A 122,803-nucleotide genomic window follows, 5' to 3' on the forward strand; every position below is an offset into this window, starting at 1 on the left:
TATTGGTTGTCTCCCTTCCCTAACTTACTTCCTTACTTCCCTACTAATGTTTTCTTTTGGGGATCAGTTCCCAAATAAACTACTTGTACCCAAATCATTTTCTCAAGATCTGTTTCTGGGGCAATCCCAAATTGAGACAATTTCATCCATTCACGCATTTATTCATAAACATTTATTGAGCATTTATATTGTGCTAGGCACTGAGCCAAGTCATTAGCAGAACATTGTCTCTTTAATCATCACAATATCATCCCCTTTATAGATGAAGAAATTGAGGCTTAAAGAAGATAAGCAGCTGGCCCCAAATCACACAATTAGGACTGAGTACTGGAAGGGAGTGGTGGCAGTGCTGGCTGGCTGAGGCTCTCAGAAGCCCGGTTTTGAACTGAAGAGTATGGAAAAGGGGCTTTCTGTTCAGGTAATAATTTGAGAATATTGCTCTTTTTTTTCTTTTTTTACATCTTTATTGGAGTATAATTGCTTTACAATGCTGTGTTAGTTTCTGCTTTATAACAAAGTGAATCAGTTATACATATACATATGTTCCCATATCTCTTCCCTCTTACGTCTCCCTCCCTCCCACCCTCCCTATCCCACCCCTCCAGGCGGTCACAAAGCACCGAGCTGATCTCCCTGTGCTATGCGGCTGCTTCCCACTAGCTATCTGCCTTAAGTTTGGTAGTGTATATATGTCGATACCTCTCTCTCACTTTGTCACAGCTTACCCTTCCCCCTCCCCATATCCTCAAGTCCATTCTCTAGTAGGTCTGTGTCTTTATTCCTGTCTTTCCCCCTACGTTCTTCATGACATTTTCTTTTCTTAAATTCCATATATATGTGTTAGCATACGGTATTTGTCTTTCTCTTTCTGACTTACTTCATTCTGTATGACAGACTCTAGGTCTATCCACCTCATTAAAAATAGCTCAATTTAATTTCTTCTTATGGCTGAGTAATATTCCATTGTATATATGTGCCACATCTTCTTTATCCATTCATCCGATGATGGGCACTTAGGTTGTTTCCATATCCGGGCTATTGTAAACAGAGCTGCAATGAACATTTTGGTACATGACTCTTTTTGAATTATGGTTTTCTCAGAGTATATGCCCAGTAGTGGGATTGCTGGGTCATATGGTAGTTCTATTTGTAGGTTTTTTTTTTTTTTTTCTGTACGCGGGCCTCTTACAGTTGTGGCCTCTCCCGTTGCGGAGCACAGGCTCAGTGGCCACGGCTCACGGGCCTAGCTGCTCCGCGGCATGTGGGATCTTCCCGGACCAGGGCACGAACCCACGTCCCCTGCATCAGCAGGCGGACTCTCACCACTGCGCTACCAGGGAAGCCCATATTTGTAGTTTTTTAAGGAACCTCCATACTGTTCACCATAGTGGCTGTACCAATTCACATTCCCACCAGCAGTGCAAGAGGGTTCCCATTCCTCCACACCCTCTCCAGCATTTATTGTTTCTAGATTTTTTGATGATAGCCATTCTGACTGGTGTGAGATGATATCTCATTGTAGTTTTGATTTGCATTTCTCTAATGATTAATGAAGTTGAGCATTCTTTCATGTGTTTGTTGGCAGTCTGTATATCTTCTATGGAGAAATGTCTATTTATGTCTTCTGCCCATTTTGGGATTGGGTTGTTTGTTTTTTTTGTTATTGAGCTGCATGAGCTGCTTGTAAATTTTGGAAATTAATCCTTTGTCAGTTGCTTCATCTGCAAATATTTTCTCCCATTCTGAGGGTTGTCTTTTGGTCTTGTTTATGGTTTCCTTTGCTGTGCAAAGGCTTTGAAGTTTCATTAGGTCCCATTTGCTTATTTTTGTTTTTACTTCCATTTCTCTAGGAGGTGGGTCAAAAAGGATCTTGCTGTGATTTATGTCATAGAGTGTTCTGCCTATGTTTTCCTCTAAGAGTTTGATAGTTTCTGGCCTTACATTTAGGCCTTTAAACCATTCTGGGCTTATTTTTGTGTATGGTGTTAGGGAGTGATCAGATCTCATACTTTCACATGTACCTGCCCAGTTTTCCCAGCACCACTTATTGAAGAGGCTGTCCTTTCTCCACTGTACATTCCTGCCTCCTTTATCAAAGATAAGGTGACCATATGTGCATGGGTTTATCTCTGGGCTTTCTATCCTGTTCCATAGATCTATCTTCCTGTTTTTGTGCCAGTACCATATTGTCTTGATTACTGTAGCTTTGTAGTATAGTCTGAAGTCAGGGAGACCGAATCCTCCAGCTCCATTTTTCCTCTTCATTTGTTAGGTCTGGTGGGTTTTTATCTTGCTCCCTCATCTGCGGTGTGTTTTTCTGTCTTCTAATTTTGCTTATCTTACTGTGTTTGGGGTCTCCTTTTTGCAGGCTGCAGGTTCGTAGTTCCCATTGTTTTTGATGTCTGTCCCCAGTGGCTAAGGTTGGTTCAGTGGGTTGTGTAGGCTTCCTGGTGGAGGGGACTAGTGCCTGTGTTCTGGTGCATGAAGCTGGATTTTGTCTCTCTGGTGGGCAGGTCCATGTCTGGTGGTGTGTTTTGGGGTGTCTGTGGACTTATTATGATTTTAGGCAGCCTCTCTGCTAATGGGTGGGGTTGTGTTCCTGTTTTGCTAGTTGTTTGGCTTAGGGTGTCCAGCACTGTAGCTTGCTGGTCGTTGAGTGAAGCTGGGTGCTGGCATTGAGATGGAGATCTCTGGGAGATTTTTGCTGTTTGATATTATGTGGAGCTGGGAGGTCTCTTGTTGACCAGTGTCCTGAATTTGGCTCTCCCACTTCAGAGGGACAGCACTGACTCCTGGTTGTAGCACCAAGAGCCTTTCATCCACACGGCTCAGGATAAAAGGGAGAAAAAGTAGAGAGAAAGAATTAGTAGAAGTAGGAAGAAAGGAAGAAAGAAAGAAAGAAAGAAAGGGAATAAGGAAGGAAGGAAGAAAGAAAGAAAGACAGAAAGAAGGAAAGATGGAAGGGAGGGAGGGAGGGAGTGAAGGAGGGAAGGATGGTGGGAGGAAGGAAGTAAGGAGGGAAGGACGGAAAAACAAAAGAAAGAAAGAAGATAAAGTAAAATAAAATAAATTTATTAAATTAAAAAATAATTATTAAGAAAAAAAAAAACGGACAGACAGAACCTTAGGACAAATTGTGGAAGCAAAGCTATACAGACAAAATCTCATACAGTAACATACACATCCACACTCACAAAATGAGGAAAAGGGGAAAAAATAATAAATCTTGCCCTCAAAGTCCACCTCCTCAATTTGGAATGATTCGTTGTCTAAAGGAGGTAAGGAAGGAAGGAAGGAAAGAAAGAAAGAAAGATGAAAGAAAGAAAGTAAAAAGAAAGAAAGAAAGAAAGAAAGAAGATAAAGTAAAATAAAATAAAGTTATTAAAATTAAAATTAATTATTAAAAAAAAATTTTTTAAAAATGGATGGATAGTACCCTAGGACAAATGGTGGAAGCAAAGCTATACAGACAAAATCTCACACAGAAGCATAGACATACACACTCACAAAAAGAGGAAAAGGGGAAAAAATCATAAATCTTGCCCTCAAAGTCCACCTCCTCAATTTGAGATGATTCGTTGCCTATTCTTGTATTCCACAGATGCAGGGTACATCAAGTTGATTGTGGAGCTTTAATCTGCTGCTTCTCAGGCTGCTGGGAGAGATTTCCCTTTCTCTTCTTTGTTTGCACAGCTCCCAGGGCCTCAGCTTTGGATATGGCCCCGCCTCTGCGTGTAGGTCGCCGGAGGGCATCTGTTTCTCGCTCAGACAGGACGGGGTTAAAGGAGCCACTGTTTCGGGGGCTCTGGCTACTCAGGCCGTGGGGAGGGAAGGGCACGGAGTGTGGGGCGAGCCTGCGGTGGCAGAGGCCGGCATGACGTTGCACCAGCCTGAGGCTCGCCATGGGTTCTCCCGAGGAAGTTGTCCCTGGATCCCGGGAACCTGGCAGTGGCGGGCTGCACAGGCTCCCCAGAAGGGAGGTGTGGATAGTGACCTGTGCTCGCACACAGGCTTCTTGCTGGCGGCAGCAGCAGCTTTAGCGTCTCCTGCCCGTCTCTGGGGTCCGCGCTTTTAGCTGCGGCTCGCGCCCGTCTCTGGAGCTCCTTTAAGCGGTGCTCTTAAAACCCTCTCCTCGCGCACCAGGAAATAAAGAGGGAAGAAAAAGTCTCTTGCCTCTTCGGCAGCTCCAGACCTTTTCACGGACTCCCTCCGGGCTATCCGTGGCGCACTAACCCCTGCAGGCTGTGCTTGCTCCACCAGTCCTCTGCCTGCGCTTGGACCAAAGTCCGAGCCTGAGCTCGCAGCCCCGCCGGCCCGGGCGCGTGAGCAGACAAGCCTCTTGGGCTGGTGAGTTCCGGTTGGCACTGATCCGCTGTGCGGGAATCTCTCCGCTTTGCCCTCCGCACCCCTGTTGCTGCGCTCTCTTCTGAGGCTCCGAAGCTCCCCCCCTCCGCCACCCACAGTCTCTGCCCGCGAAGGGGCTTCCTAGTGTGTGGAAACCTTTCCTCCGTCACAGCTCCCTCCCACTGGTGCAGGTCCCGTCCCTATTCTTTTGTCTCTGTTTTTTATTTTCTTTTGCCCTACCCAGGTGCGTGGGGAGTTTCTTGCCTTTTGGGAGGTCTGAGGTCTTCTGCCAGCGTTCAGTAAGTGTTCTGTAGGAGTTGTTCCACGTGTAGATGTATTTCTGGTCTATCTGTGGGGAGGAAGGTGATCTCCACGTCTTACTCTTCCGCCATCTTTCCCTCGTCCCCGGTACATGACTCTTTGAATTATGGTTTTCTCAGAGTATATGCCCAGTAGTGGGATTGCTGGGTCATATGGTAGTTCTATTTGTAGTTTTTTAAGGAACCTCCATACTGTTCTCCACAGTGGCTGTATCAATTTACATTCCCACTAAACAGTGCAAGAGGGTTCCCTTTTCTCCACACCCTCTCCAGCATTTATTGTTTCTAAATTTTTTTGATGGCCATTCTGACTGGTGTGAGATGATATCTCATTGTAGTTTTGATTTGCATTTCTCTAATGATTAATGAAGTTGAGCATTCTTTCATGTGTTTGTTGGCAGTCTGTATATCTTCTTTGGAGAAATGTCTATTTATGTCTTCTGCCCATTTGGGGATTGGGTTGTTTTTTTTTTGTTATTGAGCTGCATGAGCTGCTTGTAAATTTTGGAGATTAATCCTTTGTCAGTTGCTTCATTTGCAAATATTTTCTCCCATTCTGAGGGTTGTCTTTTGGTCTTGTTTATGGTATCCTTTGTTGTGCAAAAGCTTTGAAGTTTCATTAGGTCCCATTTATTTTTGTTTTTATTTCCATTTCTCTGGGAGGTGGGTCAGAAAGGATCTTGCTGTGATTTATGTCATAGAGTGTTCTGCCTATGTTTTCCTCTAAGAGTTTGATAGTTTCTGGCCTTACATTTAGGTCTTTAATCCATTTTGAGCTTATTTTTGTGTATGGTGTTAGGGAGTGATCAGATGTCATACTTTTACATGTACCTGTCCAGTTCTCTCAGCACCACTTATTGAAGAGGCTGTCCTTTCTCCACTGTACATTCCTGCCTCCTTTATCAAAGATAAGGTGACCATATATGCGTGGGTTTATCCCTGGGCTTTCTATCCTCTTCCATTGATCTATATTTCTGTTTTTGTGCCACTACCATACTGTCTTGATTACTGTAGCTTTGTAGTATAGTCTGAAGTCAGGGAGCCTGATTCTTCCAGCTCCAATTTTCATTCTCAAGATTGCTTTGGCTCTTCAGGGTCTTTTGTGTTTCCATACAAATTGTGAAATTTTTTGTTCTAGTTCTGTGAAAAATGCCAATGGTAGTTTGATAGGGATTGCATTGAATTTGTAGATTGCTTTGGGTAGTAGAGTCATTTTCACAATGTTGATGCTTCCAATCCAAGAACATGGTATATCTCTCCATCTATTTGTATCATCTTTAATTTCTTTCATCAGTGTCTTATAATTTTCTGAATACAGGTCTTCTGTCTCCTTAGGTAGGTTTATTCCTAGATATTTTACTCTTTTTGTTGCAATGGTAAATGGGAGTGTTTTCTTGATTTCACTTTCAGATTTTTCATCATTAGTGTATAGGAATGCCAGAGATTTCTGTTCACTAGTTTTGTATCCTGCTACTTTACCATATTCATTGATTAGCTCTAGTAGTTTTCTGGTAGCATCTTTAGGATTCTCTATGTATAGTATCAGGTCATCTGCAAACAGAGACAGCTTTACTTCTTTTCCGATTTGGATTCCTTTTATTTCCTTTTCTTCTCTGATTGCTGTGGCTAAAACTTCCAAAACTATGTTGAATAAGAGTGGTGAGAGTGGGCAACCTTGTCTTGTTCCTGATCTTAGTGGAAATGCTTTCAGTTTTTCACCATTGAGGACAATGTTGTCTGTGGGTTTGTCATATATGGCCTTTATTATGTTGAGGAAAGTTCCCTCTATGCCTACTTTCTGCAGGGTTTTTATCATAAATGGGTGTTGAATTTTCTTGAAAGCCTTCTCTGCATCTATTGAGATGATCATATGGTTTTTCTCCTTCAATATGTTAATATGGTTTATCACATTAATTGTTTTGCGTATATTGAAGAATCCTTGCATTCCTGGAATAAACCTCACTTAATCATGGTGTATGATCCTTTTAATGTGCTGTTGGATTCTGTTTGCTAGTATTTTGTTGGGGATTTTTGCATCTATGTTCATCAGTGATATTGGCCTGTAGTTTTCTTTCTTTGTGACATCCTTGTCTGGTGTTGGTATCAAGGTGATGGTGGCCTCGTAGAATGAGTTTGGGAGTGTTCCTCCCCCTGCTATATTTTGGAAGAGTTTGAGAAGGATAGGTGTGAGCTCTTCTCTAAATGTTTGATAGAATTTGACTGTGAAGCCATCTGGTCCTGGGCTTTTGTTTGTTGGAAGATTTTTTTTTCTTTTTTTGTGGTACGCGGGCCTCTCACTGTTGTGGCCTCTCCCGTTGCGGAGCACAGGCTCCGGATGCGCAGGCTCAGCGGGCATGGCTCATGGGCCCAACCGCTCTGCATAACGTGGGATCTTTCCGGACTGGGGCACGAACCTGTGTCCCCTGCATCGGCAGGCGGACTCTCAACCACTGCGCCACCAGGGAAGCCCTTGTTGGAAGATTTTTAATCATAGTTTCAATTTCAGTGCTTGTGATTTGTCTGCTTATATTTTCTATTTCTTCCTGATTCAGTCTTGGCACGTTGTGCGTTTCTAAGAATTTGTCCATTTCTTCCAGGTTGTCCTTTTTATTGGCATAGAGTTGCTTGTAGTAATCTCTCATGATCGTTTGTATTTCTGCAGTGTCAGTTGTTACTTCTCCTGTTTCATTTCTAATTCTATTGATTTGAGTCTTCTCCCTCTTTTTCTTCATGAGTCTGGCTAATGGTTTATCAATTTTGTTTATCTTCTCAAAGAATCAGTTATTAGTTTTGTTGATCTTTGCTATCGTTTCCTTCATTTCTTTTTCACTTATTTCTGATCTGATTTTTATGATTTCTTTCCTTCTGCTAACTGTGGTGGTTTTTTGTTCTTCTTTCTCTAATTGCTTTAGGTGCACGGTTAGGTTGTTTATTCGAGATGTTTCCTGTTTCTTAAGGTAGGACTATTGCTATAAACTTCCCTCTTAGAACTGCTTTTGCTGCATCCCATAGATTTTGGGTCGTCGTGTCTCCATTGTCATTTGTTTCTAGGTACTTTCTAATTTCCTCTTTGATTTCTTCAGTGATCACTTCGTTATTAAGTAATGTATTGTTTAGCCTCCACGTGTTTATATTTTTTACAGATCTTTTCCCGTAATTGATATCTAGTCTCATAGTGTTGTGGTCGGAAAAGATACTTGAAACAATTTCAATTTTCTTAAATTTACCAAGGCTTGACTTGTGACCCAAGATATGATCTACCCTGGAGAATGTTCCATGAGTACTTGAGAAATATGTGTATTCTGTTGTTTTGGGATGGAATGTCCTATAAAAATTATTTAAGTCCATGTTGTTTAATGTATCATTTAAAGTTTGTGTTTCCTTATTTATTTTCATTTTGGATGATCTGTCCATTGGTGAAAGTTGGGGTGTTAAAGTCCCCTACTATCAATGTGTTACTGTTGATTTCCCCTTTTATGGCTGTTAGTGTGTGCCTTATATATTGAGGTGCTCCTATGTTGGGTGCATAAACATTTAGAATTGTTATATCTTCTTCTTGGATCGATCTCTTGATCATTATGTAGTGTCCTTCTTTGTCTCTTCTAATAGTCTTTATTTTAAAGTCTATTTTGTGTGATATGAGAATTGCTACTCCAGCTTTCTTTTGGTTTTCATTTGCATGAAATATCTTTTTCCATCCCCTTACTTTCAGTCTGTATGTGTCTCTAGGTCTGAAGTGGGTCTCTTGTAGACAGCAAGTATATGGGTCTTGTTTTTGTATCCATTCAGCCAATCTGTGTCTTTTGGTGGGAGCATTTAATCCATTTACATTTAAGGTAATTGTCAATATATATGTTCCTGTTCCCATTTTCTTAATTGTTTTGGGTTCGTTATTGTAGGTCTTTTCCTTCATGTTCCTTGCCAAACAACTAGCAAGACAGGAACACAACCCCACCCATTAGCAGAGAGGCTGCCTAAAATCATGATAAGTCCACAGACACCCCAAAACACACCACCAGACATGGACCTGCCCACCAGAGAGACAAGATCAAGCCTGATCCACCAGAACACAGGCACTAGTCCCCTCCACCAGGAAGCCTACACAACCCACTGAACCAACCTTAGCCACTGGGGACAGACATCAAAAACAATGGGAACTACGAACCTGCAGCCTGCAAAAAGGAGACCCCAAACACAGTAAGATAAGCAAAATTAGAAGACAGAAAAACACACCGCAGATGAGGGAGCAAGATAAAAACCCACCAGACCTAACAAATGAAGAGGAAATAGGCAGTCTACCTGATAAAAAATTCAGGATAATGATAGTAAAGATGATCCAAAATCTTGGAAATAGAATGGAGAAAATGCAAGAAACGTTTAACAAGGACCTAGAAGAACTAAAGAGGAAACAAACAACGATGAACAACATAATAAATGAAATTAAAAATACTCTAGATGTGATCAATAGCAGAATAACTGAGGCAGAAGAACGGATAAGTGACCTGGAAGATAATATAGTGGAAATAACTACTGCAGAGCAAAATGAAGAAAAAAGAATGAAAAGAACTGAGGACAGTCTCAGAGATTTCTAGGACAACATTAAATGCACCAACATTCGAATTATAGGGGTTCCAGAAGAAGAAGAGAAAAAGAAAAGGACAGAAAATATTTGAAGAGATTATAGTTGAAAACTTCCCTAATATGGGAAAGGAAATAGTCAATCAAGTCCAGGAAGCACAGAGAGTCCCATACAGGATAAATCCAAGGAGAAATATGCCAAAACACATATTAATCAAACTGTCAGAAATTAAATACAAAGAAAACATATTAAAAGCAGCAAGGGAAAAACAACAAGTAACACAAAAGGGAATCCCCATAAGGTTAACAGCTGATCTTTCAGCAGAAACTCTGCAAGCCAGAAGGGAGTGGCAGGACATATTTAAAGTGATGAAGGAGAAAAACCTGCAACCAAGATTACTCTACCCAGCAAGGATCTCATTCAGATTTGATGGAGAAATTAAAAGCTTTACAGACAAGCAAAAGCTGAGAGAGTTCAGCACCACCAAACTAGCTTAACAACAACTGCTAAAGGAGAATATTTTCCTTATAATACTTTTAGGAAGCAATGAATAAAAGTGATGACTGGAAAATTGAGAAAACATTTCAAGGAAACATATTTTTGCAATTGAAAAAACTTATCTTTGTTTTCTGGGAAAGCTGCAACACACACACACCACCCCCATCCCCCCCCACCCCCCGCCCACGGATTTACACCCTAGCTCTACTAGGTTTTAGGTGTGGGACATGGGCAAGTTACTTATTTTAAGCTCAATTTCCTAATCCATGAAATGCATAATAGCAAAGATTGTTGTCAGTATTAGTACAATGTATTTAAGCAACTAGCACTTAATTGGTTCAGAAATGCAATTTGTGGAAATGAATTCATTTTCAGGAACTTTGCGTTAAGTACTGAAATATATATGCAATCACTATCATGCTTAGCAGGAACTAAAAAAAGAAGCAATATAAAATATTTTATGTCAAGAATAATATCAGCGTTAGAATTTTTAAAAACCTTTGTCTTTTTATATTATAATGATGATTTACTGTCACAACGAAAAAATAAAAACAACAAAAAGAAGGCAAGCTTTGTTTCAAGGAATACCAAAAAATTCCAATAGTAAATTTTATCATTTTGATAATTTTTTATTCTCTTGTGTTGAGTAAGAATAAGAAAATATTGCTTATCAATTGCAAACTATATTCACGATTCTTCCCTTGCTAGATATTTTCTTTAGTTGAGGTATCCCAAAGAAAACAGTAAGTATAGTTGTCTACACTATTTTTACTAACCAAGATTTTATTTAAACAACGCACTTCCTTAGTTTTAAAAAATTGTTAGAATTTCTGTTAGGATCAGTATGATATGTGTTAAAAATTGTATTAGACGCATGAATTCAGTGTGAAAGCAGCAACCGCTGTTCAATAAAACTCCTCTTTTCCATCTACTCTCCAGCTGGGTAAGGCTGGCACAAAGACTGAAATGACCATAGTAAAAGCATGATTTAATGACTTGCAGGGTTTTGCTTGAGTGACTTTTTTTTTTTTTTTTCGGTACGCGTGTCTCTCACTGTTGTGGCCTCTCCCGTTGCGAAGCACAGGCTCCGGACGCGCAGGCTCAGCGGCCATGGCTCACAGGCCCAGCCTTTCCCAGGCATGTGGGATTTTCCCGGACCGGGGCATGAACCCGTGTCCCCTGCACTGGCAGGCGGACTCTCAACCACTGTGCCACCAGGGAAGCCCTTGAATGACTTCTTAAGTAGTCTTGGATATATGTGCAATTAGTGAAATTTAGTGGTTGAATAAGTTGTAGATTTAAGAGAATTTTGTAGGTTATCTTGCTATCTTAATTTTATACATAATAGTACTAAGGTCCCAAAAGATTAAAAGACATATATTGTTGCTTACTTAGTTGCTGGAGTTCACAAGTTAAAATATATTACTTTGATAATTTATCAAAACAAATTTATTTGCCTGATTTTTCTGTCCCCACTAAATTGTATAGGCAGGCACTTCTGCACCTTGTATCTCTGCTTGGCACAGTTGAAAAGTGAAATATCCAAAGATACACTACTTTACCATATATTAGCTCATTCATTCAAACACTTTTTGAGGACTTGCCAGGTTTTAGCTACGGAGATAGATACTGGGAACAAAAAGCAAACCAAAGGCACTCTCCTCTCTCAAGGAACTTAAGGGGAGACAGAATTGTAAGCACAGCACATAAACCAACAGTATGTGAAAAGTGACATGATAGGAAGAAGTGGCATGAGCAACAACCCTGCCTGGAAAGATTAGAGAGGCTTCTCAGAGGAGGTGCTTGAAATTGTTTAAAAGACAGAACGAATTGCAGGCAAAAGGGCTCCAAATGACTGTAAAGTACTGCTCCAGGAAGGGATCCATGAGGGGAGTGGAAGGAAACGGGGCTGGGAGGCAGAGCCCACCTCCAGGGGGCCTTATTCTTGGAGTTTGAACATTTTCCAGAAAGCTATGAAGAGCCACTGCTATATTCAAGCAAGGGAGCAATAAGATTCACATTTGTTTCTTTAAAAAACATTCCATGATGAGATGCTTCAGTAGGAAAGTATTGGACCAGCATTGTGTTGGGTGTTGGGGATACAATAATGAGTAAGATAAAATGGCCCTGCCCTTCTGGAGCTTATATTCTGGTTCAAGTAAGAAACACTAAGGATCTAAATTATGGTAGCAGCAGTGGGATTATACAGAAGGAAATGGATGTTATAATAATAATGACAATAACAGCTATTAATAGTAATAGTAGTGCCTATTCCCATTTATTGGACGCTTCCCATATGCCAGGCACTAAACACTCCACATATATTGTCCCTGTTCACTCTCCACAGTAGCCGGATGAGGTCAGTACTATTATTTTTCCTGCTTCACTGATGAGGAAACAGAAAGATTAATTGAATATTTAATTGAAGTTTCTATATCTGGTAAGCGGCAGAACTGGAATTTGCATGGGATTAAAAAAAAGCTCACCTTTACTGAGCTTGTACTACGTACCCAGCATTACTCTAAGTGCTTTTATGTATACTAACTTGTAATCCTTACAACAACCCAATTTTACAGATGAGAAAACCAAATCACAGAGGAGTTTATGATTTTGCCCAGCATTTTTGCAGTTGTTAACCTATGCTTTTAACCACTTTGCTATGCTACCTAATTCTAAAATCAATTCTTTAAGGAATATGTAACTTTGCCTCCTAAATGTCAGGAGAGTGAGGAAGAGGAAGAAATCTAGGATTACTAACATTATGATTGGGGACTGCCACAGATGGTAGAGTCATCAATCAAGTCAAAGAATGTAGGATGATTTGGTTTCATTCACCCCTAACTCCAGATGCCTACGTCCACCTGCTTCCTTGATTTCTTCATTTGGATATTAGGATACAGGGTCAGCTGCAGTGAAAGGTATCTAGAATAACCATGGCAGATTATAGAAGTTAGTAGCTGTCTCACACCAAAGTTCACTGGTATACAAACTGTGACTCAGGAAGTCCTCAGGGACACATCTTATTGCTCTAGCTCACAACCCCACATTCCAATCATCAGAAAGGGACAAAGGGAAAGGAGCATCTCATTTCTTTTAGAATATGATCTGGAAGTTGCTCACATCATTTCTGCTCACATCTCACTAGTCAGAACTTAGTGACATGGCCACACTTAGAGAGCTTATTACAGGCAACTGTGCATCTGGCTAGATATTCCATTATCATGTATGAAGAGTAGAGTAGAGTGCATATTAGGGGCCAACTAGCAATCAGTCTGTACTACAGAGATATAGGCATCTCAAATTTAACATTTGCAAAAACCAATTCCTGCTTATTCTTCCAAAACCTGCTTCTCTCCACAATTCTCCACATCTCAGCTAATGATGAAAAATGGGACACAGTCAGCAGTTCGATTTCAGACGTGGATGAATTTGAGGTGCCTGTAGGATATTCAATACAAATTTTCAATAAGGGGCTGAAGATACATGTCTCAAGTTTCTGAGTGAGGTCAGTGTTCAAGATTCAGATTTCATTCCTGACATATAAGTGATAGAGAAAGAGTATACATAAACAGTTCTGTGAGAGACTGTAATAATGGCGGGTAAAGAGAACCAAAAGCAGAGAGGATAAGCATTCTGTAAAGAAGAGTTGAGAAAGAGTGGTCCAAGACACAGAAGATGGAGAATTCACGGTGATGGAAACCAAGGGACCAGTTTCCAGTAGGTAGTGGTTAGCAGTGTGGAAGGCTGCAAAGTGGTCATATACCATGAAAATTGAGAAGCAACTTTTAAATTTGATCATTATGCCATTACTGACATTAATACTAGCAATGTATATGTTGCTAGTAAAGTGGGGGCACATGCTAAATTTCAGTAGTTGAAGAGGGACTTGGAAGAAAATGGCAATCTGGTAGCTTTTCCAAACAGAAAGGACAAAGTTAATAGGAGAATTAATGAACAGGAGAGGGAATGACTGAGGGATTAAGTCTTGAGGGGCACCTCTCCCCATATATATATAATATATATATTAGCTGTAGAAAGGAAGAAAGATGGCTCATACTTTAGGACAGGAGCTCAGGGGGAGTACAGATTTGGGTAATCTGTAGGAATAAGGGTGAAGGTGTGAAGGAGTTAATGCCTGAAGTCCGTAATGATAAACAATGATACAGATAATGCTAATATCACTACAGCTATTACTAAGCACTAACATTTACTGAGCACTTGTCATATGCCAGGCAACGTTTTTCATGGAATTAATTTTGCTACAACAGTATTTCTTAAATACTGAGAGCTACTCATATACTGAAAGCCTAGTCTTTTTCAATAGTTGAGTGTGTAACATTTTGATGCAACCTAAATATAGCAACAGTAACTTTTATCCCACCATATCCAACCATTTTTTGTTCCATTCTTTCAGCTTCTTCCTGATCCCAGGGGCATGCTAGGTAATAAAAAATTGTGTTTTTGCATTTTGATTCATCTGTTGTGACTCACATCAAAAAGAAATCTTGAGCAACAAAACAGCCCTGTTGAAAAACCAACTTCATCAGCAATTTGGGGAACACTGTTCTATAAAAACTGTTGGGTTACTCCAAAATAAATTTCATTTTACTGGTGATTTCCTCTTGGACTGTGAGTTCTTGAGGGCAAGGATAGGGATTGTTGATCTTTTATTGTTTTCCAAAGCCTGGCACAGTTCTGGGTAAATAGTAGAAGTTCAAAGTTTGTTAAAGGAATTAATGCACTATGCTAAAAAAATTAAACTGCTCTTTTCACTTTATACCTGAAATGAGAAACTCAGAAACTACTGGGTCTCATTTTGCCTACAATAGTCTAACAAATTTACTACTTAACTTGGTAGCTACTAAGTTGTTTTTCTGGGAAAACGTACCTGAAGAAAAATATGGGTTTGACTTGGGAAAAAAAATTATTCATAAAAACTGATATATATGGAGATGGAACACTATTAGTATTCTAAGGATTCCTGACAATGTTCCATACTGGTAATTTTTACCAGCAAACATTTTGAAATTTGAACATGGACAAGGCAAACAGCACAGTGGGTTCTTGAAACAAGTCTGACACTAGCATCACACATAAGAATGCCTATTTAATATTAACGAGCTAAAAGGGCTATGGGTAATTTCTCCAGATTTCAAGGAGGAATTGGGATCCTCTTTGATCTTAGTAAAGAACTGGCATTTAACTGACATTTAATTAAGAGGTTTATTTCTCTTGTCTTTAATTTTCTTGGAACTCATGGTTTTCTGCCACATTTGATATACCAGTTTATTACAAAAAAAATTACATTATTCAGACAATTTTTACGTAAGAGGAAGTAGAATTGCTAAAAGAATCTTCATATGCTAGATATTGTAGTAATATTTTACTTTAATGAAGTCTTTAAAGATTTACACTTGCCTATTTTGATAATATGCAAAGATAAATCCTTAAGAGACTGATTTTAACTAATCTCTCCCATAAAACATAACTGCAAAGTTTCCAAATGAGAATCTGTAATGGAAGAAAATGAAAAAATAAGGAACTGAGTTAAAATTGGGCATGCTTTAATACTGTCATTTATCATCAGTTGTCCTAGAATAATTTAAATTCCACTAGCTTATTTTTTGTTGTTGGGAAGCAGTATACAAATATATATTATATATATACATATATACATATAAATATATAAAAGATGTTCTAAGAATGACAGTTAAATTCACTGTTATGTACTATTGTTGATATAAAAAGTTTGAATACTAGATGAATGGGATCTCATACAGTATTCTATGCAGCAAAAGCCGCAAACCTTAAGGATATGAATTGTTAGTGACCCCATTGCAGCTTTGCTAGTAAGTCTTGCAGAGCCATAAAAAAAATCCTTTTAAATAAGATGGTGACCTTGGTGCTAAATATGAAGGCGCACGGCTTTAAATGGATTCAGTCGTCATACGGATCACAATTAGCCTGTATCCAGCTGGGGTCAACTAAGGGGCCACTTTCTCTTTATCGACAACCTACTGAAGGTCAAAATTGCAGGAGACAGGCTTTCACCTTCATGTAAACTAGTGACACATCGTGTGTTGGCAAAAGTCCTAAGCAGATGACCTTGGTCCCCTGAAAGCTGGTCCGCACTCTTGGGCTACCTCTGCAATGTTTACAAAGCAGCTCAGGGCGTAAAAGGGTTGGGATCGGAGACCTAGAATATGGAGTGTTCTGCCCCACCGCGGGGCTAACAGCTATCAAAGCCCCCTTGGCGCAATTTCGGAGCCGATTCATTCCCCAACAAAATCGGGAGCGTCCAAGTTCAGGCACGTTCCTCGGTTGGGTTGACCACGGGACTCGCCAACACTCCAGAGGGCTCCAGGGCGTTTCCGGAGTGTACCGCCTGCTTTCTGTCGGGCCACAGACCACGGTGGCTCAAAAGAGGCATCGCCCCCTCTTCCCAGTGCCAACATGGCGACCAACCTGGTGGGACTCCGGGAGGCGCTAGCTACTTCCCCTTCCCAACAGCCCCTGCGCTGGCGACGACGGCAAGCAGGAGGGGAGCGGAGCTGGCGGTGGAGGGCGGGGCAGAGCGCGGCGCCCTCCCGCCCGCACACCGGCCCCGCCCCGCGTCCGTGCGTCCAGGCCTGGAGCCCTCGCCCGGCCGGGTGGCGCGCGCTGCCTGCCGGGATACTCGGCCCGCCCAGCCAGTCCTCCCCGCTTACGCCGCGGCCGCGAGATCCGCGTTTTTCCCAAGATGGTGGCGCTGGGCTCGGGGTGACTGTAGGAGACGATAGAGCCTGACTCGCCTTCGCCGGAACCTCGACACACCGCCCTTCTCTTGCTCGCGCACCCCGCCTCCGCGTAGCCTTCCGCCGGCTCGGGCGCCCGCCATCCGCCGCCGCGCCGACTTGTGCTTCACCTCTGCCGACCCGGCGCTCACGGCCGCGGGCGGCGGCACCTCTCTCGGCTCTACTTCGGGGCTGTGCTCGGACCACCTCGCACCTAGCCCTGGCCAGGCGGGCCGCGTAGCCCCCCGGTGCGGACAGGCAGCGGCGGAGCGGCGGCTGGCGACGAGCGCGGGGTTTTCTGCGGCCCCTGCGCCTCCTTTCCCGGTCTCGGTCTCCGGAGAAGGAAGCGCGGGTCCCGCATGAGCGCCGGCGGTGGCGGCAGCGAAAGGGAACGAGGCGGTGGCGGGCGGAGGCGGCGGGTGAGGGCTGCGACGACCAGTGAAGCGGCTGCTGCTGCTGCGGGGGCCGCAGCCCAGGCGCGGGGGCGACGACAGGTCAGTGTGGCTGAGGACTGGGCCTGGGCCGGGGCGGCTGGGTGGCATCTCCCATCGTCTCCTCGGCCGCCCAAGTCCCCCTTCGGGGCAGGCTCCGGCGAGGGTAGGGACGCCCCCACCCCCGCCGGGGCGAGTGTTTGGGGGCGCGCGCGGTCTGGAGAGGCCGGTGCCAGAAGTAGGCCTCTGCTAGCAGCGGCTGCTGCTGCTCCTGCCGTGACTGTCAGTCCTGGCTGGGCGCCGCAGGGAGGGAGGGTTTTGTCGCCCGAGGGGACACGAGCGGGCCCGGGGCGGGGCGTGCTGGCGATCTAGAGGTGGCCCTTCTTGGAGTGGGGCTAGCAGGGCCGGCCTGGGCCTCAGGCTGGGAAGGGCTGGCCTTTTCCTTCCAAGGGGAGCTCTTCCTCGCTGCTTTCGAGGTTTTGGCCTTCTTGGTGAAGAAATATTTAGACGTGTGCTTTGGTGGGTTGGGGTTTTGGGGGTGGACTGGTGGGGAGGGAGGGCGGATGAATTGTTAAATCAAGCCCAAGGGTTGTGTTCACAGATTATTCATCGAGGTTCTGAAATTAAACGTGAGCTACTGGGTTTGCTGGAGACTATTAAATGCAAACCTGCAAACAGTTGGCCCTTATTTTTTTTACAGTTGAGAAAATGAAAAGGACTCGTCATGGTGTGGAGGATTTTGTTGGTAAAGTCAGAATTTAATGCGACAGATGTTTTGATCCATAAAATTGTTAAAAATAATTTTAATATGACGCTGGTTGGTTAATCTTAGAATTCTTGAAAGATAATTTAGTTTCCGAATTTTTTAAAACGTTCTGTGGATATGTTAAAAAAGAAACATTACAAAGTCTGTTATTATATTTATTAAGTGGCTAGGGTGCCGTCGAAAATGTCAGCTAATGGCATATGGGATTTACAGTCCGAAGTTACCCTCCATCAATCAGAAAGGAATACAGGTATGACCCATAATTTCAGATCATTCCACTATCTGCAATATTGAGAGAAGCAGCAGATTACCCCAGAATTTTGTCTGGGGTCGGGGGAGAAGGGGGATTGAAATGGAAACGACCTAAAGTTCAGAAGTACAACTGTTAAAAAGTTACTTGTGAAAGACACTTGAGATACCCAGTAAATGTTGTCAAGTGATTTGGACAAGAGGGCTGAGAAGTGTTTATCTCACACCTCTGACGAGTAAGTACCCTTACTTAAGAGATTATTTTGTAAACCATGTAAAAAAGTTTAGAGTTTAGGAAGATAAAAAGAAGTGGAAATAACTTTGGAATTAGACCCTGCTTGTAAATCTGAACTGCTTATCACATTTTTAATGAAAAAATACAATATTAATGATGGTGCTGCTAAATCCAAAGAATGACCAGAAGCCCATTAAAGAAATTATTAATCATGACAAAACAGAAACAAGAAGTAGCTTGAAGAAATAATGATCTCAGGACTTCCTGGTGGTCCAGTGGTTAAGACGCTGGGCTCGCAATGCAGGGGGCCGGGGTTTGACCCCTGGTCAGGGCACTAGATCCCGCATGCCACAACTAAGAGCCCGAATGCCACAGCTGAAAGATCCCACATGCCACAGCTGTAACCTGGCGTAGCCAAATAAATAAATATTAAAAAAAAAAAAAGACTTAAACTCCTGTGGCACTAAAGGAATGCTTTAAATAGCAAACCAAAAACAGTTTTAAAAAAATTTAAAAATTAGAACGTAAACTATGAAAGTCTTATTGTGTCAGTATTTACTAAGTAGCATTAATGTGCTGAGTAGCATGTACACCATTTTCTGACATTGCTGGGTTACTGAGGAGTTTACACAGAGACACAAATTACAATGTTCTGATTCATTTTCACAGGTTTTATATGCTGCTTGTATTTCATATCTCTTAAATTTACACTTTTTTTCATGGCTTAAAAAAAAGCTTCTTAAGTAAGTAGTCAGAAGCGAGAGGAAGACACATTCTCATCCAACTTGCCCAGTCCATTTAACAAGATTTGTTGGGTACCTACAGTGTCTTTGACACGTAACATTTAATGTTTTATTCCTTAAACCATAGATCATTTCTAAATGACTCCTCCTCTCTCCCCTCCAAAAACAATCCTCTCTCCCCTTAAAAAAATATTTGGAATAATTTGCTGTTTCTCTCAATATGCAGTCAGTGGAATAATATAAAACTATGGATCATACCTAAATTTTTCAGCCCAAACACTTAAAGTGTCTGTTTTCTTAAATGATTACTGGTCATGTTCTTCAGTCATGTTTTGCGCTTTTGTTTAGACCTGTAGTTGTATAGGTCAAAATGTAGAAACATGACATTAAATATACATATGCAGCTGTTAAAAAATTAGTTTTATGATTTTTATGAGTGAAGACCAATTTTCAGAAGTGATTTTTTAAGTAAAATACTTGGGTAAAGTTTTAGATGCTCTTTTCATAATGATTCAGGATGACAAAATTTTGGCTGATTGTGATAGTCCCTGCTCACTCCCCGCTGCAAATGTAAAGGTAAAGTATAAAAACCAAAGACATTATGGTATGTATAGTGGAAATAGCTTTGGAGTTAGATCCTGCTTTTAATTCTGGCTTACCCTGGTTGTCTGACCCTTGGCAAGTTACTTAATCTCGAGCCGCAAGTTTTGTCATCTGTAAAATGGGGTGGTGAGACTAACTCAGAGTTGTGAGGATTAAAGCATGTGCAATGCCTAACACATAGGCACTTAATAAGTATTATCCTTTGAAGTCTTCCTACCCAGTTTTTCCGAATGTTCTCAAAGCACCTTATAGACAGTGGACTCTAACATATTATCCTTTACATTGTTACTTTGCTTACTGGTTTTGAACTCACTTTTTAAGGACAAGGACTTCTAGTGTTTACCAGAGAGTGTGTTACCAGAGTATGGATGACTTAGTTATCAGCTAACATTTATTAGGAATCTACTGTGGCTACTCTGAGCTGAGCTTGGTGTAGGGGCTATAAAGACAAGACTCATGTCTCTGTCTTTTGGAAGTGTATAGTCTAGTGACTTTCTCCATATAACACTTTTTGTGAAACCCTGTCAAATAATGGAGCCCCATTCTCCTGGTGCCCTTCCACTCCTCAGGCAGTTCTATGGACTCAACACCTCCTACTCCCAGCTCCTGTTCTAAAGAATATTGTTTTACTGCTTCCTTTATACACTGTCTGGCACATGTTAGATACTTCATATCTTGGTCCCAATCCTCCACCCAGTGTCTGGCACATAGTATGTTAGTGTTTGTGTGTATGTATATGTATTAAAAAAATAAATCTACTTTGGCAAGTTGCCTGTAAATACTCTGGTATTTTTCTGGGACAGTCATCATTCTGTCTTCTGGTTATAAATTCACAGAAGTTGTGAGCCTGAGTAGGGCTATTCCTGTTTTACACATGAGGAAATTGAAGTGCAGAGCTTTAAGATGGTTTTCTTACAGTCACCAGGTGGCAGAGCCAGGGCACAAATTGAGCCTCTGGACTCCAGGTCAGGACTCTGCACATAATGGTACATGTTCTGTCTTACCAGTTAGGAGGAGTGTTACTTTGCTTTGAGAATGCCCACCCACCTTATTGCAGTTAAGTGAGTGTTTTCTATGATATTAGTAGAAGGCAGCCTTCAACAAGATGCCTTTTCTGACCATAGCAGTTACTGGAGGAAGTGGGGCTTTTTCTTCTAATAAAGAAAATAAAGTAAAATTACACTAAGTGGAAATAGTGTTAATCTACAAGCCTATATCTATGTCCAAAACATGAGATGTTTGAAATACTTAAAGATGCTACATAAATAGGTTTTTCTTTTTTCTTTTTTTTTTTTTGGCTGCACCATGCAAGGTGCGAGATCTTAGTTCTAGGGATCGAACCCACGCCCCCTGCAGTGGAAATGCGGAGTCTTAACCGCTGGACCACCAGGGAAGTCCCTATAAATAGTTTTTTAATGAGATTACTTACAAATACATGATAAATTTCTTTGCCAACTTTTCATTTAATCTCAAAATTGTCACAGTGCTTTGATCTGAGTTATCTGTTATCTTTAACATAAATACCATTATGGATAGTAAGTTAAAAAAAAAAGATCATTAAGTATAAGGTCTGTCTGAAAGTGAAATAAGGCTAGTACTTTTTTTTTTTTTTTTTACTGTTGTTTGCACATGAGATTTAGCTGACTGTTATTACTGTTTGATTCTAAGCCTTGTGACTGTGAACGCCCTAAAATTATATATAAAAATTTAAGTGCTTTAGAGTCTCAACAGGTTCTGTGAACGAAAGTCATGGAGAACCATTGATGTGGAGGAAGAAACACTAACTTTGGTGTCGGAAGATTGTGGGTTCATCCTTCTTCTCTAGCTTCCTAGCTGGGCATGAGTAGGCCATTTAGCTTTCTAAGCCTTGGCTCTGTTCCTTCTGTCAAGTAAGGGTGATACTTGCTTTGTTTCTGAGGAATGATTTTCAAATGAGATCATTCTTGAAAAAGTAAATTAATGGTACTCTATAAAGTGACCTTATAACTGATTTAGTGACTTGCCCAAGAAAACAGCTTGGTTAGTGGTAGACAGACTGTTGGAACCTTGGTGTATTTTCATGCTTTTCTTTACTAACATTTTTAACCTTTCCATAGAAATATTATTTTTGGAAATACTTAGTATGTGAATTTATTTTATATTTGGTAACTACATTTGAAATAAACAGTAGATCTTAATAGTTAGTGATGCATTATTCAGTATTATTAGTCCAAAGTCAAATCACTTCTGTAATTTGCTTTACTTTTGACCTCTCCTGTTAATGTGATAAAGGCAAGTGAATCATAAGGTTGACCTGAAAGGAAAAGAGGTTTTGGAGACTTAGAACCTTACTAGATTAAATTATTCCTGAAGTTCAGTTTTAGGAAATCTTCTGGAATCTCACATAAGATGTCATATGTGGATTGTGGAAGAGAATCCTAAGTAAGACTTCATTAATTAAAGTCAACATCTGTGCTGCAAATAAAGCAAGGAGGTGGTGTATGAGCCCTGAACACTTAACCCAAGTAGGATAAAAATCTTCTTTCAATGAAACTCTTGGCTTGCCAGTGTGGAGACTACTGTGGTGACTCTTTAACAGTTCATTGTGTTCCAGAAGTTGATCTTCTGTACCCTTTGGGAAGAGATGAGGTTAGTCAAGCACAGATCCCTTTATGTTACAGAAATAAAACATGAAACTTTTTTTTTTTTGACCTGTCTCTTTGTGGTATGCAGGCTTGTAGCTCTTTTTTAGGTCTTAATAGGTGTCCATTTTTTCATACTTTCAGTAATTCAGAATGTTCCTTTTCACATTTGAGACAAGTAGTGCTACACACAAATTACATAGCTAGGGGCTGAATGAAGATGCTACCAGTACTTTACACATATTCTTTTCATTTGTTGACTTTTGTCTCCTTGTATCGAAAAGAATGGCTTATCCATTTCAAGTCTCTAATAGACGTCTACCTCAGCAGTCTCCTTGAATGTGAGAAATAGTCTCAGGATTAATTGCCCTTGTGAGCTGTAGCCAATATGCTAACTCGGTTATTTTTATATTCTTTGTGATACAGTGTAAATTCTGAATTTTCCTTACAAATTAAATATACAAACAGTAGAAAGAATAATATAACAACCATGTATGTACCACTCAGTATGGACAAATGTCACATTTTGTCACTTGCACTCTTTAGCACCCTTTCTAAAAGGGATGTTCTTTATTTTCTTCTCAGATGATAGCTCTAGCACTGAAGATACCACTACAGGAATTTCTTCATACAACAAATACTTTCCTATCTTTTATCATATGTAAAGCATAATCCTGTTTTTTGGAAGGGAAAGGATGAGATGCCCAGCAGTGTTTTCTATATAAAGCTAATGGGTCACAGGGAGAAATTTGGGTTATTTCCAACTTATTAATTACCTTAGTACTTTTTTCTTAGGAATTCTGCTTATTGTGCCTTGTGTTTCTATTTGCCAATATTGATAACCTTACAGTGTGTCATGAATAAGGATACTAAATATTTACCTTTGCTAAATAAAGTTTTTGTTTTGAGAATTAAAAAATACCTGTCTTTTGAACACCTATTGTATGTGACATGTATACTAATTGATAAATCCCATTTCACACAAAGAATATTTAGGTAACATTTTTTTCTAGTTTTCTGAAGTGAGCTGATAATGTGCCATATTCCATGTTGGTGATAGAAAACTATGCTGTTTAAGATAATCCAAATTTAGAGCTCCTAAGAAATGAAAACCTTCCCTAATTAGTTAAGCTGCTTCATTCATATTCAATTTCTTACACATTTTGCTATGTCTGTAACGTATTGTTATAGAATGTTTATGTCCCCCCCAACCCCCAAATTCATATGTTGAAATCCTGACCCCCCATTGTGATGGCATTAGATGGTAGGGCCTTTGCGAGTTGATTAGGTCATGAGAATGGAGCCCTCATGATGGAATTAATGCCCTTTAAAAGACTCCAAAGAATTCCCTCCCTCCCTTCTGCCACTGCGAGGATCTAGCCAGAGGATGGCCATCTATGAAGCAGGAAGGTGACTCTTGCCAGACATCACATCTGCCGGTGCCTTGATTTTGGACTTCCTAGGCTCCAGAACTGTGAGAAATTTTTGTTGTTTATACACCACCCAGTCTATGGTGTTTTGTTGTATAAGCAGCCTAAATGGACTAGGACACATATCAAACATGTTTAAAGAACAGAGGAGGAAAATAGGAAATAGATAAAGTTTGGTAGCTAACGTAGGGGTACATTGTGCTTGATAAAATGGAACTGCTTTTTTTTGAATTTTATTTTACTTTTTATAGAGCAGGTTCTTATTAGTTATCTATTTTGTGCATATTAGTGTATATATGTCAATCCCAATCTCCCAATTCATCCCACCACCACCACCGCCCCTGCCACTTTCCCCCTTGGTGTCCATACGTTTGTTCTCTACATCTGTCTCTATTTCTGCCCTGTAAACGGGTGGAACTGCTTCTTAAAAGTTGACTTTAATGTTGACATGAGAACACTTAAGTATAATATATTAGAAAAGCTGAACAAACATTAGACTTTCATATACATAAAACTAGATTTCTGCATTTAAAATCATCTATTTCTTTAAATTTAATTATTACCCAGTGTACTGTATTTCATAGTATCTTCAAAATAAAAAGTAAAATCTTAGGGTTTCATTTAACTCAGTATCTGAGTCAGTCTCCTCCCTCCTCAAAATTCCTCTTACATGTTTTGGGTAGATGAAGGGTAGGGAGGGGTGAACTTAAAAATAGATGGATCCAAGTTGTAAAATATTGATAGGTCACTTATCTCAGCTGAAATTAAACTATTTACTCCTGGATTGAAGATTCTGTGTGAACACTAAATATTTGCTGTCTCTCTCTCTCTTTTTTTTTTTTCCGTGTGCTGTTTTAGGTATTTATAAGTGCTGGATGAATGAGCTACTTTTTAGTTAGTTCAGGACTACTTTTAGATATGTGCTGTGGGCTAATGAACTATGATCAGGATATAATGAAGTATGATCTGGAACAATCCTCTAGGCCTCAGAACTTCAAGTAATTTTAAGTAAAGATGGACTAGGGGTCAGCCTGGATAGTGGGCCAGAGACCCACTTTACTGCCTATTCCTGTGCTGAATTTGACAAGGCACTCCTAGGAGAGGGGGGGGGGAGAGAGAGAGAGAGAGAGAGAGAGAGAGAGAGAGAGAGAGAGTGTGTGTGTGTGTGTGTGTGTGTGTGTGTGTGTGCGTGCGCGCGCGCACATGTGCTCACACATGCCCATTCCATATTACTAGCTGACACCAGATTTTGAGAAATTGGGGCTGATCGCTGTTCAGCCTACCAAGGTTTTCTCTCCAGCGAACAAGGTCTAATCCCCTTAAGTGCTTTTTTAGCTATGTAGTATGTGTTTAAAATGGCGATGACTCCAATAGTATTTATTTTGTGTTCTTATTCTGATATCTTTCCTTAGTTCTTTTATCAAGGAAGTAGGTTGGATTAGAAGATCTCCAAAGTAATTTTCGGCTTGTATATTATATGCTCACTTTTTTCTTTTTAAAATATATGTATATATTTTAATTAAAAAAACATTTAAAACAGTAAATAATATATCAGGTACTTATTTACCCATCACTCAGAACTATAAATTACGCCAATTTTGATCCTTAGCGAACCAGATGCAGTCTTACATATGCACTTGTAGCCACCTCACCCCCAAGTCCTATTACCTTCTCTCTTTACCCAAGGTAATAACTATCCTGAGGTTCTTGAATTTCATATCCTTGTTTATACTTTTACTGTATATGTGTACTTGTATCTGTAAATGCTATATATGGTGTTGGATTTTGTGTTTTAAAATTTTTACAAAATGGTATTGTTACTGTACATATCTTTCATCAGCTTTTTTTTTTTTTAAACTATTTTTTGGGATATGTATGTTGATGCATGTAGCTCTAGTTTAGTTTAACTGCTGTATAGTACTCCATTGTATGATATATCAAATATATGTGTCCCACTACTAATGGATATTTTGAGTTTTTTCCTTTTTCGCTATTATAAATGATGCTGCAGTGATCATGTTGACACATTTCTTTGTGCACATATTTCTTTGGGAAGATTCATGGAAGTGAAACTGCTGGGAAATAGATTGTGAATAACTTTACTGGATGTTGCTAAATTCTTCTCTAAAATGGTTATGTCAGTATATACTTTTTTTTTTTTTTTTTTTTTGCTTTACGTGGGCCTCTCACTGTTGTGGCCTCTCCTGTTGCGGAGCACAGGCTCCGGACACGCAGGCTCAGCGGCCATGGCTCACGGGCCAAGCTGCTCCTCGTCATGTGGGATCTTCCCGGCCCGAGGCACGAACCCGTATCCCCTGCATTGGCAGGCGGACTCTCAACCACTGCACCACCAGGGAAGCCCGGTTATGCCAGTATATACTTTATCAGCAGTGTACGGACATTTCTTTTTCCAGCATCCTAGCCCATACTTGAGATTGTCAGATTTTAAAACTTTTGCAAATTTGATGAGTGTGAAATTTTAGCAAAATATTACTCTCATTTTAGCATTTCCTTGATTATTCTGGGTGGTGGATATGTGGATATGAATTTTATTATTTTCTGTATGTTTTAAATGTTTCATAAAGAAATGGTTTAAAAGAAAGTAAGAGACAACGTGTTATACAACATTTATGTTGTAAAGGATCTTGGAGATCATCTCATCCAGCATTCTTTATGATGCAGCCGGGAAAGTTATCAGAATAAGAATAAAATATAAAACCCTACTTATTGTCCTTTGTGATATTCTCTTTTGGGATATATCTCAATTTTTGAAGTGAAGCTCATGAGTCTTTTCTTTTATGATTTCTGTTTTTTATTGAAGAAATCTCTTTTAATATTGTCTGCAAATAGTTGAGAGGTTTTTGTTGTTGTTTATTTTTTTGCATTTAGGTCCATCTGGGAGGGAATTAGGAATCTTTTTTTTTTTTAAATGAAAAACGAGTTGTCCCAACATTAAGTATTGAATCTTTTCCCCATTAAATTTTTTAAATATCACCTGTATCATCTGCCAAATGCTTGGGTTTGATTTTAATTTTTTTTTTAAACACTGGTAGTACATTGTTTTATTTCAAATAGCTTTATGTTAAGCTTTGAAGTGTGAGTCAAAGCCTACTCCTTTATTCATTTTCAGAACTTTTATTCTTAGACTTTCACTCTTCCATAATAATTTAAAACCAGTGTATCAAGTTTGTTTGCAGATATTAATTGGAATTGCATTGAATACATCAATTAACTTGAGAATTGACATAGTTTATCTTGCCATTTATTCTGTATTTTACAGTTTTCTTCCTAAATTCCTTTTATACATACCTTGTTAAATTTATTCCTAGATATTTGATCTATACATATTTTTTTGCACTGTAAATAGGATCTTTTTTCTGTTACATTTGATCATTGCTGATGTTAATTTTGTATCCATTAACTTGGGTGAACTCCATCAGTTTTATTAGTTTATAATTCTTTTAGATTATTATAAACAACAATTCTGTCTTTTCCAGTGAACTTTTAAAAATACAAGTCTAACTTTGTTACTTTCTGTTTAAAATTATTCTTTGGCTTTCTGTGGCTTTTAGAATAAAATGCAGAATCCTTAATTGGTCTACAAGGTCCCATCTGATCTGGATTCTCTCTGCCTCCTAAGATTTCATTCACACTCTCCTTTTTTTGGAACCACCTAACAATATTGGCCTTTTTTTCAGTTTTTTGAACTATCCAGGCTCCTTGTTGCAAACCTTTTGCCCAGTGCATTTCAGTCTGCCTAGAACACAGTTAGCCAACAAATTTTATCCATCCTGTAGGGCTCAGCCTAAATATTACTCAGGGAAGCCTTCCTTTTAGAATCTCTTTGTACTTACTAGTATTAGGGCTTTCTTGTATGGTATGGTTATTGAATTCTGTGTTTCCTGGATAAGTACTTAGCTCAACTGATATTAAATAATTACTTTTGAATTGAAGATTCAATGAGAAAAACAAATGTCGGTCTCATTTTTTTTTCACGTGCAGTTTCAGGCATTTGTCAGTGTTGGATGTTTACTGATTGATCAGAATTGCATTTTTTTTCCAGTTAGAGAAATATTACTCCAGTTGGTAACTGCTCAAAAGAAAATTCGTAATTAGGCTACACTTTAGTATTTTACTAGACATTAATAGAATATTAAATGTTCTCAATGTTTAATATTTATGTCCTTCGAGTATGGATGGTCTTTAGAAAAACAATTTTCTGTCTTTTAACAGATGCAATCTAGTTCACTTAAAATTATATGTTGTGAATTTTTTGTTTTTTTTTTTTGCGGTATGCGGGCCTCTCACTGCTGTGGCCTCTCCCGTTGCCGACCACAGGCTCCGGACGCACAGCCTCAGGGGCCATGGCTCACAGGCCCAGCCGCTCCGTGGCGTGTGGGATCTTCCCGGACCAGGGCACGAACCCGTGTCCCCTGCATCGGCAGGCGGACTCTCAACCACTGCGCTACCAGGGAAGCCCATATGTTGTGAATTTTTAAAAGCATTTTGAAGTTAAATTAGAAGCTAATGGTCTTTTATCCTTAATTCAGATTTTATGACTTTAGATGCTACATTTGATAGATGAAATGTAATAAATTAAACATAAAATAGTGTTCATGATTATTTCTAGGAAAACTCACCTACCTTTAGTTATTTTAGTATATTGCATTATAAATATTTTTTGTGTGTGCGCTGAATACTAATGTAATTCTGTGTTTAATTTTCGGTTAAGTTCTATGTAAGATTGAACTCAATTTAACTATTGTGCAGAAAGAACCCAGAGGAAAATTTCAGAATAATAAGTCATTGGGACTATGTGTGTGGCACATTGCTTCTGTTTTCAGATCATGGAATTGTTGATTGCAATAAGTGATTTATAATTAAAGTCAGGAAATTGAAATAATTCTGGTACTTTGGAATTTTTAAAGGCTTTCCATAGATGACACTTGGGATCTACACTGAGATAAGATTCTCTCACTGCTAGTAAGTCACATAATAAACACTTAAGTAAACACTGGGGAAAGAGCATTTTAATGTTGGCAGATCATGGGTTTACCTTTTATAGTTTTTCAGACAGGTAAATAAGCATAGTTTGTTTACTTTTGAAAATGTTCACAGAACCCAGAGAGAGGGGAGGGCCAAGGGTCACATTAGAGAGTTCCGTTCTTTTCTAATGCACAGTGATTGTGATCCTAAAATTTTACTCCTGTATATAAACTGACCATACACCGAGATTTGCCAGCATGGCCTCAATTTTAAATGTTAGGTTATTCCTGTAAATCATAAAACCAGAAATCCTAGAACTTTCATATTTCCAGAGAGCCTTTTATATGTCATGGTTGGTTGCCCCTCCCCTCAAATATTGGTGTGTAGAATTAATTATTTTTGAGAATAAGGAAATACAGAAAAAAATACGTATTTTTAAAGTATAAAAAGAAGTGAAAGTTTTCTCTTCCTTTTTTAGCCAATTCCAAAACTTAACTGTTGTTCAATTTAAATGTAGAAAAACATAAAAACATCTGGTGAATACCAAACAAATACATCTGTGTAACAGATACTTGTAGTTTTATTCTTTTTTGGGGTGGTTTATAAAAAATCATTCCATACACTTTTTATAATTTCCAACTTAATTGAGATATAATTCACATACCATAAAATCCACCATTTAGAGTGGGTTTTAGTATATTCAATTGGCAACCATCACCATTATCTAATTTTAGAACATTTTCATCATCCCCAAAAGAAACCCTGTACCTGTTAGCAGTCATTCACCATTCTTTCCTTCTTCAGCCCCTGAAGAGTGGCAACCACTAATCTGCTTCCTTACTTTATGGGTTGCCTATTCTGGACGTTTCATATAAATGGAATCATAAAATATATGTCCTTTTGTGTATGTCTTCCTTTACTTAAATGATATTTTGGAGGTTCGTATTACATTGTATGAGTATACACTTACTGTTTATTCAGTAATCAGTTGATAACTTTGGATTGTTTCCATTTTTTGGTTATTATGAATCATGTTACAAACATTCATATATAAGCTCTTTTGTGTGGACATATAAATTCATTCTCTTGGGTAAGTACCTAGGAGTGAAACTGTTGGGTCTTAGCTAACTAACTGTGTTTAACATTTTGAGGAACTGCCAAACTTTTTTTCCAAAGTGGCTGCACTATTTTACAGTTACATCAGCAGTATATGAAGGTTCTTTCTAATTACTTCCTTGCCAAACCAATTGTCTGTCCCTTTTATTTTAGCCATCTTGTGGATGTGAAGGCATCTTTGTGATTTTGATTTGCATTTGCTAAATGACTAATGATCATCATTTCATGCCCTAATTGTCCATCTTCAGAGATCTATTTAGATCCTTTGCTGTTTTAAAATTGGGTCATTTTTCTTTTTATTGTTGGCTTTTAAGCGTTTTTATATGTTCTGGATACAAGTCCCTTATCAGATATATGATTTCCAAGTATTTTCCCCCAAAAGGTTGTATTTTCACTTTCATGATTGTTTCCTCTGAGGCACTCAAGTTATAAATTTTGGTGAAGTCCTGTTTGTTTTTCTTTTGTTGTCTTTGGTGTTATTTATTGTGTTGGCCAAAAAGTTTGTTCAGGTTTTTCCATACATCTTACAGAAAAACCCGAATGAACTTTTTGGCCAACACAATAAGAAACCATTGTCTGACCAGTCATATAGATTTATACCTGTTTGCTTCTAAGAGTATTGTAGTTTTAGCTCTTACATTTATGTTTGTCATCTGTTTTGAGTTAATTTTTGCATATGGTGTTATATGAGGTAGGGGTCCAACTTTATTATTTTTACATATAGATATCCAGCTGTCTCAGAAACATTTGCTGAAAAAGACTATTCTTTCCCATTGAATTGTCTTGGTACCCTTGTTGAAAATCAACTGGCCATAAATGTAAGAATTTATTTCTGGACTCTCAGTTCTCTTCCATTAATCTGTATGTCTGTTCTTCAGCCATTAATACACATTCTTGGTTACTGTAGATTTGTAGTAAGTTTTGAAATTGTAAAATGTGAATATTCAAACTTGGCTCTTCTTTTTTTGGCTGTCTGGGTTCCTTGAATTTCTGTGTGAATTTTAGGGTTAGCTTGTCAATTTCTGCAAAAAGGGCAGATGGGATTTTGATAAGATTTGTGTTGAATATGTAGGTCTATTTGAGGAGTATTGCTACCTTAGTATTATGTCTTTTGATCCATGAACATGGGATGTCTTTGTTTGTTTAGGTCTTTACTTTTTTTGTGTGTTTTGTAGTTTTCGTTGTACAGGTCTTACACTTATTCTGTTCAAAAGAAATGTATTTTATATATTACTAAGATTCATTCTTTTTGATTTTATTGCTTATGGAATTTTTCTTAATTTTATTTACAGATTATTCATTGCTTGTGTATAGATTTTTGTCCTGAACTTGTATTCTGTACAACTTGTTTTTTTTCCCTCTTAACTATTTGTTATAGAAATCTTTTCCATGTGAGTGGTTACATGTGCATCTACCTCATTCATTTAGCAAATATTTATTGAGCACCTACTATGTCATAGGCATTTTTCTAGGTGCTAGTGGAGACAGCAGTGTACAAAATCCACCAAAACTCCTGTTTTCATGGAACTTATACTTAGTAGGGAAAGAGAGATCATAAACATCAAAAACAAGATATGTAGAATATATCGTATGTTGCATAGTACTTCTAAGGAGAAAAATAAAGGAAGTGGTATATGAAGTATTTGAGAGTGCAGGGGATGAGTGCAAATTTTAGTGTGGCCAGAGAAAGCCTCGCTGAGATGATAACTTGAGTAAAGAACTGAAGGAGATGCGAGAGCTAGCCATGTGGATGACTGGGGGAAGAGCATTTCAGGCAAAGAGTGTAGTGAATAAGGAAACACTGAAGTGGGAGAGTGCCTGATCTGTTTGAGGAACAGTGAGGTGGCCTGTGGGGCTGTAGAAAAGTTAATGATGGAAATCGAGTCAGAAAGGGAATGTAGGATGCAGATCATTTGGTCATAATAAAGAGTTTGACGTTTACCTTTGAGTGAGATGGGAAGCCATTGAAGGTTTTTGAACAGAGTGGAAAGTTCTGACTTAGATTTTAGCAAGATCACTCTGGCTGCCATGTTGATCGTAGGTTGAAAGAGAAGGGCAGAATCAAGAGACCAGTTGGCAGGCTATTACAGCAGTACAGATAGGAGGTGATGACGGTGGGTTGGACAAGGTGAGGCCTATCAGGTTGGTGAGAAGTGGCTGAATTATTGATACGTGTTGAAATTATAGTCTGTAGGGTTTGGTAATAGGTCAGATATAAGTGTGAAATAAAGGGAGGAGTAAAAGATGACACTGAGGTTTTGGCTAGAACAACTGAAAGTATGGAGTTGAACAGTACTTTTTAGTTACTGCATTAAATCTATGTGTGGTATCACATGCCCACATAACTACAGGTAATTTTACCGTATCAGCTTGGTGGAAAGGGAAGCAAAAGAAAAAACTCAAGAAAGGAAAAGAATGTTAGATGTGGAACATATGTCCTGAAGTAAACTTGATAGAAGACTATCAATCTTTTGACTTCTATCAGCCTTTAGAACTGAACTAGGAAACTAACTCAGAGTTCATAATATATTTTGAAACTCTTTATTGTGGAATTTAGGTTGTTTAAAATTTTTTTTTTTTTTTTTTTTCCGGTACACGGGCGTCTCGCTGTTGTGGCCTCTCCTGTTGCGGAGCATAGGTTCCGGATGCGCAGGCTCAGCGGCCACGGCTCACGGGCCTAGCCGCTCCGCGGCATGTCGTATCTTCCCGTACCGGGGCACGAACCCATGTCCCCTGCATCGGCAGGTGGACTCTCAACCACTGCGCCACCAGGGAAGCCGTGTTTTCAATTTTTGATATTACAAATAATGGTACATATTATTTCTGTAAGGTAGATTTCTATAAAATGACTGTTAGACCATGAGGCTATGTCAGCTTAAAGATTTGATAGATACTATCAATTACTCTTTAAAAAAAAGCTTTTTAATCAAGTTTCATTCCCAGCACATTGTGTAGGACTGCTGATTTACCTCATTGCTTATTATATAGTATCTAGTCATGAAATTAGAATTTTTTGATATAGGTAAATCTATCTATCCTTTATGGCTTCTGAGTTTCACCATGCTTACAAAGATAATACAGAAATCTCATATTTTCTAGGACTTCTATGAGGTTACTTTATAGATTTAGATTTATAGATTTAGATCTGAATACATTCAGCATTTTTTTGAATATTGTATGATTTAGGTTTAGATTTGGATTGCATTTGGCATATGTTTGGATGTTGTGTGAAAATATCTAACTTTTCTAAGTTCTAATATCTAAATATCCCCACTTGGGCAGCTAATTCTCTAGACCAGCGGTTCCCAACCTTTTAGGCACCAGGGACCGGTTTTGTGGAAGACAGTTTTTCCACGGACAGGGGGTGGGGGTGGTTCGGATGGTTTAGGCGGTAACGCAAGCGATGGGGAGCTGCAGATGAAGCTTCTTCACTTGGTCGCCTGCCGCTCACCTCCTGTTGTGTGGCCCTGTTCCTAACAGGCTGCAGACCAGTACTGGTCCGGGGGTTGGGGACCCCTGCTCTAGACCACCTAAGGGATCCTTTCCCCACTGATTTAAATTACCATCTTTTTATATATTGTTTTCATAAACTAAGAAAAAAATCATGTTTATTGAAGTACTGAATTTATATCCAGTAAAGTGCACCTATCTTTTTTTTATTTTTAAAATTTATTTATTCATTTATTTAATTTATTTTTTTGGCTGCATTGGGTCTTCATTGCTGTGCGTGGGCTTTCTCTAGCTGCAGCGAGTGGGGGCTACTTTTCGTTGTGGTGGCTTCTCTTGTTACGGGGCACAGGCTCTAGGTGCACAGGCTTCAGTGGTTGTGGCATGCGAGCTCAGTAGTTGTGGCTCACGAGCTCTAGAGCGCAGGCTCAGTAGTTGTGGTGCATGGGCTTATTTGCTCCGTGGCATGTAGGATCTTCCTGGACCAGGGATCGAACCCATGTCCCCTGCATTGGTAGGTAGGTTATTTTTTTTTTCTTTTTTGCGGTACGCAGTCCTCTCACTGTTGTGGCCTCTCCTGTTGCGGAGCACAGGCTCCGGACGCGCAGGCTCAGCGGCCGTGGCTCATGGGCCCAGTTGGTCCGCGGCATGTGGGATCCTCCCGGACCAGGGCACGAACCTGTGTCCCCTGCATCGGCAGGCGGACTCTCTCAACCACTGCACCACCAGGGAAGCCCGGCAGGTAGATTCTTAACCACTGCGTCACCAGGGAAGTGTGTGGTAGTTTTATGTTTAAATTTATAAGGAACTGATGAACTATTTTCCCAATGGTTATACCATTTTGCATTCTTACCAGCAACGTATGAGAGTTCCGTTTCTTCCAAATCCTTGTCAGCATTTGATACTCTCAAATAAATTGCAGACATTCTTATGGATGTGTAGTGGTATCCCACTGCAGTTTCTTTTTCTTTAATTGTAGTAAAATATGCATAACATAAAATTTACCATCTTAACCATTTTAACTGTACAGTTCAGTGGCATAAATTATACTCACATTGTGCAACCATCATTCTTAACCCATTTTTGAAACTTGCTCATCATCCCAAACTGAAACTCCATCCCCATTAAACAGTAACCCCCCAGTTTCTTCCTCCTCCCTCCAGCCCCTATTCTACTTTCTGACTACGAATTTGACTTTTCTAGGTGCTCATGTAAGTGGAATCCATATGATGTTTGTCCTTTTGCTTTTGGCTTATTTCACTTAGCATAATGTCCTCAGGGTTCACCCATGTTACATCATATATCAGAATTTCCTTTTTAAAGCTGAATAATATTCTATTGTGTGTATATACCACATTTTGTTTAATCATTCTTTCATTGATGGAGACTTGAGTTGCTTCCTTCCTTTGGCTATTGTGAATAGTGCTGCTATAAACATGGGTGTTAAAAATAGATCTCTTCAAGTCCCTGCTTTCAGTTCTTTTGGGTATATATCTAGGAATGTAATATATCTAGTAATTTTGTGTTTAATTTTTTTGAAAACCAGTATACCATTTTCCATAGCAGCTGTACTGTTTTACCTTCCTGCAAGGGTCCCAATTTCTCCACATCTTTGCTAATACCTTGCTAATATGTTGTTTTTATTTTTAAAAAATAATTGCCGGATAATGGGTGTGCAGTGTCATTGTGGTTTTAATTTACATTTCCGTGATGACTAATGATGTTTTCATGTATTAATTGGTCACATGTATGTCTTCTTTTGTGAGTATCCAAATATTTTGCACATTCTTTTTCTTTTCAGGATACAGGTCCTTTTTTAGACAGGCATGTATTCTGTATCATTACTGATTTTTTTTCGGGGGGGATACTTACTTTATTAATTAACAAGAGGAATGTTGAAATCTTTAACTATAGTTGTGAACCCACTATCTTTTCTTTCACTTCTCTTCATTTTTGCTTCCATGTATTTTCTTTATTTATTCTTTAATTTTTTGGCTGCGTTGGGTCTTTGTTGCTGCGCGTGGACTTTCTCTAGTCACGGCGAGTGGGGGCTACCCTTTGTTGTGGCATGCGGGCTTCTCATTGCGGTGGCTTCTCTTGTTGCAGAGCACGGGCTCTAGGTGGGCTTCAGTAGTTGCAGCACACGGGCTCCGTAGTTGCAGTATGTGGGCCCCTAGAGCGTGCGGGATGTGGTAGTTGCGGTGTGCAGGCTCTAGGGCATGCAGGCTTGTGGCATGCAGTAGTTGTGGCATGCAGGCTCAGTAGTTGTGGCTTGTGGGCTCTAGAGCTCAGGCTCAGTAGTTGTGGCTCATGGGCTTAGTTGTTCCGTGGCATGTGGGATCTTCCCGGACCAGGGATCAAACCCATGTCCCCTGCATTGGCAGGCTGATTCTTAACCACTGTGCCACCAGGGAAGTCCCCGTGCTTCATATATTCTCAAGTTCTGTTATTAGATGCATTCACATTTAGGACTGGAAGATCTCCTTGATGAATTGATTCTTTATCATTAAGAAATGTCTCTGTTCTCTGGTCATGTTCCTTGTCCTAAAGTCTGCTTTGTCTGGTATTAATATAGCTACTTCTCCTTTCTTAGGATTCGTGTTTGCATATTATATCTTTTGCTGTCTCTTTATTTTCAACTTATATGGCATTATATTTAATAAGTCTTTTAGATAGTGTATAGTTGCATTTTTTGGATTTTTTACAATCTCTGCTTTTTAATTTGAGCGTTCAGTCCACTTATATTTATTGTAATTTTCAATAGTAACACTACCAGGTTACTATTTGTTTTCTAGTTGTACCATTTATACTACCTTCTTTTTTTTCTTCCTTTCCTGCTTTCTTTTGGATTGAGCATTTTTTCGGAAGTCTGTTTTATCTCCACTATTAGCTTATACCTACCTCTGTTTTTTTTCCAGTGGTTGCACTAGTATTTACAGTATGCACCTTAGTTTATTTCAGTCTGCCTTCAAAATTAGACCTCTTAGAGTATAATGTAAGAATTCTAATACATTATAAATTCGTTTACCTTTTTGCCATTGTAGTCTTCCATTAATTCCCGAATAGAATTTCTGATTATTTCTTTAAACAGTCAGTTGTTTTATAAAGAAATTTAAAAACGAAAAGCAGCATTCTTTGATGTTTTGCCCATATTTTCCATTTTCATTTCTTTTCCTTTGTGTAGATTTGTGTGGACTTTTTTCATGGACCTAAGTTTCTATGTGGTGTTGTTTTCATTCTACTTGAAGAATTAAAAAATTTCGAAAGCATCAGGTCTATTGGCCAAAAATATATTTCAGCTTCTATTTGTATGAAAATGACTTTATTTCACTCTTCAACATTTTATTAGGTAAATTTTCAGACTTACATGGATGTGAAATAATTCCAGAATGTAATTCCACAATTAACACTTTACTATATTTACTGTCTTATATCTATCCATCTATTAATTTGTCTTATTTTTTTTGATGCTTTTCAAAGTAGGTTGTGGATGTTAGAACATCTCATCCTTAACTTCATCATATATAGTAGAATATCTCATCCTTGACTTCATCATATATAGTCATATAGTCATCATATATAGTCAACTAAAACTTAGAAATTTAGTATTATTTAAATTTAGTATTATTAACTGAATTTAGTATATTGTTCTGGTTATCTATTGCTCCCTAACAGATCACTCCAAACTCATTGTACCCCAAACATCAGCAGTCATTTCTTTTGCTTATGAATCTGTACTTTTGGCAGAGACTGGCAAGGATAGCTTGTCTTGACTTCAAGCATGTGAGCTGGAGTTGAGGTTACCTGATAAGTTGAGGCTGTTATCATCTAAAGTCTTGCTCACACATCTGGATATTGATGCTGGCTGTCAGGACTTCAACTGGAGCTCTGGTCTAGAACACTTAGATGTTGCTTTTGTATATGGTTGCTTGGCTTCATTGCCAAGTGGCTGGCTTCATCACTGTAGAGTGGCTACGTTCCAAGAGTGAGTAATATCTCAAGAGACCAAGGCAGAAGTGCATGGCATTTTTATAACCTAGCATCAAAAGTCTAGCTTATAAAAGAGCACACACTTCCACCGTACTTTCTTGATTGAAAGTCACCGAGGCTGCTCAAATTCAAGAAGTCACATAGACCCTACCAGCTGATGGGAGAATGCCAATGTTAACCTTGTAAGAAGAGCATGTGGGATGGATTATATTGTGGCTGGCCATCTTTAGAATATACAGTCTGCCACATATACCATTCCATGTGTTTTGACAAATGCTTACAGCTTTGCAACACAAAGTCCTATCAAGTTATGGAATCTGTACCCCTTCCTAGCCATTTTCTGCCCCCACATTACCCACACCCCTAAGTCAATCATTGTTGTGATCACTTTAACATAGATTAGTTTAGCTTGCTCTAGAATTCCATATAAATATAAATCATGGTACTTATTTATATAAGGTTTCCCTTAGCATAATGTTTGTGAAATTCATCTATGGTACTGCATGTGTCAGTAGTTTGTAACTACATTCTTCTCTTAAGGGACACCTGGGCTATTTTCAGTTTCTAGCTGTTGTGAAAAGCCTTCAGTGAACAGCTGTATGAAAGACTTTGTGTAGATATGTGTGGTTTCTTTGCTCTTGGCTAAATACCTAGGAGTGCAGTTTGGGTTATAGGATAGTTGCCAGATCTTTTCCCCAAATTGGTTGTTTTGTTTTACACTCTTACCAACAATTATATGAGAGTTTCCAGTTGCTCTACATTCTTGTCAGCATTTGGGACTGTCAGTCTTTTTGATGTAGCCATTCTGGTAGATGTATAGAGCTTTATCTTCATATTTTGAAGGATATTTATCCCTTGATATATAAGTGATATATCAAGGGATAAATATCTCTAGGTTGACAAATTTTTTTTTCAGCATTTGTTTCTGATGAGAAGTCTGCGGTTATACTTATCTTTCTTCCCCTGTACTTAAAGTCTTTTTATTTACCTCTGGCTTTTCTTTAAGATTTTCTCTTCATTGCTGGTTTTCTTTGTGATTATCCTGCTTAGGATTTATTGAGTCTTTGGTTTTGTTTTTTTGGTCTGTGTTTATGTTTTCATCAAATTTGGAAAAGTGTTAGTCATTATTTCTTCACATGTATTTTTTTAAAGTTAGCTCTCTTCCTTCTACACTCTTTTCCAGGGTTACTCTGGTTATATGTATAACGTTAGACTATTTGATATTATCTTCAGGTCATTAACATTTTTAGTTTTTTTGGTCTCTCTGTGCTTTAGTTTACTTTGTTTTGTATTTCACTGTCCTTTTTTTTCCCCCTGCAGGGTCAAATACTTTCAGATATTTTATATATTTATATAAATATGTATATATTTATTTACTTTTTGTATTTCTAGAAGTTCCGTTTGATTTGTTTTCATGTATTCCTTTGAATCCTTGAGCATATTTATAATAGCCGTTTGAAAGTTCTTGTCTACTGATTCTATCAATTCTTTCATTTCAGGGTCTATTGATTGGTTTTTCTGTTGGTTATGGGCCGTCTTTTCCTGCTTACATATTTAGTACTTTCCTATTGGATACTGAACATTGTTATAGTCTATTGTTGAGTGGCTGAATTTTGTTGTCTTTTAAAGTGTTAAACTTTGTTTTGCCAGCGAGCTAAGTAACTCGCTGGTCAGCTTGATCCCTTCAAGGCTCTATTAGGGTGTATCTAGAGAAGGCTTTACTTTAAGGCTGGTAGCTACTACAAATGCATGGCCCTTCTTAGTTCTCTACTAAATGTCCCCAGTGTCAGCATATTCTCTTCACTCTGGTTGGGAGAAACTTAGGGATCTCCTAGTCCTGTATGATCACTGGGGATATTTCAGCTCACAGCTCCTCTTTCCCCGGCTTCATATAGTCTTTCCCTTTATTCATGCAGTTTTGTGTATAGTGGCAGACTCGAAAGGACCCCCAAGTGACAGATTTCTGGACTTTCCTCTGCATAGCTCCCCTCTGTGGCAGTCTGTCTTATTAAAAATTCCACCCACTTCAGCCTCAACTCTGACCTCTTGCTTCTTACCTCAGTGAGACTGCTGTCCTCTGACTGGGTTTCCCCTCCATTGACTCAGGTTGGAAAGCCTCCTCCATGAAGAAATTCAAGCATTGGAAGGGTTCACCTCATTTCTGTTCGTTCTCATGGATCAGTCTCACACTGCCTGTTATCCAGGGTCTGAAAACAGCTGTTTCATGTGTTGTCCAGTTTTCTTGTTTTTGACTAGAAGCAACTCTTATATACTTTTGGATCTTTCTCTGGACTTAACTTTCTGTTCCATTTAAACATTTAGCTAATGCTCATACTGTACTGTGCTTTTTAAAATAAACTTTTGATTGAAGTATTAGTACACATACAAAAGTGTATAAATGTGCACGTAGCTTGTTTAACTTTCACACACACAGCACACACGTTTAGCCAGCATTCAGATCAAGAAACAAGATCAGCTCTTCTGAAGCCCCTTGTGCTCTCTTTGTCACTACCTCTCTTTCCCCAAGAGTAACCACTATCCTGACTTCTACTAGCATAGATTAGATTTTCCTGTTTTTATATTTTATGTAATTAGAAACAGTCACATTTAGTTGTGTCTGGCTTCTCTCAAATAACATTTGTGAGATTCATCTACATTGTTGGCTGTAGTCAGTTGCTTATAATTTCTGTATAGTACACTTGACCCTTGAACTAGGTAAGGAGCTGGGGGTACCCATCCCCTGCATAGTCGAAAATCTGCATATATAACTTTACAGTAGGCCTTGAGAACTTTACATTTCTGTATCTGTGAATTCAACCAATTGCAGATAGTGTGGTACTGTATTAATGTATTTACTGAAAAAAAAAATCCGCGTAGAAGTAGACCTGCATGGTTCAAACCTGGGTTGTTTAAGGGCCAACTATATTTTGTTTTTCATTTTGCTGTTGATGGACATTTTAGTCATTTTTGGTTTGGGGCTACTAAGAATATAGTTACTCTCAATATTCCACTGAACGTCTTCTAGTGAACATATGTACTGATTTCTTTTTGATGTGTACTTAGTGGAATTTTTAAGTCATAGGGTAAATGACTAAACTAAATGATTTAGTTTTAATAGATACTGTCAAAGTTTTTTGAAGGGGTTGTATTGATTTTAATTATACTAAAATATTTTATGCTTTAGTCCCTGGTAGAACAAGTTCTTGGGAGAGAGGTATTATTCTTCTTTGAGAAAAATGAAAGTTTCATGGTTATTCTTACATGTTTGACCTTCAAAATAAACTTTTGTTAGATTGGCATTGGGTTAAATTTGTGTTAATTTGGAATTAAAGGATACCCTTGTTTGTGCATCCATGAATTGCATTTGGAGCTAGTTTAGAATCCTTTGTCAGGCCATGATCCTTATTCCTTTTTTTTTCCTTGTAGAGGGAGGTGTGGTGTCAAGAAAACAATCCCCATTACTATGAAAATAAACATGGATGAGATGAGCACTACCTTCTACCAGCTTACAGCTAGAGGCACTGAGAAACCTATTCAGATAGCTATAATGTATAAAATAATAAATTTAGGGTGGAAATTAAGAAATTATTTTATAGTATTAGGAACATACAGTTCCCAGACAAGACTGGTTATTTACAGAAGAGCTTAGAGCACTTTGTGAGATACAGCCTTTAAAATGAGTAGAGTTTTTTTAAACAGGGCATAATAGGTGGGTGGGGGGTGGAAGTTAGCAAAGGAGAGAGAAGTATTTCTGAGTGAAGTGTCGTGAGAAACAGAAGCATTGAAATTAGAAATACAGATGGCCAGTATGTGATAGCCAGTAATCCAATGATGGGACTAGGTCAAGTACTTGGTAATGATGTCATAGAGTGGGCAGTAAGGCTTGTATGAATGGGTGGAAGCCAGTGGCAGGGACTTCATATGATAGTTTGAAATTTATCCTGTGGGCATTGGGAAAGTATAGATTTTGAGTATGAGAGTGATATGGCCAAATTTGGGTGTTTAGGAAGATAATTCTAGTGGCAGAGTCAAGGATAGAGGAAAAAGTAAAACTAGGTGAAGTAATGAGCATCTATAACATGACTATGCATGGGGAAAAAAGGATGCAAGTGATATTTCAAAGAAAAAATTTACAGGATTTGGGTATAAATTAGAAGTGTACAAGGGAAGGAGCATGGCCTTTACAATCAGACAACTTGTTTTTAATCTTGTATTCACTAGTTAAATGACCTCTAAAGCAAGTCATGTAAAAGAAAACTTTCCTCTTCATAAGATGTTTATCCTGTGAAGTATATTTTGTGAACATTTTCAAGCACTGGAAGTGTAAAAATAAAAATGAATGATATATGTGTTCTCTACAAGTGTGGTCTAGTCTGAGAGAAGAGGCTGGACTGGCAGGTTTTGGCCAAATTTTGTATAGTTTCATAGGAAATGTTACTCTGGAACAAAGCCCACAAAGGAATAATTGGGGGCAATGTTGGAGTGTGGGGGAATTTCTGAGGTAGAATTGATAGCACTGGGTGAACGGTTTGTTGTACTGCAAAGAGAGGGGCCTTCTCTTTAGAATATGACTCAGAATTTTCTAATGGGTGACTGGACTGGCAGTGGTACTGTTATACCTTCCACGGTTTTTCTTAATATGTCTGGGATAAACCTTGCTCATGCCTCAAAGCTCAGTTTATATGTTACTTCATGAAGAACGTATTTCCTTTTTCCCCAGACTAAGTCAGAGTACTGTATATGTACACTTAACCATATCCTGATTTCTTCTTCACAACACTTAACTATGCATTGCAGTTACCTAGTTTATTGTGGTTTTTATTGTGCGCATTTCCCCCATTACATGGAGATACAAGATTGTCTAGTTTCTTTACCACTATGTCTTCATCCACTTAGTAGACACTCAAACATATTTTTAAACTGAGTTATAATTGACATATAACATTGTATTAGTTTTAGCTAGTAGACATTCTTTGAATGACCTTTAGTATCAAACCATACATTGGTTAGGCTAAATAAAAATGAGGGGGAGATAATAAAGAATGGCACCAATATTTTTCATTCTGTAACTAGTAGGACAACAAGATTAGGCACATTCAGAGTGGAGTACGTTTTTTGGGAATAATTGAGCTTGATTTTAGATGCTAATGAAACAACCAAGTGCATGTGTACTATTGGTAATTGAGAGTAGCAGGCTTATGACTCAAGAGATGAAGGCTTAAAGATGTAGAGTTAGGGATCCTAAGTATAGAGAGGTGCTATAGGAATGGATGATGACATTGCACAGAAAATTAATTCTTAACCTCCGAAAAGGGGCTATTGATAGAAACTTGGAGAGTGGCTATGATTGAGGGGTAGGAAGATGAACTAGCAGAAGACTTAGTTCCTGTCAGAGGTAGAAGAACACAGGCAGGTACAGCATTATGGAAGTCCAGGAGGGGTGAGAAATGGTTAGCAGTGTGAAATGCTGCAGAGAAAAAGTAGGATTAAGAGGCCACAGGATTTGGGACGTATAAGAATGATGATGACTTTTATAAGAAAAGTTTCAGTATGTGGAAGGTTTTGTATGTTAGCATCTGAGCTAACCGTTTTCAGGCCTTTCTGGCAGTTAAAGGAAGGAGAGTAAGGAAATGGTACTGTAAAGAGTTAATGGAGTTGAGGGAATTATGTTGAAAGTACTATATGAAAGCAGTGTTTTGAAATTTTAGTCTAACTGCAGAATGGACTAGAATGAGGAGAGCCTAAAGACAGGAAAATTTACACAAGAAAGTTATTGGAACAGTCTTTTGTTGTGAAATTTACAAATGTACAAAACTTAATGAGTTTCAACAAGTAGCTTTCCCATAAATTTAAGACACCATAAACATGGCATAAAGGAGAACAAGATTGCTGAGTGGACACAATAAAAAAGTGATAGAAAAGGTAGTCTGAAATTAAGTTTGACCTAGGGTTACAAGGAGGTGAAGGAAATAGGCTGTTGGAGAGGAGATAAAGGACATGACAGATGTAATAATAATATGTATGCACCTGTGTAGAGAGGGAGAGAGAAAGAGAGCAGGCAGATGGGCTATTTTAAGGGTAAGTGAAAACGTTACAGGGACAGGTGGATTGTTATAGGCATTTCTTATTATTTGATTCCTTTCTTATTAGATTATTAGACTGAGCCCTCTGTTGGAAAGGAATGTGTATATAAATAAAATAAAGGCACTAGGTCTGGTGTAAGAGTGCTAATGGTTAAATTTGCCAAGTGTGCAGGTAACATTTCTGGTGCTTACAGTTTCTGTTACTTATCCTATATCTTCGTAGATTTGGTACATTCTGTGATTATGTGTTCCTAATCTTCTAAGGCAAAGTTTCTCAAATTGGGGTATGCATATCACCTGAAATGTATGTTAAAAATACAGATTCACACACCCCCATTTTATGTACTGAATCACAGTCTCTGGAGGTTGAGATCAAGTAAGTATCTGCATTTTTTGTTTTTTTTTTTTTGCGGTACGCGGGCCTCTCCCCTTGCGGAACACAGGCTCCGGACGTGCAGGCTCAGCAGCCATGGCTCACGGGCCCAGCCGCTCCGCGGCATGTGGGATCTTCCCGGACCGGGGCATGAACCTGTGTCCCCTGCATCGGCAGGCGGACTCTCAACCACTGCGCTACCAGGGAAGCCCAGTATCTGCATTTTTTACAGGTTCCTTAGGTGATTGTATTATAGAACAGAGTTTGAGACTCAGTCCTCTTAACACTTGGTTAATTTTAAAAAAATATTTATATGCAGTATAATATATTCATTTTCTGCCATCAACCTGGGTGGGTTTCCTTATTTGGTGGGGGACTTGGTTTCTTCATATGCAGTAAGAGGAAATGTATTAAAAGACTTTAGTTCCTGTTCAACTGAGGAATGCTCTGATAATATACAGATGAGTTAAGAATTTACGGTGATTATTTGGATGCATGCTTTAAGCTTCAGAATTTGGTTTTTGATAAGTTAAGTTCTGATAGATATATGAAATGTTTGATTTAAGAAATAATATTTGCTACCATACACTGAGGCCCTATTATGCTCCAGGCGGCATTGTCCTACATACTTTAAAAATATTTTCTCTATTACAACAACCTGACACCTAAGACTTACAGGTCAAGGGACCTGCCAAAGGCTGCTACTCAGGAGGTAGTTGGGCAGATGCCCATATATGTACCTAATACAGCAGGTCCTCAGCATAGGGAATTTAATTAAAAGCTTAATTGCTGTAGGTATCTGAAGGAATTACAGGCACGTAGTTAAACAGTTTTCATATATTTTCAGCCATTTTGGAGGGAGGGAAGAGTAAAGAAACGGCAAGCAGTAAGTTCTTTGGATGAAAATGGGTATCATGGTTCTGCCAGCTGAAAGCACTCAGACCACAGGGCCTGCCTAACCACCTTTCCATGCATCCTGGCAACAGCATTAGGGGCATTTGTCTCTTAATATGTTTCTGGATATTCATAAGTATTACAAATGAATTTGCTTTTATAATAAATTTTAGAAAAAATTTTTTCTATGAAAGTTGTCCATCCAGTTGTCTGTGTAAAAAGAATTGAGTGAGGTGTTTTATATTTTAGGTTAAAAATCTGTAAGAGCCTGATTTTAGAATTCACCAGCTCCTCAGAAGTTTGGCGAAATATGGTATGTTTCCGTTTTATTTTTTGGAATTCAAAATTGCATGTATATCTTAATGCCATGGTTAGAATAATGACAAATGTATTCAGCAAATTTGGGTGTCTGCTATTTTTAAAGCATGTGCTAGGTGCTAAATCACTGTGCTACCAGGTAGACTGTATGAGGAATCCAGGTGGGATTCTGAAGAATTTTAGAAGAGGTTAGTATGCTATGAGAAGTAAAATAATTGCATAAGAAGGTTGAGAGGGTAAGTTTGGCTGTTAGGCTATGAGTTAATAATAGCTTCCATTTGTTGGGCTCTTACTATGTGCCAGACACTGTTGTGAACAATATATATGTTTGTTCATCCTCATGACAGCCCTCTGAAATAGATACTACTGTTATCTTAGTTCTGCATATCAGGATACTTAGGCTTGGAGAGGTTAAGTAACTTGCCCAAGATTTTCCATCTAGTAAGTGACCAAACAGGGACTTGAATCCAGACTGACTCTGGAACCTCTGCTCTGTGGAGCACTGGACCTCATGAAAACGGAGGTCTAGAAGAGAGGACTTGCCTCAGTAATTTTCACAATACACGTAGCTCTTTAATGAATTAATTCATCTCAATTAATTAATCAGTTAAAAGGTATTTTGACTTTCTCATTTTTATGTTTACAGGTTGGAAAGTTAGACTTGCAGCTTTTAAATCCACATACACTATTAGTCTTATGAGGACCCCACAGGAAACACTGTTCATTTCAGGGGCGCCTTACCTCTTTCCCATATGACCTCAGGAATATTCTAGGTTTTTATTAGAAAACATGCAACTATGATAGGAAAATCTGGGGAATTTGAATATATATTTTTATATATATATATTAAATATATATTAATATATATATTTAATATATATATTAAAAATCCCAGTTATAGGCATACCTCAGGTATTTCAGGTTTAGTCCTAGACCACCGCAATAAGGCAGATAAAGGTAATCAGGTGAATTTTTTGGCTTTTCAGTGCATATAAAAATTATGTCTACACTATACTACAGTCTATTAAGTGTGCCATAGCATTATGTCTAAAAAAGTAATGTACATACCTTAATTACAAAATACTTTATTGCTAAAATATGCTAACCATCATCTGAGCCTTCAGCGAGTTGTTGTAGTAACATCAAAAGTTACTGATCACAGATCACCATAACAAATATAATAATGATGAAAAAGTTTGAAATATTGCAGGAATTACCGAAATGTGACACAGAGACATGAAGAGAGCAAATGCAGTTGGAAAGATGGCACCAATAGACATGCTTGATGCAGGGCTGCTACAAACCTTCAGTTTGTAAAAAACACAATATCTGTGAAGCACAATAAAATGAAGTATGCCTGTATTGGAGTCCCCTGAAGTTAATGTATTCTTAGGCAAACTCTCACCCTTATCTGAATTTGAAGCCCAAGTTCATAGGCTGCAGAGGTATGGGCTCAAGCATTGATGTTTCATCCCTTCTCTTAGGGTTCTCAGATAACTTGCTATTTTATATAGGGCTCTGGATCCGTGCAGTAAACCACCTTCTGTGGTTGTCTGTTGTCACTTGGAAGGTGTTAACTATCAAGGATCTTTTTTTTTCTTTCCTAATTTTCTCATCTTTCCTCAGTTCACTTTTCAGATTTGGCCGGGATATATAGTTTGGTAGGGAAATCATCAGGGGAAAAACTAGTTGCAGGACATGAGTTCTTGATTCTGGGATATTTTGGATGTGTATCTTTGCCTGAAACTACAGTGTGATTAGGATGCCTGATAAATGTGAACCATGATAATCAGGAATCAGGAAAGTTCAGCTAAGGCCAAGTCAGAGGATCAAAAGATACTAGGTTGAAGGAGGAGGAAATGTTTTCATATTTTGCCATTCTCTCTCATGAAATTGAATATTAGTGGGTTTATGGCTGATGTGGAGAACATGTTTTCATGAAATACCCAAGGAGTTTTGGCTAATGTTAGATTATCCTATTTTAATATGGAATAAGTAGGAATAGACTGGGTGTGTGTGTGTGTGTGTGTGTGTGTGTGTGTGTGTGTGTGTGAGAATGTGTGTATCTGTGTGGGTGTGGGTGTATAACTGTTCCATTAAGCATTTGACTACCTGGAAAACTGTACTACTATTAGTCCCATTTAAATTATTGTAATGGTGGGGTGTCAATCCATATTTTAAATCTTTGTTCATATATTTAAATCATGAGACTCTATAGCAAAACTAAATAAAATCACAGAATACTAACTCTGGATAGGCAGTCAGTATATCTGGGTTTTTAATCCTAGTCCTGGCTTCAACGCTAATACTAAAATCTTGGGCAAGTCAATTAATCACTCTAAGGCTGCTTGGTTTTTTCTTTTTCTTCTTTTAAATTCTTTCTATAGTATCTGCTCTGAATAGGTAGAGCCCAAATTATCTTTAGATTTAAGATGCCATTGACCAAAGTGCTTTGTAAACTGTAACATTTCATAAAAGTACAGGAGATTATTATATTTTCTCAAGTGAAGAAATCATTAAGGAAAAAAAAATGCTGGAAAATAGTCCTTAAAAGCATTTCTATAATTACTCTTCTGATGGTTGTTGCATTGGCACCTAATTTGAACCTTTGAAGATTATTTTTGAACAATGAATTGGGTTTATATATTAAAGTGTTCTAACTAAAGATTTGTTTAATTTATTAGAGTTATTAAACCTACGCTCAGATCAAGTTAGCAGCTAGACTGGTGTGACAACCTGTTTTTAATCAGTGACTCAAAGCTGTGATCACCCTGATGTCACCGAATGGCCACAGCTTGTAAAAGGTAATTTTGAATGTTATTTTACAGCCTTTAAAAGGCTGTCATTGTAAAATACGTGCTGTAAAAAAAATGAAGAAAATGTACAGTTGGCAGGAATACTGCCTGCTAAGAATAGTGGACCTAAGAGTTGACCTGTTTCTCCATTTAATCTCCTTCCTAAAATATTTTGTGCCCTTTCCCCAGACCTATCTGTATGAATAAACAGGAAAGTATTTCTAAAAAGTTTCTAGTTTTTAAATAAACATTTTATTATGAACATTAAAAAAAACTATGAGAAAAGTCTTAATATGCCTTTTAAAGTGTGCTTTTTACGTGGTGAGAGTTTTAATAAATCTAGTATAGTTGTCTCCTAGAGAGTTACAGTAGAAGGGCTTGGCTTGCAGGCTAGAGAAGCTGGACCTCATAGAAATCTCTTTTCTGATTTGTTATTTTGATGAACTTTAGGTTAACCTAAGTCAATACTTTTTGGGTTTTTTTCTCCTTTGGTTATATGTCCTCAATTTGGTAAAATTAAAATATGTACCAGATCCTTACTTCCAAGAACTTGAGAGTAAAGAATAAAGAGACTCTTCAGGGGCTAAATTGAAGCTTGGAAACTATTGTTAGATCTTAGGTATTTTATAATTTTGAGAGTTTGGATCCTAATTTTAGGATATTCTTTAGTAAATTATTTAGAAAATTAGTAAAATATTTAGAATAAATAATATTCTAATTATTTAGAATATTTAGAATAAAACAGAATACAATAAGCAGAATGACTAGAAATTTATTCAGGCAGGTACTGTTATTGCTCACTGTAAGGTAAAAGGTGCTTCTATTTGTTCAGTGTATATTCACCTTTCTCTGATTAAAAAACAATTTTTGTTTTGAGTAAAAAACAATTATGCTAACTCTGTTTAAGAGACTTAGGATAGATCGTTTTAAGGTAATAATCTTCAGTCCTTATTCTTTTGTTCTTCTTGTTGACTGAATTGGTTTAAATTACTTGGTTTGACTTAAAGTGGTTTTTGGTAGCTCACGTTAATATATGTTAATGTTAAGTGATCTAGTTTATTTACAGTAATTTCATGACATTTTGGTGCTAATGTTTACATATCCTCTTGTTTAGAGAATAGACTTTGGAAAATAGAATGTAGTTACCATTTGATGTATTTAACCTCTATCCCATTTCAGAATCTCAAAACTTTGCAGCAGTTAAAAATTGTGCTTCTGAGACTTGGATTTGTTTTTCCTCTTGCTTGTATCTTACCTTTTTGCAGTAGTAGTTTAATTTCCCTGTCATTGTGTCCTCAGTTTTTCCCCTCTCTCTCTTTCCCTGTTAATTTTGAAAGTTTTGCCGCCTACATGTATGAAAGCTTCTAATCTGCCTCTCTTCCCTTAGTGCCAGCAGGTTTATTTTTTGTTTTGCAAGCCTGCTCTGCCTCCTTACAGTATGACATCTGATGCTGGAGGGTCGCACTTTCAAAAATGAGTCAGCTGGTACATGGGGTTATCATCACTTTTTAGCTCTTCTGTCTGAGAGATACAAGTTTGGAAGCAATCTTGGGGTACTTACCCACAAGGCTGGTGGAGACCAGGTGTGTCACAAAGGTGATTTGCTTGCTCCCTGGGGGAGAGGGTGGAGTGAAATTTTTGCATTTGTGTCACTGCCAAGTCACTGCCACCTCCAGCATGCCCCAGTTTTTAGTTCTAATATCATTTTGTGCAAAATTGAAAATGTAAATATACTGCAAAGAAGATCTAAAATAAATATTTGAGCTGCTGGATTTTTTTTTTATTTTTTATTTTTATTTTTTGCATTCTTGTCCTTGGACCACTGCAGTGAGGGGTAATTTTGAAAGTCTGATAAAGAAGTGAGTTTTTTAAAATCTAAGAAATATGGAAAACAGATTCTTTTCTTTTCTGGTGGCTCTGATTTTAAGATTCTCTTGTTAAAAGTTGTTTAGAATTTGAAGTCTCAAGTCAGTTATAAATTTACAAATCAAGTCCTTGTAATGTCAGTTTGAAAATTTAGCTTTTGACCTCTAAAAAATATTTTACCTGTTTTGTGAATTAGAAGTGTTAGAAATCAGTATTATGTTGATTCACCTTAATACAATATATATTGACTGATGCTGGTTGTAAAAGTGAATAGAGTAACAGGAATTTATTTTTAACAGCATGATGGGGTAGGCAAAATTGGTTCATGCCCCAAAATGAAAATAAAAGGCTTCTTAGCGTCTTAGAATTTTCAGTATTTCTACTTAAAATAGCAGCAGTATATTAAAAAAAAAAAAAAAGAAAATAACTGGCAACTATTTATAACTGAAGTCAATTCACAGTTATCCACAGCAAAATTTTAATACCCTAGGATGGTACAATTTTGACAGGTAGTACATCCTGCCCGTGTATTTTCAGGGAAAGCTGCTTTCATTGTTGAAATAAGGTAATCATGGTTAGAATGGTAAAACAGACTTAAGTGTCTCAAAATTCAGAAGGGTATTAGATTGAAATTTGAATTATCTACAGCAGAGGTTGGCAAACTTTTTCTTAAAGGGCTAGGTAATAAATATTTTAGGCTTTGTGAGCCACATGTCTCTGACAGAGTTTCTCAGCTCTGCTTTTGTAACGTAAAAGCAGCCGTAAATAAATGAGCATGATTCTGTGCCAGTACAACTTTACAAAAATAGGCGGCCAACCCAGGCCTTAGTTTGTCATCCCAGGCAGTAGTTTGCTGATCCCTCATCTAAAGTTTGGGACTGTTAATACCAGTGAATACTTTTGATATTGTGGGTAACCAGTACTTGGCTGTAGAAGGTTTCATAGTTGTGGGTTTTTATTATAAATATTTGACTTTGTGAGTAATTATGATTTATTACACTGGTTTGTATGTTGGTATCTAAATATAGTGTTTACAGTTTCCTTTCCTTAAAAAAAAAAAAAGAGAACTGAGTTTTTATTAGTCTAGCCCTTACAATAAATGTGTTGTATGGCAATCTGATTTGATCACTTTTTCACATGTTGAACTTTTAAAACTGTTAACCATTAAATCTTGTCAAATTTGTCTTCCAAAATAAAATGTTTGCCCCTTTTTGAAATATGGAATATTTTGCTTAACTTTACTGAATTGCATTTTACAGATCATCAGGAGAACCTCAGTCTGACGACATTGAAGCTAGCCGAATGTAAGTATAACTTGGTTGAGGCTGTGGTGTCTTTTAAGTTGCTCTAGATTGCTTTAAATGGTATCACATTATTTGAAAATAATTTCCAGTTAAAGAGAGTATAATGCTTTAAAAAGTAAATTGGAAGATAGGAATACGCATGTCTAATATTTTCCCTACCAAATAAATACCTCTAAATCTTGGTAACATGCTACTAGATTTCTACTTCTGGATAGATAATTGCATGCCCCTGGATTCTTACATATTTTTGCTCACCTAGCAGTTTTGGGGAAATAGATGGGGAGGAGTTCAGCTTAACAATCATTTATTAAGTGCCTGCTGTGTATAAGATATTGGGTGCTGTTTTGTGGATACAGAGATGCATAAGATTAGTTAAGCTAAATTAACCTACATAAATTTAGTCTAGTCAGTGTGAAAGACCCAGAAGCAAATCATTTCAATCATTGTGGTAGAAGGATACCCAGGATGGAACATGAACATAAAGAAGTACCAGTGTACTCAAGTACCCTGATGCAATAGGGACCTAATCCAGATGGCAGGGAAATAGGGGTGATCAGGGAAGGCTAAGTTAAGTCTTGAAGTGTGACTGGGAGTTAGGTAGCACGTTCTTGGCAGAAGCAGGAGCAGAGTTACAAAGCAGCATAGTGAATGTAGGGAACAGTAGGCAGTTGAGGATTTTTAGATCATAGACTGAAATGTAGGAAATTGAAGGAGGTGAGACTTGAAAGAAAGGACTAGGTGCTTGCATACTATGTAAAGGACCTTGGCCTGTCTCTCATAGGTATTTGGGAGTCAGTAAAGAACTTGCTAAGTAGGGGTAGTAACCTTGTTAGGTGTATATTTTTAATAACTTTGCCAACAGGGAGGCAGGATTGAGGAGAAATCATGTGGTGGTACGTTGACCAGGGCTTCAGTCAATGAGGGCCTAAATAAGGGCAGTGGTATGTTAGGAATTCAAGATAAAGTTTTCTGGATGAAAGAAAAATAGAAGGTAAAGTAGGTAAGACTTCAGTGATTAGTTGTGAGAATATAAGAAGTTTAAGATAATATGAGAAGTGATAATTGTTGAAGCAAGGTTTTTAAGATAGTAAGGGTTGGAATGAAGAATATAGGTGTAGGGATTTCTCTTGAATAAGAGCAAAGACCCAGATCTTATGAAACTAGAAGGAGGAGGTAAAAATGGATATGTGATGTTAAATGTATTGGTAGGTAAGAATGGGGAAGTCAAAGTCATTTGTGTCTGAACTGTCAATTTTCTTAGTAAATTAGGTAGCTACACCACTGTGTGCTTCTTGAAAAAGTGGTTGTGGATTAAGCTTGGGACATGCAGACTTAAACAGCAGATTTCTCTACTGAAAATAGTGGAAATCCTTTAAAATGCTGATGTACATTGTGCATCTCCAAGAAGGGACTATAAAATGTATTTCTCAAATTTATGTGTCCATGTAACCGTTAAAAAATTTTTTTTGTGGTAAAATGCACATAACAAAATTTACCATCTTTACTATTTTTAAGTATACAATTTAGTGGTATTAAGTACATCCATATTGTCGTGCAGTCATTGCCACCATCATCTGCATAACTCTTTTCATCTTGCAGAACTGAAAATGTACCTGTTAAACAATCACTCCCCATTCACCCTTCTCCCTAGCCCCTGGCAACCACCATTCTACTTTCTGTCTTTATGATTTTAACGACTCTACCTCATTTACTGTGAGCGCCCACAGTATTTGTCTTTTTGTGATTGGCTTATTTTACTTATGTAGCATGATGTCAGGGTTCATCCCTGTTGTAGCATATGTCAGAATTTTCTTCCTTTTTAAGGCTAAATAATCTGTTGTATGTATGTACCGTATTTTGTTTATCCGTTCATCTGTTGATGGACACAGGTTGCTTATGTTTTAGCTATTGTGAATAATGCTGCAATGTACAAATAGCTCTTTGAGACCCTGCTTTTATTTCTTTGGGTATATACCCAGAAGTGGGATTGCTGGATCATATGGTAGTCCTATTTTTAATTTTCTGAGGAACCTCTGTACTGTTTTCTACAGTGGCTGCACCAAATTAGCATTCTGACCTAATAATGCACAAAGGTTATAATTTCTCCACATTCTCATCAGCATTTGTAATTATCTGTTTTTTTCATAGTAGCCATCCTAATGGGAGTAAGGTGATATTTCTTGGTAGTTTTGTGACCCTGTAACTTTTTTTTGTAATAAATTTATCTGTCTATCTATTTATGGCTGTGTTGGGTCTTTGTTTGCTGCCTGTGGGCTTTCTCTAGTTGCGGCGATCAGGGGCTACTCTTCGTTGCGGTGCGCGGGCTTTGCATTGCGGTGGCTTCTCTTGTTGCACAGCACGGGCTCTAGGCACGTGGGCTTCAGTAGTTGTGGCATGCGGGCTCAGTAGTTGTGGCTTGTGGACTCTAGAGGGAGTGGGATCTTCCTGGACCAGGGCTTGAACCCATGTCCCCTGCATTAGCAGGAGGATTCTTAACCACTGCACAACCAGGGAAGTCCTGACTATGTAACTTTTTAAGAAATATTTTCAAGTAGTTCTCATGGAACACGGAGTTTGGTTAGGGGATTTGAGAAGACTGAAAACTTGGAAAGTTACTGGGGGAAATGGGTGAAGAAGTGGACCAGATATTATTGAGAGTCTCATGCTACTGAGTGGCCAGCTAAGGTTAGCTTACTGCATACTTGCAGTTTAAAGACTTTTCTTTAATAGCTAGACGAAGATGCATGGTATTTCAGGGTTGGCTATTAGAGCATATGGGAAGTGGCATATGTGTAGAGTGTTAACATTGGAGTAGTTGAACTTATATGTCATTGGCGATGGCCACTGTTGGAAAGGTTGTGATGCCAGGTGAAGATGTTGGGTTGGTTACAAAAAGCCTGATGGGTCAAAGAGATAGTTCAGTATAAGTGAAACTCTTACAAAGATAGATGATAATGATCAGAGCCTAAGGTGGTGATTGGCTGAAATTGAGAGGAGGTGAGGGACCCTCAAGTTAAGAAAGTCAAATATTTTGGGGGCTAGAATGTTGGGATAGATCATGCACACAGACATTGAAGTCACAATGCCAGCAATATAACTCGGGAAAAATAGAGCCTTTAGTATATGGGTATAATTTACCAGGCCAGAGAGGGAAGGAAGAAGGATTTCAGGTAGATAACATGAGTTTCAAAGAATAAGTTGTGTTTGTGCTGTGCTTTGTTTTGTTTGGGGGGGATGGGCATTATTTTTAATATAAGCAATTAGAATAAAAATGGTGCACTTAGGGGTTTGAGTTGTCTATGGAACCCTCACCTAAAAGGATTGCAACGTAAGAAAAGCCTTCGGGGGTAAATCAGGTTTTAGTGAAAGCTAAGAGATTGAGGAACTATTATATAAAGCAGTTGAAGATAGGTGACAGCCTATATCATAAATGTATTTCTAGACATCTTGGTGGAGGAGGTTAGATGGATGAATCAAGAGTAAAGAATGGAAAAGGAAAGATGGAGGCTTGCATTTTGTAGTAAAAACCAAGGATGGCAAGAATGTGAGGTTGATACAGTTTCTCAAATTCCTATACCTGTAGAAATTGTAACCAGGCAGTAGTTTAGTAAGATTTGTTCTACCTTAATCTTGTGGGTCTTGATTTACAAAATAGGTGATGAAGGAATCTTGTTTTTACCTAAGAATTAGCTAGTGTGTTTTATTAATGGCAACATCTTAAATTTATTAAAGCATGATTTTTTTTTAGCACTTTGAGATGCATTTGCATTTGACATCCTTTAACTAGGGAACACCTTGAGTACATTTAAAATAGTAATTTATATAAAATTAAAGAATATGCCTGTTTTTAGGAATTCCTAGTGTCACCCATTTCCTAGAGTGCAGAAAAACATAGTAAAAGTTTTTAACAGCTGCATGCTAATTTATAGTTTAGCCTAGAAATAGAACTAACACAATAACCCAGATCTTTTTATTCAATTATATATGTATTATATACTTGAATTTTGTTTAAATTTATATATACCATGTAGTAGTCTTTTTGCACATATTAATTTAGACTCTTTAATTTTCTTAATGATTTCAAAGCAGTTTCTAGTAACTTCAGATTTCTTATCTTTGGTAGTTACTCCCCAACCCTATCTCTAACACTTAGGCTATGTTTTCAGGTCTATAACTAATACAGTAAGTGGAACCAAGGGTAAATGTATCAAGTGATTTATGGTTCAGTGTTTGGAAAGCCTATTTTTTCTAAATGTTGGATAATGACCAAGGACCTAGTTCTCAGGCCATCATTATCTGTTCTCTCTAGGTAAGAACTTTAACATATATACTATGACAACTTGCATATTTTCATCTCCAACTCCTACTTACCTTCTGAACTGTAGACATATATATCTAATAATTGGATGCCTGATTCTCACACTTAAGTCCAAAACAAAATAGAGCTCTTGATTTTCATCCTCTCAAATCTGCTTCTCTTGTAATCTTTTTGCCATTTTAATCAGTGGCAACTCTTTTTTTCTTCCAGTTCATCCAAAGTTTTGTTTTGGAAGCATCCTTGTTTTCTCTTTGTCTTACTCACATCAGCAAATCCTATTGACTCCACCTTTAAAATTAATTGATACTTCAACAACTTTTTTTTTTTAAACACCATTTCCACCTCAACCACTCTGATTAAAGCCATCATTTGCCAAAAGAATGAAGTTGTTTCCCAGTAGTCTTGCTGCTTCCATACTTACCCCTTACCAAGGTATTTTCTGTGTAGCAGCCAGAGTGATCTTTTTTAAGATCGAAGTTAAACCATGTTGCTTATACTCAAAACCTTTCAAAGGCTTCCCGTCTCTCTCAGAGTAAAATCAAAGGATCTACAAGGCCCTGTATGAACTTCCTTTCACTTCTGTGACCTTTCCATTTTCTCTTGACCATTTTTGTCTACACTGGCTTTATGCTCTTGCCCTTAATGTTTTGGTGTTCTTAAGATTTGTGCCTGTTTTCTGTGACCCTTCTCTGTGATATCCACATGGCCTCCTTTCTTACTTGCTTTAGAGCTCTTAAATGATACCTTATCAGAGAGGCCTTCCTTGACCAACTTTCTTCAAAGAATGGTCATGCTCTGTCTTCCCTGTGCCCCTTCCTGTGCTGTATTTATCTTCATGGGATTTAATGTCATCTGACTGGTTTCCTATTGATTTCTTTGTTGTCTGGCTCATTTAATACTGTCAGTAGCATGGAAGCCTAATGAGAGTGCCGGGCATACAAGAGGTAGTAAGTATTTATTATGTGAAAGAGTGAAATGACTACATTTATGTAAAATGTTTATGTTTATTTCTACCTTTTCAATTCCCTTGTAGAAATGTAGGAAGAATATTCTAGGATCAGTTAAATATAAATAAACTGATATATGTACATAGCCTACAGAACTTGGGTAATAACATCTTCTTGAGCACTTACCATACGACAAGCCATAGTGCTCAGTACTGTACATGCATTATATCATGGGAGAAGTAAGCCTTTTATCAGAGTAGACAATGGTGATATAACTTGTGTCCTCTGAAAGAGATTGTAGAGAATTGGTATAGTTTCTTCCTTAAATTTTTGTTAAACCCTTCTGGTAGTGGTGCTTTCTGTTTTGGAAGGTTATTTTTTTTATTTTTTTATTTTTTTTGCTTTACGCGGGCCTCTCACTGTTGTGGCCTCTCCCATTGTGGAGCACAGGCTCCGGACGCACAGGCTCAGCGGGCATGGCTCATGGGCCCAGCCACTCCGCGGCATGTGGGATCTTCCCGGACCGTGACACGAACCCGCGTCCCCTGCATCGGCAGGCGGACTCTCAACCACTGCGCCACCAGGGAAACCCTGGAAGGTTATTTTTTAATTGATTTAATATCTTTAATAGATATAGGCCTACTCAGGTTGTCTGTTTCTTGTGAGTTTTGACAGACTGTGTCTTTCAAGGAATTGGTCCATTGCATCTAGGTTATCAATTTCGTGGGCATAGAATTGTTCATAGTACTCCTTTATTGTTTTTTTAATGTCCATGTGATTTGTAGCAATGTGCCCTCTTTCATTTCTGATATTAATAATTTGTGTGCCTTCTCTTTTCCTTAATTAGCCTGGTTAGAGGATTACCAGTTTTATTATTGATCTTTTCAAAGAACCAGATTTTGGTTTTTCTCTGTGGATTTCCTTTTTTCAATTTCATTGATTTCTGCTCTAACTTTTATTATTTCTTCTGCTTACTTTGGATTTAATTTGCTCTTTATTCTAGTTTACTAAGGTGGGAGCTTAGATGATTGATTTTTTTTTTTTAAGATCTTCTTTCCTAATAAATGCATTTAATGTTATGAGTTCCCTGTAAAGCACTGCTTTCACTGCATCTCACAAATTTTGATGAGTTGTGTTTATTTCAAAATATTTTTTAGTTTCTCTTGTGATTTTTTTCTTTGACTTGTGTTACTTAGAAATGTGCTGTTTAATCTCCACATATTTTGAGATTTTCCAGTTATATTTCTGTTACTGATTTCTAGTTTAATTCCGTTGTAGTCTGAATGTAGACATTGTATGATTTCTGTTCTTTTAAATGCGTTAAGGTGTGTTTTTTGGCCCAGAATGTGGTCTGTCTTGGTGAATGTTCCATGTGAGTTTGAGAAGAATGTGTAATCTGTTGTTGGATGAAGTAGTCCAGAGATGTCGATTATATCCAGTTGATTGATGGTGCTATTGAGTCATCTGTGTCCTTAATGATTTTCTGCCTGCTAGATCTGCCCATTCCTGATAGAGAGGTATTGAAGTCTCCAACTATGGTAGTGGATTCATCTGTTTTTCCTTGCAGTTCTATCACTTTTTGCCTCATGTAATTTGATGCTCTGTTGTTAGGGGCATACGTATGAAGGATTATAATATCTTCTTGGAGAACTGACCCATTTCGCATTATGTAATGCCCCTTTTTTAACCCTGATAACTACTTTGCTTTGAAATCTGCTCTGGCTGAAATTATTTATTTTATATTATTTTTGGCTGCATTGGGTCTTCGTTGCTGTGCATGGTCTTTTCTCTAGTTGCGGTGAGTGGGGGCTGCTCTTCGTTGCAGTGCACAGGCTTCTCATTGTGGTGGCTTCTCTTGTTGCAGAGCACAGGCTCTAGGCGCACGGGCTTCAGTAGTTGCAGTACGCGGGCTCAGTAGTTGTGGCTTGCGGGCTCTAGAGCACAAGCTCAGTAGTTGTGGCACATGGGCTTAGTGGCTCCGCAGCATGTGGGATCTTCCCAGACCAGGGATCGAGCCCGTGTCCCCTGTATCGGCAGGTGGATTCTTAACCACTGCGCCACCAGGGAAGCCCTCTGGCTGAAGTTAATATAGCTACTCCTGCTTTCTTTTGATTATTGTTAGCATGGCATATATTTTTTCTATCTTTTTAAATTTATATGTGTCTTTATATTTGAAGTATAGAAAACATATAGTTGGGTCTTATTTTTTGATCCACTCTGACATCTCTTTTAATTGGTGCATTTAGACCGTTAATGTTTAAACTGATTATTGATACAGTTGGTTTAATATCTAACATGTTTGTTACTATTTTCTATTTGTTGCCCTTGTTTTTTGTTCCTATTTTTGTCTTCTATTCTTTTTCTGCCTTTTGTGGTTTTTACTTGAGCATATTATATGATTCCATTTTCTCTCCTTTGTTAGCATATCAGTTATCCTACATTTTTACTTTATTTAGTGGATGTCATAGAGTTTGCATTTACATCTACTCTTAGTCCACTTTCAAATAATGCTATATCACATTACAGGGAGTGTGAGTACCTTGTAATAACAAAATAACCCTAATTCCTCCCTCCTATTCTTTGTATCATTGCGGTCATACATTTCACTTGGATAATAGCATACATACACATAAATACATATATAAGCATATATATACAGATATATGAGCATATATGTACACACACATATATGTACACACACATAAGTATTCGTAACCAAATACATGGTGGTATTATTTTGAACAAACTGTTACCTGATAGGTCAGTTAAGATAAAGAAAAATAAAAGGTTTTACTTTACTTTCCACTTATTTCTTTTACAGTGCTCTTCCTTCTTTATGTAAATTTGAGGTTCTGATCCTGTATCATTTTCCTTCTCTCTAGAGAACTTCTTGTAAGAAGAAGGCTGGTCTACTGACAACAAATTCTCTGAATTTTTATCTGTCTGAGTCTTTATTTCTTCCTCACATTTAAAGAAGAATTTCACAGGGTACAGAATTCTAAGTTGGTGTTTTTTGTTTTTTGAGCTACGCAGGCCTCTCACTCTTGTGGCCTCTCCCGTTGCGGAGCACAGGCTCTGGACACGCAGGCTCAGCGGCCATGGCTCACGGGCCTACATGGCCTAACCGCTCCACGGCATGTGGGATCTTCCCAGACCGGGGCACGAACCCACGTCCCCTGCATCGGCAGGCGGACTCTCAACCACCGTGCCACCAGGGGAGCCCTAAGTTGGTTTTTTTTTCTTTCTTTTTTCCCCCTTAATACTCTATATATTTCATTTCACTCTCCTTTCATAGTTTCTGAGGAGAAGTCAGATGTAATTCTTATTTTTGATCTTCTGTAGGTAAGGAGTTTCCCTCCTCTGGCTTCTTTCAGAATTTTTTCTTTACCTTTGATTATCTATAGTCTGAAAATGATATGCCTAAGTGTAGGGTTTTTGGGGGGGCATTTATCCTGCTTGGTGTTTTCTGAGCTTCCTGGATCTGTTGTTTGGTGTCTGATATTAATTTGGGGACATTCTCAGTCATTGTTTCAAGTATTTCTGATGGTCTTTTCTTTTTCTGGTATCCCTTGTATGTGTATGCTACACTTTTTATAGTTGTCCCACAGTCCTTAGATAGTCAGTTTTGTGTTTGTTAGTCTTTGCTCTGTTTGCTTTTCAGTTTTTGGTGATTGTATTGATATATCTTCAAGTTCAGAGAGTCTTTTCTCAGTCTACTGAGAAAAGTTGTTTCCAGTCTACTATTAAGCCCATAAAAGACATTTTTGAATTCTGTTTCAGTGTTTTTGATCTCCAGGTTTGTTTGTTTTAGTTCTTTCTTAGGATATCCATCTCTCTGTTTACATTGTTCATCTGTTCCTACATGCTGTCCACTTTATTCATTAAAACTAGTAAATTATATATTAACTAGCCCTTAGTTGGTTTAAATTTCTGGTGTGTTAATTCCAACATCCCTGCCATTTCTAGTTCTTATGCTTGCTCTGTGGTTGCAAATAGTGTTTTTTGCCTTTTAGTATGCTTTGTAATTTTTTCTTAATAGCTGCACATGATTTCCCAAGTAAAGGAATTGCTATAAATAGGGCTTTAGTAATGTGATAGTGAGATATAAGGGGAAAGGAAGCATTTGATAATATCCCATCAGGGTAGGTTCTGGTAAACTAGTTTGCTTGAGGACAGGCCTTGGTAAGAAGAATAGAGGGCTCTGGTGTGTCTCAAAATGGTTCCTTTTCTCCTATCCCTGCTGGAAGTATGAGAGGATTATCCCCAGTGCTTGCTTTGAGAACCTGCTTGAGCTTCTTGGGGTAAGTCTCATAAGAACTGTGGGGGCTCCCCTGTGACTGGGCCCCCCTAGAGTTTTTAACTCTAGACTTAACCTATGCTCAGTCTCATGTCCTGTCACAGATTCCTGCTTGTGGATCTCTGCTTCAGTAAAACTGTGTTTGTCTCTTCAGTATTAGGGACAACAGTTTGCAGTTTATGTTCTCCCTCCCTTAGGGATTCAAGAAGAGTTGTGGATTTTTTAGTCTCTTTAGCTTTTTACTTGTTATTGGATTGGAGAAGTGATTTCCTAGCTCCTTACTTGTGGAACCAGAAATCAGAAGTTGAGATATAGCTTGGATGCTGTTTTCAATGTGGAGTGGGAGAAAATATTTCTATACGACTTTCAACTCAAATATACTTACATGTGTATAAAAACATTTATGGATTAAGTAACATCTTGAAATACATTCTGAAGTAAAAGATACAAATCTCTTCAACCAAATAAAGATAGCTCTTCTGTTTTCAGGTTTCTCTCCTATGGGTTCTGATAGCACGTTCTTCTTCAGACTGAGCCTTTGCATATTCTTTTGTGTGCATCTGATATACCTAAGAAACTGGGAGGTATCCTGACATCTGTTTCCCTTTATGGTTAAGTACTAGAAAAAGATAGAGTTAATTGACACTGTTATCTAGACAATATCAGGAGAGAAATTGAAGACTCCTCATTGAGGCTCTGAAATTCACTGGGTTATTTATTAATTTATTAATAAATAAATTACCGGATCATGTGTCTCAGGGAGCTTACCATGTAATTAATAGGCAGTTATTATAAGGTGTACTGAGAGTAGGTACAGGTTACTGTGGGAGCAGCAGTCGTGATCCTGGCAATGATAGCTAAGCTGAATCTTTGAGGATGATTAGTTATAAATGTTGAGATCATAGTATTCTAGGCAGGAAGAAAAACTTTTTTAAGACCTGGAGCCAAGGAAGACAGCAGAACAAATCCTCTGAACTGTTATGCTGGAATACAGAGTTACGAGACGAGAGAAGTGGTGAAAAATGTAGTTGGAATTAGAAAGCTAGAACCATATAGTGAAAGGCCTTGACACTACTGAAAAGTCCCTGGTTTTCTCCTGATAGACATGGGAACTAATGAAAAGTGTTAGGCATAGAAGTGACATGAGTCATAGTCTGTCCACTTTTCTACCACAAAGCATTGTAGAAACCTATATATTCTGTTTTGAATACAAGGAAACATGCTTCTGGTTCATGGTAGGGATGGATGAATAGATGAACTGCCTCTGACTGAGTCTTCTCAGAAGGCAGAATGAGCAAAATTCTGCTGTTTTGTTGAAGTACTCCAATGAAGCAGTTTTTAGAATCAGTGTGAATTTTGCATTTTATTCATTATATCTTACGTGTCCTTAAAAAAAGTTTAAGAAATGTTAGTGGGAATAGTTTACAATCCTCGCTCTTAGGATAATTTGTGAAGATTAAAGGACATAATTTACAAAAACCACTCACTGTATGTTAATGAATGTTTATCGTTATCATTTCAGCTTGTAGCGTTACCTTCTACCCAGGTGTCCATCTTAGAAACCTAGGTATTAGCTGTTTCAACTCATTTGCCCCTACATAGCAGTATGTAGTAGCAGTATCTTTTAAATGTTTCTTGCATCAGTTTCCTCTTCTTTCCTGCTACTTCTTCATTCTTTGCCTGGTCTATAATAGTAGTCATCACTTAACTCGATTGCCTGTCTCCAGTTTTGCCAACTTTGGTCCCAGTTTAGAAAATGGAATTATCATAAAGGCAGATTTGACTTAGTCACTGACCTGCTTAAAACCCTTTAGTGACTCCTGCTGCAAGTGTTCTTATCTAGTGGTTTATGAATAGTGTGTGAACGTTCTGAAACTTTTTGCCAGATGGAGTATATGTGCATGAATTTTTATGTGGAGAAAGTTATTAGCCTTTGTAAGATTACTCCTCTGCTGGCTAAAATCTGAATTTCTTATCATATCTTATAAAGTCTCCCATAATGTGGCTTCTCCCTGCCTCTTCATATTTTTTGAGTCCTTCTTTGAACTTTTTACTGTTGAACTGCTTCCAGTTGTCATAAGACCATGTTCTTAGGCTCTTCTGCCTTCACTCACTCATTTCCCTCTTATCTGAACCAGTCTTCCCACCCTTTGTGTTGTCAGTTCCTAGTCATCCTTTGTGATTCATCTTGGTCAAATTGCCTCTCTTTATATTGCCATACCTCTTGAGTCCCTATGATGTTAAAATCTTCTGTTTTTTTTCCCCTTTAAACAGTAAGTTCCTTGAAGAAAGAGCCCATATAGAAATAGCCATAGGAGCTGGAATAGTACTAGTTTCTCAAGCAAAGTTTGAACTATACTGAAGGAGACATTTGGAAGTCATCAGGTGTTCCTAAAGCCTTGAAAGATGAAACTGTCCGAAGAGAAATACAAAAGAAAAAGTGTCTAATGGCTGGTCCCTGGGGAGTATAATAAGCATTTCTAGATTAGGAAGGGAAGTATCTGAAGAACAGCCAGAGAGAAAGGAGGAAATCAGGAAATAGTGTCCTGAAAGCCCACAGTCAACAATTTCCAAAAGGCCTACATTTCTCAGCAAGGTTAAGTAAAATAAGGAGTGAAAAGTGGTGACTTGGTGAGAACAGTCTCTACATTACTGGATACAGGGTGCTGTAAGCCTTGACTTTGTTTCCTACACAGTGTTACTCGTTTTTTCCACTAATGCTTCTGGACTGTTTCTGTTATTTTTTCAGTATAAGAATCCCTGTTCCTTTGAGGCTGTGCTTTTCTGGCTGTGTCATCTTCTCTCTTCATTATCTAGTTATCTCCCAGGCCTTTCTCAGTCTTTGAAGAACTCATACTTTTGTACTCTGCTGCAGATCCGCTGTCTTTGTTTACATGGGTAACCTCTAACAACATCTCAGTTCCCCACCCATTTTATCTTCAAAAACCTTCACCTCTGCTTCCTGCTCCTTCCCATTCCCATAGGCAGGTAGGTCTGAACTGTTTTACCCCTGAAACCTTTAATTAAAACACCCACCTCTGGTTGCAGACTTTGTGTGCTTTCTTACTTGCTTTCTGTCATCCCATCTGTCCCTCCTTGTCTTTAAGAGATGTCCCTTGGCCCCTCTACTATCTTCCAGCCTCAACCCTCTGGTTCCTGTACTCCTGACATAGACTGTTGAGCCCAGAAGATTGAATAGATTGTATTCCATAGGTTGCCTTTTCACTCTATTGATTGTTTCCTTTGATATTTCTTATTTTTAAGTTTGATATAGTCCCATTTGGCTATTTTTGCTTTCATTGCATATGCTTTTGGTGTCAAAGAATTCATAACCCAAATCCAGTGTCCTGAAACTATCCCACTATGTTTTCTTCTAGGAGTTTCATAGTTTCAGGTCATATATTTAGGTCTTTAATCCATCTTGAATTAACTTATATATTGTATAGTATAAGTTAAGGGTCCAACTTCATTCTTTGCTTGGGGATATTCAGTTTTCTCAGCACCATTTGTTGAAGAGACTGTTCTTTCCCATGTGTACCCATGGCATCTTTGTTGAAGATCATTTGACCGTATGTGTAAGAGTTTATTTCTGTATTCTCTGTTGTATTCCATTGGTATGTATGACTTGTCTTTATACCAGTACCATACTGTTTAATTACTGTAGCTTTGTAAAGATGTTTTGAAATCAGGAATTGTGAGGCCTCTGGCATTGTTTTTCTTTCTCAAGATTAGTTTTGCTATTTGGGGTCCTTTGAGATTCCATATGAATTTTAGGATTTCTTTTTCTGTTTCTGAGAAAATGCCATTGGGATTTCAATAGGGATTGAATTGAATCTGTAGATTGCTTTGGGTAGTATGGACCTTTTAACAACATTAACTAAGTCTTTGAGTCCATGAACATAGGGTGTCTTTCCATTTGTTTGTGTCTTTAGCTTCTTTCAGAAATTTTTTGTCAGTTTCACTGTAAAAGTCTTTTGCCTCCTTGGTAAGTCTGTTCATAAGTATTTTATTTTTGATGCTGTTGCAAATGGGAATATTTTCTTAATTTCCTTTTCACATTGTTCATTTTTCGTTTATAGAAGCACAACTGATTTTTGCAAGTTGATTTTTGTATCCTGCAACTTTACTGAATTCATTTATTCTAACATTTTTTTGTGTGGGATCTTTATGGTTTCCTGCATATTCATGTCATCTATGAACAAAGATAATTTTGTTTCTTCCTTTCCTATTTGGATGCCTTCATTTGTTTTTCTTGCCTGAATGCTCTGACTAGGATTGCCAGTACTGTGTTGAAAAGAAACGGTGAGAGTGTGCATCCTTCCCTTGTTCCTGATGTTAGAGGAAAGGTTTTCAGTTTTACACCATTGGGTATAATATTGACTGTGGGATTTGCTTATATGGACTTTATTATGTTGAGGTAATTTCCTTTTGTGTCTAGTTTGACTTTTTGTTATGAAAGGGTGTTTGTCAAATGCTTTTTCTGCATCAGTTGAGATGATCATGTTATTTTTGTCCTTCAGTTTGGTAATTTGGTGTATGACATTGATTGATTTTCATATGATGAAGCATCCTTACATTCCAGGAATAAATCCCACCTGGCAATGGTATATAATCCTTTTCAGGTGTTGTCAAATTCTACTTGCTAGTAATTTATTGATTTTTGCATCCATATTCATCAGGGATATTGGCCTGTATTTTTCTTGTCTCGTAGTTCTGTCTCATTTCAGTATCAGGGTAATGCTGGCCTCATAGGTAAGTTTGGAAGTGTATGTATCCTTCTCTTCATTTTTTGGGAAGAGTTTGAGAAGTATTGGTGTTAATTCTTCTTTAAATCTTTGGTAGAATTCTCCAGTGAAGCTATCTTATCCTGGGCTTTTGTAGAAATATATTCATTTTTTTCCTAGGTTATTCAATTTGTTGGTGTATACTTGTTGTTAGTAGTCTCTTATGATTCTTTTTATTTTTGTGGCATCAATTATAATTTATCTTCTTTCATTTCTGATTTTGTTATTTGAGTCATTTCTCTTTTTTCTTGGTCTGGCAAATGATTTGTTGATTTTCTTGAAATTCTCCAAAAACAACTCTTAATGTCATTGATTATTTTTTCATTTGTCTATGCTCTATTTCATTTCTCTGTAATCTTTGTTTCCTTTCTTCTGAGTTAGTCTGTTTTTCTGGTTCCTTGAGGTCTAAAGTTAGGTTGTTGATTCAAGGTCTTTTTTCTTTTTTAATGTGGCTGTTTACCACTATAAACTTCTCCAGTACTGCTTCTGCTGCATCCCATACATTTTGGTATGTTGTGTTTCATTGTTGTTTGTCTCAAGATATTTTCTGATTTTTCTTCTGATTTCTTCTTTGACTCATTGGTTGTTCAAGACTATGCTGTTTAATTTCCATAAATTTGTGGATATTCAAGTTTTCCTTTTGATTTTGATTTTTAACTTCATTCCATTGTGGTTGGGAAAGATACTTGGTATGATCTCCGTCTTCTTAAATTTTGTTAAGACTCGTGCTCTTTCCTGGAAAATGTTTTATGTGCAACTGAGAAAATGTAGATTCTGCTGTTGTTGTGTTGGAGTGTCATTTATTTGTCTGTTAGGTCCATTTGGTCTATTATGATGTTCAAGTCCTCTGTTTCCCAAGTGATTTTCTGTCTGGTTGATATATCTACTATTGAAAGTGAGGTACTGAAATGTCCTACTGTAATTGTGTTACTGTCTATTTCTCCCTTTGATGCTGTTAATGTTTGCTTAGTATGTTTCAGTGCTCTGCATATATATTTATAATCGTAGTGTGTTTCTGGTGAATTGACCCTTTTATTATTATATAATGTGTCCTTTGTTTCTTGTGACAGTTTTTGACTTTATTTTCTTATATATAAATATTTTCTTTATTTTCTGATCATATGTATCTCTTCCCTCTTTCGGTTATATTTGCATAGGATGTTTCTTCTGTTCTTTCACTTTCTGCTTGTGTATGTCCTTGTATCTAAAGTAACTGTTTTGTAGACAACATATAGTTGAGTCTTTTCTTTTTTAAATCCATTTAGCCAATCTATGTCTTTAGATTGGGAGTTTAATCCATTAACATTTAAAGTAAGTACTGATAGGGAATGACTTACTATTGCCATTTTGTTAATTGTTTTTTTGTATATATTGTAGTTATTTTTTCCCCTCTTTTTCTCTGAGATGCCTTCCTTTGTGTTTTGTTAATTTTTTTTTTTTGTAGTGACATGCTTTGATTCCTTCCTTTCTTTTGTGCATCTTCTATAGGTATTTTCTTTGTGGTTACCATGGCAATTACATAAAATCTTACAGTTGCAATGAAGTATTTTAAACTGATAACAATTTCAGTTGTGTACAAAAACTTTACTTCTTTACATCTCTCCCATTTTTGTTAATGACACAAATCACACCTTTTTATATTTCATATCCATTGACATATAGTTGAGTTTTTTAAATGTTCTTATATTTTAACTCTCTACCTGAATTAAAAGTGATTTACTCACCACCATTATAATATTACAGGATTTTGTATTTGTCTATAAATTTACCTTTACCAGAAAGCTTTATACTTTCATATGCTTTTGTGTTGTGTTTTGTGTCCTTTTGTTTCAAGTTGTAGGACTCCCTTTTGCATTTTTTGTAAGGTGGGTTTAGTGGTGGTGAACTATCTCAGGTTTTGTTTATGCTAGGGGGTCTTTATATCTCCTTCATTTTTAAAGTCAGTTTGCCAGATAGTAAATAGTGTTTTGGTTGGAAGGTATTTTTTTCCAGCACTGTGAATATGTCATCCCACTCCTTTCTGGTGTGGAAGGTTTCTGCTGAGAAATCTGCTGATAGTCTAGTGGTAGCTTCCTTGTACATGACCAGTATTTTCCGTTTTGTTGCTTTCAAGATTTTTCTTTACCTTTGGCTATGGACAGTTTGATTATAATGTATCTTAGTATGGGCCTCCTTGGGTTCATCCTAGTTGGAGTCCTTTGAGCCTCTTAAAATTAGATACCATTTTTTTCTTCCTCCTATTTGGAAGGTATTTGGCCATTATTTTTTCAAATAAGCTGTCTGCTTCATTCTCTCTTCTCTTGCTGGTATTCCCCTAATGCATATATTAGTCATCTTGATGATGTCCCATAAGTCCCTTAGGCTTTCTTCATTTTTCTTTTTCATTTCTTTTCTTTTTTTCTTCTGACTCAAGAATTTCAAAGACCCGCCCATCAGGTTCATTGATTCTTTTCTTTTGCTTGATCAAATCTGCCATTACCTCTTGAGAATTTTTCAGTTCATTTATTGTATTCTTCAACTCTAGAATCTTTGGTTCTTTATATATATATTTTTTGATATTCTCATTTGTTCATGCATCATGATTTCATCTATTTTTCTCTGTGGTCTCTTGTAGTACTGTGAGTTTCTTTAAAGCAATTAGGCTGAATTTTTTGTCATTTAATTCACACAGCTCTGTTTCTTTAGGTCATTTTCTAGAACTTTATTTTGTTCATTTGACTGGGTCATGATTCCCTGTTTTTTTATGTGCCTTATTTTTTTTGTTGTTATTGATGTGGATTTTGCATTTGGAAAACAGCTTCTCTCCCAGTCTTTATGGTCTGGCTTCATAGAGGGGAAGATCACCATCATTCAGCCTAGCTAGAGATTCTTGGTACCTCTAAAACCTTTTAGGGAGTGCATCTTCTCTGGACTTGTGCTTGTAATTTCCCAATTGAAGAGGTTTATTGGTGTTTTTTCAAGAGCTTATAGTATTTTGCCTTCTCTTGTGTCTTTCTGTAGCACTTACAGTTCTCTGAGCAAGCCAGAGAACTGTCTTTTGTTTTCCCTAGGCATCCAGTGTATGCTAGTTCCATCAGTTTTCTGAGTTAGGCAAGACAGAAGATAGTTCTTTGGGCAGCCCCCTTGAGAATGTTGGACATAATTCTTCTCTTTTTTTTTTCTGTTCCCAAGGGTGATGCTGCAAGTTGGGCTTTTCATCACTATTGTGAACTGTGCCAGTTTGAGGAGGGGTTGAGGCAATTGACATGAAACAACTTTTCTTACACATTTCTGCCTGGTTTAGGCTTTGAGCTTGCTTGAGGTACTGCAACTTTCTAATTGGTTTTGGAGGTTTCCTAAAAGGTTTTGGGATCACATATAAGTCAGAGTTTCTGTGGGGGAATCAGTTCTGGTGCTTCTTTTTTCTCCATCCTGCTGTCCTTTCTGGTTGGCTGGTTAGTTTTTTTTTTAATCTTTGTTCAGATAAATGTAGTAATTCTACAGTTCAGTTGATAGGAATGCACCTATAAGCTCATTTATCACCTATACAAAGCTAACTTTGATGTGTATTGAATCTTTAGTATAAATTCAAAGTTAAGTCTTAATTTTCTCACCCTAACACTGAAAGAACTCTAGGTGTTTCTCAACAATATTTATAAAAGCTATTAAGTTTTTTAATAACTCCAAGGTTTTCTTAGCTCCCTAACCTCCTAGAAAAGATTATTTTATAAGAGTGATCCAGTTATCTAGAATGCAGAATAGTCTGCCAACCAGATCTTTATCACAGAATTTACAGCATATTGCCTGATCCATGGTAGACACTCAAGTGTATAATTAGTCAAGGTACAAGTTTTGTCTTGATTGTCTTTGAATCAGAAATAAAAATCAAAGACCATATTTCATGATCATCACAGAGAATTAGTAGTTGCTCTACACTAATGCCAACGTGTATTTTGTATTCCTTTCCCTTTAGGATCTTAATTGGAGGGAGGTGGATGGATATATTTTTTATTTTGTTTATTCTTCACTCTAAAATGTCACACTGTTTTAAAAAACAAAAAGTTTTTTTAAGGTGAGTAATTTTGTATAAATATTTAGTTGTACAGTTGTGTTTACTGTATAATAAACTCTCTAGGCATTGAGATTATAAGCCTCAATAAAAGAATACTCAGGAGTTATTACAGTAAACATATTTCTAACAGTAAAAAAATACCAATTTAAATAAAAACTTTTTTTTGTGAAAACTGTATCTTATTCTATAGTTAATGGCTTGTTGCTTGGATCATGGTAATAATAAGTTCACAATTGAAATAATCTAATAATTCACTCAAATCCATTGTAATAGACCCAGCCATAAACCTGATCATGGCTGTGTCACAGATGTATTTTTGGTCGGATCTATTTCTGTAAGGCCTAATACTATCTAGGATGACATTGGTCGTTCTTAAAATTTTTTTATGTTAAATAAAACTTTGGGGAAGGGGTGGAGGATTTACAAAGGCAACATCCTAGAAGGAACAAAGGTGTTCTACTTTCTTTGAGGCTAGTAAGCAGTGGTTATTAGCTTTATAGACTGATTATTTAAGCCTTGGGCCCTTTTCTGTTTTATCTCTGGCTTCTTGATTCCTCACGTCTTCATTTGACTTCATTTTCAATTAAAGCCCCTCTACTTAACGTTCACATGTTCTTTTGATCTTTGCCTTTTAATCTCCTTTCATTATTCTGTACTTCCTCCACCAATAGTTCTTATGTTGCACGTCACAGTTAATATTTCTTTTAAGTTCTGTCGTTTTGTATTATAATTACAGTCTTGTTTGCTCACTGTTCACTGATACATCTTCACTTTCTGACAGTTGCTTTTTTTTTTTTGGCCATGCCATGCAACATGTGAGATCTTTAGTTCCCTGACTAGGGATCAAACCTGTGCCCTCTGTGTTGGGAGCTCGGGGTCTTAGTCACTCGACTGCCAGGGAAGTCCCCTGACAGTTACTATTTTTATTTCTTCATTTTCTTTGTTCTTGTATTCATTGTTTATTTTCCAACTTCCTACTAAGTTCAATTTAAGATCATTTTACACTAACATCTCTTATATTGTTGGCAGCTGTTTCAGTGGTTCTGATTCCAGTGGTTTGCCATTGGTATAGGAACATTAAACATACTTTCCTAGTATTTGTTTCCTTGACAGGCAAATTAAGTTGCTGTGTATAATGTGGTCAGAGTTTAACTCTTGTATTTATCATTATTATTATAGGGTTTTGTTTGTTTTTGTTAAGTACCGGACTGTTCCAAAAACAGAGTCGGCAAATGTGGTATTAGTACCATTGATGATGTTGACATTGGTTTTCCTTTTCCTCCCCTGATGGCTGAAACCATTTCCTCTGCCATTTGATCTGCTGTCTAAAAAGTTACAATACGGCAACAGTATTTTCCCCTAGTGTTTTACTTCGAAAACTTCCAAACATGCAGGTAAATTGAAAGAATTGCACAGTTGATGCCATATGCCTGTCATCTACATTCTACCTTTAATATTTACAGTGCTTTATCATATGTCCACCCTTCTATTTATCAATCCATCTTCCCCCCCCCCCCATACATTTCAAAGTTAATTGCTGACATCAGTACACTTCCCCCTAAGGTGAAACCATTTTTAAAAGATTTCCGCCAAGTTTTCTAGAGTAACTCTGGCTCTCTATATTATTATTCCACAGAACATTTATTTGTAGGACTGTCTCACTGATTCAGTCATAGAAGTAAAAGAAGTCAGTGGAAAGTATTACCTGTTTTCAATGTGTAAGTAATCTCAAGAGCGTTGAGAGCGCTATCACTAAATGTCACTTGACTTGATAAGAAAAAATCCCTTTATAAAAAATCAGTATATTATAAAGTATAATACTTGGTTTGTTTTTTACATAGAAGAAAAGGCAGTGAGATGTGAGGAAATTATAGAAAGTTAGCCATAGCCCCTCTTGGGGTAGTTTTGAATGACAGATAAGGTGTCACTAAAGGGGACCCCATTGGGAAAAGATGTCTCTTCATTTCTTTCCTTTTTTCTATTTCACTTTCTTCTTCTTTTTCTCTCCTCATCTCTTCTTTATCTTTCTTTTTCCCTCTCTCCTTTGTTTTTTGAAATCATACTTGAGGGAGTTATACATTTTACTGCATAAAATGATTTGCTGAGGGAAAAGAAAGAGTAGGAGGCCATGTGATTGGATGGAAGTGTCACTAGAGGGCAGAAAGCACAGTCTCTAAATTAAGAGTTGGGAAATTTTTTCTGTAAAGGCCAGGTGGTATTTATTTTAGGCTCTGCAGGCTGTACAGTCTCTGTTAAAACTACTCAACTCTGCTGTTGTAATGTGGAAACAGCAGTAGACAATATGTAAATGAATGAGCTTGGCTATGTTCTAGTAAGACTTCGTGGATGCTAAGATTTGAATTTCGTGTAATTTTTACATGTCACAAAATGTTATTCTTTTACTGAGTTTTTCAACCATTTAAAATTTAAAAACCAAACAAGCTATAAAAAAATAGGTGGCATGCTAGATTTGGTCCATAAGCTATGATTTGGCAACTTGATGTATAGGGATTAACCTTGTACAGGTTATTTACCAAAATGTCATTATTAGTGTACATATTCCCAATGTAGAGCTTTTTTATGTGCTCTAAATTAAATGGGGATACAGAATTATATACAGGTAGTTCAAGGTGTCACTGAAGTGAGGAAAGAAGAAAAATACTTGGTGTGGTTGATTCCACTAATAACATGGAGGTTCTGTCTTGGCCTCCTTTCAGTCCTGTTTCATCAGTCTAGCTGCCGTTTCTAAGTCTTGGGGCAGCAAAGCAGATCAAATAGAGGGGCCTACTTTTATATTAAATCTACCCTTAGTGGTATTAAAAGCCCAAGTTTTGAGTCAAACCTGGGTTCAGATCTCTTACTAGATATGTAACTTGTTAGGTAGCAGCTCTGAGCATCAGCAGAATGCAGGTTAATATAGCTAATCATAGACTTGTGAGGATGCTAATAAAAATTGTAACAATAATGGTGGCTAACTATGTGCCATAATTACTATGTGCCATGCAGTGTTCTAAGCACTTTATTATATATTAACTCATTTAATTCTCTCACAGCCATAATAATTCTTCTGTATGCCATCATTTTTAAGATGAGGAAACTGAGACACAGGAAGTTAAGTAAACTCATTCAAGGTGACATAGTTATTAAGTGGCAGAGCCAGCATGTGAACTTGGGCAATCTGGCCTCAGAGTGTGAACTTTTAACTTCTAGGGTTTATTGTCGTCTAAAGCAAGAACATCTGTAAGCCTAGCACGTAGGTCTTCAACAAATTTTAAATATATTAAATTTACAGAATATAGTGCTACCTGTTCTTCAGGAAACTGTGTTCTTGTGTGATACCAGGTATGCATAAATTTGAGATTCAAATTATGATTTTTCAGAAGGCATTTTACTTTTTTCAATTACACATTATTTATGGGATTTTTTTTCCATAAAAGTTTTTAGTACTACTATTGTTAAGAATTATTTTGAAATGTATCACCTGTAAGACAATATAGTAGAAACGACTTACACTCTGAAGCTGGAAGACCTCTGGACTCCTGCTCTCATCCTAGTTCTGCACTTTCCTTTGTGCGACCTTGGATACGTGATTTGACTCTTTCAGTTCTGTCTCCTTTTTTGGCTGTGGCCTGAAGATCATCCTCAAAGTCATGGGATTCAGATGAGATAACCTATGTGAAAGTCCCTTGCAGTGTGTCCAGTATGTTACCAGGCATTCAACAAATTATAGTTCCTTGCTCACCTCCCTATTAACAGATTTAGAACTGAAAGGAGTCTTAAAGATGGGAAACTTAGGCCCAGAGTTGTTCAGATAGTACAGCTACTTTGATTCTTAAAGCCGGTTTTCTGATTTCTCAGTCTTGTTCTGTTTTTAATGTTCACACTTGTTTATGTATTACATTCAGAAGCATTATGTGTATGACCGGTATTTTTTGGTTTGTTTGTTTTTTTAGGACAATAAGAAAAATAGCTAGACTGTTTTGGTATTTTGATTTTTGAAACTAATCTTTAAAAACACATATGGACAATTTAGTAAACCTTGAGGCCATTCAAATCATGTATATGAAGTTTTGAAACCACTAACATTTTCCCTTTTCATATTCATTAATTTTAATATACAAGTAGCATGTTATAGAAAAAATAAATTGCAAGCAAAATGATAGAATAATTTAAAAAACTGATTCAATCACATTATTCAGGGAAATGACTGTTAACACTTTGAAATAAAAATGGCTTCATATGACACTACTTTGTAACAGTCTTTTACAATTAAAAGATCAATTAGTGATCTATGCCAAATTCAGATCTTGATAATTTTTGTTTATTCCATTGTGTGAATGGTTATCAGTTCATTTTAGTAATCTATTTTTGGGCATGACAATTTTTTTTCCAGGTTTTGTAGAAACAAAATTGTCCAATTATTTTCACCCAAAATGGGATCTTTGATTCATATGGTTCATCCTCTGATTCATTTTTAAGACTTTTGATAAATGTTCATAATTTTCTTCCAGAAAGGAAATACATACTTATTTACATTCTCACTAGGGAAAGCTATAGCGTTTTGGAAGAAGAATAGCAGTGTATGGTATAAGCCTTGTAAATTCTGTATTTCTCTTTCTTTACATGTTGTCACTTTAGTATTTTGCACAGTGATATATCTGAAATAATACGTTTTAATTTTTAGGAGTGGAATTGTTTATAGCTACATATAATAAAATATCTAAGTGCATTTTGTGGGTTTTTCTTTTTTCTCTGTTCGCATGCATTGAGTGGTAAATTTGCATGGAACATATGAAAAACAGCACCAGAATGAATTGAATGTGTTTGAGTTATTACTGTTTGTCACTTACCTTGATAGTTTAGAGACAAAGTCCTACTTCTGAGACAAAATTGGACTTATTAGTGTGTCTCTTATTTGTCTTCTTGTAAGTTGTTCAGTTTCTCATGATTAACAAGATGTATCTCATGATTAACAAGATGTATCTCACGATTAACAAGATGTAAATTCTAATACCATTTGCCATTTAGTCCTACATGTTTGTGAGATCATTGTAGGAACATTTTGAGAATTAAATTAGATAAATTATTTTTTAAATAGTTTTGATTATTTGTAGTTTTTATTCCTGCATGTCTATTTGGAAACAAAAGGAATAGCTGTGAATTATGTTTTTTTGGATCCAGTCGACTACTCAAGTTATGGTGATCTCATATCATCAATAGTAGAAGGATAGATCTTAAGAGTTGGAATAAGCCATAGAGATAGAAATTAGTCCAGCTTCTTGCTTGATGAAATAACCCCTTCTTCAGTATCCTTGCTAGGTCTGCTAGAAGAGCCATAATGGAACATTAATTCGCATACTTTATGTTCACAAAGTAAGAGTAACATAAGATTTTGCTCTAAAAGGAATTTAAAATATTCCATGTTCCTATGACATCGTATTAATGAGGAAGTTTACTGATACCTTTTGGGTTCAAAATTGTATGTTTTGAGCCACTTTCTTGTAATATAACACAAGGTTTGGATATTTTATTTATAAATTTCTTTTTAAATCTTCCGTATAGTAGATAATGGGGGGGGTCCTTCTTTGTTCCACATAGAAGTTCTATGTTAACTATAAGTCAAGTATTTACAGGCTGCTGAAACAAAATGGTGATTATATAAAGGAAAGCTGGATTGATACTTTAAATAGACTCTCATTTTCTTAATGTTAATTTTTAAAGTGATAGAATACTAAAACTCTTAGTCATAAAACTTGTGATTTTCAGCTGTGGTGCTAAACAATTGAAGCACATCAAACAAGCGCCCCTCCACTGCGCCCCAAACCAAAGGAAAGCATATTATATTAAAACAATGATTTTTGACAAGCATTGATATTCTTTATCATATGTCTTAGGAAATAAGTATCACATATTTCACCAGTTAAAAGTTTTGTGTAAATAGTGTATCTCCATTTTCTATACCTCATCTTAATATGCAGGTTTATTACTTCAGTGCTTGACTAACTTCTGCCTTGTTGATGATCTGTTGAGCTTTGTACCTGAGAGCTCTACTAATCACTGTGCTTATTGTTTGAATGTTTGGTACAGGAAGCGAGCAGCTGCAAAACATCTAATAGAACGCTACTACCACCAGTTAACTGAGGGCTGTGGAAATGAGGCCTGCACGAATGAGTTTTGTGCTTCCTGTCCAACTTTTCGTCGTATGGATAACAATGCAGCAGCTATTAAAGCCCTTGAGCTTTATAAGATTAATGCAAAACTCTGTGATCCTCATCCCTCCAAGAAAGGAGCAAGCTCAGCTTACCTTGAAAACTCTAAAGGTGCCCCTAACAACTGCTCTGACATGAAAATGAACAAGAAGGATGGACAAGGAGCAAGAGATGATTTTAAAGGTAAGACGTTCTATTTTTAATTGAGAATTTTGGACTGAAAACCACATTGGAGATTTTCAAAATGTGTGAGGTGTTGCTGTTTGCTTTTTTTGTCTCATTTTTGACCTTCGGACATGATAGTATGGTGGAATCGATTTTTTATTGTGATGGAGGACAGAACTAATAGTTGAGTTAATGATTTCACTCTGTTTTACTGTTCCGATGATCTTTAATTAGAAGCAGATTATATTCCCCAAAGTTCCTTTGCTAATGGATTGATTAGAAATTTTAAATATTTTCTACTAGGGAAAATGTATTAAGTAGTAGTTAATAACCTAAACTAGGCCACAAAGTCATTTAGATGTTGGAATAGCTGGACTAAATATCTGGCATGCATTTTGGAACCCGAGCACTATACAGTGAAAGTAGCAGACTGATTAGTGGTCTTTTTCTGTTTCTGAAGGCAAGGCAAAATGTTGTTAATAGTTACCTGAGAAATAATCAATTTTTCTTTCTAATGTATTCTTCCTATATCCTGCTCACCTTCTCCCAGGCATTTGGCACGCTCATACTGCCAAGAATCATTACCTAACAATGGTGGTCTTACCCAAGCCTTATTTTTCTTTCTAAATGATCCTGTATTTCAATACTTTTAAAATTTTTTCTCTTTTTAATAAACTTCAAGCTTTCTTTTTCCCAGTGAAGGCAAATCGGTATTAGAAACAAGTTAATCAGATTTTTGAATGACTGACAGTCCTACCAGAGGTAATTGTATTTTAAAAGAGGAAGCTTTTTGTTTAGGATATATAGAAGTTAGATACTACCTCTAAAGTTTTCAGTAACGTCATTTGAATCAAGTTTAAATTAATTAGTGAAATGGAATTGTGTTAATAGCTTCTACTCTGTTTCCATAATAAAGCTGTTTTCATAACTTTATTACAGCTTATTGCATGAATATTTCTATTCCATGAATTAGCTCACACACCAGATAAATAAGTGAACGTTGTCAATATGTTAATGTGGAAGTTGCATTATACACATTTCCCCAGCAAGTGTGCACCATAAGAACAGCCGTTACTGTGAATGTAGGATGTGCTGCCACAGTTGAAGGCAGGAAGCCATATGGGGGTTATAGTGCAGGATGGACGTACCCATCTTCTTTTTGGCTATGTGGTTCATTTTAGAGGTACTTATTGGGTGATTATCCTCAGTCTTTGTGTACTGTTTAAGCTCAAGTTTATATAATTTAGCAGTTCATTGTACTTTCTTCCAACATACTACACTCTTTCCCCCCTGCGCCCTTTTTCCTGCAACATCTGTATTTACTATAGTATATTTTTACTAGGAATTATAAATATATTAACTGCACTAGTACTTTTATTTTGAGTGTTAATTATATATGTTAGCTCTAGTTACAAAGTTTCAGGTGTTGAATAGTCTGCCCCAAACTCTCTTTTTGCATAAGAATTTAAGTTTAAAATTTTATAGATTGAGTATTTTTCAAATACACATATATCATAAAATATACAGGTATGTCATACAAAAATGTCTCATTTATTGTTTTCTCAGTAGAATACCTCCTTTTATTGATACCCAAACGTTAATGAATGTTTATATTTCAAAATGCAGTGTTTTTTAACTAAGTTACATTTATGTCTGAAAAACTCAGTTTAACATTTTAAACAAAACACCACGTGAATAAAGTATTGGTATATTTTATGTAGAATTAGTAGAATGTCAGAATCACTTGAAGATGTTCTGAAGAGCATGTCATGCCAACAGAGGGTGCGTGGGTCTAGAACGCTGCTTATCCGTAAGATAAGCCATATTTACTACATGCAAGGCAACTCTTTGTTAACGTTATTATTTGATGATTAGGATACAGAGTATCCTATGTCCTAACTGGATAGTTATTTATAATAGATAGTTACTATGTTTTGGTTACATTTTAAGAAATTAGGTGTTTTTTGTTTTTGTTTTTTGGGCCTGGTCTCATAAGAACATATTATAATTTTTTCCAACTAAAGTAGTGCGAAATAAGCTCCCAGTTAGCAGTTTCACACACTTCAGGAAGAGGTTACTGAAGTTTAGCAGAAGATGCCTAAATATCCTGAATAGAACAAACCTTAAGGATCCGTTCTTAAAGAGTTATGGCCCATAAAAGAAGGTGTTGACAGTCTGGTAGCAAGGACCAAAGATTAGATTCGTGGTGTGATAAAATTTGGTATTTTTGTGGTTCAGTTTTTGGAAGCTGCTCATTCACTGACCATTTGCATTTTGTATTATCTTTTACTATGAAGCAAATACAAAAGCAGAAGTAGGAATCATATTAAGAAATTTTATATGTGTTCATTACAAGTATAAGGGTCCATTTGACACAATGAAGATAGGATTATCTACATGACTCTAAAATTATCCTCTGCCTAAGTATTTGATGACAAGGCTGTCACTCTTTTGATTAAAGGGATTAAGACTTTTGTCAGTAATATTGTTTTACCAGTACATCTTCTTAGAGTTAACAGACAAATATATCATTTGTTCTCTTTCCTGTAAAATAACGTATCTGAATAGTTAATTCAAAATGGCAAAACCTCTTTATTTGGGGTGCTACATTTTTATTTCTTCCACAGTTCGATAATTTTTACTGGCCTGTATGAAAAGTGGTCTCAAAATATTAGTAAACACTTTTTTTTTTTTAATTTGAAGGACAGTTTTATAATTTGTAGAGACCTGTATAGTCTTTGCTTGGGTAATTTGAAAATTATATTAGTTAGCTTATTTTGTACATCTGCTAATAAGAATAAATGATTTTTTTTTCTACTCAAAGTATGAGTTAGTCATATTTGTTTCATTTATCAGGAAAACAAATCCTGAGAAGTCCACCAGTAGGCTTCCACTTAGGTCACTGGCAGACCTGTGTCACATACCGCCCCCAATGCAAGTGAGGATTGGAATACTAGTGTTTAGTTTTCAGTTTCTATCACAATGGCATGTCGGGGTAAAGATGGTGAATAGATTTGGAGTTAGCCAGCCTAAAGTGTCTGCCCAGATATATTAGAGAGCTGGAGGTTGAGAGAGCAGTTTCAGAGGATCACATTTCAGATACAGAACAATGATAGCACTTGCTTTGGAGTTAGAAGTAATTGCAATGAAAATTTAAGTTGATATAGCCATGTAAACTAAACTGCTATTAATCAGGACACAAAAGTCTTGGGGTATTACCCAGCGTTACTCAGCTTTCTGTTAGTTGAGAATGAGATCTTGTGGTCGGTCATTAGAGGTTTCATATCCTTTTGGTAATCAGTTAGTCTTACCTGTCAAACATTTGAGTACTTTGGGTAATGCCAGACATGTTTTATAGTCATTAGGGATCACACACAATGCGCGTGCGCGCACACGCACACACGCTTGCGCGCATGCGCACTCCCAGCCACCCCCTTTCAGGGTTTTTGAATTATCTCTGCCCAGAGCATTCATTGTTTTCTTTGCTATTAGAATTGATTTATAAAGTGAAATTTGGTTATCTTCTGTTTAAAGGCTGTTTTCACTTCTTTTATTAATGTAGTTATTTGACTACAGGATTGAAATATTTTTACTTCTGTATTTTCATTTAAAATACAATCGTTTATGCTCCTGTTTATTGCATGCAATAAATTGTTGACTGTTAAAACATTTTATTTTATATCTAGTAATCCAATATTCATGCAAGTCATAACAAAAAATAGTGTTATTGGGTTATATTTCTCAGCTTTGGTAGGTGAAATTTTGTAATTATATAGACTTATCTCAGAAAATAAGTGAGAGAATGTAGGGTGGGTTTGGTTTTTTTGATAACATTATGAGGGTAGAGTACATTATAGCTAAGCTAATTTTCATTTTAAAATTGTTAGTTTTTTTCTTTTTTTTTTTTAGTTGAAACTCATGGTAAGTGCCAGGGAGTTTTATGATATGAGGTGTTGCATCAACCCACTGCCTATTGTATGATATTCCCAACCATTGGGATTTACTACTCTTTGAGTTTGAATGTTTTACATTGTTTTTCACTCCAGTCATTGTACTCGGTAACTTCTTTGAAAAAAGTCAAACATTATGAAAGCTCATATTAAACTGCACAAAATAAATCAACATTTGAGTAAGATGAGAACTTGCAGTTTTAGGAAACAGCATGTTAAAATTCATTTTTGTGTGTGTGCTTGTATTTTCTCGAGTAAGAAAAGTGTAAGAGAAGGAACACATGGAGTTTTTCTTTCTTTTTCTAATGTATTTCATGCAGTGGCACTCACCTTAAGCACTCATGCATTCTGTAACCTCCAAACTTACTCTGTTCCTCTCAAGGGAGTATATGTATAGATTTAAATTTTGTTGTTAAAGAGAATGGGAGCTGTAGGTTTATCTGGTTTTGTCTGAAAGCGAATAATAGCAAATGTAAAAAGTCTAATGGCAAAAGCTGACAGTGGAGGCCTAAGCCACTATATTTAAAGACAGATATGAGAAGGAAGTAAAATGAATTCCAGCAAACTGCAACAAACTCTTTCACCCCTGCAACTGTCCATGGCTCCAGAGATTTTTATCTCAAAAAGTCCTTGAAGTATTTTCTTCTTTGTTTCTTCTGTGACTTCATTAGAATTTTAATTTGTTAACATTACGGTAACTCTGAAAATGTATAGTAAGTTGATATTCAGTCTGGCCTTTCAGGGCCTGCTGTCATTTTTGCCTTTTATGACGTTATTTCTTTATGGGGAAGAATGGATATAATAGAAAATCATAATAAAACTCCCATGGATTTGAATACTACAAGCTGTAAAAACAGTGGTAATATATCATTTTAGGGGGGAGATGGTCATTACTTGTACTTTAAAGACTCTGAAGGCAAGATGGGGAAAATGAAAGGCTTCTCTACTTGTAAGGATCAGCTAGAATACAATATTAAGTAGACCCCAGAAAGAATACTAGCTTATTACAAACAGTGGAAATTTGTTTCTAGCTCATCTAACAGCCATAATATTTTAGACTGGCAGAGAGTTCTGGTTCATGCAGTCATTCAGAGTTGCAGCTGTAATGGCACTATCTTTAACACACGATTTTCAGAACCATCCTGGAAGCATCATCCCATTAGCCAGAAGGAGAAAAGCATTAGCCTGAAAGTAGCACTTATCTCAAAAAGCTGGGAAAGCTGGAGAATGTGTCCAACTCTGTGCCCAGGAAGGAGACGAAACAGATTTTGGTGACTACATAGTAGTCTGTTTCACTTGTCTGCTCATAAGTTGCCTTCTTCCCACCCTATTGTTTTCACTGCTTTGTAACTATTTCCTGTCACTGTGTAAGATTTATTCCAACCTGGCTGCAGATGGCAGTGTCTGTCAACTTCAGAGCTTATGGGAAATGATATATTAATCCTTCTCAGTCACCCACAGAATGGCCGCCCTGAAAAAAAACTAAGACTCAGAAAGGAACTAGTCTGGTTTTAGGACAAGGGCTGTTTCCAAAAGAGGACTCTGAAGAAATCTTTATTAAAACCTTGCCTTCCTAGTCTTTTGAAACAGAGTAGTGAAATAAGGAAGAAACCTCTCAGAAAAATAGTGGTGTTTCTGCTCTAAAGTAAAGCGAAGTTGTAAGAGGTATATTGTGATGAGTCGGCACATGATATCTTGGTTCATATTTACAGTTAAAACTGCACGTTAATATATACCATCATTGTGAAAATGAGCTTGAGCTCATTAAAAGCTATATATAAGAATACATATAGAATGTAAAAGAATGAGTAAAGTTGTTAATATTAGTAGTACATTGAAAAAAATAGGTAAGCATATTTTGTTGGTTGAACCTAAGTATTAAGATACTTTTTAAGAGTTGTAAATCATAAATGGTATTTATTGCAAAATGTTTGGCAATTTTATTTTTCACTAGAACTTATTAAAAGAAAGCAAACATACATATATATTATGAAAATAAATGTTCTCTTTTTTCCTAATTTTCTAGATGTGACTTACCTAACAGAAGAGACGGTATATGAAATTCTAGAATTATGTAGAGAGAGGGAGGATTATTCCCCTTTAATTCGTGTTATTGGAAGAGTTTTTTCTAGTGCTGAGGCATTGGTACAAAGCTTTCGGAAAGTCAAACAACACACCAAGGAAGAACTGAAATCTCTTCAAGGAAAGGATGAAGACAAAGATGAAGATGAAAAGGAAAAAGCTGCATGTTCTGCTGCAGCTATGGAAGAAGATTCAGAAGCATCTTCCTCAAGGATAAGTGATAGCTCACAAGGAGATAACAACTTACAAAAATTAGGTCCTGACGATGTGTCTGTGGATATTGAGGCCATTAGAAGGGTCTACACCAGATTGCTCTCTAATGAAAAAATAGAAACTGCCTTTCTCAATGCACTTGTGTATTTGTCACCTAATGTGGAATGTGACTTGACATATCACAATGTATACTCCCGAGATCCTAATTATCTGAATTTATTCATTATTGTCATGGAGAATAGAAATCTCCACAGTCCTGAATATCTGGAAATGGCTTTGCCACTGTTTTGCAAAGCAATGAGTAAGCTACCCCTTGCAGCCCAAGGAAAACTGGTCAGACTGTGGTCTAAATACAGCGCAGACCAGATTCGGAGAATGATGGAAACATTTCAACAGCTTATTACATACAAAGTCATAAGCACTGATTTTAACAATCGAAATCTAGTGAACGATGATGATGCTATTGTTGCTGCTTCCAAGTGCTTGAAAATGGTTTACTATGCAAATGTAGTGGGAGGGGAAGTGGACACAAATCATAATGAAGAAGATGATGAAGAGCCCATTCCTGAGTCCAGTGAATTGACACTTCAGGAGCTATTGGGAGAAGAAAGAAGGAACAAGAAAGGTCCTCGAGTGGACCCACTAGAAACTGAACTTGCTGTTAAAACTCTGGATTGTCGAAAACCACTTATCCCTTTTGAAGAGTTTATTAATGAACCACTGAATGATGTTCTAGAAATGGATAAAGATTATACTTTTTTCAAAGTAGAAACAGAGAACAAATTCTCTTTTATGACATGTCCCTTTATATTGAATGCTGTCACAAAGAATTTGGGATTGTATTATGACAATAGAATTCGCATGTACAGTGAACGAAGAATCACTGTTCTCTACAGCTTAGTTCAAGGACAGCAGTTGAATCCATATTTGAGACTCAAAGTCAGACGTGACCACATCATAGATGATGCCCTCGTTCGGGTAAGTTGGGCTACTGTTTAAAAATTAGTACTAGATTGACTACCTAATGATGGGGAGACTGTGATACAGTTCAGTGAATTCATTTTATAAGTGACTCTTTGGGGGGAAAATGTATGTATATGATTATATAGTATAGGAACACATGGACTTTTTTATTGTAAATGTAAGTACTATATTTTTGTTGTTCCTGTCCAAGTTCATAAATGTTCCACAAAATATTGGTTGTCTTGTGTCATGATCACTCTCTCTTTGAAAAAGAATAAATTTTCTAAATCTTGACAACTAACCCCCAAAGTTTTGTCATTCAGAAGAGAAGTGGATGTTGCAGAGCACAGAAACTAGGGGGTTGTGGAGATACCCAATAATAAGTATGAATGTAAAGTCTTAATAGGGAGAAATGGTAGAATAAAACCACACCATGAAATAATAAGTGGTGTCTAAAAATGCCATCATGTGAGGTTGAGTATTGCATTATTGTGAGGTTAATGAAGTGACCTGGGCAGGTGGTGCATGCTGCTGGTAGGACTTCCTGCGGGGTCACTCAGAAGGTCCCTGTTTGGCACTGCCTGACTGTAGTAGTTTCTTCATACTTAAATATACATATGGACTACACCAGGTCTTGGAGTTGGTTGGAACTTCTGGGAAAACAGCAACTATTCCAGGAATCTTGTAATTAGTGGTGTCTGTATTATCAACCCAATCCAGGGAGATTGAACTGGGAGAATACTGAGAACACAGGTACCCACCTACTAGTTCCCTGTTTCTCCAGATGGGTTGCTTTTTGTTCATTCCTTCCCTCCACAGAAAATAAGAATTTTAGTGCCCCCATTTAAGAATGTAAGCCTTTCCAGAAGACAGAAACCAATTGCCAATCACATTGTACCAACATTTACATTTGTTATAGGGTTCTTTATCACAGGATTTTATTGTATTTATAATATTAGATGTACCTGGCATTGCTAGTTCTTTTTCATCAACTTCAAGTAAAATTTAATGGCAACTAAAATTAAGATATAGTCAGTCTTCTATACTAATAAAGGAAAAGAACCCATGACACAGATAACTAGAAAGTAATGAAATTTATTTCAAAATATATTTTAGTTTTAGAATGGATTTATCTAAATCTGAGAATTTATAAAACTAAACCAGTGGAAAAAGTTGTTTGACATCTTAGAAATTTAAAAGTTGCAGAGGTTCTGTGCTTCTTTTCTTTGTTACCGTTTTTTGTTTTTTTTTTTTAATACCAAATAGGTCTCTAATGTTGAAAAAGGATTCTTCATTATTTAAGTAACTCAGGCAGTTTTTCACCAGAGACAGAAAGGGGCAGTAGTTGCTTAGAGTAATTATTGCTTGCTTGCTTTCTGGTGCCCTTTTAATTTTACTTTAGTAGTTTTGAGCTACATGAATAAGTCTGACTTAATATACTTAATAACAGATCATCACACAGCCAGCAACTTATTTTCCATAGTTTAGCAGAATGATAGGGTATTGTATAAGGGTGTGATGATATTTTATGGAAAGCACGTTGAGGTCTATCTATGAATTTCCATTGTTAGAGCAGAACTACAAATCCCCAAACTACACACTTTATCTTTGTCTTCTTGGGTTAGGATCTTTTCATCTGTTTCCAAAAGCTGTACCTGGCCTTTAAAAGCAATGAAATTACTCTCTGTGACATTCAATCCAGAATTTAAAAAAAATATCTACCTTTCTTAGCTGCCTTCTCAGAAATCTACTGAGCCTTACTGTCTTCCCCCACACCATCCCATTTCCCCCCCCAGTAAAGCAAGACTAAGAACCTACAAAACTTTAGGTGCTTATTGTATACTTACTTTATTCTATTTTTAAAATTATCCTCTAGAATTTTGAGGAAACAACCATTTTAGTTTATAAGGGTGTCCTTTGAGCAAGTGTTAGGGTAAAGTTAACTGTGAGCTTTTAAATTATGCTAACAAATTGTTTTTTTAGTGAGTTCAGCTTAATTATGTCAAAGCTAAATATTATCAATTTACCTATTATAAACTAGGATTCACTAGATAATATCTGTACTTGAATATTACCACTTCAGAAACCCTTTGTGTGAGGCACTTTGCTAAGCAAAAGAGATGTAAAGATGAATCATGACCACTGAGGAGCTTCTTAGGGGTACACATTAAGCAGATTTTACTGCTAACTTTCTTCCTCCCATCTCGTCCCTCCCTTCCTTCCTCCCCACTCCCTCCCTCCCTCCCTCCCCTTCTTTCCTTCTTTAATAACACAGTGTGAAAAGGTTAAAAAATAAAAAGCATCAGAATAGGTCTTGGAAGTCAAATTGATAATCTGCCAATTTTGGGGAAACATTCCTAGCAGGTGATGATCATGATAAAGTTATAGTGTTTTAGTAACAAAAAGTAGTTTAAGGTGATCCTCTCAGGTACACTCTCAGAAGTACTGATGGATTTTCAACATCTTATTCCCCAGTAAGATCTACTTTGCCTTTTTTTTTTTTTTTTTTTGTGTGTGCGCGGCCCTCTCTCTTGTTTTCTCTCCTGTTTTAGAGCACAGGCTCGACGCGCAGACTCAGCGGCCATGGCTCACGGGCCCAGCCACTCCGCGGCATGTGGGATCTTCCCAGACCGGAGCACGAACCCGTGTCCCCTGCATTGGCAGGTGGACTCTCAACCACTGTGCCACCAGGGAAGCCCTACTTTGCCTTTTTTAAGCCTCATCTTTTTATATAACAGTTTGACAAACAAAATAAACCTATTGACCACTTTCTTATGACCTGCTAATTTTGAACTACAGAGTAGGGTCAGGAAGAGAAGAGGAAATGAGAAACTTTGTGGTGTGCTCAATATTAATAATTAAATAATCAAGGTTATAGGACCTTAGACTTTAAGAGCTAAAGGGAGCCTTGGAGCTCATCTACTCGTTAGTTTATAAATGAGGCCTGGAAAATAGTGACTATTTCCTGGAAACTATGGCACTCTTGAGTATTTCTGTTGGGTCTTATTTTTCAGTTATTAATTGTAAGACTGACTAGCTTGGAGGGAGCGGTAGTAACTTAATGATTATAGATTTTTTTTTATTTAAAGAAAAATATATTCCTTGCTTTCATGTACCATATAATTCAAACCAGAGTAGCAAATTGTTTCCTAACTGGAGTTTTTAGAGGAACTGTTTTTGATGACAATAAGAGTATTAGTGTTTACAATATTTTATCAAACCTGAGATATCTTCACTGGTTGTAGGACACACTGTTATTTTAATACAGCTAAAAAGAACAAATGCTGCCAATTTAGTTTTGAGACGCTGTCAATTTTATGTTATATCCTGATTTCAGAGACGTTAAAATATGAAAACAAAAGCAAATTTTAAAAATCAATGAAATGTAATATATAAGTTGTCTTTCCACAAATAGATATCAGAATCGTTTAAAAACTACCCCTACAGGGGCTTCCCTGGTGGCGCAGTGGTTGAGAGTCCGCCTGCCGATGCAGGGGACACGGGTTCGTGCCCCGGTCTGGGAAGATCCCACATACTGTGGAGTGGCTGGGCCTGTGAGCCATGGCCGCTGGGCTTGCGCGTCTGGAGCCTGTGCTCCGCAACGGGAGAGGCCACAGCAGTGAGAGGCCCGCGTACCGAAAAAAAAACTACCCCTACACCCTTAAATTACTGGAATATTTCTCCCTAGGACTTATTTTCACTACTTTTTGTTGTTCCGTAGGAAATAGTACAGTGATAAACGGGCTCAGAACTCAGCTTTCATTTGAATGAGAACGATCCTAATGTGATGAGGTTTTTATGGTATTTTGCTAATAACATTTATCTATTTGTGTGTTCTTTTAAATTATCTTTTAGATAATTTGTCATTTTTTTCTTAGACAAAACATCTTCAAGGTAAGAAGATGTAAAAAAATTTTTTTTAATTACCTTTTATGTTAGGAAATTGAGTTAAGGGTATGAGTATTTTGGAAGACAGTATTGCTTGTCTGTGAGGTGCCCCAAACTGCCTTCGTATCTGAATGAGAGATTTGTTTAAAAAAAAAAAAAAAATCCAAAGTTCTACCCTCTAGAGATTCAGATTAGGAGCTCTCGTGTATAGCCTAGGAATATATATTTCTGTTAGTAACCCCAGGTATTCTGATAAAGCCAGACTGGAAACCAGTATTGGGAGATGGCTGTTTGTACAAGTTTATATATACATATTTATTGAGGCCATTTTTATATACAATTACATGTTTAGGAACTGGCAGGCTTTAAGAGAGTGATGAGGATTGTAGGCATAGGGGTAAGGGGTGATATGAGACTTGGTTCAGATTAGTCAGGGAGTCCTAGAATTTTGAGTAGAGATCTAAAGACCAAAAGAAATGGCTGTGATGTAGAATTGGATAGGAAAGTCCAAAAATAAGAACTAGAACATATTAAAGGTGATAGGTACAAATGCAAGCCCTACTGCCAAGAGGTTATGCTCAATCTCTTCTAAAAATCACTCACTCATTTTATTCTGGGCTCTGCTATACCAATACTGTCTAACCCAGTCCCCAGCATTTTTCTTGATAGACACCCTTAGTTATTATTGAAACAAAACTTGATTCTTGTCAATTGACCTACAGTGCTTTAGGAGTAAGATTATTCTGTGCTCCTTTAGGTATGTTTAATTGTATCATCTACATTCACTATATTGTGCTTAATGCAATGGCCATTATAGTTTCTTAAGATTTATTCTAATTGAATTGAAGAATTTCATACCTGATTTTTGTCCTTTAATTAGAACAAGAGAGTGAAATAGATCTACATAGATTCATCGTAAAATAGTTTAAAGCAATAAAACTTGTCAAACTTCTTAGTTGTTACATGCGAGGAAAATGAAACTCAGATTCTGACCTACAGAAATTAATAACAGAATTGGAAGTAGAACTCAGGGTTCCTGGTCTCACAGGCAGATGTGATTATATGATTTGGCTGTTACCCAGACATCTAAACTTTATATTTAAGATAAACAACTTTTCCTAATCTCTTTACAGAGAAATGAAAAAACTAAATATACCCAGGTGATCTAAAAATCTCATTCCAGTCAATAGTTTTAATGTACTCACTAGCAAAGTGTTTAAACGTAGATTCTAGTAAGTTGACTGAAGTAGTTTAAGTCAGCCATTCTTATGGATCCTAAGCATTCTTAAGTATTAGGTCTGTTTTATCTGAATACTGCTACTTCTACTTAAATATCCATACCATTAGGAATTTTTTTTTCGACTATGAATCAGGATACATTTGACATAATGTCTTTTGCCAGTCTCCATATTAAATTAATACAAAGTGTACTCTAAGAAAACCTATATGTAAAAATCCAGGTCTGTGTACTAAATGAATTTAATTAAAGGATGCATGCAAATTCTCCTTTTTCAGACTGTTCATTGACATATGCTTCCAATTTCCAAATATTCTCCTGCCTTCAAGATAGCTTTTGATTAAAAAAATTGAATTTTAAATGGTATGTGTCTATTACATAAAGTGATATACCTTTACTATTTAATTCTTAAGTCTTCCCTAATTGAACAATGAATTAGAAGTGCTTGTTTTTAAGAGAAATAAAAATAAATGCAGTCCATTCATAATGGCCTTTGTCAAAATAATTATTGCTAAATTTTGTTATGTGTTTGTTACCACAAATGTAATTTTTATAAAAGATAGGCTACTGATGTCATAAATTATACCATATTTTAGAGAACCATGTAGTATATCTGAGAATGATAATCTAAAATAAATAATAATGGGAAATTTTCACCCACGGAATTCAGTTGCAGTCTATTTTTCAAGCCATTCTTTCTGTGAATAATTACATTTGAATATATCCTGATTCTAAAAATAATATATATTTATTGTAAAAAAAAAAGATTGAAACATACAGAAGAGCATAACAATGAAAATCACTCAATATTTTAAAAAAGATTGTTGCTAGTCATTGAGGAGAGGCAGTAAAGCATGGTAAAGAGCTTGGTGCCCGGACTAGAATTTCTGTTCTACCATTTACTGACTGACTTGAGCAAGTTTATGAATCTCATTACTTCAGGGTATGCATCTGTAAAATAGGGTTAATAATATTACCGACCTGATAAGATTCTTATGAAGATTAAATGAGTTGATACGTGTAAAGTGTCCTGGCATATTAAGTGCTATATATTGTTTTGTTGTTAATACCGGAATATTTTTGTTCTGTTATAGCTGAGTCGTTAAATTTTCAGCCAAGCCTGAAAAAAATTTGAGAGCCAATAAAACAAACGTAATAATAAGAGCTAGTTTTGTTTTTTTTTTTTTTTTTGTGGTACGTGGGCTTCTCATTGTTGTGGCCTCTCCCGTTGTGGAGCACAGGCTCTGGATGCGCAGGCTCAACGGCCATGGCTCACGGGCCCAGCCGCTCCGCGGCATGTGGGATCTTCCCGGACCAGGGCACGAAACCAAGTCCCCTGCATCGGCAGGCGGACTCTGAACCACCGCGCCACCAGGGAAGCCCAAGAGCTAGTATTTATAAAGAATTGTTGTGCAGGGAATTCATCTGTGCTTCGCATACATTAACTTATTGGTATATTTTTATGCTCATTTTACAGATGAAACTAAAAGAGATAAAGTGACTTGTTTATAATTATCATAATAATAGAACATATTGCATTAAATTCTTTTGGCATTCAAGGTGTGGAATGGAGTGAAGATTGGTGGGAATGGAGAGACATGTAATATTTTATTAAGACTGAAGATAAATTTACTTCACCTGTGATACGAAGTGTCTTGTGTGGAGCTAAGACTAGAACACGGGGCCTCTGAATTCTTTAGAAACTACACCAAATTCTTTAAAAAGTATCAGTCACATTGACACAGAGTCAGCTCTCAGTTACAAATGTTAGTGAGGAAGAGATACAGGACACATAATTAAATAACAGATAATTATTTTTTTCCACCTCGGAATAGCTGTACCTGATAGAAGCAGGTTTGTCTTTGTGTTGTAAGGGTGTACATAAACATTGATGTACATTTCTATAACACCTAGGCAGGTGGAAACTGGGAGAAGGAAATTAGCAATGCGTTTCATGGCAATACAGGATATTGGCCTGATGGGTAAACCACATTTGAGCTAAGATGATAATTCTGACTTAGTCCATGGAATTCTTTATAGCCAGTGACTTGAAACAGGTTTCCAACTAGAACTATTTTTTTTCCCCTAAGTTATTTTCAAAATTTGAGACTAGGCTATAAAATCAAATTGAGAATTTTTTGTTCAAAGAGCAGAGGTGTTTTAAAAGGTAACAGTATGATGTGTTATCTTAATATCACCCACTCTAGAACTCTTTCTCATACATTCTTATTAAGCCTTCACAACTTCGCAGTGTGAAGAATACCATCCTAATTTTTTTCCCCCTTTGCAGATGAGGAAACAGGCTCAGCTGAGTTCCTTGCTAAAATTTAAAGGTTAAAAATTATGTTAAGTGACAGTTGGGACTAATACAGAGTATTTGACTCAATCTTTCCACAACGGCACTGTGTCAAAGATAAATTATCTTAATACAACTTGGCATAAAAATGATTTTGCAAATGGTAGATAACCACTGTTGTACGGGATAGACATTCCTTAAAGCTAAAGATTCTAAATTCACAGAATCATAGAATCCAAAAGTCGAAGATATCCAGGAGATCATTTTGGCTTTGTTCAAATGTTTTTGATTGCAGCCCCTAGTAAGAGATATTTTACATAGCATTCCAGTACTCATGTGCATATCTGCCTGTACATATAATTGAAGCAAAAGTTTCACAGAACAGTAGGTGCCAGTACTTTGTGGAATGCATTCTGATTTTTTCCCTTATTTGGTTTTCATTACATGGATTGGACTACCCACTAATGAATTGCAGTTGGCAGCTTGAAAAACATTGATCTAGGGCAACTGACCTGAATCATGAATTTGTGAGATTTTATTTTATTTTTTATAGATACACTAGAATGTACAAAATAGTGCTGTTACTTAAAGTAATTACTTTAGGACTGACTATAGTACACTTACTCTGATGATGTTTGCATTGCTCAAAACCATTTTAAAGATTCTAATTGGAATAGTTGCAAAAACCTGAACACCCTTAAATATGTTCTGTTTTGGCAGATTTAAAGTCACTTTAGCAAATAAGGTGGATGATCAGTCAGGCATGCTGTTAGTAAATTTCAGACACATAAGACAACAAATTACAGTATAAATATTTCACATTAGAATACAGTGTTGATTTTATGATTAATCTCAATAACTGAGAGCAATCATTATATTATTCTATAGATACAAAAAGTATTTGGTAAAGATTTATAGTTGAAGAAATGTTGAAACTGGGGTTTGATAACTGTTAGAAGTTAAGAGTAAGGATATAGGCAAGTGTATGTCTCATCTGCTTTAAAAAAAAAAGTGGATATAAAATATGTTCTAATCCATTAAAATGGTAATTTGTACCTAAGGTGCTATTAGGAGACCATAAACTGCTTCCCTAAATGTATTTTTCTTAATTGAAATTGTTTTATTTATGGTTTAATAGATATTAAGACTTAATTCTTGAGTTTCTATTTTAGTAAACATAAAGAACTACAAGTGAACAGTTTTGAAGTCAAACTTCTATAAGCCGTTGTTTCTCCTGAAATAATTTGAGTAGTTACTTAAGGCATTTTTGTTATCTTGACTTTTTTCCATGTCCTAATCTTACTGCCCAGGTTTGTTATATACATAATTAACAGAAAACCTAATTCTAATTTTCTACTGTATGTTAATTTCATAACAGATCAGTAGTTAGAAAGTAACCCTTTAGAATTCGATGCTGGTTTTTCTTCTGTCCTATTTTTCCATTATCTGTGAGACTGAATCTTTGCCTTCGCTGGCTTTTTACCAGTTTGCTTCCTGTTTCCATTTAAAATATATCAAAAACGTTATCTTTTATTTGCTCCCTACCCCTACACCTTATTTTTATTTTCTTTCATCCTAATACTGGCATTCACCTTTTCACTTTATCTTTTCACTCACTAGCTAGAGATGATCGCTATGGAAAATCCTGCAGACTTGAAGAAACAGTTGTATGTGGAATTTGAAGGAGAACAAGGAGTTGATGAGGGAGGTGTTTCCAAAGAATTTTTTCAGCTGGTTGTGGAGGAAATCTTCAATCCAGATATTGGTAAATATTTTAGTGATGTGATCATGGTGTCATATCTTTTTGAATTAAGAATTTATTTACCTAGGTTTATAAATATTTTCAGTTATGAAGAGCAGCAGAAGGAGATTTTGGTATGGATTACCTAGAGTCACAGATAATGACTGAATTTGTGGACTTTGGGGATTGGTCCTGCATCACTCATTTATTCAAGTTCTTATTTAGATAAACAGATATTTTATTTTTTATTTTTTGGCTACATTGGGTCTTCGTTGCTGCGCATGGGCTTTCCTCTAGTTGGGGCGAGTGGGGGCTACTCTTTGTTGCGGTGCGCAGGCTTCTCATTACAGTGGCTTCTCTGTTGCGGAGCATGGGCTCTAGGTGCGTGGGCTTCAGTAGTTGCGGCACGCGGGCTCAGTAGTTGTGGCTCGCGGGCTATAGAGCACAGGCTCTGTAGTTGTGGCACACGGACTTAGTTGCTCTGCGGCATGTGGGATCTTCCCGGACCAGGGAGTGAACCCATGTCCCCTGCATTGACAGGTGGATTTTTAACCACTGTGCCGCCAGGGAAGCCCCTGGAAGGTGGATTCTTAACCACTGGACCACCGGGGAAGTCTGACCCATAGCATTTCTGAGACAAGAGTTTCATAGAATAATGGTCTGAAGACTGTTGAGAATGTCTCACAAGTGTATCATGCTCAAAGTTTGGAAACACTGGCTGATATCAAATTAATTTGGTTTATTTGCTACAGGATTTCTTGGGCTTAATATTGTAATGTTTTCCCAAACTTTTTGAACTCCAGAACCCTTCTTCCATCCTGTATCTAATAGTATTTGCTTCCCAGAAGAGTTTTCATTGAACACAGTTTGGGAAAAACTGATCTATAATATATCAGTCTAAAAGTGAAGAATTTGGGTTTCACTGATAGACAAAGTAATAGACAGACTTGGCAAAGTAGAACAGGAAAAAGATAACAGCTTCTTAGGTAGTATACTATTGTATAATTGTGATCTGATTCAATTTCTACAGTATAACTACTTGATTACTGGGTTTGCTTACTTTTAAAATTGATTGCATGACAGTTATAGGAAAAGAATTTCTCAAAAGCTACCATCATAATTGTGAAGAATGTGGCAGAGAGTACTACAGATCATTTCCCTTAAGCTTTGAGAATTGAACCGTTAAAGTCTATTGATTCTCAGTATGTACAGTGAATTGACTTTTCTGTAATTGTTCTTAGTCTACTTGCAAATGAAAATAGACATTTTGAGTTCATGACATAAATATAATAGTTAAGACTTTGTATTTTAGCTAATGTTTGTTAATCAGAAAGCTATGCCATTTTGTATGTAATTCATTCAAAGTAAACCTAGACACATAGAACCATGCCCTTTTTGAGACAGAAAATTTATGACCTTCATAAATTTGGTAAACTTTAGCTGTAGGTTCTGATGTATTTAAAAAAGTTAAACATTAGCTATAAAGTATATTTACATTATATGCAGAAATACTTTTAAGAAAAACCATACATTAAACAGATCCACTTGATAGTAAAACAATTAAAATGATGACAATAGAAATATCAGAAAGGAATATTTTAGAAGAGCCACGCTTTATGGAGCTTTTCTTCCAGGGACCTGAAAATAAATGTGCCCCAAATGGTATCTCCTTGAACTTTAATATTATTATCTTTCACACAGAAAGATGAGAGTAGTGACCTATGTAATTTACATTCTGATTAATTTGTAATTTATTGCCCTTGAGACCAAGGACATGCATTTGTGATATTTCATCAAAGTTATTAATTGTAATTATTTTTAACTGTTCTGACCCTGTTAATACCATATTTATAATTAAATGAAGTTTTTAAGCACTTCAGTAGATGTTGTAACTTAGGCCTGTAAAAAAATTTGGATGTAAACTGTGAAATTCAAGTATGAATTGGATAATTTATAAAATGTTATTTCATGAACATTAAATTGCATTAGAAAAATGTCTTAGTTTAATTCATGTTCTTATGATCAAGGGGACCTTTTAAATTTCCCTTTACATTTAACTTAAACTGCATGTGAAAATGAAGAAACATTTTCAAAACTTTTAAAAAACTTATAAATTGATTTATATGCTCTATTGATTTCTAAAGTTTGTTCTATTGGAACTTCCCCCTCTTTTCCAGACCTAATTCTTAAAATATTTTCATTCAGTTTCACAGTAGCAAGTGAAAAACATTTTAGTAAAATGACATTGTTAATTCAATTAAAATATCATTTAACTTTTATCTTAGATATTTCTTTAAAGGGAAGGAGATAAATCTACCTTGGTAATGGCTATTCAGATTCCTATTTTTAAATGAGTGATATCAAAAAGGTTTCCAAACTTGCGTTTAAAATAGTGAAGACCATGTAAAACTGAAAGAAGACTACAAATACAAATTACTTTTGTTTTACTTACTGGCTCACAGTTAATGTGTGTATTAAATGGGTTTGATTTTGGGGCATAATCTAAGTTTATCAGGTTTACCTGAGTTTAAGTACTTGGCATCTTTGTTAGAAAGGTGCTGGAAAAACTTCATGGAACCGTTGTGCAATTTGGGGAGAAAACAGACTTTTACTTAATGAAATTCAAAATTGTTTTTTAAAACGGTATGTATGGATTGAATATGTTTTTATAAGTGAAACATTTTCAAAGTATGATTAACCTTTTTTCCGTTTGCATTTATTTTTCAACGATTGAGTAGATGAAGTGTGAATGCAGATTAACTTTTCATTTGTGTTAGTAGAAGATTAGAGAACTTGAATTTAATGAACATTTTCCCTAACTTCTTAGAAAATGCCACCAAAATGCCTTATTACTTTATTTCTTTGGCTTCTTAAAAATATATGCTACCATTTGCCACAATTTATAACATTCATATGTATTTGAACTTTGTTTTCTCAAGTGTTAATCTAAGAGAAAAAATATTTCTATACGTAGTGCACATAAGCTTACACGTATAATTATTGTATATTTTTATATTTTATATGTATAAATATTTGTTCATCAGTCTGTAATAAAATGTGAAAGTAATGTATTTTTAAAAATCATTTCTTATAGGTATGTTCACGTATGATGAATCTACAAAATTGTTTTGGTTTAATCCATCCTCTTTTGAAACTGAGGGTCAGTTCACTCTGATTGGCATAGTACTGGGTCTGGCTATTTACAATAACTGTATACTGGATGTACATTTTCCCATGGTTGTCTACAGGAAGCTAATGGGGAAAAAAGGAACTTTTCTCGACCTGGGAGACTCGCACCCTGTAAGTCTTTGGTCATTTTTTCTTCTCTCTTTTAGATTTTATTTAAAAGCAAATACAGAGTTTCATTTATATAAAAATTTTAAAGCTTTCATTTGGAACCTTTGTTAATATCTATACCTAGTAAGATAAAGTTGCTTTAATCTGTCTGAAGTACCATAAACACTTAAAAACTCGAAGGGGAACTTTTTTACATATTGCTGTCAGCAGGCTGGCTTTGTAAAGATTGATTCTGTAGGAAAGTGTTTTTAATTTTTTGTTCGTTTGTTTGTTTTTAATGAAATCATGAAATTGCCCAGTTAAATCAGAGCTGCGCTGAGTAAGGGGCTGGTGGCTACAGCCGCTCTTTAACCTTGAGACACACCTCTAAGGTTCTCATAAGAGCACAGTGTGAGATCCATTGCTAAGTAGCTAGTGTGGGGTTTCTCAGCAGAGAATGGGACATCACCAATGACTGACAGTCTTTCTTTAGTTTCTACATATAAACTATTGGGGCAGGAATACTATCTATGCTTTAATTTTTATTGTTAAAGGCTTTTTTTTTTTTAATCTTTTCCCAAGAAGAGTGATACAAACTGTTGTATTTTGTAGTTCTGTGGTAGCCTTAATTTTCCATTTCTGATTGTTAGGTTCTATATCAGAGTTTAAAAGACTTACTGGAGTATGAAGGGAATGTGGAAGATGATATGATGATCACTTTCCAGATATCTCAGACGGATCTTTTTGGTAATCCAATGATGTATGATCTAAAGGAAAATGGTGATAAAATTCCAATTACAAATGAAAACAGGAAGGTAATAAATGTTTTTATGTCATCCTTGTCTTTTCTCTTTATTAACAGAATTTTAAATCATATATGCTTCTAGTTTTTAAAGGAGTATCTAATATCCGTACAGAGACCCAAGAAATCAAGTAACCAAGTTATTATAAAGGAAATAACCACAGTTTCCTAAATTTTGGCTGTAAGCTGTATGAGAGCACATGGTTGGGCATTAAGCCCCTTTTAGAGAAAGAAGGCATGCGTAGGAGGTAGTGAATGGCTCAGTGTGGCTGTGGTATAAAACATGAAGTGGGGTGTTTCTCATATTAAGCTGTAGAGGGGAGGGAAACAGGGACCTTGTAATTAAGGTCCTTATAACCAAACAGATGATAATTGCATTTAATGTACTCACACATACATGTGCCTTAAGTATACGTCTGAAAAGTATTAAAGAATACTTTAAAGAAATCAGTTTTGTGTTTTCTGTTGACTAGAAAAGTATGCATCTGTAAACAGAGGGGAATAACCCAGAGCATAACAGGGAAATTATGATATATATAAAACCTTTAGTAAGTGTGTGTTTATGTTAATATAATTTTTGATAAAATATTATATTCACTAAGTTAGGATACAAAAGTATATTTTCCATTTATGATTTGGTATAGTAGCTTGTGCATCAATTAAAACCAATATTTTTGTTGAACTGGATACAGTAGGCAGCTCCCCAAATATTCTAGAATAGAAAACATGAGACTTCCTTGTTTGCTTATACATATCCAGTACATTGCACTTTATTAAAAATGTTAATTTTTATAAATTGATGTATAAATGGTTTAAATGTCTCTTTGTTTGCATACCTAATTGAGAGAACTTTAAAATTGTATCAACTTATTTGTGCATGGCCTTTTTACAGTTCAGTATTGACTATAATAGAGAGCTGTGAAATTGTTAAAGGTATTTTCCTTTGTGTGTGTAAAGTTTGAATTTTAAAAAATATTCTTGAATGTTTTTTCTTTGGGAAAATAAAAACAAAAAAGTTATGCAGCCCTGTAGCTCGTTGTGTTTTGTTGTACTGCATATTATAAGATGCTCTTGTGGTTAATATTTTCTGCAGGAATTTGTCAATCTGTATTCTGACTACATTCTCAATAAATCAGTAGAAAAACAGTTCAAGGCTTTTCGGAGAGGTTTTCATATGGTGACCAATGAATCTCCTTTAAAGTACTTATTCAGACCAGAGGAAATTGAATTGCTTATATGTGGAAGCCGGGTAAGAAAGCAAGGGTTTGCAAAAATATCTTCTATTGATTAATTGTTTGTAATGGTGTGGTGTAGATGTTAAGACATGTTTTCTTGAATTTGCAGAATCTAGATTTCCAAGCACTAGAAGAAACTACAGAATATGACGGTGGCTATACCAGGGACTCTGTTGTGATTAGGTAAGTGCTTAATTCTTAAAAGGAAGATTTAATTCACCAAAGGGATGTGTGCTTTATGCTTTAGACCTTTGTCTCCAGGTGTTACTTCCCAAATAAGCAAACTCACAAATTCTCAATCTATAAAATTGGAGGTATATTTGTAATATAATCAGTCACCAGTTCTTATTGTTAATCTTGTGGTTTATTTCCTGACTAATGTGTTTTATGTAAGTGGCATGTTTTTTTCTGCATTGGGGGTATAACGTATCTAATATTCCTAGTAATTCTGGTTAGAATGTGCTTACTGCCAGTTACATGATGAGGAAAATAGAACTATCACTTCCGAGTATTTCTCCTTTCTTTTGAACTCTGTGAAATGTTACTTACCTACCCTATATGAAGCATCTTTTGTGTGAAATGGTACATTCTTTGATTTAATCCTTACAACATGGCAAGGTACATACTAGAATTGTTATTGTACATCTGAAGCCTCCAGATTCTCACAGAAAGAAGCAGAGATTCCCAGGCTTAACTGCTTCCAAGCAAATGCTATTGTCTTCTTTTCTTTACTACTGTCCAGTCCTGAAAGACATAGGCTTCTTCCTCTCCTACTAAGGTGGGTTTAAGGGGACAAAGATGCCCTTCTGGTAGTCACTGGTGGAGTGAGGTGGGAAGGCATTCCTGGAGGTTGTCTCTGAAGGTTATTACTCTAAGACTCAAGTGTGTGAAAACCATAATGAATATCAGTTGTATCTAGAAATAAACAATATGTTATTTTATGTTCTCTTGTTTACTTTTGTTCTGTTACTTTATTCTTCATTCTGGTTTGTGGGAGGTTACTGATATTTCCTCTATTTAGCACACCCTTGGTCATTTCTAGCAGCAGTCGTGAGCTTTTTTTACTTTTAGCAACCACGGTTCTGCTATTTACTTGAAGTTCAAAGGTGACCCATAAAAGGGTTGAGATAACATGATGAAAGGATAACCTCACTTGTGAGTATTATCACAGCAGCATCTCTGTTAGTGATATTATTGATCACAGATAGTTATGACTGTGTAGCATCTTAATGTTTCCCTTAGAATAGTTGAAGATATCTTGTGCTCCTCCTTATGGAGAAATTACTTTTTAAGTTAAGGTCTTAATTTTATTTCTATCTTTTATAATAACATAATTGCTACTTGATACATATCTTAAGATCATATGTGAATGCTTAAAAAAATTTTTTTTGAAGTATAGTTGATTTGCAGTATTGCAATGTTGTGTTAGTTTCAGGTGTACAACATAGTGATTTTTTTTTGCAGATTATATTTCATTATAGGTTATTATAAGATTGGGTATAATTCCCTGTGCTGTACAGTAAATGCTTGTTGCTTATCTATTTTATGTATAGTAGTTTGTATCTGTTAATCCCATACTTCTAATTTGACTCCCCACCCCACCCCCCATCATTATGTAAGGTCTCTCTTTATGTCTTGTAATTTTCTTTGATCTGAATCTGATATGACTGTAACCATTCCTGGTTTTGTATTGCTTTGCTTTTTGTTTGCATGATATATCTTTTAATGTCTTTTTACTTTTCAACCTATCTATGTTGCTGAATTTGAAATGAGTTTCTTAAAAATAGCTGAGTCATGTCTGTCAATCTTTGCCTTTAGGTATATTTAGGCCATTTGTATTCAAGGTAATTATTGATATGTTAGGACTCAAGTCTGCCATTTTATTTGTTTTCTGTTTCTTTCTTCTTTATGGTTCCTTGTTGATATCTTTTTGCCTTCTGTGGGATACTTAGTTATTTGAACATTTTAAGGATTTCATGATTTTAGTGTTCTTTTTTTGTGTATGTTGCTTAGTATAGTGTTCTTCATGGTTGCTGTTGGTATTACATTGTACATATGTGATATTGCTATCAAAATCTCTTCCTGTGAAGTATGGAAACCCCACCTTTAAATATCGTTGTCTTGAATATTACTGCTGTTATAATTTTTGTAGCAGTCATCACATATGATTTATAAAATTCATGAGGAGGATGGTAGTCTGTTGTATGTACCTGTATTTCTTCTATTTCTGTTTGCCTCAGAGTCCATCTTTTATCACTTCCTTTAGTTAGTCTTCAAAGGCAGATCTGCTAATGACAAATTCTTTTAGTTTTCCTTTGCCTGAGGGTGACTTCCCCTTTATTTCTGAAGAACAGTTTTGTTTGTGCTATTTGGGGTTTCTTAGCTTCTTAAGTCTGGGTTTGTGTCTTTTTCCAAACACGGGATGTTTTCAGGCATGATTTCTTGAAATACTTTTTCAGTACCACTCTGTTTTTCCTTTTTTTTTTTTAAATATTCCTTTATTTATTTATTTTGGCTGCACCAACTCTTAGTTGTGGCATGCGGGATCTTCATCGTGGATGTGGGATCTTTAGTTGCGGCTTGTGAACTCTTAGTTGCGACATGCGTGCGAGATCTAGTTCTCTGACCAGGGATCAAACCCAGGCCCCCTGTATTGAGAGTATGGAGTCTTACCCACTGTACCACCAGAGAAATCCCTCTTTTTCCTTTCTTTCTATGCCTCTCATGATACCAGCATTCAGTCATTTGTCATTGTTCACATGTACCTGAGGCTCTATTTATGTTTTTTCAGTCTATTTTCTCTTTTGTTCAGATTTTTATCCTTGGTCATCTTGACTCTACTATTGAGCCCATCTCGTATTTTTCTCTTACTCTGTTTTTTAGTTCTGTAATTTCCATTTGGCTCTTTTTTATTATAACTTATAATTTTTGCTGAGAGTTTCTGATGTTTCAGTTTTGAAACACTAGAACTTGTAATTGCTTGTAGAATCATTTTTATGACGACCTCATTAAAATCTTTGTCAGTTAATTCCAGTATCTTATTCATCACAGTGTTGACATTGGTTGATTCTCTTTCTTCCTTGTGATTTTCCTGGTTCTTGGTTTGACAGGTGATTTTGGATTGTATGGTGGACATTATGGCTGTTTTGTTAGGAGACCCTGGGTCCTATTACATTTTTTACTTTAGCAGTTTAAAAAAAAAAGTGTGTCTAAATACCGTCGTATTGTGTAGACAGACATGTTGGTTATTTCCAACCCTGTTAGGAGAAAGTCACAGTGAATCATCTTACATACGGATTATTCCATACATATGTAGAGACATCATTAAATTGGGAATTGGTGCTAAAAGTGGGATTGTTGAACCAAATGGTAGATACATATGTAATTTTGTTAAATACTGCCAAATTCTCCTTCACAGAAATTGTGACATTTTGCACTCCCACCAGTAATATATGAGTATCTCATTTCTTACAATTTTCCCAAACCCATTGTGTTGTTAAACTCAGCTGTTTACCTGTCTGTTAGTTGAGAAATGGCATTTCAGTGTAGTTATAATTTGTGGTTTTCTCATTATGAATGAGGGAGGTTGGCATCTTTTCTTATATTTAAGCTATTAGTAATTTTTATAGTTCTGCTCATTTTGCTGCTCAGTCATTTTGATTTTTAGAAACTTTATATTTGTATTATGGACATCAGCACTTGAATAAATTGGCAGATATTTTTTCCTAGTTTGTCATTTGACTTTGCTTACAGGGGTGTTTTGCAAATGAAAACTATTATGTTTATGCAGTTAAATACTTTGTATTTCTTTAGTTTTTTTTAAAATACTTTTTATTTTTGCTCTTCTGTTTCTGACCTCCTATGTCCATAGTAGAAATTTTAGTCATACTGTTTCTCCTTTAGTCACCACATAAATTAGCTTTATTTCCAAGTTTATTTTGCATATTTCTTGAGTATTTTAGAGACTTCTAATTTCTATTTCAGATTTGTCCATCTCTCACTGAGTTCCATGTGTGTTTATGTGGCCCAGTGCCTTCTACCTGACTAGGGCCAATTTTTGTCACCTGCTTTCATCCCTTTACAACCAGAAGCTACTTTTAGGGGACACCTCTGCTTTCCAGGGTGCCCCCTATCCCTTTCAGGCATGATGTCTTCCTAAGACTGCCATATTTGGTCCAAGATACTTTCCGCTTGCCAGTGCTCTTACCTGCCCTTAGTAGTTCACTCTTGGGGTGCCCTTTTGGGGTGAACCCTAGCCCATGTAATTCTGTACACCCCATTCTTCCACATAGCTGGTGCTGGACTCTGCTGGTGTGGACTCAGGTGTATATAAACTCCAGTTTACATGTCAGTTTGAGTTTTCCACTCTGTTTTTCTAGTTAACTTAGGCATAGATTATGGGTGTTTTTATTGGAATTTGTCTCCTTTATGTACTGGATAGGTTTTAGAAGATGTGAGTGGGATGCAATCCATACAGCTACCACTTTAATGTAGAAACACAAAAGCTTCTTTTTTTCATTTTCAGTTTTCTAAATAGTTGCATTCTTAGTTCACAGTTTTAATGTAGAACGTAACACTTATAGGAAAAGAAGAATTTTGCTCAGTAAGTGTTTTCATTATATAAACTGATAGGAGTAACCCTAATATTTTAAGTTCTAATTTTTTAGAAAGAACCAAAATAACAGCTAAACTTGTCACAGTGACCACTGCTGGTCTGCTGTTTCCTTCAGGGTTTGTCTCCTCTACTCAAGGGCACCCGTTGGTCTGCCTCTTCAGGTGTGGCTGATTCAGTATGGCTTTAGAACACTCCTGAAGGGTGAGGAAGCTTTTCTGCCCTGACAAAGGGCTCTGGGTTACAGCAGACTTGCTTTTTCTTGCCAGCCACCCAAAAGGAATGACCTAAACTGTGGTATGATTTCTCTCCTTCCTGAGAAATGTGCCTATACATTCCATGTCCAATTTCCTCTTGTGTAGTTATTTTAAAATTCTTTTCTCTAGGTGAATAGGGGGTTTGCAAGAACTGAAGGGTGGGGAGGATATTAGAGTGTCAGGGAAGGGAAGTGGAGAGAGCCAAGAATGCTAATAAAGCTGCTAAGCTATGTTAGAAATAATGGCATTGCACCAACAAAAATACTAGCATTTTGGTAATAGAAATTGTATTCTAGAATACTAGAATATCAAAAACTAGAATTGTAATTATGGATGTAGGAAGTATGACATTCTCTGCCAAGTTTCTGGAAAGAACTTTCAAATAAATATTAAAATGCATTCTTCAGAAAACTAGAGCTTATCAGTGAATTCGGTAAAGTTGCAGAATACAAAATTAATATACAGAAATCTCTTGCATTTCTATACACTAACAATGAAAGATCAGAAAGGGAAATTAAGGAAACAATCCCATTTACCATCACATCAAAAAGAATAAAATACCTAGGAATAAACCTACCTAAGGAGAAAAAAGACGTGTGCTCCGAAAACTATAGGATGCTGATGAAAGAAATCGAAGACAACACAAACAGATGGAAAGATATACCATGTTCTTGGATTGAAAGATTCAGTATTGTCAAAATGACTATACTACCCAAGGTAACCTACAGATAATCCAATTCCTATCAAATTATCAATGGCATTTTCTAGAACAAAATTTTAAAAATTTGTACAGAAACAGAAAAGACCCCAAATAGCCACAGCAATCCTGAGAAAGAAAAATGGAGCTGGAGGAATCAGGTTCCCTGACTTCAGACTATACTACAAAGCTACAGTAATCAAAACAGTTTGGTATTAGCACGAAAATAGAAATATAGATCAATGGAACAGGATAGAAAGCTCAAATACAAACCCATACACCTATGGTCAATTAATCTATGACAGAGGAGGCACGAATATACAGTGGAGAAAAGACAGTCTCTTTAGTAAGTGGTGCTGGGAAAACTGGACAGCTATATGGAAAAGAATGAAATTAGAACATTCTCTAACACTATACACAAAAATAAATTCAAAATGGATTAAAGACCTAAATGTAAGACTATACTATAAAACTCTTAGAGGAAAACATAGGCAGAAAACTCTGTGACATAAATTGCAGCAATATCTTTCTGAAATAATGAAAATAAAAACAAAAATAAACAAATGGGACCTAATGAAACTTAAAAGCTTTTTGCACAGCAAATGAAGCCATAAACAAAACAAAAAGACAACCCACAGAATGGGAGAATATATTTGCAAACGAAGTGACCAACAAGGGATTAATCTCCAAAATATGCAAACAGCTCATGCAGCTGAATATCAAAAAACAAGCTAATCAGAAAATGGGCAGAAAATCTAAATAGACATTCCTTCGAAGATGACATACAGATGACCAAAAAGCACATGAAAAAATGCTCAACATCGCTAATTATTAGAGAAATGCAAATAGAAACTGCAATGAGGTATCACCTCACACCGGTCAGAATGGCCATCATCAAAAAATCTACAAAAAATAAGTGCTGGAGAGGGTGTGGAGAAAAGGGAATCCTCCCACACTGTTGGTAGGAATGTAAATTGATATAGCCACTATGGAGAACAGTATGGAAGTTCCTTAAAAATTAAAAATAGAGGTACCATATGATCCAGCAATCCCACTCCTGGGCATATATCTGGAGAAAAGGATAATTCAAAAGGATACATGCATCCCAGTGTTCATTGCAGCACTATTTACAATAGCCAAGATGTGGAAGCAACCTAAATGTTCATCAGCAAAGGAATGGATAAAGAAGATGTGGTACATATGTACAATGGATATTACTTAGCCATAAAAAAGAATGAAATAATGCCATTTGCAGCAACATGGATGGACCTGTAGATGATCATACTAAGTGAGGTAAATCAAATAGAGAAAGACAAATACCATGTGATATCACTTATATGTGGAATCTAAAAAAAAATGATACAAGTGCACTTATTTACAAAACAGAAACAGACTCAGACTTCTAAAACCAACTTAATGGTTACCAAAGGGGACAGGTGGGAGGAGGGATAAATTAGGAGTTTGGGATTAACATATATACACTACTGTATATAAAATAGATAATCAACAAGGACCTGTTCTGTAGCACAGGGAACTCAGTATTTTGTAATAACCTATATGGGAAAAGAAGCTGAAAAAGAATGGATATATGTATAACTGAATCACTTTGCTGTACACCTGAAACTAACACAACATTGTAAATCAACTATACTCCAATATAAAATAAAAATTAAATTTAAAAAATGCATTCTTTCACCAATTAAAAATGTTTTTAATTGTTTTCCAAAATCTTAAAAATTTTTATCTGAGAAGTAGTGTGTATGTTAAATTTATGGATTATTATTCAAACAAGCATGCCAGGATTGCTCTTAATGTGCTTGCATTTTGTTTTTAGAGTAAGTTTAACAAGCATCATTATAACATGACTTTTATCACATAGGTTTTAGGAATGCCAGGGATTAAATTATTCTCTTAAAATAACTGCAGATGACAGATATATCAGAATAATACCCCATCTCCCCTTCCCCAGCACACACTATTGATATTGATTATATAATAATTGTATACTTTTTTATTAGTACTTTTAGGTGTGTGGGTTGTTTTTATTTTTTTCTTTTCCTTTTCTTTTGTCTCTTATCTGTATCACCTTCTCCCCCAAAGTTGTGTAAGATATGAGCAGACAAAGAAAATAAAGGACGGGTAAATACAATGTATACACACATGCACACACGTAGACAAAGAAAATAAAGGAGGGGTAAATAAAATACACACACACACACACCCGAAGACATCAGGAGTTAAGTGTTCACAGTACACACATTTTGTATTTTGTTTGTTACTGATTATATATTTACAGTTTACATAATTATTTCCTTTTGTTGGACACTTAGGTTTACCAGTTATTGCTGTTGTAGATAATGTAGTGATGAACAAAAGCTTTTATATTTTTAAAAACTGTTTCCTTAAGATAAATTTGCGTAGTGGAATTCCTAGGTCCTAGATGACCAGAAAAGAATCTTCAGGGTACTTGATATTAACTTCCAGGTTATCTCCTATTATGGTTTTAATGCAAATCATAAACTTACATTAGTGCTCGTTATAATGAATGCCAAACTAAAATCAGTATTTTATCTTTTCTTATTAGGGAGTTCTGGGAAATCGTTCATTCATTTACAGATGAGCAGAAAAGACTCTTCTTGCAGTTTACAACGGGCACAGACAGGGCACCTGTGGGCGGACTAGGAAAATTAAAGATGATTATAGCCAAAAATGGCCCAGACACAGAAAGGTAATTATTAAATTGTGACTGTATACTGAAAACCTTGCATTCCACATTACACATGTGTGACATATCCAGAAGCTTCTGAGCACTTTTGCAATTTTATATAGAAATCTCCAAATCACATGAAACATTAGTTCAGAGAATATTTTGCTGTTAATGTTTGAGAAAATTTTTAAACACTGGCCAGGTTAAAAATTATTATGGAGTTCACTTGATTTGAAATTTTAAAAATTGGTGTGATTAGTTTTTGGTTGAGAATTTTTTAATTGAAAGCCATATTATGTCATCTATTTAGAATAGTAAAGTTGAGGCTCAGGAGATTGTCTATTCAGCCCTATATTATGCTAGAATGACGAATTTCATAGTCCTTACATCGTGTTTCCTCTCCGTCGTGTAAGTTAACATTTGGTGCATAGTGACCGTATGTGAGCAGTAGTATATTTAATAGCTTGAATGTATAGAAACATTTCTATTAGTTTTCTACATTATTTGATATTATTTGGTATTGTCTGTATTATTTGGTATTAATGTAAGTTTATTGGTTATCAAATCAATTACATAGTCATACAAGAATATTTCTAATAAGCATTAAAGAGCCCAGACTTTGAAATTTTGGAAACGAGGTTTGAATATATTACCTCCACCTTTGAGTAAGTTACTTAATTTCTCAGTGACTTCAACTCTACAGTGGGGAAACTGACACCCAGTCTGTAGGTTTATTGTGAGAAAATTTAGTTAAATGAGCTCTCAGGGTTAAGTACCTAAAACAGTATCTGGTATGTAGTAATAATTTTGTGGATGCAATATGTTATCAACAACCATCATCATTATTAGCACTGAGTAATTTATGAGATAGAGACAAACTGCAGTTTGGTAGTTGTATGGCAAGAGCAGAAAGATTATCCATGACTTGTATTAATGTATAGTCTGCATTGCAAACCATCTCAACATATATACCATCTAAAGTAGGATCATTTAATACTGAGCGTATTTCCCATGACTTATTTTCCTATTTTTCCCCTTTCTCTCTATATAGGTTACCTACATCTCATACTTGCTTTAATGTCCTTTTACTTCCGGAATATTCAAGCAAAGAAAAACTTAAAGAGAGATTGTTGAAGGCCATCACTTATGCCAAAGGATTTGGCATGCTGTAAAAAAACAAAAAAAGGGGGGGGAGAAAAAAATTTAAAATTTTAATAAATATAACAAGAGGGATAAAATTGGTGGTGATAGTGACCCAGTACAAAAAGGCTGTAAAATAGTGAACCACAGTAGTCACCTATGTCTGTGCCTCCCTTCTTTATTGGGGATATGTGGGCTGGAACAGCAGATTTCAGCTACTTATATGAACAAATCCTTTATTATTATTATTATTTTATTTTATTTTTTTGCGTGAAAGTGTTACTTTTTCTTTCACTTGTATGTACAGAGAGGTTTTTCTGAATATTTATTTTAAGGGTTAAATCACTTTTGCTTGTGTTTATTACTGCTTGAGGTTGAGCCTTTTTGCATATTTAAAAAATATATACCAACAAACTACTCTCCCAAGGAAAATATTGCCACCATTTGTAGACCATGTAACCTTCAAGTATGTGCTACTTTTTTTGTCCCTGTATCTAACTCAAATCAGGAGCTGTATTTTTTTTTTTAAACAATTTGCTTTTGAAACTTGAAGTCTTGAAAACAGTGTGATGCAGTTGCTGCTGTTCTAGTCCCCAAAGAGTTTTCTGTGCAAAATCTTAAAATCAATAAAGATGGAAGGGAGAACTTGAAATGTTTAACTGCAGCCCTCAGAACTTTACTTTAGTAACAGCACAACGAATTAAAAACAACTCATGCCACAGTATGTTGTCTTCATGTGTCTTGCAATGAACTGTTTCAGTAGCCAATCCTCTTTCTTAGTATATGGAAGGACAGGGATTTGTTGTTGTCGTCACTGTTGTTGTTGTTGTTGTTGTTTTAAGTTTACTGGGGAAAAGTGCATTTGGCCAAAAGAAATGGTAGTCAAACCCTTTGCAAGAAAGGTAGGAAGTTTGTTGTTTATTATAAACATAAAGCATGTGAAAGTGCACTTAAAATAAATTTTTTATTAATTGCTTATTACCCGCATTTTAAATAGACAATCCAAAGTCTTCCCTTCATGTTGCCATCATATCTAATCAGCCATTTTATCAAGGCACATGATCAGTGTTGGAACATAATGGAAAGGATGGCTACTGTGCCTTGTTTTACCTAATCATACAGTAAGCAGAGACCTGGAAGTGAATGGAACTATTACTCTTTAGTCCTATTTACATTGTCTATCCCCAAAGATTAAAGTTTATTTCAAAAAGTAAGTGTTAAATAATACTTTCATGTACTATGGAAAAGTACAGGTTGGTTTAAATTACTGGACATTCAGAAGTAAGTAGTTTCTTCCCCTTTCTAGTCTTCTGTGTCTGTGTTGTTAATTTCTTTTATTGCAATATAAAATAAAAGGATTATGTATTTTTAACTGAGAAGAGACATATTGATATATCCTTTTACTACAAGTTACAGCTAATGTGCTGAGCTTGTGCCTCGATGATTGTTTTAACTGACTATGACAGATCAATTTGATGATTTGTTTGAAATTGGCAGGAAAAATACAGCTTTCAAATCATTGGAGGGGGAAAGAGGATGTCTTTAAGAATTATTTTAATTCTTTTAGTAATTGAGACTTAACTGTTATGTACCATAATGCTAAATAAAAGTGACATTTTTCACCATAATTTAGTGGAAAAAGAAGACATTGCTTTCCATATTGTGATAAAGTAACATGGGGTTTTTCTGGGCCAGCCTTTAGAACACTGTTAAGGTATGTACACTACCTTGATGCAAGGGACCCTCATGCTACTACAGTCATCTTAAAAGGCCTCTCATTCCTGTGCTTTTTGTGTATAATGAAAGTGAGAATAAGAGAAATCAAATACTCTGGGGGCGTTTTGTATAATAAATTCATGAAGAAATTTGTGTTCTTTGGTTCTCAAGTTTTATTATCACTACAGTATTGAAGTTCTACAGTTGTAATAATATCTGTGTGAAGTTTTTGAATAGTAATTGAGTATAGGTTATCAGACATAGAATTCACATCAAATAGACTTTTAACAAACAGTTGAAAATAAACCTACTCTTGAAAATATTTTAAGAGAAAAATTCATTGGTTGTCTAGACTAATTGCTCTCACTTGCTTAGTAACTAATTATCCTGGGCATGTTACCACTTCTTTTTATCATTGCCTCCTTTTCACTACTGTTTACAAAACTGTCACGGAACAATATCTTTAGGAAGAGGAAAAAAAATAGAAATTTTGACTGTAGTAGATATCTACCCCAAATGTCATGTTATAAAGTACTCTTTTGCCTGGATCAGCAGGAAGCTCTGGAGGAAATAAAGAACCATAAACTAAAGTAATTGGTTTTCCAAATAAAATACAAACTTTCTCTTATATATCATTGTTACTGAGTATTTCAAACATACAATAAAAACACGGCCTGTAGCCAAACTTCTCTGGAGCCTGGCCGCTTCAGCAAATTGAGTTGGATTTCCTCCCCTATATACTTTCCTGGGCTGTGCTTAGTTGTGTGATTAAAAAAAAAACACGGCCTGTAGCCAAACTTTTCTGGAGCCCGGCCGCTTCAGCAAATTGAGTTGGATTTCCTCCCCTATATACTTTCCTGGGCTGTGCTTAGTTGTGTGATAAAATCCAATGACAACTTCCCTAGCTTTATTTTGGGATACATACCTAAGCAGGGAGATACACGAAATGAGGCTTCAAACAGCACTTGCTGATGGTATTCATTTCCCCATTGGCACAGGTCCATCTTACTAGAAAAGACATGATTGTAACCTGGCAACATGACTCCCTGTTCCCATAATACCATGACTGTGCTGGGATTTCAGGCCCCTTTAAGGGGTTTTCTCAAGAATTTCATTCAAACTGTCATTGGAAGGAGTGTCTTCCCAAGGCTGCTCTCTGTAGTCATGCTCCCCTTACCTGTTTACCTTAAATTTCTTTTTTGACCTTCCACTGGCTTCTAAGGACCATCTTTACCCTCCCTACCCCTTCCCTGAGCTGCCAGAGAATTCAAAGCACAGCTTCCTCTGGCTCTCTCTCTTGTTGTCTTTTACTACAGTGTTAGTGTATAATTTCCTGGGGAGGCTAGAGAGTGTTACTAGTGCAGAGTCTCAAGACTTTTTCTTTTCCCCTATTCAAATCCAGTAGTTGACTTTTGTTAACCACTGTAGGAAGATTTTGGTGCAGATGTGTCCCTGTGAGAAATGCTGTTAAACTATTGCTGTACCACTAAAAATGCTCTCCTGAAAGATACTCATAGCCTCCTACTTGCCAGTGAGAACTCCAGTAACCTTGGCAGCACCCTGAACTTGGTTCATCTGCTACTGTCCCTTTTTCAGTTTGGATGGATACTACTTTTTTCAGTTGGATGGATACTACTATAATTGTAAAGTTCTGGTCTGTACCTGCCCAATTCTGTCTGTTATTCCTCCACCACTCAAAAAGATTCTTCCTCAAATCCATGTCTTCTGCTCAGTCTCTATCCCCAGAATATGTTTCTGGTACCTCAAAATCAATGCACTTAAAAATGAAACTCTTATGTCTGTACCTACCATTTATTGTTTCTTCCTTAAAAGTATCATTTTCAACTCAGAATCCCTCATCCCTCACTTATCACTGCTTGTATCATTTCTTTCCCCCTCCATCCTTCAACATACTTCCTTTCAGCCCCTGATCCTCTGACTCACCTGGATGCTGTTAGTAGCTTCCTAACTCATCTGCCTGACTAACGTCCTCTTGCATTCTTTTTTGTTCTGCCAAAACACAATTTTGCTAATTTAAATATCCTTTGCTTCAAAACTTGTTCCCCTTTGAATAAATCTGCAAGCCTGCATCCAAAACCCTCCGTAGGCTCAGCCCCACCTCCTTTTCCAATTTTACCATCAGTTACAGGCATGTATCCCTGCGTCCCCACCCACATCTTATTTACCATCAGTTACAGGCATGTCTCCCTGCATCCCCACCCACATCTTAGCATGCTGTGTTTAATTATTTCATATTTCTCAAGTAACCTTGAAGGCCAAAATTTTAAAAGCGCCTCACCCATAAAGACTTCTTCATCAACCCCCAGAGTGTCTCTGTAACCTAACAGCAACCCAAACTTCCATGGTAGTTCATGCATGGTTGGGCACATCGAACAGTGAGGAATCACTGGGATTTTTCTTTTTTTCCCATAATCATTACCTGATGTGGGCAGATTCATGGGGAAGATTGTTTATCTTTGTGCCTCTGCCATGTAGTAGTTGCATAATAACTTTGTTAAAGGATTAGCTCTATTTTTCCACTAGCTTGTCAATCACTACCTGATGAATGATTGAAAATGACTCAGCGTGCCGTAGAATGTTCAATGAAGCTTTTCTTTTTTCCGCTAAAGATGGCCTCAGTCTCCTGTCTCCTCTCCCTCCTCCCCCAAAAAGGTTTTTATTTTAAATATTTGAATATTTAGTGGCTAAAGAACTTGCTCTTGGAGGAAGTGGCTCCCCAGAATAACCGGCTCTGTCATTTCAACCTGTGAAACTGTAGGTTACTAAGAGGGGAAGGATGAAAAGAACAAAGTCCTTGAAGGCAAGATTTTCCTGCTTTATGGATGTGCTCTGGCAACCAGGAGCCTCTGTGCAGCCAGCCTCTGTGGCTACACTCCTCTCCCAGTGGAGATGGGAGCGAGTGTCTTACACCATCCTGTTGTTGCCAAACCCTCACATCAAGGAGCTATTCTTTGCTAAATACTGTGTTTTTTATATTAAATGAAGCACTCACCATGATGAATACCTGTTTTGCCAGAACCTTATAACCATTGCTACAAATTGACCCTTAAATCAGGATTCTTATGTTCAGCTGAACAGGATCTGGAATAATTATCCTATCTTCCAGTCTCCAGGAAACCATAGAAAATGTGATGGGCATGTGTCTAGTAAATAGTGCACAGATTGAGGGTACAACCTTCAGAGTTGGATGACTGGGTCTCAGTCCTGGCCCTGCCCTTCCTTCAGCTTGGATTATCATATCCAAGACTCAGTGAAGTTGAGATACAGATGCTAGGCAACCTGTTGCAAGACAGAAGAGGGAATCCATTGAGAGGCTGGAGATGCTTGTAGTGATTTCTTTTACAGGAGTTGACCCTCATCTACCTCAAAATGGAGGAGGAGTGTTTTCCCTCATCTTTGTTTTTTTAATTAAGATAATTCACATAATAAAATTCACCCCTTTAAGGTATATAATTAGTGGCTCTTAGAATATTCACAAGATTGTGCAAGCATCACATATAATTCTAGAGCATCTTCATCACTGCAAAAAAAGAAAAAAATCTTGTACCCATTAAAAGTGACTGTCTCTCCCCGCTCTCCAAGTACTAACCACTAATCTACTTATCTACTTTTTGTCTATAGATTTGCCAATTTTGGATATTCCATATCAATAGAATCATACAACATGTGGCCTTTTGTGTCTAGCTTTTTTCACTTAGAACAATGTTTTCAAGGTGCATCTATGTTGCAGTATGTTTCAGCACTTCATTTCTTTTTATAGCTGAATAATATTGTATTGCTATACCATATTTTTGTTCATTTGGTAGATATTTGTGTAGTTTTCACTGTTTGGCTATTATAAGTACTACAACCATGAACATTGTGTACAAGTTTTTATGTGGACATAAGCTTTCATTTCTTTTGGCTATGTACACAGGAGTGAATTCCTGGGTCATATGCCCAATCCTTTCAAGGAACTGCCAACTGTTTTCCAACGTGGCTGCACTATTTTACATTCCCACCAGCAACTTGAGTTCTTATTCCTCCACATCCTGGCCAACACATATTATCTGACTTTGATTCCAGCCGTCCTAGTGGGAGTGAAGCGATATCTCAGTTTTGATTTGCATTTTCCTAATGACTAATGTTGAGCATCTTTTCATGTGCTTTTGGCTGTTTTATCATCTTTAGAGACATGTTTATTCAGAACATTTCCCCATTTTTTGATTGAGTTGTCTTTTTATTATTGAGTTGTTTAATTCTGATGCAAGTCCCTTACCAGATAAGTTATTTGCAAATATTTTATCCCATCCTTTGGATAGTATTTTCACTTTATTGATGGTGTTCTTTGAAGTACAAAAGACTTTAATTTTGGTGATATCCAAATTATCTATTTTTTCTTTTGTTGCTTGTGCTTTTGGTGTCATATCTTAAAGAATCATATGTGTCTTGTAGTTTTAGCTCCTATATTTAGATCTTTAATACATTTTTGCATATGGTACCTTGTAGGAGTCTAGCTTCATTTTTTTGGCATGTGGATATCCAATTGTCCAGGCACCAGTTGTTGAAAGACTTACTTCCCTGTGACTAGTGTTGGCACCCTTATGGAGAAATAATTGACCGTAAATATAAGACTTTATTTCTGGACTCTCAATTTCATTCCATTGACCTATATGTCAGTCCTTATGCCAGTACTACATTGTCTTGATTACTGTAGCTTTGTAGTAAGTTTTGAATTTGGGATGTGTGAATCTTCTAACTTTGTTCTTTTTCAAGGTCATTTTGGCTATTCTGGGTGCCTTGCAGTTCCATGTGAATTTTGGGGTCAGCTTATCAGTTTCTACAAAACAGGCAGCTAGGATTTTGATAGGGATTGTGTTGAATCTGTAAATAAATATGGGGAATATCGCTAATTTGACAATATAAAGGTATTCAATTCATGAACATGGTTGTCTTTGCATTTATTAAGGTCTTTAATTTTTTCATTGATGTTTCATAGATTTCAGTGTACAATCTTGGTTTCTTTGGTTAAATATTTTCCTAAGTATTTTATTCTTTTTGTTCTTTTGGATTTTCTATATACAAGATCATGCATCTGCCAAATAGAAATAGTTTGACTTCTTCCCTTTCACTCTGGGTTCTTTTTATTTCTTTCTTTCTAAGTGCCCTGGCTAGCACCTCTAGTACAATATTGAATGGAAGTGGCAAGAACAGATATCTTTATCTTAGTCCTGATTTTATGAGGAAAGCATTTAATCTTTCACCATTGAGTGTGATGCTAACGGTAGGTTTTTCATAGCTGCTTCAGGTTGAGGAAATTTTCCTTCCCTTTCTAGTTTTGAGTGTTTTTTCTCAAGAAAGGATATTAGATTTTGTCAGATGCTTCTTCTGCTTCTGTTAAGATGGTCATGTGGGTTTTGTCCTTTATCACATTGATGGATTTTGGTATGTGGTACCAACCCTGCATTCATGGGGTTATCCTACAGGTCCATGGTACACAAACCTTCTAATATGCTGCTGGGTTTGGTTTGTTTGTATTTTGTTTAGAATATTGCCGAATAAAGGGCACATTTACCAATGATGAGGCTGAAGTGTATGTTTCCTATAGGCCACACCCACATGGGGTCGTTGTAAGAGACTGGTCATGAGCCGTCTTGAAAATTACCCTGCACAAGTGGGCTTCCTGCTCTGGAGCAAGGCATCCAACATCTGAGTACCATCAGATGTAGAAGCTGTGTGAGGAGAAGAAATTGGAAGCTACCAACCAAGCCAGATGTTTCAGTTGGGGTTCCCTGGAGAGTCTGCTTCATGAAAGATAGACATTAACCCCCACCTCTGCCTGAAGGCTCAGTATCCTATTACAGTTGCACCAACTGGATAAGGCAGGATTCTTTTCTCTAATTCCCTCCCTTCCAGAAGGGCCAGACATAGCTTTTGAGTGAGAAAGTAGGTAAAGTGAGGAAGAGCCTATCTTCAGGCTTCCCACTCAGAAGAAGCCCTGAGCAAGAGTTATGTCTTCAATTAGGGGAGAGAGTGGCCTTTTGACGTTTCACTAGTGCGGATTTCATACCCAGAAAAATAGATGCTTTGTTTATTACCTGAAAGTGACCAGAAAAACTACATGACCTGAGAATTCATTCCTAGAAAAACAAATCCAGAGCCAGAGAGCAGACTTGCAAAAAGAAAAACATTGTGTTCTGCTGCACCATCCCCCTTACTTCCTTCCTGACACACAGGTTCCTCATTATGTAGTAAATCAGACCTATAGAAAGGACTTAGGCACACTTAGGATGGTGCTAAGGAAAGATCTCTAAGGGAGATTTCAAACCTACCTCTAGTCCTATTCCAAATGAAGTGTGAAGTTTTTTCTGTTCACTAACATTTACCTGGCAAATAGCAGTTGAATGCTAATCATGTTACAGGTTTGCTGAGGTTTCAGATTGATTTCAGAGCTGCTTTGTTCACTCAAGGAATCTTTTATGGGGAGACAGAATCTAGTGGGCCAGACATACGTATAAACCACAAAGCGTAATAGACGTATGTAGAAATACAGTTCGGACAGAGAATTCAGATCCAAAAAATTTTCAGTTAGGAGGTGAAGGATTAGCTGAATCTTAACGGGTGGGTGGGTGGGTGTATACTAGGCAGACAAGTGGAGGGTGTTCAGTATGCCTGAGTGTAGGGCTCAAAGGGATCAAGACAGGATTGGAAAGGAAGACAGGTCAGATCATGAAAGACCTTGTAGACTTTACCAATGACTTTGGACTTTTATTTTGCAGATACTGTAATACAAAGATAATTCATTTTGCATTTTATATGTATTATAACACGGACTGGAGGAGCATAAGTGCCACGCGGTCTTTGTAGTTAGGAGACCACTGCCATAATTCTAGAATGGTATATAAGAGCCTGAGGATAGAAGGGAGGGGACAGTCTAAGATATATTAGGAACTGGGACTGGGTGACTGATTAGATATTCCTGGGAGAGAGTAGTCAAAGATAAATCCCACATTTCTGGTTTGGGTTAATGGGTTGGTAGTGGTGGTGTGGGGTCTACAGGGAAGAGAAGCAGGTTTTGGAGGGAACATTAATACTCTTGGATTATGTTTCAGTTGAAGTGTCTGAGAGATACACAAGTGGAGCTGTTCAGAGGCAGTTAAAAAAAAAATAAGGGTTTAAAGAAAAGCCTACACAAGATTAAAATGTATGGTTCTTCAGTATAGATGAGCCCTTAGGTAATCACCAGGGAAAGGGAATAAAGGAAGGAAGAAAGAACATGGACAGAATCCCTGGAAAATGCTAGCATTTGAGGGTTACACAAGGAAAGGAAAATGAAAAGCAGTTCACTTATTTGCTCATTTTTATCTGTGTTCCACTAGAAACCGAGCCTGATGAGGGCAGGGACCTTGTCCTTTTTTTCTTTTTTTTTTTTTAGCAGTACGTGGGCCTCTCACTGTTGTGGCCTCTCCCGTTGCGGAGCACAGTCTCCAGAAGCACAGGCTCATCGGCCATGGCTCACGGGCCCAGCCGCTCCGCGGCATGTGGGATCTTCCCAGACCGGGGCACGAACCCGAGTCCCCTGCATCGGCAGGCGGACTCTCAACCACTGCACCACCAGGGAAGCCCAGGGACCTTGTCTTAATCATGGCTGTGCCCCCAGTGCCTAGAGCAGAATGTAAACAAGCTTTGTAGAGCTACAGAGCAACCAGGTTGCCTCAGAAACCCCTTCCCATCCTCTTCCCTTCTGTCCCTCGCACACTTCTGGCTGATACCCTCCCCCACCTCAATTCTTACCGCAGTTTTTAAGAAGGTCATCCCAGGAAATATATCAGCTGTGTGAAAATATTTCAAAACTTTTGAAATGTGATATATATTAACTTGAAAATCATCAATTACAGCAAATGTCCAGCTTTCAGGACTGATCACTGCCTAACACTGCTGGGTTCGGCCCACTTACCAGTGGGTCAAAAAGTTCACAGTAGTGAGATCAAATCGGTTTCTTGAGGCAACTAAGAAGGCAGCCTTGCTCTGGAGATAATCACCAAGGGCAGGAAAATAACCTCCAGTGCTTCAAGCTGAGATTGAGCAGGAGAATCCCAGCTCACCACAACTACAGTGTATGCTTGGGCCTGTCAAATGGAAGTTAGCCTATTACCTAAAAATGCATTTCAGAATTGCCCCCATGTGCTTGCATCCTGTACCCAGACCCAAAGAAAATGCCATTTGCCTTCAATATGTATTGTTAAAAGGACTGAAATATTTTTCAAATTTAAACTATAGTCCCTAAAATATTCATAATTCCAAAGTGCCTTTCACAGTGTATTATTTTGCTTACTTCATTATTGCCTAACTCTTTGCTTAAATTCTACTCCATGAGAGTAGGAATGTGTCTGGTTTTTTCACCCCAATGTTCAGAACGTATTTGTTGAGTGAATGAAATTATGCTTGTATGAATGAAATTATGCTTGTAAAACCAAAGGGCCTGATTTGTCAACTGGACTTCCAGATCTCCACAGAAGCTACCAGTAAAAGTAGTGTAAGAGCTGTTCCTGCATGTGAAGAGGGGGTCCTGGATGGAGCTTTTCTGGCATTCAGGTGCCCCTCACATGTTCCACTGTTCAGGGATAGCACAACCTTATACTGCTTTTATAAATGTAGCTGGTTTTGGAAAGCAATAAGAGGGAAACCAGTTTTCCATATATTCCTAAGAAGATGGTGAGTAAACAATCATGTTTTCCTAAGTAACTTTAGTTTTATGAGCTTCTTTCTCTCTACTGCAGGTCCCCACCCCACTCCCCACTCTAAAATCATGCTTGTAATCCCATTATTTATATAAGGGTGGCTTTTTGTTTCTCATCACAACCACCTGTGTGCTTTCGATACTTCTATGCAAGTAACCCATAGAGGAAATTAGTAAAATTCACACTGAATCCACATGAAGTGGATGCAGTCATTTGGGACAGTGCAGACCACTGCAGTGGACAGGAGTAGCCTCTGTCTGCAGATATGATTTCAGGTGACATTAGCCTGCAATTATTTAGCCATGTGCTTTATAACATTAATTCCACTTATGTTGCTGTCATTATGGGACTTAAGTATTTAGGAAATACAAAGAAATAACATTTAAAGAGAGCCCTACCATTATTCATTTTAATGTAAAATTGCCACTTCTCTGTATGTTTACCTCATGACCATCTAATTGATAACGAAGACCTCAACTTCCTTATATTACCTCAGAAAAAAGTCTGACATGTTAACCAACCACTGGACTGACCACTGGAAGGAAAAAAGACTGAAGATGTTTTATTTTGCTCAAGGGCAGTCATCCAGCATCTGCTTTTGTGACAAGTTAACGTAATTGTATTGTAGAGGTGTAAGGATAAAAATGACCTTCTAAAAAATCATCTTCTCCAACCCTCTTTTTATAGATGAGGAAACTTAGGTCTCAAGCTGTGAAGCACTTTGCCCAAGATTACTCTGGTCATTACATTTATATGAATTTATATGAAGCTAGAAAGTAGAACCTCTGCCTCCCGTTTGGTGCTCTTATCACATCATCAGGCCACTTGCTTGCTTAAGTCAGCATTTCTTTGCTTAACTAAATGTAAGGAGGCTCCCCATAGGGCTTGCCTGCTGAGGATGGGGTGCAGAGGGAGAGTAAAAGAGAGAGCTCTCTCCTAGTTTTCAAGTCGACTAGTTTTCATTGGTTTGATTTTATTGAAAAAGATAAAAAATTAGGGCCAAGTTCCTATTCCTGTTCCCTCCCCAAGCCACTGAAGAAACAAATTTGCTAACATTCCCCAAATTATTGTCTTTTACTCTCTCTTTTTACAGTAAGAGCATTACTGGCAAAAAGTTTCCCAGAATCATGTTCCTCTTAGATATTCCTCCTTGATGTGGATATGAAGGCTTGCGTGGGAAGCTCCAGATGCGGGCCCAGTCCAGCCTGCTCTGCCTCTGCTGCTCGTGCTTGCTGCTTGTCTCCGTGTCTCCATTTGAAGGGCTGCAGGGCGAGTCGTGACCCAGGTCCACTTTCTTACTGTTAAATCCTGCCTTGGTTGTCATGTTTTTATAGAAGAGGAAAAGCATTTTCTCCCTGAGTTCCGGAGCAGTCTTGAGGTCAGGGGTAAGATTTTTCTTGGTAAGTATTAAGAAGTAGTTGCTGAATGATAAAGGGGTGGAAAGGGGAAGGGTGCCTTAGGAAAAAAGGTGTTCTCGGTGATGGGATTGCTTCCAGTTTGTTTTCCAATCTCTTCAGGAATGATTTTCTGCCCTCTTCCTGCACCCTGTGTTCTGATTCCTGGAGCATGCAGTACTCCTTCACTTCCTTTCTCCCAGGGGCTGTTAGAAGAATAACCTTGAAAGAGAAAACATGTGGGCTGTGGTAGACTTTGGATTCTGTCCTCCAGATACTTGGCTCTTTCACTCATGAGAAACTCCTGCCTTAGGCTGACTTGGATCTGGGTTAGCAGTGCCCAGTCCATTTGCATATCCTCTGGGCCATGTGGGCTGTTCTGGGGTCTTGACCTTTTCTTCTTGGGGTGATCCCCACTTCTGTTGCCATAGACTATGTATTTAAGAAGCTTGTCTTTCAATTTCCTGCCAATGGCTGGATCTTGGAAATGACTCTGCACAGTGCTGAAGGGCCTGCTAGGGGAGTCTCTAAGGATCACTTCTCCCCTGAATGGTGGCCTGCTGTCCACAGGAAGCTTTCTCTGTTTTTCTCCCTACTCTGGATTATCCAAAGACTCTAAAGATAAAACCAGAGCTGGTTTGCCCTCCCCTCTGGAGGGAGACCCCCTTATTTTTACAGTTGCCCTCCCATTCTTATCTTTAGAGTCTGCCTTTAAGGTTGCTCTGGAAGCTGTGGGTGGCTAGAGTCTGTCCTTGTCCAGGCTAAGTCTGAAGAGCATCTAGTTCTTCTCCCCCTCTCTCCTGTTCTGGATTATTGCCTTCACTGCTGCCTCACTCTCATCCACCAAGTTGGTGGTGTAGTTACACAACATATTCTTGGAGGTGAGCTGTTTGACCAAGTCCTTGTTGCCTAGCAACCAAGCATGCACCAGCTCTGACTTTCAGAGCTTCGAATGGCATCGTTTATAAAAGGCTTTCTGCTCCATTAGCCAGGCATTAGCTTCGTATTTCTTCCTGGAGTCCAGAAAACTGAGTTTCTTTTTCAGCAAATTCTCTTCTTTCCAATTGAAGGACAGAAATGAGTAGGACTTCTCTGTTTCCATAAGCTTTATGTTCTCTCCTAATATGGAATAGCACCTATGTCCCTGATTTTTGGTGCTAACAAGCTCTGATGGTCACTCTGTTGGTGGCTTTTCCAGGAGATGCCCAGTTTGGTCTGGAGCTCTGACATTTCTCTGCCCACTTGGAGACCTGGCAGCCAGTGTTCTGTCAGCAGACCTGTGAAGGAGCTTAGTGACGTGTGGGCACTATGACCAGAGGGTTCTATTCCAGGCTCCAGTGTTTGTTGTTAAGGACTGTGGATCATCAAGGGCAAGTTCTTCTCCCAAGGACAGAGGTCCTGGGAGGCTTCTTCACTGACCTGTTGAGCACAGGCCCAGCTTCTACCTGAGAACTGTCCCCATTCCAAGGGGAAGGAGACTTAAATGCCATCTACCGTCTCTGAGTGATAGGACCTGAATTGGCAATATCTCCCTGGCAGGTGGTAATGGGGAAGTATTTAATAAGATTAACAACAGAGATATGAAATTTAGAAGTATAATAGGAGAACTTTTATGTAGGTGGTTGAAAAAAGAACTTTTTATAGTTTTATTGTATGAATATCTCAAGGATAGAGTTGGTCAATTGGTTAAAGTTGGGCCCTTTCTTTAATTGTGTTATATAAGAATTTTATTCAAAGATGAGGCCTCCCAAAAGTTAAAAAGGGGGGCGGTGGGGAGGTGGGAGGTAGAGGAGGAGGAAGAAGAGAAGGTAATAAATGAGGATACATTTGCTGAGGGTGCATCAGCTGTTGACAGACTGTCCCTGGATCCTGAGCTCAAGAAATGTGGCCCTAATTGTAGACCTTCTCTAGATAGACTCAGAGAGGGTGACAACAGGGTGGCTCACAGAGCCTGCTAGAAGGTGCTTCTGCCAGCCTGCAGATGTCCCAGATTCCTAATCCTGGCTCCCTTATTCCTCAAACTGTAGCTCCATTTACCTAAGCACCTTCAAATAAACTGCTGCGTTTGTTCTACCAGGAATTTAGTGTGTTAGTGACCCAGCCACTTTGCAACTCAGAATGTTACTTGTTATGGTTTCTTTTTTTTAGCAACTGACCTTTTAACAACTATTATCTTCCTCTCCTTAGGGGTCCATTGATTGTTGCCCATGTAGTATGTAAATCATCTGTCCTCTTCCTCTTCCTCCTATCCCTTTTACTCCTGTTTCCCAGTCTATCCTCAACTCTCCTCAAGAGCAGCAGACCCCAACCTCTTTTATGTAAACGTTGTATTCCTGAAACAGTGCTGAGCCTTCCTTCAGCATACCAAACCTTCTCTAAACCTTAGACTTCCTCTGTGTTTGTTCCCCTTAAGAGTTACTGCTTTGCCAAACCCTGCCGTGTAAAATCACAAAGCTTTGATAGCTCCCACACCTTTCTGGACCTTATCCTTTACTTACATTTAAGGTAAAAGTGTTATTTTTATTAGTAAAATTAAATTCTATAAAAGTGATTTCTAAATTAGAAAGTATTATATAAATCTAAATGAGTTTTCATGAATTCAGGTTGCCTCCCAAATATCCAGGCCATGTTTCTCCAACTGAATGGCTATCATTCAGTTTGGAGGGCAGACCCAGCCACAGGGGTAGATAGGTCCATCTAAGCCAATCAGAATAATGCCACCTGCCTTACCACAGTTGATTGGCTTGGATTGAGTCCGACCAAAACCACTATGACAGAATGTTTACTATAGCTTGAGGAAAAGAGCATGCTTCTCTTATGTGGGTTTTAAGAAGCAACAAGCTGCCTGAACAAGGAAGCATGTTGTTCCAGTTGCTATTAACTCCAGGTGCTGTCATGCCTTCCTACCAACACACACACCCAGCCTTGAGATGATGCTGACCCATGGATGGTTGTGTGGTGGGACAAAACCCAGATTTTAAATCACATGGCTGAGCCATTTCATCAAATCATCCTGGAAGTCTTCAGCTAATGGTATTTTAACTGACATAAGAAAATTTTACTTCTTAGCAAAGTATCAGAACTCCTTTGTAAGGGTAAGTGGCTGTGGGAGAATGATGTTGACCCATTGCACACTGTAGAGGAAGGTCCCTCTTTCACTTCACTGACTTTAAATAGCAGGACAACCATCACAATGGTTTGCATGGTTTGGTTGTATTATTGCAACTGGTGAATGAGCTGAATTAACCCAGTTCTCGTTTATTGACTGTCTTTCCCTTCTCTATCAGGGTTGTTTCCCCTAGTCTGAGCCCCTACAGATTAGAATTGCTAGTTTGTTTTATAGTCAACAGAGCCCATCCAGGGATAATCTTCAAATATTTAACAATGTGGCACCAACCAATTGGAACAGATGCCAGCTGTAAACAACCATTGAAGCTGAGAACACTTCTCTACCTGAAATGCTACTGCCTTTAATTATACATGTTTTATAAAAGTATATAACTTTTAATTTAAAAAGTATTATCAAGTATTATAAGGCTTTTAAACTATACACTGTGATAGGTATAATATCACTTGTAGGTACACTGTAATAAAGAGGTATATAATAAACCCTAAGGCAACCACTAAGTTAATAAAATTGTAATTAGTAAGCCAACAAAGGAGATAAAATAGAGTCATATAAAACACTTGTTATGGGTTGAATTGTGTCCCCCCAAAAGGTATGTTGAAGTCCTAACCCCTGATACCTGTGAATGTGACCTTATTAGGAAATAAGATCTTTGCAGATGTAATCAACTGAAGGTGAGCTCATTAGGATGAGACCTAATTCAATGTGACTGGTGTCCTTATTAGAGGATGAGAACAGCACACACAGGGAGAAGATGGCCATGTGATGATGGAGGCAGAGATTGTAGAAATGAATCTAAAAGCTAAAGAATACCAAGGATTGCTGAAAAATATCAGAAGGTAGAAGAGGCAAGAAGGATTCTCTCCTACAGGTTTCAGAGAGAACATGACCCTGCTGACACCTTGATTTCAGATGACTAGGCTCCAAAACTGTGAGACAAAAATTTCTATTATTTTAAGAAACCTGGCTTGTACTACTTTTTTACATAGCTCTAGGAAATGAAAACAATACTCAACCCAAAAGAAGGCAGAAAAGGGAAAGAAAAAAAACGATGAGACAAATACAAACCAGATAACAAGATGATAGACTTAATATTAGCCATAACAATAATCATATTAAGTGTAAATCATATAAAAACTGCAGTAAAATGGTAGAGAATATCAGGGGAGAAGATGGCCATGTGATGATGGAGGC

At 37.1% G+C, this 122,803-nt stretch overlaps 1 protein-coding gene across 7 annotated transcripts; it reads left to right on the forward strand.

Moving 5' to 3' along the window:
• Positions 1 to 16,462: 16,462 nt before the first annotated feature.
• UBE3A (ubiquitin protein ligase E3A) lies at positions 16,463 to 113,926 on the forward strand. 7 transcript variants are annotated; one of them, XM_027083255.1, is made up of 14 exons: positions 16,899 to 17,008; positions 44,731 to 44,794; positions 47,484 to 47,603; positions 48,982 to 49,190; positions 50,720 to 50,764; positions 75,249 to 75,553; positions 81,512 to 82,758; positions 91,785 to 91,929; positions 95,000 to 95,205; positions 95,832 to 95,996; positions 97,077 to 97,232; positions 97,328 to 97,401; positions 105,369 to 105,512; positions 106,543 to 113,926. In XM_027083255.1, coding segments are annotated over exons 5-14 (2,565 nt in total). In that variant the 5' UTR covers positions 16,899 to 17,008; positions 44,731 to 44,794; positions 47,484 to 47,603; positions 48,982 to 49,190; positions 50,720 to 50,762; the 3' UTR covers positions 106,664 to 113,926. The 7 variants fall into 7 exon arrangements, with proteins under 7 accessions (XP_026939053.1, XP_026939058.1, XP_026939056.1 ...); XM_027083254.1 differs by having other exon boundaries at positions 48,982 to 49,177; XM_027083252.1 differs by lacking the exon at positions 48,982 to 49,190 and having other exon boundaries at positions 16,463 to 17,008.
• Positions 113,927 to 122,803: the final 8,877 nt, after the last annotated feature.

Source organism: Aethalodelphis obliquidens, unplaced genomic scaffold (genome assembly GCF_003676395.1).
Source record: "Aethalodelphis obliquidens isolate GAN/ISIS:26980383/991018 unplaced genomic scaffold, ASM367639v1 scaffold49, whole genome shotgun sequence".
NCBI classification, from domain to species: domain Eukaryota; kingdom Metazoa; phylum Chordata; class Mammalia; order Artiodactyla; family Delphinidae; genus Aethalodelphis; species Aethalodelphis obliquidens.

What these genes read in the sequence shown, in the direction of transcription:
- UBE3A (XM_027083252.1), top strand. Translation starts at nt 47,584, where the DNA reads ATGGCCACAGCTTGTAAAAG. An exon ending in TAGATGATGCCCTCGTTCGG is followed by an intron (nt 82,759 to 91,784) that starts GTAAGTTGGGCT and finishes TTCACTCACTAG; the next exon opens with CTAGAGATGATCGCTATGGA. An exon ending in TGCTTATATGTGGAAGCCGG is followed by an intron (nt 97,233 to 97,327) that starts GTAAGAAAGCAA and finishes TTGAATTTGCAG; the next exon opens with AATCTAGATTTCCAAGCACT.